This window comes from Scardinius erythrophthalmus (assembly GCF_964197995.2).
Source record: "Scardinius erythrophthalmus genome assembly, chromosome: 15".
Taxonomy (NCBI): Eukaryota; Metazoa; Chordata; class Actinopteri; order Cypriniformes; family Leuciscidae; genus Scardinius; species Scardinius erythrophthalmus.
This window is the reverse complement of record NC_138235.1, coordinates 18294457-18428794: the sequence shown is the minus strand read 5'-3', so window position 1 is coordinate 18428794 and position 134338 is coordinate 18294457. Positions and strand designations below refer to the sequence as shown.

General features: G+C 39.1%; 1 protein-coding gene across 7 annotated transcripts; it reads left to right on the top strand.

The window, feature by feature from the left end:
* The first annotated feature begins 20319 nt into the window (after positions 1–20319).
* Positions 20320–102036, top strand: chl1a (cell adhesion molecule L1-like a). Of its 7 annotated transcripts, XM_081387357.1 has the most exons (31): positions 20320–20432; positions 60988–61178; positions 61369–61477; positions 63059–63249; positions 63530–63652; positions 64581–64751; positions 66235–66270; positions 66647–66746; positions 66854–67029; positions 67860–67994; positions 68958–69098; positions 69551–69662; positions 71199–71365; positions 71449–71608; positions 73359–73483; positions 73763–73864; positions 74152–74349; positions 74660–74730; positions 75116–75338; positions 77370–77485; positions 77666–77870; positions 78132–78254; positions 80155–80328; positions 80845–80910; positions 90059–90097; positions 90761–90829; positions 91620–91727; positions 92278–92436; positions 94771–94896; positions 95610–95682; positions 99538–102036. In XM_081387357.1, exons 2-31 carry the CDS (start codon positions 61097–61099, stop codon positions 99737–99739), a joined length of 3882 nt encoding a protein of 1293 aa, XP_081243483.1. In that variant the 5' UTR covers positions 20320–20432; positions 60988–61096; the 3' UTR covers positions 99740–102036. The 7 variants fall into 7 exon arrangements, with proteins under 7 accessions (XP_081243483.1, XP_081243484.1, XP_081243485.1 ...); XM_081387358.1 differs by lacking the exon at positions 90059–90097; XM_081387359.1 differs by lacking the exon at positions 90761–90829.
* The last annotated feature ends 32302 nt before the right edge of the window (positions 102037–134338 follow it).

Genomic DNA, 134338 nt, shown 5'->3' with positions numbered 1-134338 from the left:
AAATAGGTGAATAGAAACAAAAACTGGTAGAATAATGAGGAATTAAGTAAACATCTAATATAGATTGCAAACCTTAATCAATTGGAAGAACTGTTGAGGGGGGTTATTTTCTCTAAAGAATAATGATTTTCATAAACAAAAGCATAACCAATGACATCGCTACAAAATACAGCAACAACTGCAACATTCTGTAGTTCAATCCCATCAAATCCAGTACGCAGCAATGGGTGCCAAGTGCCATAATCACTGGAATGGAGCTCAGCTTAGTCTATGTGTAATTACCCTCTCTTGCCTTTAGCTTAAGTTTACTTACGTGCTGTCAAGAGAAGCATATCTATGAAGGCAATAACAGCTCCTGGCAAGACTGTCAAACCATCTGGCGTTGAGAACAGGGTGACAAAAACAAACGCAGACAGGGACTTGGTCTTCATCCAGTTTGGAAGGGAATGGAGAGAAACCTCCGCGCTCCAGGCAAAGCTTACTCAGCATCCTAAAGGAAATGCACGTAAGGTCATCACTGTGCAATCCTGTCCATACATCTCATTTTTGTTCTTTGCCTCTTAGGTTATGACCACAGGAGGACCATTTCTCGTGGAACCCACAAAGCACTGTAGCAACTATCTATTTGTACTTGCCGAAGGCGGATATGTATTCTGAAAATGGTTTTAGATGGTAATTTCCGCTTTGAATGGCTGTTTGACTGTAGTCGTATTCCTTCCACAGACGGGTTTGCCTAATGGAAAACATCATGCATCATATTTAGTACAGTGCGAATATATTCCTAAATACCAGTCTCTTGCTTTATCACCGTTCTTTATTTTCACAGTAAAAGATATAGCTCATTTTCTCGGAGGGCGTAATACGCATTCAATCTGAAGAATCCGGATGAGCGCCCCCCATATCACTTCCTACCCTATTAAAAACGACAGCAATTTAATAACGTTCCCAAAATGCGAAGTTATAGGTATAACTTTCGGCTTTAAGTGCCGATATAATACACATTCATAAACAAACCGACCAAGACACTTTACACACTGTAGACGTGTTGCAATTTAAAACTCCCGTCACAGCACTTTGCCTTTGCCTTGCCTTGAGGCTATACGCTCTTAAATGAAAATACGCTCTCAAGACGACGCTTTTTTCCCTGGTAAAACATCTTAAATCCCTCTAAATGAAGGAATAAACAAACAAATGAATAAGTATGTGAAAATATATTCCCACTCAATAAGCACTGAGAAACTTTTTTTTATGTCTCTCCTTGTCAGTTCGAGGCCCATGCTCCTCACAGTATTTGTCTCTTATGGAGAATTTACCTCTGCAGTGCGAGCCTTATTTCCTCTGGGTGCCCTAACCCTCTCCTTAGTTCATTATCCTGCCTGCTGCTAGTCGAGCCGCATAAGACTAATGGCCCTCTCTGCCTCTCATTGCGCAGTGCTGTGCAATGGTGGAGGGGTCTATTACGCCTGAGCAGGTTGAATTTACCTTCTCCAAGAGAGTCCATCGTGGACTTTAATGAGAGGACAACATCCTAGATATAAATCCTTATTCAGTTTGGTCCGTGGAGTTGGTGGGATGCCGGATGACAGTCGGACCACGTGGCCCGCGGAGGCACATGACGACGATAACTTATCCCAGACAGACCGCGGCTCCGTCTGTGCTTGCGTTTCCCGTTACGGGCAGGGAAATGAGAAGGGAGCAGGTGGCGGGTCTAAACACTTCCAAATGTCAATCTGGCCTTGAGATTCACGGCACAACATGATTGGAAGTCAGGCAAAGCTTCGTTGACTCCAGTAAATTGAGATTTAATCAAACCGCTCTTAATTGAAATATTTTCTCCAAACACTGTTTAAGTCAGACCTGGTTAGAAACATGGTTAGAAAGTAGAAATGCACATCATTGTAAATGTAAGTTGCCAGTCATGCCTCAATTGTCAATATAATATAATATAATATAATATAATATAATATAATATAATATAATATAATATAATATAATATAATATAATTTTTTTGAAAGAAATAGAAAAAAGCATTAAATTAAGCAAAAGTGAATATTTATATTTTAAATAAATGCTGTTTAAACTTTCTACTCATCGAAAAAGTATCATCATTTCAACATTATTTTCCAAATCACCAAATCAGCATATTAGAATGATTTCTGAAGAATCAGGTGACACTGAAGGCTGGAGTAAATTGTAATAATATTGAACAAAATGACTTAATTTTGATCAAAACATGCAGTCATTGTGAGCATAAGAGACTTTTGCTAAGCACATTAAAAAATCTTACTATCCCCAACCTTTAGAATGCCAACTTTTTCATTAAAACCAGTATATTCAGCCTTAATTGCAACAATAAGCTTCTCATTTGAGTGTTAATGGCTGGGGGAATTGCATTAAGTCAACATGGGCGATTAAACCAACAGAAATTCTGCTATTGGGACGCTTCTACATGTGTTCTAAAGAACACATTTAGTTGGTATAAATGCTGGATCGGTTTGGATGCAACCAATTTTGGCAGTTATATTGCTCCTCGTGTTTTGAAAATCCGCTTTTCTCTTTCTCTTTTCTCGTCTGCACCTCATCCTCGATAATATCTTCCCTTGTTCACGTGGCCATCTCATTTGTCAGTTATTTAACTAGGGCTCAATTATTAATCCACCTGCTCATGGAGATGGATCACAGTCAAATTGTGGTCAAAAAAGCTGAATATGCATCATGGATAAATATTTCAGCACTTATTTTCAACAGACTGCTCTTTTCCCCGCTTCACTGCTGAGGCAGGATGTTTGTGGATGCATTTCTAAACAGCGAAACAATGAGGCTGTAGAGCACAAAGTGTTGAGACCGTAGGATCAATATGCTAATGTGTTACAACAATAACAGTCCTCACAGACTGCATTCACTGAAGCTAAATCTAGCTTTGGAGTTTTTTGTTTCATAAAAGCATTCACAGCTGGAAATTGTATATTGTCTGGAGCAAAAGTCTATCGCCGGCAATTTTAGTGTGATGCAACTTTGAGTAACCTGATACACACAAGATTAAATTCTAGTCGAGATGAATTACGTGAATAATCTCCATATTAAATGACCCAAGGGCTCAGTCAGAGAGGTGCAAGGTTGGGATACTGGTGCAAGCATTGAGCTGCTTGAGGCTTGCATGAGGAAAGACAGTATGCATCTATTTCTCTAAAATAGTTTTATTATTTTCTTATGTATGGTGAGCTGTTCTGGAGAGCTCTCTAAAAATAATATCTCTGCTGTCACAATGCAAGGTCCTCCTGCTTTATTTTATAAGTGTGTGAAACATCCTGGAAGTATATTTGATATAAATAGTAAGAATATATATATATATTTTTGTTATTGTGGGTTTTATTTTTAATCGAAGAGACTTTTGACTTGGGCTTGTAAGAAACCACCCAGAGCACCCTAGCAACTGTATAGCAACATGATTAAAAACCACTTGGTCACGTTTCCCATTGTTCAGTAAATTTTTTAGGACTGTTCACACCATGATAACTATAAAGATAACCATAACGATAACTATATTTGCGTCCACACCAGCGAACAATGGCGTTTTGTTTATTCTAAGCTCGTGAGCTGTGGTTTCAAAGTGTGTACAACGTCATTGAACATGTTTTTGCTGTTCTTATTGCAGCAGCAGATGTCCTCAGCATGCTATGTTTTGAGTGAAGCAAGTGTAATCGATCTAATAATCTAACAGTGAATTTAGCCGACGTAGTCAATATAGTGGAATAAAAACAACAATCTTTTTCACTGCAGCTTCGAAGGAAGCAAGACAATGTTGTTGAAATGAGTGCTGGATACCTGAGGTAATACTTCTCACCATTTATTAAGAGGGTATGAACTAGGGCTGCACGATTAATTGCAATGAAACCGCACACGGCTGCGATTATTTAATGCGCAGCTTGTCAGTGAAGTACGGCTCTGTGATCAGTAGTAAATGCTGCTCCACTTGAAAGCCAGAGGGCGCTCTCACGCAGACACACCAAATATGCCCCACAGAAGTAGACAACACACATCATTCCAGGAAATCCCTATCGGGAATCATACTATCTAATATTGAGAACGATTTTTAGAACTATATCTTTATCGTTATCGTCCTTGGTGTGAACAGGCCTGAAGTCATTTCAATTGGAATCCATGTGATCTGGAATTGCACATGTGGGTAAGATTCTACATACAGAATTTAGCGAATTTGCCGCATTGACCAACAGAAAGCTGCTTGGTTTGAAAGTGACTTCTGTGTGAGCTTTGCTTCAAAGACACCGCTAAACTACTGTCAATAGACAATGCCATCGAATGCCATTTTTTGTCCTCAAAATTGTGTTAATGCGACCACACTTTTAGAACACTCATACAACCAACATGTAATGCCCTAGAACTACCCAGAACACCATATACTGTAGCATCACTAGGGCAACTTGTGTACTCGTAAACAGCTCTCACATTTTCTTCTTAGGATGTAAAAATATATTTGATTTGGTTGTTGGTTTGATATCTCTTTAAAGTTCTGCATGCTCCAGTGAATTTCTCTGGTCCACTTCACTTCTGTGCGTATGAGTCAAATGAAATGTTTACTCATATAAGCAGAAGATGAAATGGTCTTTAGGCTTGTTTGTTTTCAGTTTGAATGTGATGAAATGAAGGAAAAGAACAAACACAGGATTTAATCAGTTAAAGTCACACTCCCATAAAATGCCACTGTTTTTGGGTGAATCCAGGGGATCTCAACTCTGGCCCTCAAGTCGGGCTCCATCCCTAATAAAGCACACCTGAACAAGCTAATAAAGGGCTGCATCTGAAATCGCATACAGTACTTACTATATAGTAGACGAAAAACAGTATGTGACAAAAGAAGTATGTCCGAATTCACAGTATAAGAGTAGGCAAAAAGTACCTGGATGACTTACTTCTTCCCGCGAGATTCTGATACGGTGGACACCTTGCTATCCCATGAGGCCACAGGAGAGGATTTATGAATGGCAGTGAAGCTACGTAACGGATGTCGGTAGGTCACATGATAATGACAACATGGTGAATGTAGTACTGTACGTCCGAATTACATTCATACTACACACACTCATCCTATATAGAACTTACTTTTTTAAAGCAATTACTTATTCAAAATAAGTCCCTTTAAGACAAGTTATTTCACTCGGCGGCCATCTTTCCAAACCTGTTTGCCAAGCTTATGATTAAATTTCATATTTGATATCACCAATGAAATCTGACAACAACTGTGTCATGAATTTTGTTTCTAAACGCACAAATCATGACAGAAAACAAATATTTTTCAGGCTGGATCAAGCTAATCTAACGGCAGCTGCAGTGACGTGATGGCTTCACCAATCAGCGATTGGCTCTTATTTAGAAGGCGGGACTTATTCCGCCATATTGAGCACTGCACTTTTCCCCATTCAAAACAATACGAGTGACGCGTCTTGTGTAATTCTATAGTCTGTCTTTGGTAATACTGTCTTCGGGATTCCTAGCGTTCGAAAGCTTAGGTAGCTGACTGAGGCAGTGTAATGGTATAATGATCTAACAAAATAGCGCAAGCTGTATTTAATGAATTTTTAATGACTAGAATAGTAATTTCCCGCTCGAAATTACATCAAAAGTGGAAAATGTTGGTCAAAAACACATTAACACACAAACTGATCACCAACCATCTTTATTTTTTCAGCTCAACTGTCACAGAATGGAAAGCACAGGATTGTGGGATATCAAAGGCAATGAAGGATGATACATCTATGCTGTCTTCAAAAAATCGATCAGATGAGGGCATCTCAGGAGAAAGGAAGTAAAGCTAACATAGGATTCGACCATTGATGCCTTCCTTCCAATGCATCCTTCGAAGGCAGCATTTTTAAGCTTTTGGACACAGCCCTAGAAAGGTAGTTGAGTTTAATCAATGTTGGAGCAAAACTGTGGATCTCAAAGGCCAGAGCTGAGATGCCTCAGCTTATTCAAACCAAGGAATATTCTATACTTAAAGTTATTCTTTATGTAACAAATCTTTTGTTCAAGCTACAGTACATTTTTTCATTTTATAAAGTCTCATCCAACCCACTTGACATGAAAGCAGTTTTCTTCTGAAAAGACTCCAATATCAAAAAGGCTAAACATGATCTATTTCCTACATGCTGGAGCCACCGATCATCAAATTGAGGTTACAAGGCAGCCGAAGAGCTGTCAATCATCCTGCCACACATGTAGCCTACACATGTTCAGAGCAGCTTCATTCACCATATTTACCAAAGGGTTGACACTAAAAGCTTTTTGACAGCAGCAATGAACGGTCACATAAGATCATGAATGGCCTTCTCAATGCAGTTGTTTGCTTTATCGCGATGGTTGTTAAGGCACTGGAACACTGGAGCACCACCAATTCTCAAATCCTCATGTAAATCAGTTTATGAAAGCCATGAACAGAAAATAAAACTATAATTTGCAATGACCGAATGTAAACATGCTTTATCTAGTGTGACAGTCCATTAGTGAGAAGAAATAATTAATATAGGCTATGCTTGCAAGCTCTGAAAACAAGCTTTTTGTCCAGCGAATAGTATATAATGCAGGATTGAAGAGATAATCATATTTGCCACCTAAACACTTGTTACCATGGTTTCTTCCCTTAAGTGCTATGAATTAAACAAATACTGAATTGTAAGTCTTTCAAGCAACAGATGGCCTGGATCAAACATTTTATTTGCTGCAAATGAAGGTTTCAAGCACTTCATTGCAAATACACAATGATGGAAAGTGCCAGTGAAATTTGTGGCACTAATATAATTCATTTTCACCAGTAAAACAATCATTCTCTTTTCTGTTTCAGAGAAGGTTAAGAATATTTTAGGTGAAGATATGGAGCGTTGCCATCATTACAACTGCCTCTGATTGGTTAAAATTAGAACAATGGAACAAATGAATTAATTAGTTGTTAAAATAATTACGAGCAGCATTGGAGGTTCTGTTCAGCAAAAAAACACAATAGCGGAAAGGCAGATCAGAGACCACTCTCCGGGAGTGCTTTTGTTTCATCAGCGTGTAGCTAATAAGAATGCTCTGAAGCCAGTCTTAAATGCTTCAGCGCCTTGCAGAAGGAGCGGGCTTAGGTCTGCACAATGGCCAGCTTGAATGGTCATTTGCTGTACTTTAATTGTAGATTAATTATTAACACACAAAATCCTTTATTAAATAACTTGTCGGATCTGTCTGAATATTCTTGAAGACAAAATTGTGCATGAAAAACATTAAGGAACCCTGAAACAAAATGTTGGGACAGTCCAAAAACACTTAAAAATCTAATATTTCAAAATTGGTCATTTTGTATTGTTGTACCATTCAAAATGAAATAAATATCAATATTAAATAGACTAAAATGAAATTTCATATATATATATATATATATATATATATATATATATATATATATATATATTTTTTTTTTTACAATCATGTTTCATGTCTTTTATTTTGAAATAATTCCCTCATGTTATCTTGTCATGTGCTTTCCTTGCTTCATTTGTCTTGTTTTCATTGGTTCCTTTTTTTTCTTGCGTCATGTTCTTATTGGTTCATTGTGTTCATTACTTTCAGGTGTGTCTTGGTATGTCATTAGTCCTTGTGTGTATATACAGTATATCCTTTATGTTTCCATTGTGCCTTGTCTAGCTTTGTCTTTGTAACCGGCTGTTCAAGTCAAGTACAAGTCTGCTCTAGTTCATGTCCTAGTTTTGCTTGTTGTGCATCTGGCTCACTGTTTGTCAATTAAACTGTGCATAGGTCCTCAACTCGCCTTCAGCCTTCAGCCTCAATTACATTACAAAATAAAAAATAGTTTCACAAAAAACAACATCTGGGACCAAATGATAATGTTATATTTGTATACTATAACAGGGTTGAGTATATGAGCAATCTTTTTAAACATTGAGAAAATAGAAAAATATTTACTTTCCACCATGCTGTCATAACAGTAATAAATGAATTACTCCTTGTCAAAATGTTCAGGTTAGATAGAGTCAAGAAGACCACAATTTATAGCTGGACATGTATTGAGTTACATAGTTAACTTAGAAAATAGTATATTTAAACCATCTAATAGTTTTCAAAAAAAAAAAAAAAAGATTGGAAAACCAAAGTATGCAATATTCATTCAATATATATATATCTTGGGTCACTTTTTCCTCTTATATTAGGAAAAGTTCTGGATTTGCTTCAATAATGTATATTTAATCTCCTCTCATCTAAGCATATAGGACTGTCAAAGACCAACTCAAAGCAAGTGAGTGCCCTCTAGTGTGCAATATCTTCGCCTATAGCGCCTGTGCCGAGTTCTGTGTTATTGACAGCTCGGAATTCACAAACACATTGCCTGGAATTAATTTAGCTGAGAACCTTCTGCAGCATGATGTAAGAGTGTGAGAGACTGAGATACATGACAGCTAAAGAGAGCAGACAGCTCTAAGTAAAGCTGTCTTGCTGACTTCATTTTCGTTTCCGTTCCATTCACCCCTTATCACTTACTCTTCCCTTATCACCACTAGAAAACTGGAGGCTTTTAAAAGAGAAAAGTGTTGACAGTTTTTTATAAACGAACAAGTCAAAATTGCATCTGTATATCGGTATACTGTACATGTATATCAAAAATAGTGTAGTACATAGTTGCACTTTATTTTGTGATTTCACTGGAACAGAGAGAAGAGATGATCACTGCACTCTGTTACTATTGCTGCACTAAACTGGCTATGACTAGAAGAAAGATAATACCTAAAGTCACCATGAAATCAAAACTTGTTCACATTTTTTATGGAATATTGCAGTTTATTAGATATGATTTATCTGTGCACATTTTTTTTTTTTTTTGTGCCCTCATTTATCAAAATAACTTCCCCTCACTCTTGCAGCTCATCTCTTCTCTTCTCTGATAATGTGTTTACTGGCCTGAGGGCGGGGCAACCTGTCAATCACATGACATCACAGCAATAGCAAACCACAACCATAGAGCTGGTAAGTCCCGCCCATCCGTAAAACCCCAAGTGGACCTCTAGGTTGAAAAATCATCAATGCAAGTGAATGGGAGAAAATAATTATTTTCTGGTCCCGTTTGAATTGTGCCATGAATGTGAACATATGTTGTCTGTGAATTTTTTATACAATTTTTCATGTTACGAGTTTGACAGTATATAGTATGATTCTTCAGCTAGCAGTTGTGGAAAAGACATAACGAGAAAGACTACATGTCGCCTATGTGACGTCACCCCATAAAGTTGACTTACCCGTGGTTTTCGCCAACCTCAACGATTTTGTCCTCTCCCTGAAAGAAGGCGGTGAAGTGCACCAAAGACACAGCCATGTTTAGAGGGATCCGTGAGCTAGTGTCCGTGTGCTAGTGGTGTTGACGTTTCAAACGCGTCGAAAGCAGCGAAGAGTTGTAGTCCACAAAGTGCTCTCACACGAAGTCTAACCGTATCAAATTTCTACCTGCTAAATTGTAGCATTCTTTACACGAAAAATTATATAAAAAATTCACAGACAACATATGTTCACATTCATGGCAAAATTCAAACGGGACCAGAAAATAATTATTTTCTCCCATTCACTTGCATTGACGATTTTTCAACCTAGAGGTCCAGTGGGGTTAGCGGAAGGGGCGGGACTTACCAGCTCTATAGAGACTTTTATGTCCTAAACACTCGTTTTTTGGGGTCGAGAGCTAATAAAAACGTATTTTAGTTTTTTGTAGCTTGTTTGCTGTACACCTTGTCACACAGCAGCTTTTAGCCATTTTTCTGTCTTTTGTTAGAAGCAAGAAATGACAAAGTCAATGGAGACGGTTGGATTGTTTTCCCCCCGGGTGTGGGCGTGGCCTAAATACGCTCTGTCTCTATCCAATTAATTCCCCATGGACAAAATCAAGTCCCACCCTACATTGTTTTCTTGTTTGAAAAGCCATTTCACTCAGATACGTCACAATAGGGAAAAAAAAATATATAGCATAGCCAATCATAATTAGAGGTAACCATTCAATCAGAATTCAGTATCGCATTAGCCAGTGTTGCCAACTTAGCGACTTAGTCGATAGATTTAACAACCTCAAAAAAAGCACCTAGCAACAAATCTCAACAAAAAAACTTTTTGGACTGCTGGTTAACGTAGTCGCTGTCGGACAGAAAATAGAACAACTTTATTAGACATTGGGCTATACAGTATGTGAACACAGATAGTCTTCATCTCATGTGAGTGTACTTTTTTTTCCAGAAAGGTCTATTATTATTGAGAAAAAATGCTTTTAATATTACCTTGTTTATACTGTTTCCCAATGCTGTGCCTCCCCTCTCTGCCTCATCACAGTGCTTGAGGTTTCAAAATCTTCCGCAGTTTTGTCTAAACCCACATTCAGCTCTCTGTCCTTCTCTACGTGAGTGAGTGTGACTTGCCAACCGCCATCAGAGACTCTGCAGGCATCACGAGTCTCCTGACGGTGTTATCTCTAACAGCAGCCTGCTCTTACTAAAGCCGCGAGCAGTTCTACTATGTTGGAGGCGTGTGTGATTGTTGGTATTGAATGGAAGTGCTGCGTCCAGGATGTGCTGTACATGCTCAAGTGCTCCCATGCTGCTCCTGTGGTTTGTCTCTTACACTTACACTAGAGGGCAGTAGGCCTACTGTATTACTGGAGGCAAAGCATGTTATTAAAGGGATAGTTCACCCAAAAATGAAAATTATGTAATAATTGACTCACCTTCAAGTTGTTCCAAACCTGTATGAGTTTCTTTCTCACAACTTGTGTGCTTTTTCTGGGTGAACTGCAGCGCTAATATACGAATGAACACATTGTGCGGCCATACACAGAAGACCAACGTCCAAGGTCAGGATTTTCGTTAAATAATACATCAAATTTCACATAGTATATCCCCTGAACACTTGGAATATACAATATACTTGATGCTGGTCGCTGTTCACTGACATTATATGCACAAGCGAGACAATGGCTGAATCTGAAATTGCTCCCTATATCCTCAGTTAGGGCATTATTTGAGGTGACACCCATTTGTGGTGGTGTCCGAAACCATTGGACATTAACAAGTGCACTCATTCAATCCCACATTGCACCGCAACAACGAATGTACAGCCAATGTAAGTATGGGATCAAATTCCCGCCAAATATATAGCGGTCGCGTATAAAAAAATAATAAGCGTGAATCAAAAATTTAAAAACACATGTAAAAATATATTGCACAAACTGAAAAAAATAATGCAAAATGATCAGAATAGCAAACAACGTGGTCACGGATCAAAATATAATAAGCGTGAATAAAGAAATAACAAGCATGAATAAAAACTTTAAACACATTAAAAGTTATTTTGCACAAAACTTAAACTTATGGTCATGCTTTGTTAAAAAGTATGGTTTTATTACTGTGTACTTTGTGCTTTCTTGCATTTTCTGCCCATATTTTACTCTTTTGTACGCTTGTGATGTTTTTCTCTTCGCTCTTCTTTCTATGTTCTGCGCTTGCTCTTCCAAATGTTGCAGTTCGAGTTTCATGTAAATTAGGGCGGGCTTAAGCGTCACCATTGGTCCACTAGTTCTAGATTGACAGATACTCCTCTAGCCAATCAATCGAAGAGGGGAGTTGACGTCACACCAATGCGACTCGTGGTGGCTACTGATGCTTACTTGTTATACAGGAAGACGACCATCAACAGGACACCTTTAAACTGCATGTGTGCCTGCAACTCAAACTGTTGCCGGTATACGTATACCTGGCAATATGGTATAGTTAAATTCGTCATCCTAACAACGACCTGTTACAGTTATGCCTGTCTGATGATCCATCATTCACCTCTAATGCACTGGACCTGGCACCGCGAGCGTCGATCTTCTCCGAGCAGCCACCACCTCCTGGCCGTTTTACTTTCATATTTAATCAATAACAAGGATGTGTAATGTCGGTCCTGGGTGCAGAGTTTAGCTCCTTCAACCCTAATCAAACACACCTGAACCAGCTAATCATCGTCTTTAGGATATTTAAGACAGGTGAGGTTTTTAATCGGAGTTGACGCTAAACTCTGCTGGACAGCGGCACTCTAGAAACAACGTTACCTATCGCTGATGGAGATGTTGCTGTATTCAAATTTTAAGCTATATTTAAAACATTAATTCTAAAGTAATATGCAATTATGTAGCTATGTATGTAAACACAGTAAGTTTGTAATAAATCACTGTATTAAATTCAACTGGTTTCTCTATATCTTCTCTGTAACACAATCTTTTTCAATAATCTTGTCAAATTTGGCGAGGTTAATAAAAAAAGGTAGGCAATGCGTCGACAGGTCAAAGTCCTAAAGTCTTCAGACAATGGCCGTTTTTAACTTAGTTTTTGCAACGAATTGTAGTGTTTCATAATTGCAGGATGTTTCGCTTACAAGCAGCCTTAACATATTGACATCATGAGCCAAGTAATATTGTTTAACACCAATTACCAGTGTGCACATTAACATTCTCATGTATCTAAAAAAAAATGAATTTAATTATTTATGTCCAGAGATCAGATAGCTTTACTGCTTGAAAGCCTTTGTAAAGTTAAATTGAACTGCCGTCTTCCCTTGTAAGTGTAGCACTCCTGAAAAGGAGTATAATGGTTAAAGAAAAATGAAATAAAAGAGAGTGCAGCAGAGCTTCTTTGTTGTTATATTTACTCAGAATGAAGTGCTTCACGGGCGCGCACCACCCACTGAAGTGTGCGGTGACGTAATCACGCTGGTATGCCAAGCGAAAATAATGAATTTAATAAATGCACATATCAAAGCACAAATAAGAAATTTAACAGTATATAATAGTATTAGAAAAATAACATTTTAGTATATTATAATGGAATTGAAGAAATTGTACAAACATAAACAGCTTGTACCACGAGTCGCATTAGTGTGACGTCAACTCCCCTCTTCGATTGATTGGCTAGAGGAGTATCTGTCAATCTAGAACTAGTGGACCAATGGTGACGCTTAAGCCCGCCCTAATTTACATGAAACTCGAACTGCAACATTTGGAAGAGCAAGCGCAGAACATAGAAAGAAGAGCGAAGAGAAAAACATCACAAGCGTACAAAAGAGTAAAATATGAGCAGAAAATGCAAGAAAGCACAAAGTACACAGTAATAAAACCATACTTTTTAACAAAGCATGACCATAAGTTTAAGTTTTGTGCAAAATAACTTTTAATGTGTTTAAAGTTTTTATTCATGCTTGTTATTTCTTTATTCACGCTTATTATATTTTGATCCGTGACCACGTTGTTTGCTATTCTGATCATTTTGCATTATTTTTTTCAGTTTGTGCAATATATTTTTACATGTGTTTTTAAATTTTTGATTCACGCTTATTATTTTTTTATACACGACCGCTATATATTTGGCGGGAATTTGATCCCATATGTAAGTTCAACGACTGTCCGAATTTGCTCACTTGTTTTCATTCACCCCACACCAAGTGAACTGTATTAGTGGACTAACGTAGGGAATAGTGATTGAGGGTATAGGGGTCATTTGGGATTCAGTCATTGTTTAAAAGTGTTCCTTTTGTGGTCCATAAAAAAGGGGAGTACGGCACCAGGGTGAGTAATTTATGACTTAATTTTCATTTTAGGGTGAACTACCCGTTTAATGGCAGGTTCCATTGTAACAACTTACCCTATATAGTGTGACAGCATGTCTATACAAAAATCGACTTTCAAAAATAAACCTGTCTTGAGAAATATTACATACAGTGGAATATAAGAACCATTTAGTTAGCCTATAAAATAATCGGTTTCATTTAAATGAACAACATTTTCCATTCCATTTACTTTTGAAACTTTACTGCACCTATAGTGTTTGTGCTTCACTCATGGTCAAAGTTCAAAGAAATGCTAAACAGTCCTTGCCAGTCGTAATGCAACATCTGAGACATAAAATGCAGAGATATGTAAATACAAAAGATGTTGTTAAATGTAGAATTTTTTTTTTTAGAATGCTGTGATTGATGTGTTTTAATTGCTATCTATATTTGTCTGAGTGCCAGCTTAAAGGGGTGGTTGATTATGATTTCACTTTTTTAACTTTAGTTAGTCTGAAATGTTGCTGTTTAAGCATAAACAACATCTGCAAAGTTACAATGCTCAAAGTTCAAAGCAAAGGGAGATATTTTCTTTTAAAGAAATTGCTTTTTAAGGACTACAACAAACGGCTGGTGGGACTATACGACATTCCTTCAGGGTTAGTGACATCACTAACCCTAAAATTTACATAAACCCCGCCCCCTGAACACGATTTATAGATTATCAAGACAGAATATGCTAATCAATGACTAGAAGATAACTACACATAAGCTACATAAATTCATCAACTAACCATTCAGAAACGTAATGTTGCATTCTACATGTTGTCTCTTCTTCTTGAGTCTCTCCATCATTGTCTGAATCCGGTTTGAACATAAAAGGCTAAAAGTTTTTGAAATTTTCAGTGCATGTCTGTGTGAGTGCAAGCTGTTGAAGCTCCGCCCTCTGTGCCAGGAGCAGCAGCTCGTTTGCATTTAAAGGGCCAGACACAAATGGTGCGTTTTTGCTCACCCACAAAAATTGACAACTTTAACATGCTATATAACAACATCTGTGGGGTATCTTGAGCTAAAACTTCACATACACACTCTGGGGACATCAAAGACTTATTTTACATCTTGTGAAAATGGCATTATACCAGCCCTTTAAAATACACATATTAGACGTGATTTACAATGGAATGAGACCAACAGCGCAGCTCATTAAGTGACTTTGAGCATTCCACAGAGTCAACATCACCATGACAACAAAAAAAGGCATCTTTTAGGACAATAGTGTCCTAGGCAGTGAATGAGGTTTCAGAACGTCCCTCGTGTGCACTCTGATCCTTCTAATGCAAAACTGTCTTTCCACAGCGTAATCCTCAATGAGGGGGTTTGAACCCCAGCCTGCCGTACAAAACACAAAAGAGAGGAGCACATTTGCATTATCCATAATTACAGAGGTAGAATTTTTTTGTTGGTGGGTGGGATAAGGGGGCATTTTCTTCACTAGCAATGCTTGGAAGAAAGTGAATTGTCCAAGCCAATCATGGATTTTTTTTTTTTTTCATTTATTAGTTTTCTCTTCTTATTTATCTTATTGACTGATTGATTGCCAAATCTATCTATCTATCTATCTATCTATCTATCTATCTATCTATCTATCTATCTATCTATCTATCTATCTATCTATCTATCTATCTATCTATCTATCTATCTATCTATCTATCTATCTATCTATCTATCTATCTATCTATCTATCTATCTATCTATCTATCTATCTATCTATCTATCTATCTCCCTTTAAGGGCTTCATAAGATCCTGAGGGGTCATGCACAAAAGATACATAATATAATAGATTTTTATTTATTTTTGTTTTGGAATTTTTGAAATTTTTGCTCATCAAAGGGTATCATGAAAATAAACCTTACCATTTGTTTTGTATTTTTAAAACACAATAAAATGTGAAAATTCACAATTCAATACACCAGCAATATATTCATTCAATAAAACTATAGTCAGCATGTAGCCAAAATGAGATTTCACAATACCTTTCAGCTTTCAATCAATACTTACCAAATATGATTAAACACTTTGCATGAATTAATTTAGGGTTATACTGAAGTATTGTATCACCTAGTATTGTAATTGCACATTATGAATCATGACAACATTCTTTTTAATAGGATTCAAACAGAGCTTTCCAGCAATTGCATGTAATAACTAAGAGAAAGCAGAAGGACCAATTATGTGCATGGCTGGACATTAACTGCCCTCCTGAACCAAGATTAAAAAGCAATTACAGCATGTTAAGTATAGTAGAGTTCATTTTAACTCTGATTAGTGATTCCTGACACTCTAAGGTCATTCATATTCACTTTTAAAGGTAATTCGAGGAAGATAATACTAAGAAATAGGGCCTACTCGGAAACCCTCTTAGTGTTGACCTCTGCTAGTTTATGTTCAGCTTGGATAAGCAAAAGTAAATTACACATCTTGTGAACGGTGAACAGCACCTCCAACCCCTGCCTGCAAAAGCGAGCAGAAAATCCCTAACATAGGTGTACAAACATATTAAGGCCTCTGAATTCTGAGCCAGAAGGATAAGCACTTTGCAGCCGTGCACTCGTTGGTGTCCCACGGACCCTGCGGTTTAAATAGATTTGGTTTAAATGGCTTTAAGTGAGCACTCAGAGGGACCTGACATGGCTGCAGCTACAGTAATAATGAGTTTGAAAAGCTGTGGAAATGAGTGGAACTAACTGAGAGTACCCCAGTTTAAGTGGCGGAGTGGTATCCACAGCTTAGATTGCAAATGTTGGAGGATATCATGTCAAACCAAGCCAAGTTTATTTATAAAGCACATTTAAAACACCAAAAGTATGACCAAAGGTCAAAGGCAAAGACGCGTTACGCACGTAAAAAATTTCTGCGGTGCGGTAGACGCGAATACGCCTCATTCGCGCGTCAAGTTCGCGCAAATGGCGCGAATTGAGCGTCTGCCGCGTTAAGCGCGTTACGCGCGAATTATTTTATTAGTGCTTTTTGTGCATTCACGCGTTTGACGCGAATTCGTGTTAACCAATCGGGAGCCTGTTCGCTGCTGTCACGTGGTGAAGTGACAGTTTATAATGTTATTTATGTTTGGCCTCAATAAATTATTTTGTAATATGACTAAAATGCACAACAAAGCAAATCTTTCACATAAAAACTCGATTTCAATATATGAGAGATACTCATTTTGTATTGAATGCTATTTATTCCATATCTGAACCTCGCGCCAGGCTGTACAGCGCGGGATCGTCAGGCAGCGACCACTCGAGGCCGAGGCCTTATACGGCCTACGCTGTCCTCGTCAGCGTCACCATTAGGTCCACCAAACCTAGCTCCTGGAGCAAATTGTGAAACTCCTGAAACCCTCCGGAGGGTCTGGTGGACCCGAGTACAGCGACGATGTCCCCTACGCAGCTGTTTCTGCTCTCCAGACAATATACGAGCGGTGACTCTCTCGATTAATGCTAATGCTAATGCTCGATAAACATCTAAAAAAGATGGCCGCCAACGGGTTTCGAAACTTTCGCCTCCGGATTTCGCCTCTGACGCGCGTGAATTTCGCTCTTGACGCGCAAATTAACACAAAGTGGTCAAGTGTATAACAAGACGCGGCAGGCGTGAATTTGACGCGCTATTCGCGTCCGGTGTGAACGCACAGTTAGAAGTAAAAGAAGTTGGAAATACCTTTGCAAGCGATACAGCAGCATCCCGACGCCGTCCATGCTGCTGAGAGCGATACGATGAATGTAAGTAGCCTACTACTCGCTTTCCTCTCAATAACAAAATAAACACACAACAAAAATGACAGCAGTGAGAAAACAGCAGTTAAGAAAGCATCTGATCATAGTGATGTGGATATGTTTACACAAGCTATGCAATTCACCGGCATAACGACAGGTGAGGTAGGCTAATTAAAATTACACAGTAGCAAAATATAGCATTATCCTGAACCATGTGTTATAAAACGTAAGAGGCTCTCGGAAGCGCGTAAACGTCACATCCTTTTGATTTTCCTGACAAAAACGCCCCGAGTCAAGAAAGTCAGGGAAGGTTTAGTCTTTTTAAGTTTCGTTACAAGCTGTTCGCGTTAGCAATTAAAAAGTGAGTAATGCATAATAGCCTACATGTAAAATGCTACCTGTAACTGTATGATATTACCACAGAATAGTATGAACAATAGGCTACATATAATTGCAATTATGGTGTTCCAGTTTTCAAATCTTCTCCTTTTCATATCTGGCCACTTCAAGTTACAATCAACGAGCGGTTCTTGGCGGTTTGTGGATTGGGCCAAGAAAGCCAGAAATGAACTCGTTTCATGCAATCTTTTTTTAATGAATTGCGAAGTCTTGAAAACCAAGGGTTACCTTATAAGTGGAAAGGTGAAAAATCAGTAGTCCATGTTTACAGTTTGCTTTGCATTTGTGATTCAGTGGCTCGTTGTGCTGTACAGAATGTCAAGCAATTTAATGGAGAGCATGGCTGTAACTGGTGTTATCAAAAGGGTGAAGTTGTAGAAAAGGGTAATGGGTTTACAAGGGTGTATCATTTGCAGTCAACGGAGCCAGAGCTGAGATCACACAAAAAACACTCTAAAGATGCTCAGCAAGCTGTTGATTCTGGAACATGCATAAATGGTGTAAAAGGTCCATCTCCTTTAACATGCTTTCTGGATTTGCATATGATTACATGCATGGCATATTACTTGGTGTTTGTCGCCAGCTGACTGCCCTGGTTTGATTCCAAATACCATACAGAGCCTTGGTACATTGGAAGAGACATCGAGCAAATTGAAAGAAGGTTACTTGCCATTCAACCACCTGCAAGTATAACAAGACCACCCCGTTCAATTTCTTTGCGTAAATATTGGAAAGCTTCGGAATACAGACACTTTCTCTTATTTTACAGCCTTCCTTGTTTGTTTGGCATTTTACCCCAAAAATATCTTGACCATTTACTACTTCTAGTACATGCCTCATACATTCAATTCTCCTTCAAGATTCATTTATAGATGTAGGTAATGCGCAAGGAGAGGGTCATGCCTTCATTGATGTTATGAAAACAACAATAACATCAGCAAAGACAGAGAATCAGGGATAACAGCAACAAGCATTTTAAAAGAAAGAGGGATAGACTCAGTTGAACTTATCAAATACACAGACATGTACATTCAACCTGTGTCTGGACCTACTATACCAGGTCTTGCAAATATAAAGGCCTATATATTTTTTTGCATCCAACCAAATAGATGGGAGTTGGATTACAATTGCATAATACAATACAATTGCCCATTGTTTGCACAAATGCATAATTTTGAAATGTTGCCTTTTTTATAATTGCCTATAGTCTATTCTTAATCTTAATTGTATTCATTTATTTGTTTAGACTCATTGTTTCTATTGCTGCCAACAGCCAGAGCATAATATATCAAAAATAGTTCCATGAAATACTTGAATCTAATTAAATAAAAATTGTATGAATAAAACTACAGCAACTATGAGAGATTTTTATTTATTCATTTTTCATTGTATATTTATTTTTCATTTACAGAAAAAAAAAAAAAAAAAAAAAACTCCTGCAAGAAAACATTTTGTTTCTGCGTGAGCGTGATGTAGGCTACAGCATGTGCATTCCTTCATGTTTTAGAATGAACCCTTCAGTACAGCAGAAATATGCAGGAACATCCAACACAAGTGAAGAATCCTGCAGGATGCCTGCAAAAAAAAAAAAAAAAGAAGAAAAAAAAAGGAAAATCCTGCAGGATTCCTGTAGGTTATTTTTGTAAGGGGTATGGTAAAGTACTCCAAAAACTGTCACTTCACGAGTTCACACTTACAAATAAGTCAGATAGAATAAAAGCGTATTTGGCGTGCTGTCCGAGGAGAGGGCTCCGGGCTCGGTATTCGGCCCGAATCCAGAGTAGCCTACTCCCCCCGTATTCCTGGCTGTAAAAAGAATAAGCCAAGAGTGAGGAGTCGGGGTGGTGGAGGAATGCTGAAAACTGTCAAGGAATGTTAGGTGAGTTGACAGAGTGATACTGTATATATATATATATATATATATATATATATATATATATATATATATATATATATATATATATATATATATATATATATATATATATATATATATATATATATATATATATGCTTCTTCTCATGCTGATATGGGTAGACATAATTGTTAGATGACAAGTATATTGGATTGATTATTTGAACGTGCTCCTTGAACTTTGTTTATAAAACATCATATTTGGACACATTACATCACATTTGATTATGCTATTTTATTCTTATTTTTGTAATCAGTCTTAAAAATGTATATATTTAATAGGCTATAATAAAAAAAATATATTTATATAAACGATATAGGCTATAAGTTAATGAAACAGTTATGAGCTGTGAAATTCACCTGTGCGAAAATGCCTCCCGTAATGCCTGGAATTACAGTAGCCTATATACGAGCAGCTAAACTCTTACATGTGTGTGATTGCATTTTCATGTAATATGTGAAGCATTGACACTAATTAAAGTTTTAAGTGTTCCCTTTTTAGAATAGAAATAAAATCCTCATTCTCATGTTAGTGGGCGTTCTAGTTTGTGATTTCGCGTTCCTGCCAGTGCACGTAGATGTGGCGCGCGCTCACCGCTTGATTAGGGAGGAGGGTGACGCGCTCACTCACGGAGTGTGTGGAAAAGTTTGCGTGGTGTCACCCTGTTCATCTCTTGTGACAAGAGCCCGCTGGAGCTTAACATCGACTGAAATCAGGTAAGGCACGTTTATTTAACAGGTGCGAGAATGAATAATGCAAAGAAGTGGTCATTTGTTGCAAAGTGTCTCACTCTAACTCTCATCCATCACACATGGGAATGAGTTAACTAATGGCATGTTAAATCATATCTCGAGAAACCACATTTGTTAATCCTAATTAATTACTTTTACAAAAAGAATCATGCTAGTGCACAAAGTTATTTGAAGTGATTGCAAAACACCTCAGTCTTTTCTTTATTTCTGTAGGCTACCAGTTTAGGCTAGATAAGGCAGAAATAGCTCCTTAAGGTAACAACTGTACAGAACTGTACAGAAATAGCAGTTACATTTGGAATAATAATATTGAAATAATACTGCAATATTGAAATATAATTAAATACTTTTTTTTTTTTTTTTAAACACAAGGCAAATAATTTACAAGTTACCAATGGTGGCATGTTTTTGGCCTTTTACTTCTCTGCAATAATTATCTGCAATAATACAGTGAAATAGTGGAATAATTTTATTTAACTTTATTTAGTGTGTTAACCAGGCTGGATGGCGGAGCAAAGCATGTGTATTGTGTACGTTTGGGCTCTTCTCAGGCACACGAGAAAGAAGAGGTCGCTCAGGGCAGGGGCTATAGTTTGTTCTCTGAAGTCTGTCTATTCAGGCTGCTGCAGCTTTTCACAGAGAAATAGGTCGAACCTCTTTCATTGTGACCCAACTTGACTGGGAGCGGGTAATTGGCAAATCCAGAGACACTCAAATACCCTGCTGAGACCCTAATTTCAGACACAAGCTTTACATGAACACCACAAATATAACAGTTCTTCTTTTTATGCATGCAGCACAGCAAACCACTAAATAACATTTGAGAATGAAACGAGATTTGAGATGAGAAAAATGGAATCCCATCTTTTTTTCTGAACCTGTCTGACTTTCTTCTTCAGACATTTTGAAGAATGTCTCAACTTTTTTATCAATGAAAGTCAATGGGGTCCAAAACAACACTGGACAACTTTCAAGTAATGGCCAAAAAAATGATCTATGTAAATGGCTGGATTGCTCATTGGCTCATTGAAGCCACTGGAAGTGTTCCAGGGGCCATCTTACGATTCTCTACCAACAGAGGGCATCATTGACTTATAGACAAACATTGCCCTAAAATCACCCGATTTGCAGCGTATCAGTCGCACATGAATCGTTTTTTTCAGATATATGCATGTACATTAATTGATACTTCGAAAATTTTCTGTAATGTTTATGGTCTTTTTGAGCAGAATAATCGATATATAGAAATTGTTATGATGGGTGTGTCTACGGCACACTACCGACACCGTTTAACTAACGTGAAATAGATTTATTTATGTACGTAATTATGCAGGAAATATTAAGCATGAACATATGGGATTTTTATCAGAAATTGATTTGAATATGCATTAATTATTACAATACATACAATACCTTATAGAGGGTATGCGTGTGACGTCACCGTCGCCTGGAGTGACTGCGGTTACACCCACTGAGTGGCAAAAAGACTGAGCGGCAGCACTGGTTTGTAGTGTGAATGCCGCGAAAAACACACAAAACACATCTAAAATGGGAAAGAGCAAATAGATTTGACAAGAAATCTGAGGTATATTTTTACAGACTGCCGAAATCTACAGAACAGAGAAGCAAATGGATTGCTGCAATTCAGAAACAACTGGAATCCAGGTAGCGAAACGTGAATGTGCAATTATCATTTTGTGTCAATATGCTGAATTTTGGGTAAAAATATTGCAATATACACTCACCTAAAGGATTATTAGGAACACCATACTAATACTGTGTTTGACCCCCTTTCGCCTTCAGAACTGCCTTAATTCTACGTGGCATTGATTCAACAAGGTGCTGAAAGCATTCTTTAGAAATGTTGGCCCATATTGATAGGATAGCATCTTGCAGTTGATGGAGATTTGTGGGATGCACATCCAGGGCACGAAGCTCCCGTTCCACCACATCCCAAAGATGCTCTATTGGGTTGTGCGTGTTGTGGCTTCACAAATGCTTTGCTGCATACCTCGGTTGTAACGAGTGGTTATTTCAGTCAAAGTTGCTCTTCTATCAGCTTGAATCAGTCGGCCCATTCTCCTCCGACCTCTAGCATCAACAAGGCATTTTCGCCCACAGGACTGCCGCATACTGGATGTTTTTCCCTTTTCACACCATTCTTTGTAAACCCTAGAAATGGTTGTGTGTGAAAATCCCAGTAACTGAGAAGATTGTGAAATACTCAGACCGGCCCGTCTGGCACCAACAACCATGCCACGCTCAAAATTGCTTAAATCACCTTTCTTTCGCATTCTGACATTCAGTTTGGAGTTCAGGAGATTGTCTTGACCAGGACCACCCCCCTAAATGCATTGAAGCAATGTGATTGGTTGATTAGATAATTGCATTAATGAGAAATTGAACAGGTGTTCCTAATAATCCTTTAGGTGAGTGTATGCATAATTGGCACAATTTTTAAATACACTGACAAAAAAACTATACAAGTTTTAGGGCTGGACGATATGATGATATATATAACATTGATATGGATGATCACATGGATTTAAACCTACCTATATTGTATTTATATAAAGCGTTCACAGGCAAATTTGCTCTATGTATATCCCAGGCGTTGAAATCAGGCACATAAATGTCAGGAAACAGGATTCCTGGCTGCATGTCAATATCTGTGGATCACTGGATCTTTGATAAGTTGTAAGGAACTCTATATCGAGTCCAACCTTTAGTTTAAACTGATAATCGTTCGTTTTACTGGCATTTTCACAGTTTCACCTATTAAATCAGCCATGCAGCAGCTCTTTTGCCACTCAGTCCGGCTGAGAGGGGTGTGTTCCGCCGGGAAAGTGACGTCTATGCATGCCCTCTATTACTAAATTGCACTATACTATATTTAAAAAGTTTTACCATGCATCATTGTTTGGAGCGACAGTATAAATGCTTGGAAATAAAGCTTCATGTCTTTAAATCCATATGCAGTCAGCATCATTTCTCTGAGTAAGTTGTGAAGTGGGAATATTATTTCCTGATGTCTTTTTGTTGACTAACATCCACTTCAGACTCTTGGAAATCTTGGAAACCGTTAAAAAGCCACAGGTCAGCTCAAATGCCTTATCTGTATTCATAAATCATTGTATCATATAAATGCTGATGTATCTCGTCCGTCAGCTGATCTGATTTTTGCAACTGTAATGAAGAATGTAACTTTTAATAAGCAGGGAAAATTCCATTTAAATGTTTAGGATGTTTACATTGTAAGAATGTACAGGGAGACCAATATAAAAACGCTGACTCGTTAGGTAATGTTTTCTCATAAAAATCTGATGATTTCCTATTTAATTCAATAGAATATCAGGGAATACTATGGGAAAACCGATACGGTGGCGCAGTGGCTTCACTTTTTATGATGTCTTGAGCAATCTAGTCGTATAGATCAGTGGGCCAAAAAAGAAAAAAGAAAAGCTGAGGCATTTTTAAAACAAATTTCCTTTTGCGTTCCACTGTCACCATTAGGTTCTGTTTGTTTTCGTTAGTCACATGTGTTCCATTGTTCTAGTTTCCCGCCACTCATCAGTTATCCATGGACACTAACACTAATCATTACAGCTGTTCGTTATTTTGTCTCATCATCACAGTGTATTTAAGTTCCTCCTTGTCATTCAGTTGTGGTCTGGTATTGTTTGTGTTAGCATGCTGTCTTGGATGTTGGCTGTTTACGCTGAGAATTATATTAAATCTTATGTTATTGAATCGCCATCTTCATCTTCCTTGAACTAAGCGTTACATCCACATTAAAAAATATGATCATTAATTTAACTCATCAGAATAATTCAACCAATTTCAAATTCAAGTTATAAAAGATTCAATTAGATTAGATTTTTTTAAAAAAAAAAAGCACAGCCAGTTTGTTTATACTTAAACATTAAAAGGGATAGTTCACCCAAAAATGAAAATTTTGTCATCATTTACTCACTCTCATGTTGCAAACCTGTATTAGTTTCTTTCTTCTGCTGAACACAGAAGATATTTTGAAAAATGTTGGTAACCAGACAGTTGACGATTGCCATTTACTACCGTAGTAGGGAAAAAAATACTATAGAAATCAATGGCCATCTTTCAATTGTCTGATTACCAACATTCTTTAAAATAAATTGAATTATTTTGTGTTCAACAGAACAAATAAACTGGTTTGAAACAACATGAGGGCGAGTAAATGTTGACTGAATTTTCATTTTTGGGTGAACAAATCCCTCAAGACAAGAGAGCAATAAACCCACTTACAGAGAAAAATAATTCTCAAAGAAAATGTGCTTTATCCATCGAAAATGTGAAGAAACTACTCGGATTGTGGGGTTCAGTCATCATTAATCTCTATCATTACGTCCTGAAGCCATTCAACTGCCTCGATGCACATAAAAACCATATAAACCTGTAATCCAATTTATCAACATCTATCTAAACTCCACATTTCTCTGTGCGTCTGCCGCCACCGGCAGATTTTCTCCTAGGTAATGTCTGTGTTTGGATTCCTCCACCGTCTTAGGGATAAACTCCTTTATGTGATTCCTGCTGTCGTGAGAATGGATTTGGGGTGATTTTGTAAAAGTCAGTGGGCAGTGGAGACTGTTTCTCAGTAAACACAGAGTTAATCCCATGAGGCACCAGGGCTGAGTGCCCACTTAATGTCTATTTAACATTTAGCCAGTCTCCAAGTGCAGGCTGTTCATTATGGACCTAACAGTCTTTGAGAATGTTGATAAATATTTTCTCTCTTTTCTTTAGTTTCAGGGTTTTTTTTTCTTTCTTTTTCTTTTTCCCTGATCTTAAGCATCTCCAACCTATTTATAGCAACAAAACTGGAAGAGAAAATCTAAAATTGAAAACTCATCATCCATTGTCCTAATGTGGTGTAGGTTTCTATAGGGCTTTGCTATGCAGTTGCTAAGATGTTGTGCGTGTCTTTAGCACATTATTTTGAAATAGGGAGTTCAGGGTTGTATAAATGGGGATAGTGGTTGTTAAGTGGTTGCTTATAATGACCCACATCAATTTTAATTGAAGGTAATACTTTTTGTACTATATAGCAGGGCCTGAACAAGCTTACTAGCTCAGTGTGAGATTGTTTTGAACACAATTTTAAATGTTCATGAAGTTACACCATCACAACGCAGTAATCGCAGTCGCTGGAACAATTGGTTTTCAGCAAAAATCCATACCGATAGTTTTTCTGGGTTGCGACCGTTGCTGGAGCGACTGAGAAGGGTCCGCTGTCATTACACATTACAAGTGCGCTGAGAAGGGAGAAGAGAGCGGCCTCTAGAGGCGAAATAAAAACTATCACTGAAGCCTTGGTGTTTGTTTTGACACCTTTTGTTTTGCTGCTGCACAGAGCGGGACACTTCAGGTGCGGATTTAGAACAGACAATGAAATGGTATGTTATACAGTACACTACCATATGTGCTTTCATATCATAATAAAGTAATTAATTTGTTGAATAGATGCTGCAGTGGCAGAGATAGAACTGCAGTATGTTTGCCGTCGAGGCTGAGAGGATGCTAATTTTAGTAATACCTCAAACAGTCAAAACAGTGTGACAAAAACACCAACCCAAATACTTAATGTCACGATTGTTACCATCTATTTACATTAGTTTATAACCAACTTGCTTTTATGCCTTTGTTATCAGCATTATTTTATGTGTTACACTCTAAAAAAATTTACTATATGATTTACTACATTTTTTTGGTGAAACATTTTTACACTTAAAAATATTGATTAAAATTCAAAGCAGTTAAATCAGTTGCATACACTGTATGAACTGAGTAAATGTAAGTAAACATTTTTTTTTTTTTTTTAGATCTGAGTAACTGTATTTGGTAGGCTACATTAACAAATAAAATTGAGTAGAAATAATTGGGAAAACATTTAAAAAACAATATTTATGAGTAATATTAACTGTTTTTATTAACTGAATTTGATTATGTATCCAATATCCTGCCGCGAGACTCCGCCCACACACTGTTCTGTTTGGCTGTGGGTTTTGATTGATTTTGACGCATCTCGCAGTCGCGTCACGTCTAGTGTGGACAAACAAACTATTGTCGAATCTTATCGCATCGCGTCTGGTTAAGACACGGTGTTAGGTGAGTCACATTGCCTCTCTGTATGTTCTTTTGCATAAAAAAAAATTATTTAAAGCACAGTATTATTTCATAGATAAAATTAAACATACACAAACCTGAATTTCACAGCGGAAATGCAACTGCGACTTAACGCAGCATCCGTTTTTTTCTGTCATCCTTTGGCTGCATGGCGTTACATTATATGATGCGCTTTTATTCTTGCTAATGCTTTTAAACCATTCAAGCCACATCTTACTTATTTTATAAAACTTTAAAAGCGGAAAGCGCATCACTCATTCCTGGGAATACATTTGACATCGCAGCCTGACCTTGACGGAAATAAATATCCTACGCCAAAAGTACCAGAGAAAAAGTGACAGTTGTGCTCAGATTTGTAAACCGTAGGCCTACAGTTGAGAAAGCCAAAATAGAATGCAAAATTTATTAACAAAATAGAACTAGGCCTATACAGAAAAAAGGTAACAGTGAACAAATTCATAATCCGTGCACGCTTTCGCAATCGTTGTTTTGTAAATCGTTCTTTCGCAATAGTTTTGTAATATTCGGTTCCTGTGAAAAATGGTTAAATACTGTTCCAATTGGTGAAGTTACACAACAATATGCTGATTGATTACATAACAATATTTGGATGTGATATTCAGTTCCAGTGAAAATCTGTTCCAGTTAATGGAGTATACACAGGTGATGTGTAATATTCAGTAGCCTACCAGTAAACTCCATCCGCTGGAACAGTTTCTTACAGTAACTGAATATTACACAACATCACCTGTTCAGTTTTGCAAACTGTACTCACAGATTTGTGGCCTATACCTTATTTTAGAAATCTGTTTTTCTGTAGGCTATATTGATTTGTTGTGTATTGTTAAGATAAATACAACTGTCTTAACTGAATTTTTCTATGATTTGGCGATGGGGTGTGTAATGTATAGATGACATGAAACCGCATGTGGTTGAACTGAACCCCCCCCCCCCAATGTTGGTACCCAAATGTTGACAGGTAGGCTATGCTAAGTTGTCGTCACGTCAGATGTTGTGGGAGGGGTGCATTGTTTTAATTGAGTAAACTTACTCAATTTCTTAAGTGTGTTAAACATTAAAAATATTGATTTGAATTAAGTAATATTTGTGGTTCTTGAAACAGATCAGTTTAATTATCCATTCTCAAATTTTGATGGAAATTTCACAAATATGTTAAGTGTATTTTAAATAAATAATTGGTTAGTCGAATACTAAATTCTTTTAGTGAAAAAAAAACAAAACTTAAATATAACTGTTAATTTCAGACAGAATTAACTGTTGGATTTTTAGTCAATTATTTTGGTATGTTCAACTCAAACTATCAAGTAAATGATATTCAGAGACTTTATTAAGTTCATAAAGTTAATTATTACTGTGATGTTTACTAAGGCACTGAATTATTTTTTAGAGTGAATATTTGTTTTCATTCAGTATCTATTTAAAAATATATATTGGTTGATTAATCGGTTATCGGCCAGTGTGGTCCATAGTTATCGTTATGAATAAAATCCACTATCGGTCGACCCATATGACGCATTAACAAACGAAAATCCTAGCTTGAATTGGATTTTCAGACAATGTAAGTATTCCATCTTGTTAGTATTCCAAAGTTAGTAAAATGACGGAGTCTTTTTAGGATTTTCAAGCAAAATCTTGCTTTTACATACGGCTTTCTCTCAGACAGGTCTGGTGTATAGTGCTGACAGTGTCCTGCTGTGGGCTTCACAGTCAGAGCTCTGTGTCCACTGGGGCCTGTTAGGGAACTCTTCCCTCCAGGACAGTGAGCGTTAACAATAAAGAGGTTCTCTATTTTTCATTCTTCATATGAATATGAATCATCATTGAGCCTCTCTTTCCAGACCGTTTGTGAAAAGTGGTTATTATCTTGAGATCTGGTGTATTTAGTTGCTTAGTATGGTCTGCATGTTCTGTAGATCTCTGGTTTTGAATGCTGGATGTCAATAATAGTTTTAGCTACTGTTGGGCGTTCTGAAGGCTGGTTTTGCAGCATTCTTCCTTCATATCTAACCTTCTTGTGCAGCTTGATATATCCACAAGAAGTATTTTCAAGTATTTGTGTCTAAAGAGTTGTACTTTTCTGACGTAGTAAACTTGCTCGGTAGTTTACTTGGTACAACATTACATTTGTAATCTGGAGTCCTGAGATACTTGTGTCACTATAAATATCAAAGACTTGAAGCAAGCTAAAATAGCATGATTGCATACAATAAATGTGCTTTTTTATCTCACATTTGCTTTTGTTAACACTGTCGGTTAGATTTAGGGTAGGGTTTAGTGTAGGTGGTTCGCTATTTTCAAATGCGATAGAGTTCAAGTTTCAAGTTTATTTATATAGCACATTTAAAAACAACCATAGATGACCAAAATGCTTAAAGTGCAAAAGTTCTGATCCAGCCATATTTTTAAATCTGTCAGGCAATTGAGCAATGGCTGAATTGAGACTTTGTCATTTGTTTTGACAGGCAAACAGGTGTACATCATCCGCATAGCAATGGAAGGAAATGCTGTGTTTTTGGAAAAAGGACCCCAAGGGCAACATGTATAGAGAAAACAGCATGGGGCCCAATATGGACCCTTGGGGGACACACAGTATTAACCTTTTAGCGCCACTCACTGGGCATTCATTTCTGAACTTCTGTGATTCGTTTGGAGAACAACAATAACAAACATAATAAAATGTAGCCAGATTCACATTTATCTGTTTCAGATCAAACTGGACATGCTTTTAGTGCTACTCACTGTACATTTCACTTTGAATGTGTTACGAATCGTGTAAGAAGCAACATAATATAATTTTGCACAAATGTCAAATTTTTCTAATCAGTCTGCGTTGTGATACCTAGATAGCAGGGTGTCTGACAGCTGATATAATGCTGATTTATATAATTAAAATGTAATTACAATTTGATTTGCACACAAACCTGATGAAATTAAATGAAAACTGACATTACACTTACAAAAAGTTTCACATTTGTTTACTATCCATTGTCAGTAGAACTTGGCAGGGTGTTGGGAGATAAAACTATTCTGTTAATCGATAATCGACCAATGTTAGTAATTGCAAAAATGGCGGCTGACGAATACTGTATATGGGATATATCTAACATTAGACTAGTTCAAGACTAGTTTGAACTGGTTTTAATTTGTCGGGATGCTCAAAAAACAGTTCTCGTCGATCATCATGGCCTAATCACAGTTTATCCATGTAAACGTTACATACAAACTCCTACGAATACTAATAACATCACCCTGGATTTCACTTTCAGTGTACCAACAGTCATTTTTACTATCAAACTCCTTGGAGTAAGTGTTACATTGATGTTCTGTCATCAAAGTGAGTTGATGGAAATGGGGTCGTGACTTCTCCCGCTGACCGCAGCTAATGTAATTACCATCTCGCATGCTTTCCGCGGCTTTCCATGGCACTTCTGAGGAGAGGAAACAATATTCTATAATGATGCCACCCATTGAGCGAGAGGACAAGAACGATCTGGGCTCGAAACATGCACGCAATATACAAATACACACACATACAAAAGACACCCACTCCCAACGTCCTATACACTCTTTGCAACCCACTTGAAAAACGTCCTCCCCATTGACAGGCACAATAGCTCACATTCCTCCAAAGTGCACATACTGTAGACATGGTTTGCTGGCACTTGTAGTGTACTTCAGTCCAATTCAGCCCATCTCACACGGCTCAACAGAGCTCTCACTGTGTGTCCCGATATAGCTTTCTCGCTCACACTTCCCTCTGAGGCCACTCATGACAGTCTCAAAATAATCCCCTTTCCCCAGCCACCCACCTACCCATATTGACAATGTTCCTCTTACACTGGAACATGAAGTAAATACGTTTTCCATTTGTCCCTCATACATCCTCCTCCTCCTCCTCTCATCTTTGGCGTGATTCATATGACTCAGTCGAATCCATTGAGGGTACAGAAACAATAATTTGACAGTCACACTCTGGTTCAAATGAAAGACTGTGGATTCAGATGCTATTTCTCACATATTGCCCAGTGGGAGCAACACAAATGTCAGTCATCACAGAACAAGAAAAGTATGAGGAACATGGCTGCTACTGTGAGATGTTTTTACAGGTTAGTGCAGGTTATTTGAGGTGTGACATGGTTTATATTAGATCAAGAAAGCTTAACACCGCATTGATGTTAAAGTGTGTGAAAGGAGCCAAATGTTGCTTAGATTTTTTTTTTTTCATGAATCTTTTTTTTTTTATCATTTTGGGTCTGTTCCCCAGATCTGTTTCTTTTCTATCAAGCTGAATAAGATTCACATGCTAATGAGGCCCCTCTCTGGGGTCCCTCTTCTCAATCTAATCTCACTAGCACCTCCTGAAGTGTGTGTCGCTCGCAGCCCCTCAACACCTATATTCACTTTCCTGTTGGATAACAGGACGAATTCTGGGATAAGCAGAGGCAGTTATTAAACGTTTTTACATGTTCTATTGCTTAAAATTTCAAGCATAATTTGTGCACATCTAAAATGAAGCCGGAGAAGACATGTTTACTGCGTTTTTACCATGGTTAAGTGTTGTTCTTCGGAATAATGCAAAGCCAAATAAATACATTTTTCAGCCACATTAAAGTATAATTCAGCTGATGTTCAAACATAGATATGGTAAGTTTTTTTATTTTTAAAGATAAAAATGAATACTTTTATTCAGAAAGGACCATATGCATTCAATTGATCAGAAGTAACAGTGAAACATTTATAACGCTGCAAAAGATTTCAATAAAAAAGTAAAAGTAAAAAGCAAATCAACATTAGAATGATTTCTGAAGGATCATGTGACACTGAAGACTTGAGTAATGATGCTGAAAATTCCTCAGAGGATAAAATTCCATTTTACAATATGCTAAAGCAGAAAATAGTTATTTTAAATCTGAATGGTAGTCTATTTGACTTCGAACATGGCACATCCAGTCAGATTTCCCGTTATTTTATTAAACCTTATACATTTAGACAAATACATTTCAATATGCTATGCATGAAACTCATGAACAGTACTCAGAACAGATGTTCAACTCATTCGACTTCAAATGATCAATACATCTTTTCCTATTCATGTACCACAAAATGTTACAAACAACTTCATGTCTAAAGCTCTTTTCAGTCATTGAAATTTTCAGTCATTGAAATAAATATATCCTGAAGGCAGACAAAGACCGGACTTATCAAAACATTGGGCCTTTTCATAGTTCCGCTACTCATTAAAAGAAGATTACACATCTTAAATACACACCTTTTTATCACCTTCATAAATAAAAACTGAATATAACTTAAAAATCTCTTGATTTAAAATTATAATAATAAACTCTGTATATTTGATTTTGAATCATACCGCTGCATTTATGGGAACTACATTACACAATAAGTGTGGATTAATTTCTTCACAGTCCTTGCCTCTCTGAAGATTAAGTGTCCTCTTTAGGTGAAGTGTGGATGTTGTTTGGGAATATGGTTGCTGGGCTGGGTGTTTTCCTCAACAAGCTGTTACATGTGGCAAAAATGATAACACTGCTGTAAAGCCTCAGGGATTTCTGATTACTCACCACTCTCATTCTCTCCCACAGAGCCTGATGCACGCACGCAGACACACACCCTTTGCATATACAATGCGTGCAGATACACGCCGACTCACTCGTGTGTTCAGAGTATATTTTGAGACAAAGGTATAAAATACCTTTTGAGTTGAAGTGTGTAACGCATATTCTTCCATTGTCTGAGCAGAATTATCACTGAGCTTTTCTTCAAAAGCAAGTTTCTAATGAAAGGAAGATTCCAGGTGTAGTGGTGAGCAAATGTTCAAGCTTCAATCATCAAATTTTTTTTATATATTTTTTTTACAATTGCTAGGACCAATTTTTCAATACTTGGGTCACTTTTGTGATCAAAACAGCAGTCTATGGATTATTTATCATTCAATAACTACATCTTTCACAACCTCCACCAAAACTCTATGTACCTGCAGGCCAATTTTCACATTGATCTTTACATGATCTTTTCAAAACTATTAGTCAAAACCTAACATAATACAAAACTGAATAAGACAGAATTTTTTACATTAGGTAATACAATATTGAGAAGAGTAATAACATATTGAAATATATTCCAAATCTAAAAAAACAAAACAAAAAAAATTCAATTTCATTATACAAAAGGATAAACTTAATTTTGAACTGTATGTAATGTAAACATGGATCAATATAACAAACTGCAGTGAATTCTAAAAAGTTGAGAGTGTCTGTCATGTTTTGGTTTAGTTTCTGTTTTCATGGACTTTTAGTTTGTATTCCCTTGTTTTGCATGTGTTCAGTTCCTGCTTCTCTGATTGTTTCTTACTGATTATGCTCCTCACCTATGTCTTGTTTGGTTTCTCATTTACTTTGGTATTTATTGCCCTATGTTTCTATCTCAAATTGTCCGTTATTGTCTTTGTTTACAGTTTATTATTATTATTATTTTTTTTTTTTTTTTTTTTACAATCGATAGGACACATTTCTCAATACTTAGGTCACTTTTTCAAAACTCTTCACACAGTTCTTTAGCTGAAGCTTGTGTTTTACTCCTGGCTGTGGAAAATATAGAAAATGGACAAGAACGAAATTTCTTAATCTTCACTGACTCAAAATCCTGGCTTCAGGTACTTGAATCTGTGTTGACTGATCATCCCATAATTATAATTATATTAGCTTAATTAGATCTTTTACGCAAGGAAAATCTTTCTCTGCTGGGTTCCAGGTAATATTGGTTCATCTGGTAATGAGAAAATAGTCATCGCTGCAAAGGAGGCTCTCAACTTATTTCAGTGTAAAATTCCACCCTCTGATCTCAGACCTGTAACAAACGCTTATATTAATAACATGTCGCAGATGGAATGGGATGAATGCTACTGAAATAAGTTACATATATAAATCCTAATATAAGAAGGTTTTTTTTTTCTAATTTCACTAATTTCAAATCTAGGTATGATCAAGTTGTTGCCCGTTTAGGTCATACAAGTCTTACACATGGCTATTTATTAAAAGCCGAAGAACCACCATCATGCCTTTGTCAAACTACAATTACTGTTAAACATATTTTACTGGACTGCACTGTTTTTAATGTAAATAGACAACGGTTTTATTCAGAGATGTGTTTAACTGATGCATTTAAAAAAAGTATCAACTGAATGCATTTTAGAATTTCTGTCTAGTATTAACCTTAAATGTCTTAAATAGCTTTTTGTTAATTGTATGACTTTTGTTGTTTATTCTGTTTTTGCCATGAAGATAGCCTTGGTACTGACATGGTGGTCAAAATTAATAACAGTTCTTCTATCCAACTTTTAACTTGGTAAAGCAGGTCATTTCCAAAACACTTTATACATGTAGGCCTACATGTCACAAATCAACCCATACTTCCATAATTGTGCTTTTCCACTGCTTGGCACGACTCGGCATGGCTCGACTCCCTTTACTTTGGCTCGGTTTGCTTTTCCACTGCAGTTTGCTTCAAAGTGGGTGCGATTATAGACTGAACATTGTAGTTTCGCCGTCTCTACTGCCGTGACATCAACGTAAACGTGACACACAACACAGAAGCAATGGAGCATATCGATGGAATGGTGTTCTTGATTCTCGGCATGTGGATGTTTTTCACTTGCCTGGTCCTACCAGACTCTCGTACATTTAATTTGTACAGAGAGTCTGGACACTCTCCATTGACAAGCGTTAACTTTCTTGAAGGCGGGTACTCTGTTGAAGTTTAAAACTATTGGATCTGCCCAGAGCCACTCTGGATCTGCCATAACCAATCGCTAACGTTTGATCGTGAAGTAACCCTACAACTCAAACTAGCGCACAACCTCAACGTTATCGTTCTCAGTCACTCCCTCTGTTCGCTGATAGGCCTATGTCACACTTCCTGCTTCCGGAACGCGTAGTAGGGATTCAGAACTTCCGGTCAACAGTATTTCTCCATAAGGATTTATATTATCAGCCATAATGTCTAAACCATCCGAGGTAGACTGACCAGGAGCTACGAGGTTGTGAAACGAAGGTTTTTGCTCCTGTAGAAGCTATAAGTTCGTATGAAATCAACCTTGTTTTAAGAAAAACATGTTTTATCCGCAATCTTATGAAAAAAAAACTACACTACCCACAATCCTAAGCGTAGCAGCAACGTCTGCTGATTGGTCCAACTTGCTGTTACCATAGAAACGTTTACCTAACTGGCGAACGCCCGCGCTGTTGTTGTAGTGTACCGGGTTGCTCTGCGTCAGGACGTAGACAGCCATAACTTTCGGTCTGACCTGACACACTGCAGTCCTTCTAGACCTGCTGTTAATGGAGTCTTACAGCAAACCTCACAGACTAGAACAAACACACTCATTCATGCGTCTCCAAAATGCTAATGCGGCTGGTTCCCGACACATTTTCAAGGAGTTCCCATGTCATGGCATGGTGTAATTCCACTTGAGAGTTTATTTACCATCCGAATCACATCGTCATATGTGACTTCAGGCAGGTTGCGGAGAGATTTGGTCCAGCAGTATCTATCGGACTCCGCCATTGTAAAGAGCTAACCGGAAGAGCTGTATCCCTACTAAAAGACGTACTTCCGGTCTTCAATTTTTTCGTGATATAGGCCTATTGGACCGGTAAAAATTTGGCCAGAGAGAACCCACGAATATGCCGAAAACCCAGACGGAGTACTGAAGGAAAATGAAAATTGAGCGGAAATACATAGGAGGGCGGAGCCAGGCTAGTTTTTCAGTGCAAGACGAAGAAGTTTGTTTCCCTTTCGTCAGCAGGGAACTCCGACGCCTCGTCGGGGGAGTTCCCCTGACGAATTGGGATCACGCCAGGGATCCAACCACCTTCGAGAGAGTTAACAACGAGCCAATGAAAGAGAAACTGAATTGGCATGCAATATTTGCATTCCGCGGCCCGCCTACCAGCGCGGGTATAAAAGGCGGAAGTAAACATTGCGCAATGCTTATCGCCTCGGAGCCGAACAGATTGCTTTGTGCTGCTGTTTTCCGCCTGAGAAGTGAAGCGTTTTCAACGAGTCTCTTCGGGAAGAGTCCTCTCTGGTGCCGGTGTGACAGCCTCGTCAGTGATCGCCGCTTCTGCCAGCTGTGAAAAAAAAAAAAAAAAAAGCCGTTTTCACGGCTGGTATTTGAGTGCCCACACGGGCTTGCAGTTTCCCCGTGTGTGGCCGCGGTGGGTCCCTGAGTGCTTCGGCACTGAAAGAGAGGTTCTCTCTCTTTCCTAAAAGAGTTTTGGGCGACCTGCTTCTTTGTCTACGTGACAAAGATGTCATCTCGCCCGTGTGTTTCTGGATGCGGTAGACTTCTGTCTCAGGGTGATGGTCACAAACACTGCGTCTCGTGCTTGGGCTTAGCGCACGCAGAGGCAGCGTTTGTGAACGAGTCATGTTCTCATTGTGGGAACATGACTCTGGCGACGCTCCGCTCGAGACTTCAAATCCTTCAGCAGAAAGTTGCTGAGGGTGTCCCTTCAGTCTACACCCGATCTAGTTCGTCGGCTGGTTCAGTTCAGCAGGCGACTACTTTGGCTGTGGCTGTTGGTGAGCGTATGAGGGTTTCAGTGCGGACTACCTCGCCAGGTGAAAGATCCTCACGAGGCTCCCACTCCTCTGTAGCGCCGTTGCCATCGGTGCCCCCGTTGGAGCCGCTGGTGCCGCCCCGTGCGGTTCCGGTTGTTTCCTTCGGGGCGCCACCTGAAGATGCGATGTCTATCGCTGCATCGGAGGGAGAGCGGTCATCCTCAGGTGACGACTCGGCGGGTCTACCCCCTTCGGGTGTGGTGGCTGCGGCCGAGCCGGATCCTGAGCTGGCCGCTATGCTTGCCCGGGCGGCCGCGAATGTCGGGCTCGTGTGGAACCCCCCACCGTGTCCCGAACCTTCGCGGCTTGATGATTGGTGTAGAAAGGGACCGGAGCGGGACGCTGAGAACCAGCGCGACCCGCCCCGGTCCCTTTCTTCCCGGAGGTGCATGAAGAGGTGACGAGGTCATGGATGGCACCCCTAACTGCCAGACATAGATCAACTCACCCCTCCTCCCTCACCACTTTGGATGGTGGAGCGGTTAAGGGATACGAGGGAATCCCCCCGGTGGAGCGGTCAGTAGCGATGCAGCTGTGTCCGAAAGCCGCTTCCACTTGGCGGGGTGCCCCTTCACTCCCCTCCCGCGCCTGTAGGTTCTCCTCTGGTCTAACCGAGAAGGCCTACACGGCGTGTGGAGAAGCCGCTTCCGCCCTGCATGCCATGGCGTTGCTTCAGGTCCACCAGGCTAAGGCGCTTCATGACATGCAGCAAGGTGGTCCCGACCCAGGGGTGCTGCAGGAGCTGCGTGTGGCGACGGACTTCGCCCTCCGGGCGACGAAAGTCACCGCACGTTCTCTGGGTCGGGCGATGTCCACTTTGGTGGTCCAGGAGCGCCACCTCTGGCTTACCCTCGCGGATATGCGGGATTCAGAGAAATCCAGATTTCTGAATGCTCCCATATCCCGAGGGGGCCTTTTCGGCGACTCGGTGGGGGACTTCGCCCAAGAGTTCTCCGCCGCCCAAAAGCAGTCTGAGGCGCTTCGGCATGTCCTGCCCAGGAAACGGACTGCTGCTGGTCCGTCTCCTGTGGCCGAAGAACCTCGGGCTGCTCGTCGCCGAGGGCGCCCTCCTGCGGCCGCCTCTGCTCCTCCTTCTGGACAGCAGTCCAACTCCAGGAGGCGGGGCGCCGGTCGTAGGGGGGCTCCCCCGCCCGCTCAGCCGCCTCCACCCCCCAAGAAGGCGAAAGGAAAGAGGCGTTCCTGAGACGGGCGACCCAGAGGACCGAGGAACTGCTCTACGGGAGGGGGCCTCTGCTCCCCTCCTTCCCCCGGAGGAGGGCCGGGTGGAAAATCTTTTGTTTGTGTCTGTTTCTGTTCCGCCACCGACCACCCGGTGGTACCCACAATTTCAATAAAAGAGCAGTTTCTTCCTCCTCTGGGTCATTCACGGATGAGGCTGCTGAACAAGCGGTCTCGTCCGTTAGAGAGTGGGACGACAGTGTGCGCCACCCTCGGGTCTCGCCACTCTCAGTCCCCTCTCCCCAGCTCTCAGATAGCAGTGGCGCCACCTCGGTCACGCCACTCCTCTCTGCCGCTGGGCGGGAAGGCTCGGAGACCAGCAGCCGCCCGTGGGCCTCGCTCCTCGTCTCCTCCCCTTCCCTCGCCAGGCGACAGCCCGCAGCAGAACACTCTCGGGTCTTCTCTGCCGTCTGTCCCCCAGTGGAGGCAGGTAGGTGTTGTCCAATTACACACCCAGACCCCGCTCTCGGCCGCTACGATGCCACCAGAGCCGTGTCCCTGCCCTCCACCTCGCTGCCCCTCCGCGGGTACGCCGGTCGTGCGGGTGGGCTCGTTGCGGCGGTTTCTCGGAGCCTGGTTAGAGCTCCCGAGTCCGTCGCGCTGGCTCATCCGCACCATCCGGCTCGGCTATGCAATTCAGTTTGCACGCCGGCCTCCCAAGTTCAGGGGCATCCGCTTCACCCGTGTGCGTCTAGTGGATGCTCCGGTCTTGCGGAAAGAGATCGACGTCCTGCTGGCGAAGGACGCGATCGAGCCGGTCCCTCCAGCCGATATGAGGTCAGGGTTTTACAGCCCTTACTTCATTGTACCCAAGAAAGGCGGTGGGTTACGACCAATCCTGGATCTGCGAGTATTGAATCGGGCCCTGCACAAGCTCCCGTTCAAGATGCTCACACAGAAACGCATTTTCGAGTGCATCCGTCCCCAGGATTGGTTTGCAGCGATCGACCTGAAGGACGCGTACTTTCATGTCTCGATTCTTCCTCGACACAGACCATTTCTTCGGTTTGCTTTCGAGGGTCGAGCATATCAGTACAAGGTCCTACCCTTCGGGCTGGCCCTGTCGCCCCGTGTCTTCACGAAAGTCGCGGAGGCGGCCATTGTTCCCATGAGAGAACAAGGCGTTCGCATTCTCAACTATCTCGACGACTGGCTCATTCTGGCTCACTCGCGAGATGTGTTGTGCGATCACAGGGACATGGTGCTCCGTCACCTCAGTCAGTTGGGGCTTCAGGTCAACTGGGAGAAGAGCAAACTCTGCCCCGTGCAGAGGATCTCTTATCTCGGTATGGAACTGGACTCAGTCGCTCAGACGGCGCGCCTCACAGAGGAGCGCGTCCAGTCAGTGCTCACCTGTCTCAAGTCCTTTCGAGGCAGGACAGCGGTCCCACTGAAACAGTTTCAGAGGCTCCTGGGGCATATGGCAGCCGCAGCCGCAGTAACGCCGCTCGGCTTGTTGCATATGAGACCGCTCCAGCACTGGCTTCACGACCGAGTCCCGAGGTGGGCGTGGCAGAGCGGCACGTTCCGGGTCAAAGTCACCCCGCACTTTTGCCAAACCTTCTCCCCTTGGTCGGATCCTGCGTTTCTACGGGCCGGAGTGCCCCTAGTCCAGGTTTCCAGGCATGCTGTGGTGTTCACAGATGCTTCTGCCAAGGGTTGGGGGGCCACGTACAAAGGGCATGCAGTCTCGGGTCTGTGGACGGGGCCCCAGCTGCATTGGCACATCAATTGCCTAGAGTTGCAAGCAGTACGCTTGGCCTTGTGTCGCCTCAAGGGGTTTCTCAGACACAAGCATGTACTGGTCCGTACGGACAGCACTGCGACCGTTGCGTACATCAACCGACAAGGTGGTCTGCGCTCCCGTCGTATGTCGCGACTCGCCTCCCACCTCCTCCTATGGAGTCAGAAGCATCTGAGGTCGCTTCGTGCCATTCATGTCCCAGGGGAGTTCAATTATGTGGCCGACGAGCTTTCACGTCAGCCTCCCCTTCCGGGAGAGTGGCGACTCCATCCCCAGGCAGTCCAGCTGATTTGGCGAATCTTCGGAGCCGCACAGGTAGACCTGTTTGCCTCTCCGGACACGACCCATTGCCAGTGGTATTACTCCCTGACCGAGGGAACTCTCGGCACGGATGCCCTGGCACACAGCTGGCCCCGGGACTTACGCAAATATGCGTTCCCCCCAGTGAGCCTTCTTGCACAGACACTGTGCAAGGTCAGGGAGGACGAGGAGCAGGTCCTTTTGGTGGCCCCGTATTGGCCAACCCGGACTTGGTTCCCAGAACTCATGCTCCTTGCGACAGCCCCTCCCTGGCCGGTTCCTCTGAGGAAAGACCTTCTCTCTCAGAGACGGGGCACTCTATGGCACCCGCGTCCAGACCTCTGGAAACTCCATGTCTGGTCCCTGGACGGGACGCGGAGGTTCTAGATGGCCTGCCACAGGCAGTGGTAGATACCATCTCTTCAGCTAGAGCCCCCTCTACGAGGCGCCTCTATGCTCTGAAGTGGAACCTGTTCGTCGGCTGGTGTTCTTCCCACGGGGAGAACCCACGAACTTGCCCGATCAGAGTCGTGCTCTCCTTCCTACAACAAGGGTTGGAGCGAAGGCTGTCTCCCTCCACCCTTAAAGTGTATGTGGCCGCAATAGCCGCACATCACGATGTAGTTGAAGGTAAGTCCGTGGGGAAGCACGACCTGGTCATCAGATTCCTCAAGGGTGCTAGGAGGCTAAATCCACCTCGCAACTTGCACCCTGTACCCTCTTGGGACTTAACTTTAGTGCTTAGAGCACTTCAAAGTCCTCCTTTTGAGCCTTTGCTGTCAGTCGAGCTTAATATCCTGTCCATTAAGACAGCGCTCCTGTTAGCATTGGCTTCCTTCAAGAGGGTAGGGGATCTGCAGGCATTTTCGGTCGACGAATCGTGCCTAGAGTTCGGGCCTGGCCTTTCTCAGGTCATATTGAGACCCAGGCTCGGATATGTGCCCAAGGTTCCTACCACTCCCTTCGCGGACCAGGTAGTGAACCTGCAAGCGCTGCCCCAGGAGGAGGCAGACCCAGCCCTAGCTTTTCTCTGTCCCGTCCGGGCCCTCCGGGTTTATATAGACAGAACACAAAGCTTTAGGACCTCAGATCAGCTCTTTGTTTGTTACGGAGGCCAGCAGAAGGGGAAGGCTGTCTCCAAGCAGAGGTTAGCCCACTGGCTAGTGGATGCTATCACCAGGGCTTATGAGTCCCAGGGTGAGCCATGCCCACCTAGGTTGCGGGCTCACTCCACTAGGAGTGTTGCCGCTTCCTGGGCTCTGGCACAAGGCGCCTCGCTAACAGACATTTGTAGAGCTGCGGGCTGGGCGACACCGAACACGTTCGCTAGGTTTTATAGCCTACGTGTGGAACCGGTTTCCTCCCGAGTACTCGCTACGGCCAGTAATTAGAGGGAATAGGTGTGTCGGCTTGCGACGCCATTCCGTGAGCGGATACGTGCGTCTTTATGCTCCGTTGGTTACCCAACAAACGGCTAACCTCGTGAGTTCCTCCATCACCCCTCCGGTGCCAGGCGTTGCGGACCGCCCGGCACCAGGTCTGCTACCTTCAGTAAGGAGTTGCTAGTAGACTGGGTGTTCTTTCCAGTGGTCCCTGCGGCGACCCATTATTGCCACGTGCATTGCAGCCGTGTCTTCCCCTTGACAGACACATTCTGTCATCCCTGTTGAGTACACTCCTCACTCCTCTGGACTGGGACTACCTTCAAGGGTTTCCATATGTTTCACTACCCTACGTGGTTAGTACATGTGTGTATTTGAGGGCCTTCCTCTAGGCTGCCTCAGCTTCCGCAGCGTTCCCCCCTATTATATCCTTGGGGTCGGGCACGCTTTCCCAGTGTTATCCAATATCCACTGATTGGGTCTTGCGGAACAGCAGTGTGATTCCCTAGCTAGCTCCCGCAAAATTTTCTGGAAACTGCTGCAGGGTAGCTTAGCTGGGCGCTGGAAGGGGCCAGCACTATGGCGTTTTGGTAGGGATCCCAATTCGTCAGGGGAACTCCCCCGACGAGGCGTCGGAGTTCCCTGCTGACGAAAGGGAACATCTCGGTTACGTATGGTAACCCTCGTTCCCTGAGTCCAGGGAACGGAGACGCCTCGTCCCGTCGCCATGTTGCTGTACCTTCGCGGAGGACTGGACACTGTTCGGCTCCTCAGCGAAAAGCATTGCGCAATGTTTACTTCCGCCTTTTATACCCGCGCTGGTAGGCGGGCCGCGGAATGCAAATATTGCATGCCAATTCAGTTTCTCTTTCATTGGCTCGTTGTTAACTCTCTCGAAGGTGGTTGGATCCCTGGCGTGATCCCAATTCGTCAGGGGAACTCCCCCGACGAGGCGTCTCCGTTCCCTGGACTCAGGGAACGAGGGTTACCATACGTAACCGAGACGTTCTAGTGGGTTTGGTGTCTCGTGTTGCAAATCCAATGATGCTGGTAGTGACGATTCTCTTTGACCAATCTGTGATCTGCGGTGTTTACATGTCACATTTTAGTATCGGCACGGCTCGCTTGGAACCTCAACCGAGGTTGTACTATATAAGTGAGCCATACCGAGCATTATGGAGCCATGCCAGGCAGTGGAAAAGCACCAAAAAGTGAGCCGTACCAAGCCGTACCATGCAAAGGAAAAGCAAAAAAAAAATAACACTTGCAAAAAAAATGGTCATCCAACAAGCATACTTTATCATGATTAAAACAATGGCCTAAAAAAACATCAACTACAGGTAGCATTAAAATATTTTCTTTTGCAATTTAAAAACATACAAAACAAGAATGACACTCTCTACTGTTTATAATTCACTGCAGTATGTTACATGGTCAGTGTGTTTATATTACAAAACACAATTATTAAATTATTATTAAGTTATTCCCCTTTTGTCTAGATGGCAATGAAGTTGAGAGAATACAATGGACAATAACAAAAACAGTCTTTATTAAAAAAAAAATCCAACTAAAGAACACACAGATAATAAGAGAAAGTTTAGCAAAATAACTATGTTTAACCTACAGACGAAAGTAATCAACAGAAACTGAAACAGGTCTGCAATTCAAATCAGTAACCATAAAAAGCAAACTGGTGGCGGGAAAATGAGAACAAAGGAAACAGAAACTAGAATTAAACCATAAAAGAACACGTTACAGCACAGTTCCCCTCCAGGAAGGCGTGTCCTCATGTTGTAGCAGTCAAATTGAGGGAAGGAGGGTGCTCTGGAGGAGGACGTGGAACAGGAGAGGAGCGTAATCTGTCAGGTGCAGGCAGAACATTCAATGGGGGAGTGGAGGGAGGGAGGAGCCAAGAGCAGGAGGTACCAGGCGAGGACCCGGACTACAGCCAGGATGAAGGCCCATGGCGGAGTGGAGGGAGGAGCCATGGTAGTGATTTGGCAGTTGACACCAGGGGGACTACGAATGACGGAGATAGCCAAAGGAAGTGGAGCTTGGGCGCAGAAAGAGAGCACATGGGACCGGGCGACACCGATGGTCCTGGAGGCTGGGTGGAACCAGCGGGGGCACAGGAGACTTTGAGCTGGGTGGAACCAGCGGGGGCACAGGAGACTTTGAGCTGGGCGGAACCAGTGTGGGCACAGGAGACTTTGAGCTGGGTGGAACCAGTGTGGGCACAGGAGACTTTGAGCTGGGTGGAACCATCGGGGGCACAGGAGACTTTGAGATGGGTGGAACCAGTGGGGGCACAGGAGACTTTGAGCTGGGTGGAACCAGCGGGGGCACAGGAGACTTTGAGCTGGGTGGAACCAGCGGGGGCACAGGAGACTTTGAGCTGGGTGGAACCAGTGTGGGCACAGGAGACTTTGAGCTGGGTGGAACCAGTGTGGGCACAGGAGACTTTGAGCTGGGTGGAACCAGTGTGGGCACAGGAGACTTTGAGCTGGGTGGAACCAGCGGGGGCACAGGAGTCTTTGAGCTGGGTGGAACCAGCGGTGGCACAGGAGACTTTGAGCTGGGTGGAACCAGCTGGGGCAGGAGATCCATGCAAACATCCTCTTCCATATCCTCAAAATAATTCCCAGAGACCAGATGTAGCTCACCCTCAGCGGTGGGAGTGTGGTTGGGGCTCCATTCTATTCCCTTGAAATCCATGAGGACACCCACTGGCACAGCTCACGCACCTGGTCAGACATACTGTTGGGCTCAGGCTCTGGGGTGATGCTGTGCTTAGGCTCTTGTGTCTGCGGCGGGCTCTGGCAGAATGTCCATGATGGGTGTGTTGGATGGCTGGCTGGGATCTGGGTCCGGAGTGGGGCTGGTGACGTCTTTCTCTGCAGCGCAGACAGTATAGGGGGATCCACATCTCACCAGCACCCACTCAAGGTATTCTGCAAAGCTCCTTATCTCAGCATTTGACAGCACATTTTGTGAATTTGTTCTTTGAAGTCCTTTAAATCAATAGTGTCCTTCATTATATAGTTAATGCTTTGTTTTTTTTTAAATTATCTTCGAAAATTAAAGGTGCACTCAATACGTTTTTGCCTATATTTTGCTTGCTTTTCTTCATCCCAGTGGTCTTGAAGTTTATACTGACACCTAGGGCCCTATCTTGCACCCAGCGCAATTGACTTTGTACACCGACGCATGTATCATTCCTATTTTGCACCCGTGCAAAGCCCTCCACAGAAGCACGTCGGTAAACTAGGAAATACACTTGCGCTCCCCAGGGCGGTTCAGCGCAAAAAGGAGGCGTGTTCCGGCGCAAACGTTCCTTCATGCTATTTTGCAGGTTTAGAAAACAATTGCACCACTAACCAGGAAAAAATAGTTTAAAGTCAGTGGCGCGTTGCGCATGTTGTTCATATGCTATTTTAAGGGCGCATGCTTGGCCATAATCAATGTAGCGTTCACAACGCGCATACACTTTGATTCTCTTATCTACACAGAAGCAGCAGTTTTCATTTTTGCAAATCATACATTATTACGATAGATAGATAGATAGATAGATAGATAGATAGATAGACAATTTATTATAAAAGCATACATCTAGCTTACACATTTACCCAAATTATCATACGCCTGTTTAACCGAAGTTAATTTGGGTGGGTTTCTCCATTTCAATGTAACTTCTATCTTTTACGGCCCTGGCGGGAATGTCAGTCTCCTCGGCTGTGAACCGCTCCTGGCGCGCGCCTGGCAAATCCGCCGTTACAATAGCAATCCGCTATGGAAAAAGTGCGTCTACTCTTAAAGGGAATGTGAGATGACGCTCTGATTGGTTTATTTCACGTTACGCCCAAACCACACCTATGAATAATGAAGCTACTTCAGACCAACCCCTTTTAGTTTTGCGCCAGGCGCAAGAGTCATTTATCCCGCCGGGAAAATAGCAACAGCGCCCAAGACCCGCCCACAAAGTTACTTGCGCTTTGCGCTTGACACTTGCGTTTCAGATCGTTAAAATAGGGCCCCTAGTGTCCTGGATGCATGAAGTTTGTTAATTAACTGCCTCCTTTTCACAATGAAGCTGTTTGTTTATCTTGTGTTTTGCTCCTTTTTATCTATGTTTTTCTCCATCTCATAATGCACACATCCATATAATGGACATCAAGAACAAATTGTGACAAAATTAGTTATTAGTAAGTTAGACAATTGCATGAAAATGATTGGTCATTTTATCTCAATATGGTAGCACCCATGAGGGGGCGACCCTCTGCATGCAGAATAAACAACTATTTCTAGAAGGCTGATATATTCTGTGTCTTCATCTCATGTGAGTATCATTTTATCACTTTAATAGATGGGTTAAAATACTCTACTGACTTTTATGACTCTATTTTAAGTGATTATCTTAACTTGACACCTTTATCAGCTTCTCCTTCTCTGTTCATCTTGCTTTCTTTTCTTTCTTTTCTCTCCCCCTCTCTCTGTTCACTTTCGGTCTGACCTGACACACTGCAGTCCTTCTAGACCTGCTGTTAATGGGGTCTTTCAGCAAACCTCACAGACTAGAACAAACACACTCATTCATGCGTCTCCAAAATGCTAATGCGGCTGGTTCCCGACACATTTTCAAGGAGTTCCCATGTCATGGCATGGTGTAATTCCTCACACAGAGAGCCATTAGTGCAGGCAGCCTACAAGCTAACAGTGGCCAACAAGGCCCTGACATAGACTGGACCTAGTGGCCCCTGTTAAACAGGTGCCTAAATGCATTTGGCACAGACAAGAAAATGCAGCTCTATTTTTTATGGTCTTCAAGGTTATATTTTTTAGTAGTTGCTATGTTATTGTAGAGATGTCACTACTTTTGTAATTAATCAGCATTTAACTGCCAAATGGCAACCAATGACAGCTCGTCAGGGGAGGCAAGGGAGGGACAGCCTTCCCAAAATTCTGAGATGGAAAATGGGAGAAGGACTATTTAATTTTAATTAAAGTTAAAGTTAATTCAATTTAATTTTCATGCCTCAGAATGTGAATTTCTTTATTGTAACACCATAAAATATTACTGATGTTGGAACCACCGCTGCTCCTCCACCGAACGTACCGAATTGAGTTTGAGGGATAGAGGCAAATCCATAACTGGAGACTTTTGCCTCCATCGTTATTTTAACACGAACATTTAAAAGGAGAGAAGGATGGATAGGCTAGGTGAATTATATTTTCTAGCTGTATGCGTTTTTTTTTTTTTTTTTTTTTTTATATATATAAAAGTGACCAAAAAAGCCATTTTAAAGCATTTAATAATTATTTAAAAAAAATCCCCAGACCGCTACAGTTTGTGTGTCTCCTCTATTTTAAAATCCACAAGCCAACCCTGATGGAAACTGATAATTTTCCTTCTCTTTCATGTTATTCAGAGAATCTACAAGAAATTATGTTACAAGGGCAGTAGCCAACAATATGCTATTTTTCAGTCATTAGATTTATTTTTGAAGACATGGTATTTTTTCCAAGGTTTTTCTGGAAGTTACTGTTTATTGAGTGCGTATAATTGGTTAACAATTAATTTGACAATTCTGAACCACAATGAAACTGACAATTCCTCTTTGGGACTTTTATAGATAATGTAGCATCAGTTAGCTATATTATTGCAGTTATTAATTCATTTGTAAGTGTTTATAGAATTATATAGAATTATACTTTTGCATAAAAAACACAATTATTTTAGAAAATAACTAGTTATATTCTACAGCGAGAAAAAGAATGCTGATTTTAATATTTAATTTTTAATGATTTAGTCAAATCATGTTGGATTCTAAATGTTTAAATATACCAATTCATTAAAGAAACTTTCCTTTAATTAGAGCAGAAATCATTAAAATACACAGGAAAAAATGGTGTAGAATGTTTTTTTTTTTGCTTTTATTGGGGGGTGGGAGAACCATTCCATAGTTAGAGTTGCATGCATATTCAAATAATTTATGTACTGAATTAATCATTCTCTTCCATGTTGGAGATGTATCTGGTTTAAACTCTTGAGTCTTGAGTGAATTTGATTGACAGGCTGTGGCTTCCTGTTTATCTGCTGCTGGGTTCTGTCACAACTTGTTGTGAAGATTATAATTGAAAAAAAAAATGTTTGTGGTAAATCAACATGAAATGCTCAGCAAGTTGGGGCAGAACACTCATCCAGATTTTTACAGCTGATGATCTTGGTTCCATCTTAGAACAAGGACCTTTGAGTGCAAAAATACCATCAAATCTTTTGCATCTCTAGTTTATCTGAGACCTAAAATTGAACAACACTGGAAAAGCTTCTCTGGAAATGAATGGCACGTTCACCTCCCGCACTTCTTTAACTGATTGAGAGATCTGATTATGGCCTCCTGATCCAGATAAAACATTCATTTCTCAGTCGTATTCTTGTTTTGTGTACAGACTGTACAGACCCACTAAATGAAGAAGGAAAACTAAAGGTTCTTTTAATGAGTCAGGTCTCATAACCTCAAGCCAAATCGGATATTTCTGCTTTTACCGTTTGCATTCTTGTTTCTAATTAACGCATGTCTGTCATTAGTGTGAACAGAACACAAATATGCATTGACAAAAATAACATCTCATGCACACAAACACCGACAAAATGCAAGACAATCCATCAAATAGCATGATGAACAAACTGTTATGCTTGAATGAAATTTGATAACTCGTTTATGAAATTACTTGAATTTAATGTTCCTTTTTTTGCGGTTTCTTCATACTAAATATTTTTGCCTTTTTCAAAGATACTGGAACTGACTGACAACAGTAGTCTTAACATGTGCAATTAATAATAATATTTATGATGATAAATATACAAAATTCCAAACTGGTGGTGTAGCATGGCCCTAAATCTGATGCAAATTATATTTGAAAATAGGCCAAATCAGATAGTAAAAGATAAATTATATTTGGACTACTTCCACCTTGTAGTGCATGCATCCTCAAGGGCATGACCAGAGCTTGTCAACAATATTTTCATATTTATATTATAAATCAGATTTATTGTTGTTTGTTTTTAAACAGTCCTTCCAAATCCCTTCAAGCCAACCTTAGTTTTTGCACATTATCTGATTTGGGAAAAGGTCTAAATATTAATAAATGCAGTAAGATCTTTTTATATTTCTTAAATAGCTTAATTTAATTTATGTATAAAACAAGACTATCCTTTGCTTTACTTTAGGGTTGTAAAATAGTGTGGCAATTGCAGTGGCAGAAAGTTGCATGAGAGTTTTCTCTTTTCTTGCAGTGTGTTATTAAAATGATTAAAGCAGACAAGGTGGTGTGCGAGAGTGCTGATGGTCCAGGATGTTCCTGAATGGTAGCGAGATGAATGGGAGGTTCCGTCACTCTCTTCCTGTCTGTCCCAGATACTTCCAAACTTTTACTGCGTTGCGGTGAGGCGCAGATTAAGAGCTCTCTCTCTCTCTCTCTCTCTCTCTCTCTCTCTCTCTCTCTCTCTCTCTCTCTCTCTCTCTCTCTCTCTCTCTCACCCCATCATCTCTCTCTCTCCATCCTGCCATCCTAAATAACTGAATACTGACAGAAACGTTTGATGCATTTTTCCGAATTTTGCACTGAAAAGCGCTGTGTTGGCTAAACTGTATGTGAACGGAAAGATGTGCTACAGCAGGTCTGGCCATATGGAAGAAATAACACCATGAACTAATACAGAGAAATAATACAGACAGGCCGTTTTTATTGTGCTATTGGATCTGTATTGTAGCACAGTGGGATTATGAAGGTTTTGATTCAGTATCCAGAAATACGTACATTTTGTGAATGGCTTCTAAATGTCTCAACGTTTTTCTGTTCTGTTAACTCTCAGCTGCCAATAATTCAACACACAGAAAACACTGCGTCACAACCTGTGTTTATCATTCAAGTGAACCCGCATTTACTGTAGGACCGTGAATCATGTCTTCTTTTATCTGGAATTGTTTTGTTCATGGTTCACTCAACCATGCTGGCATCTGCATTTTGTTTTTCCATGCATACGTTTAAGACACAATCAGCTGTGTTGCTCATCGAGTGTTCTAGCCTGTGTTTTACCATTCCGTCTTTCTTCCAATCAATCTCCTCTCTGCTACAATTTATTAGTAGTTTTTTTTTTGTTACGTAAGCATGAATTTCAAACTTTTTTTAAATGTTATTATTATTTTAAGGTATTTCCCTGGGGAGTAATACAAAAATAAATGTAATTAAATTGTTTTAATATATTAAATATTATTTGCCACTGGCAATACATCAGATACACTGTTGTGAGAATGTAAGATGTTGCATAAATGCACATGCATAAATCCCATAGCAGATCTAGGCAAGTGGAGCTGGGGAGGTGGAGGGTTTCAGGGGGACTCTGATTACAAACACTGAACCAGACTGTTGAGCATGTAATCTCATTGGCTGCAGGATCAGCAGAGGCCAATCAGCTTGTGCCATGTGCTAATGATGTAATTGCTTGCAGATTGAATGTAAAGCACCGATCAGCCTGAGAGTTTCATGACTGAACTAGATATTTTTTGGCTGTGTTTTCTGCAGTATTATTATATGTTTGTTATATATCATCTGGGATGATATAATATTATATATCATCTGGGAAATATAGATCTTTTTGCCAATTGACGGGACACACCTCATGAAACTGGGATGTCTGGTCTCCCATCCCTTTAAACCATTAACTCCATTATAAGCATTATGAGATGGAGAAAGCAATTCATGTCTTTTCATTAAGTTGCATCGGTCATGTCAGACTTAATGAAAATGAATGAAATGTACTTTTGTATTCTAAAAGCTTCTTTATTGTTTAACTCACTATAGAGCTCTGTGATCCAATGGTGTTCTTTTGAAATGGGCTTTCTAGAAACAGGATAGGTAGCCACACGCTTCACATTGACTTGCCATGCCTCTGTGTTTGCTTAGCCCTCAAGTCACCTCCCTACTTCTGGTATTACTGGTTCTAGGTTTCCGTGAGTTGTCAGATGTTTGAAATAATGTACACGAGTGTTTGTGTTCCAGTGAGTGGATTTCAAGCTTGTTTGATCTCAATGTATTTGTGCAAGTGAGAGGGACAGTCTCGTGAGAGGAGAAGAGTGTCCGAAGGTAAGTGTGTTTGTCTATAATGCAGGTCATAGAATTATTATTTTATTTTATTTTATTGCTTACTATATACAGAAAGTATGTATTTTAGTGTTTTTCTTTTTCTTTTATAGTGAAAGTATGCTAAATATGTCAATGTAACTTTGGAATTTTGACAGCAGACAAGGACATACCGATTATACAGAGGCCAAAAGAATGAAAAATGTTTGGAAGCTAACATATAGAAATCATTTGCATGTTTCAACATGCAAATCACATGCTTATGTACATACATAGCCTACATACGTGTGTGCGTGCATTTCAACACCTCTATGCCTCAGGAGAAATACTGTTAAAGTTTGAAGCTGCATGCAGGATTTGTGACTGATTTGCTTTGACATTTGATGAGCAATATCTTCAAGGTCTGCTAATTAGTTTTTGATTTATTTGCATTTGTGCGTATACAGTAGCCTCAAAGGTATTTGAATATGTAAACCACACTTAAAAATGTAGTTTACAAAATGTGTGTATCTGCAAACTAATTATGCAAACTAATGATGCTTACTTTTCACAGTTAACCATTGGGTCTCAATAGGATGTTTAGTGGATGTATGAAATCAGTTTACCCAGGTGTTTAAAATATTAACTATGAAACTGAAAATGATCAATATTTATCTACACTGGTAAGCACTTTGGTCAATGGTTGTTTTAAATGTGCTATAAATACAATTTGTATTGTATTGTATGATACAATAATTATTCACATTCAGGAAGTAAAGAAACTTGCTTTTATTCAGCAAGAACGCATTAAATTGATCAAGAGTGACAGTAAAGACATCTATATTGTTACAAAAGATTTCTATTTAAATGCTGTTCTTTTGAACATTCTATTCATCAAAGATTGTTAAAAGAATGTATCATGGTGTCCACATAAATATTAAGCAGCACAACTGTTTTCAACATTGATTATAGTAAGAAATGTTTCTTGAGCAGCATAATCATCATATTAGAATGATTTCTGAAGGATCATGTGACACTGAAGACTGGAGTAATGATGCTGAAAATTCAGCTTTCCATCACAGGAATGAAGTACATTCTAAAATATATTAAAATAATATGGATTTTTTTTTTTCATTTATTTTTGATCAAATAAATTAAGCCTGGGTGAGAATAAGAACATAAAAAAAATCATACCGACCCCAAACTTTTGATCAGTTATGTACATTTTTAACTGTGGCTTACATGTCCATATATATTAGTGAGAGACAGAAATAAAACACATGGGGGAGAGAGAGAGAGTGGGAATACTCACATGGGTTTCAACTTGTCCAAAAGCCTCAAACTTTTCACACGCAAAACCAGCCAACATGACGAATCTCGCATAATTTGTTTTATATGCGACAGGTGTACGTCTTGCGTACAGGCCGTCAGTGAGTCGACATTCCTGCTTCTATAATAACAGGTGCCTTTATGTTGTGGCTTCCACCGTGAATGAGCGTTACTGTGTCTGCTTATTAGTTGTCGTTTCAGGCTGCTTGGAATGTCTTTGCTTCCTCTCTGGCATTTTTAAAGCTTTGTTAGTGTAGTCTAAATATTTAGCCGATGTTGTAAAAGCTCCGGTGCAAAGAAAAAGAGTTCGGTTTGTGAATCATGATGAGTTAATGAGATGTTTGCTGTAGACAAGGGTCAAAAGGCAGCTGTCACAGCCGGATGGGCTTTGTTTGCAGGGACACTATGAAGATTGGATTCTTTGGAATTCAGAGACAGTGTCCTGGCACAATATTTCTGGCCACTTAATGAGAGACATGTCTTAATTCATGAACTTATATGACCCATCATTTTAAGATCTTGAACATCTGCTCTGTATCTGCCATAGGAGACAAAAACGGTTTGAGGTTGGATATATCTATATTAAGCGTAGCGTCAGTTCTGGCAGGTCACGTTAGTCGAGCTCGCCTCAGCTGACTCTCAGCTGATACACGTCTACCGATAGGAATACCACGCCTATCACTGTGAGTGTATAAGCTCCTTCAGTATTATCAACAGCTATCGCGTTTCTCAGGAGCTAATACCCTCCTCCATCCCCAGCTCCTCCTCTCAATCAGTCAGGATTTGGCCTTCTGAGTGCCCTTTGAATCAGAATAAATTCTCGAATTATGTTGTACTTCAAAATCTTGAATTAATGATATCTGCAATACATTCATGTTGGTTCTGTTCTGTTACCCTAAGGGGGGTTATTGCTGCTCTCCCTGCTCTTATACATGCTAGGCTGCAGAACAGAACCCTACCGCCAATCGTACCGCAAATTGTCAATCGTATTTGACGACAGTGGTCCTGACATAACTAAGTATCCATCTAATGATATTTAATTGTAAATAAAACAAAGATTATTGGAGTACATTTTACAAGAAAATGCCGTTTCAGTTTGTCTGTTTTAAGTTTACTTTTAATGTGTTACTTGTCATTTCTTTGTAATTGTGAAATTTACTAGCAATTTCTGAATGAAAATAGTTACACCAATTTATCCATCCATCCATCCATCCATCCATCCATCCATGAAATTTAGGCTATACTTGCAGTTTCTGAATGAAAAGTTGTTTTTTTACAACAATTTGTCCATCGATCCATCCATCGATCCATCCATCCATCCATCCATCCATCCATCCATCCATCCATCCATCCATCCATCCATCCATCCATCCATCCATCCATCCATCCATCCATCCATCCATCCATCCATCCATCCATCCATCCATCCATCCATCCATCCATCCATCCATCCATCCATCCATCCATCCATGAAACATTTCTTATTATGCTACATTGGTGTTTATTATTGGTGTGATTTTTTTTCAGTGAATCTGTCTGCATGTCTCTATCACATCTCTTTATGTGTGAGTCATTTGCATCATTTACTCAACCAATTTGTTAAAAAACACTGATTCACTCAGGAACGGAACACTGTGTGTTGCAGTGGTTCCGCTGTTGCTTTATTTTGAGCAATTAGGCTGGCAATATTATATCTAAACATACAGTAAATTACTCAATATTAACGTTTTGTTTATTGAACTCGTATAAATGCGTTTCCTTCTTGATACTACAATAACTTTTGCTGTTATTGTTAGTTGTATGGTGCAGTTTTCAATGTAATGTTCACATTGTGGTGTGTACACCTTAAATGCAAAGTCTAGGATTTCATATAAAGTCCACTGTGTACACTTTTCTTGCTTTGTTTGGACAGTTCACAGTCTGGGATCATGTGTTGTTGCATTATATATGTTCAGCTGTACCGAGACATACTGTAAGTGAGTGTGTTCTTCACTTTGTTTGTACTTTCTAAATGCGTGCCATATGGTGGTAGAAAGCATTAAGTACAACAGGTGGGTCAAACAGACCACAAAATGACACAAAGCACTTAAAAAATCATTATAATGCCCTCGTCATTGTTAGTCATCAAATTAAACATAAAACATAAAATAACTTTATATGATGTGACTTTCAACACATGCTGTTTCATCAACACACAATAGTTTTGTCTCAGCATGATGCAATCTCCGTGCGTCTGCCGACCCTATAAGACAGCATTAGGAATTAAGACAATAGGATTGAATCCATTATACAAAGAGGATTTTCACTGTTGACACACTGCATACTATCACAAATCAAAGCAATTTACTTGACTGCTCATATAACCACTATTTCCTGTTTTCAAATGATTATAGGACAATAAAATGATTCCAAGGTTTGTGTTCAGTCAAATATCTCAGTGTGTTTTCATATCAATGATGTGTTGAGTTGTGTAGGCAGGAATTCTAGCACTTCTCGGACCATTCTTTAATGGTTTGTGAATAGCTCGGCGGATCAGGCTTTATTTGAATCTTTGTCAAAGGTTTAGAAAGCCTTGTATCCCGGTGAGAGGCTTTGCCGACATATGTCTCTTCACTGAATCCCCTTTAGTGCTTTACTGGAGTGCTGGGGCATGTTTTCGGACTCTCTCTCTCTCTCTCTCTCTCTCTCTCTCTCTCTCTCTCTCTCTCTCTCTCTCTCTCTCTCTCTCTCTCTCTCTCTCTCTCTCTCTCTCTCTCTCTCTCTCTCTCTCTCTCTGTGTGTGTGTGTGTGTGTGTCGGAATTTGAGGAGCATGCTGAGAGTTTGGATGCTCAGTTTAATACTATCACTGCTACATCTGGGAATTACTGTCTTGACTGCATGTGTGTGAGTGTGACTAAGTAAGTACAGAGTTTCCATGTTCTGTTTAGTTGGCTCTTTGTTTAATGGATTAAAGTGTGCAGTTGTGTGACAGTGAAGCAAATGAGAAAGGTGTAACCGTAAGCCTCAGCAGTTTTCTCTGATGTTAGTCATGGATATCTTTCTCTATATCCAGCCTCCTGGATTAATGGATGAAGTATCCAGTCATGTGCTTCAGCGAGTTTGTCTTACTCAGGCTTGTGGTTTGATTAACTCTCTGCACATGTTTTTAATTTGTTCATTCGAAATATCTGCAAATAATTACAGTTTGATTTGATGTTGATGTATTCGGTTCAGTTAGAGGTGCTGTTTCTAGAGGAGCTTTCTGAATTAACGCTTGCGGTGGTTTATTGGTGTTATGGGAGCGAATGGGGTCAGAAGTTTACTCCATGTTGTCTTAAGAAGCATCAGGCACTTGTTAGGGTCTGCAGAGGTCACCAGCCTACATATATTTAAGCTAGAGATTTGCAGGTCAAAAGTTTGCTATTGACAAGCTACAACTTTGGAATACAACAGAGCTAAAAAAAAAAGATTTCCCCCCGCTTGTCCTTACATATATTGAGTATGTTAAAATAGATTTATTTTATTGAAGATTGATATGTTAAAAAAAAAAAACATAAAATAAGTAGAAATGTAATTATAAAGGCACTTGCAGATACAAATACTTTTGAGTACATTTTAATACATTTACTACTTCATTTTCGGAACAATCATGTTTTTTTTTTTTTTTTGTGTCATTTTAATAATTTCAGAAATGAGTCACCAGTCAACAAGCGGTCAACAAATCCCCTTCTCGGTACAGGCTTTCTGAAAATATATGGGATTTCAGGGTTTATATATATAGCTGGCTAAATTTGAAACATTTAAAAAAAATTTAAACTAGATCACTAAATTAATATTTTAACATCATAACACATTTTGCGTGTATGTGTGTGTAAAAATCTCAGGGCAGGGCATTGATGTTGTCTGTGCAAATAGTGTGCGGATTCCTTGAGTCTGTCTTGGTGTTTTGAGTTGCTCTTCATGTCACAGGGGAAGACCTCCAAATTATGAGCCAGGGGCAAAAGTAAGAGAATCTATCACCTCTGGCCACTACTGGATGAGGAGAGTTAATCTGGGTTGATGCTGGTAATTTGTGGAGGCGGCTTGACTCTGTGCATCTTGTGAGTGTGAATGATTATGTGTGGAATGAGCCTGTGGCGCGAGCGTGCTTACGGTTCATCAGCCTTCACAGAGGCGTGAAGGCAAACAACGCACACGAGTCAGCGAAATAAACAACGTGAAACACTTTTCTCGGCTGATGTCTTCCATTCGAGCCTTGCAACCTTGTGTTTTGACATTGCACATGCTGAAAAGTTCACATTTTCTGAATGTGCTACTAAAGCTAAAACGTTATTTCATTTTAAACCCTTTATACAATTTTCAAGAGAAGTTTATATTTAATGACTCTGACAATGCCATAGCGTAAACCAGTAAAAACTTTTTTTTAATACACGTGACCAGGGCCTAAAAGTAACTAAAAGCCACACCTGCCAATGGATTTTGCCAATAATATTTTTTACCAGTCATGAAAAATGAATCTTTATTAAAGTTACTAAAGTAATAATAATAGGCTGCTGTCCCTTTAAGACTTGGTCCTTAATATTAGGATCCAATATGGATTACAATTATGGATCCAATATACTGATACACATGTGTTTTCTTTCTCAACTGTTTACGCTTAAGGCATAACTGACTATGTTTACGAGGATACTTGCTAAGATGGGCATTGTTACATATTTGTATCTGAATATGTCTGTTCAAGTGCAAGAAGGAGAGCTCAATTCAGTATTTGCACGCTGTCTGAGAAACACATTGAGTTCCCTTTGGTGTATTCTTGTGCTTTTGTGACAATGCAGCACTGGCCCGTCATCTGTCCAGAATGTCTTTCATGTTTGGTTTGTTCATGTTCTCACATCATTGCATTGTTAGAATACATAAAAATGTTACCGGCCAACTGGTGATTGACACCGTTTCATATACCTGCATACTTTTACTAGATTGGTGCTTGGTGAGTGTTAATTTTAGGCCCTGCATGTGAGTGTATTGGTGCAATATTGACAAAAAAAGATATGTCAGTGTTCTGCGAATTTGACAATAACGATAATGCGTCACAGTTTTGGTGGTTGAATATGATTTCACTTTTCTAGCTTTAGTTAGTGTGTATTGTTGCTGTTTGAGCATAAACGACATCTGCAAAGTTACAATGCTCAAAGTTCAAAGCAAAGGGAGATACTTTCTTTTAAAGAAATAGCTTTTTAAGGACTACAACAAACGGCTGGGAGGGACTACAGGACATTCCTCCGGGGTTAGTGACATCACCAACCCTAAAATTTACATAAACCCCGCCCCCGGGAACGAGATTTATAGATTATCAAGACAGAATATGCTAATCAATGACTAGAAGATAACTCCACATAAGCTACATACATTCACCAACTAACCATTCAGAAATGTCGTCTATATGTTGTCACTTCTTGAGTCTCTCCATCTTTCTGACTTCAGTTTGAACATAAAAGGTTCAAAAGCTCAGAGGTGTTATGAATGCATTAGCACTGCAATTAAAGGGGTGGTTCGGGATTTTTGACATCGGACCTCATTTTTAAGTCAGCCTGGTTGTTATTCATCAGTGGAGACATTTTTTTTTTTAAATTATCCAGTCCTTATATTTGGATAATTAGCCGATGCTAGGCTAGCGCGAGTCAAGGGTAGATGTTAGCCAGCCATTAAAAACCGTTTTACCCACTCCACAGTGCACCAAACGCAAATCAATTATAACACTAGACTATCGGTGCAAATGTACGTTGAGAGAATAATGTTAGAAATCAAACATACCTTTCATCTCAATGATCACAAAGGAACTAGTTTCTCAGCAGCTGCGGAATTTTACTTTGCTCCAGTTAGTAATGCGGCAAAAAGTAAACACAGAAAAGAAGCGCACTACAGTGTGTGCAGTACATGTGTGTACCGGCTCACTCGGTTGCCTAGGTAATCAATATCACTCCGCTGCTGCTGTAGACAAGGCTTATGATTACAGGGAACAAATTATAACTAATGCAATGTGATGAAAGGTAAGTTTGATTTCTAACATTATTCTCTCAACGGACATTTGCATCGATAGTCTAGTGTTATAATTGATTTGCGTTTGGTGCACTGTGGAGTGGGTAAAACGGTTTTTAATGGCTGGCTAACATCTACCCTTGACTCGCGCTAGCCTAGCATCGGCTAACTATCCAAATATAAGGACTGGATAATTTTTTTAAAAAAATGTCTCCACTGATGAATAACAACCAGGCTAAATTAAAAATGAGGTCCAATGTCAAAAATCCCGAACCACCCCTTTAAAATCACATAAAATGTTATGAGAATAATGTTTTAAAAATGTTTTGATGTTTTTTATAAAACGGTTAGTTCCAATCTTTCTGATTGGTCAATAGCTGTGCTTTATTCACGATAAAACACGGCTATGACCGCTTCACCCAATGGTTCTATTTATCACTGCGCCCCTAGCAACACCCTTAGCAACCACACGTATCAACATAAACATGTGCAGTGCTGAGCATAGACATAATATACATAGACGCCCTATTGGCCGCTTTGGAACGTTGCTGCGATACGTCAACGCGTCCGCCATTTTGTGGAGGGCAAGACTGCGCTGTAATCAAATGCAAGTAAACTGCTGAGCTGCGGTTTTTCTGTATAAAAACCAAAAAAAATTACATTTATCAACCGATTTCAGTGGTTTGTATGTGGTGTACAAAAAAAGTTCCATCTGTAGTTAGTTAAACTCTCGATAGTTAGACTTATATATTATTATTTTTTTTTTAATAAGGAATGGCCAAAGCTCTGGCTTGTCATGTATTTAGCTTTTCATTCTTGGATAAGAATTGTGAACACCCCCATACTGAGATATAATTTAATTTTCACATTAAATTAAATAAAGTTTTCTTATTGTGGGAAAAGCATATTCTGTCATTGACCCGATTTTAGCAATAACAAAGATAACTGATGGATCCTTTATGGTAATATGATATGGTACAACTACAGTGCAATGCAAATAGTAAATATAAGATAAAGTGAGAGGTAGGCTAATAGTAAATAGTTTAGTCAATAAAATAAACAAACAGTATACAGTAAATAAAATAGTAATGAAAAGTATAATTATATAATATCATAAGTACTAATATAATAATAATAATAATAATATATTGATAATAGCATATAGTTTATGTATACTTTAATAATAGCAGTAGAATATGAAATATCAATTACAGAATATAGACAATAAAAAATAATAGGTTAAATAGTTACTATGAATAGTAAAATAATTTGACAGCATAACTATAATAGATTGATAATTGTAAGTGGTATATTATTATAATAACAATAATAAATAATGCAAATTTATACATTTTAAAATATTATTACATAGGCTATATAAAATAAAAAATGACGCAACCCTGTCTCTTTTTGTTAAATTTCAGTTTTTAAAAGGTATAAGAAGCTATACAAATCAAGAAATAAAGTAAACGATCCAGTCAAACATACAGCAGGCTACACTGTTATAATAGCCTAAATATATTAAGTTATGAAACTTCACTTTGCCCTCAGCCAAAACAATCTGCCAAGGAACAAATTATAGATTAATGAAACCAAAGATCGCCCGTTAGATAAACACAAGACGAATTATTCTCACTAGACTGACAGCGACTAACGTCAGAACTCAGAAGCGGTGTACGACAGGCACTATAGCCGAGGCAAGGCTGTTCTCGGCGGGGTACATGAGCGCTGAGCGCCCGCAGGGATCGCTGGATCTCACAACTCCGAAACCGTCAGATAACATTTTTAAAAAGGCGCTATCTTTATAAATAAACCACAGATTTGAGCTTTAAACAACTACATTGTCGACTGAAAAACTCTTAAAACTACATTTCGTGACACAATAACAGTAGTATTTTTAAATTTCGTGGCCTTTCTCCTCTGAAAATAAAAATAGTAGGCTAAATGAAATGCAACCAGAAACAAATTTTCAGTTTTGCTTGAGAAAGGTAATTCCCTGAGACCTGTTTTCAATTGTGTGGCGATTTGTAAAGCCCCAAGCAGCACAAGAAATAGGCATTTTTCTCAATTCTCGTTATGAGAGGTATGGGAAAGTTGCCCTCCGCAGTATGGCGGCGCCGTTGACGTACGATCCAGCGGCCAATAGGGCGTCTATGTATATTATGTCTATGGTGCTGAGACCCAACTAAAGAGAACCGTGTTAAATATCACCACAGTGGAGCCGACTGAAATATTTAATGCGTGCACAATAAACGGAGATGTTCAAATAAATTTAAATAAACAACAATAAAAAAAGTATCTCTTGTTAGACAGCATTTTAGCAACTAAATTAATAACATTATTAAAATAGATTAAAGACCTAGCCTAACTGTTATCTATCAAAATATGTGCCCTTGTGTTTTTATTTTTTATGTTTTATGTGTTTAGTGCAGAGAGAAAATAACGGAATAAACAAAAAAATAAACGTTTTCTCATGCTGAGAGATAAGCTATGCCTATTTGTGTGAGGAAATTTCACAAATATTGTGTTGTAAAAAAATAAAACGAATGAGACAAAGTTTGAGAACGGTTTGTCGTTTTTATTTGAGCTTTCATGCATATTACACATTGGAACGTTGTTGTTCACGGTTAGGGACTATTTTTTTCTAACGCAAGGAATGCTTTTATTGATTTAACTTCATGAAAGTTGCACTAATACATTTTTTTTTACTTTAATATTGTGTGGTAACCGTTTTATAAAAGCAATAAGGTAGGCTACTCGAGGCAAGTGCTCTATCGTGAATAAGTAACTTATTCACGATAAACTTAATAAATCTCTATATTTTTCCAATTCTTTTGAAAAGTCCTAGAAAGTCATTTTTGTGCTATTGGAGCTAATGGATATTCAAAAATTATATTTGCTGTCATCTCCTGTTCACCGGAAATGTAAAAAGGGTCTGTGGCTGCAAGCCACTCTGTGAGTGAGTCAGTCAGTCATTGAGTCATTTATCTGATTCATTCCGGAACGAAGCAAGTGACTGTCTGCACCACAGGACATTTTACAACCTGAACTAACCTCATCTTGTCATTAAAAGGTCAAAGTCTGTCATATATTAAGAGACTTATTAACTTATTAACTTTATTTGTCACACCAACTGAGGACAGTTATAAAAAAATTGTATTGACAGTGCAGTTTTGTTAAAATATACTTTTTTTTGCTTAGAAAAATTCTAAAATATTAAATATTTCATTCTTTTAATGGGTCATTTTCTTCATTGATTAAGATATCATGTTGTGTCAGCCTGGAATTTTTTACTTTATGTCCCCCCAAAAATAATTGGCATCACATCGTTGACCTAGTTCCTGGATTTAAATGCAGGCTTTGTTGATGATTTGAATCAATATAATCTCGCTTTTGAGGTGATTTTTTTTTTTTTTTTTTTTTTTATTTATCCAAAATATTGTAAAACACTTTAGACTACTGGTTCAAAGCGAACAGTTCCTCAAATCTCCTCTCACTTTCGCTGTAGAAGAATTTATTACAATTTGTTCTCTGGTCTGACTCTTGTAATCTTTTATGTCTCTTTAGATCTTTTCCTTGGAGGAGTCAGAGTCAGTGAAGAGCTCTTGCTAAAAGAACAACTTCCCAAGAGTGTTTTCAGCATTTCCTTCACCTTTGTCCATATCTGCTGGCTGGGATGAAGGGGCTCAGGAGCCTTAGTGTCAGGCTCCTGTCGGCCTTCTTCTCCACTACCTTTGGTCTTTATTTCCCTCCTCAAGGTAAGTACCAGGACAGTCAAACTGCTTTCGTACGTTTGTTCTTATCAGTGCAACAGTTCAACTTGAGGCTATGGTCATTATTCAACACCATTACATGTTATTATCTAGTAAACCCTTCCAGAAAGAAGCTTGCTTTTAGCATAAATGAGCATCTCAACAGCTCTTTTATCCTGTGACCTGCTTCCTGTAGTGGAGCAGCTGCCGACCATCACTGCTCAGACCTCGGGCTCTCTCATTGCCTTGCCATATGATGAGATCATCCTGTTCAAGTGTGAAGCCAAAGGCAACCCAAGACCTACGTGAGTGAGATGTCCTGTTTTTAATGGGTTGATTCCCCCGAAAATGGAAATTATGTCAAATGCTCACCCTCATGTTGTTCCAAAACCACTTTCATTCAGCGACGAAACACAAATAACATCAGATTTCTGTCCATCCATTGAAAGTCTGTTCACCCAAAACTCTGTCGCATCAAAATGTTCATAAAGAGATGGTAAAATAAATCCATATGGATACCTCATAGGTTCTAGCACAAGCTCAAACGTGCGAATGAACCTCATTGGTTCTTGTGCGTTTGGTGAAACATGCTTAAGTGTCACCGGCCCACCGGTGGGCCCAAAATCATTACATATTTAAAACAGTAATATCCTATAACAAACATAAACTAATCTTGACAAACTATATATCATTTGAAAGCTTACAAACTCTAGTTTTCATATTTGGTGAATGATTTTCAAAATAAATTACAGAGGAGCTGTAATTTATCAATTTGCAACAAAAATATTTTCATATTCCTAAGGCGTGTTCAGACCTTTATTTTGAAATAGAAATGAACATGAAAAATCATGAAAGAATGGTTGAAACCTCAGTTTGTTTTCATGCCAAGGGGTCAAAAGGTATCATCCATTCAATTATTTTAGAAAAAAAGATATTAAAATGTTTTTAATAACACATATGGAAATGGAGGCGCCCTTATATGGGCAGTAATGGAGTCTGGTTGTCACCTAGTGAAAATGTTTGGTACTGCGCCCAAACAAAATCTCACTGAAAGCTCATTTTTTGAGATATCAACCTAAAATTTGAAACACAACTTACTCAGATTTTTGGCTTTGATTTTCTAGCAGTTTTAGAGTCGGCCAGGTTTTAAAAATATATATTTTATATAAAATATGAATAATTAATTTTTTTACATTGTACATTTTCATACACTCAAACTTCTATAACTTTTTTTTTGTTTCACTTGCTTAATTTATTTCACTTCAACAAAAATCTGCCAAATGTCTTCTTTAAAACAAGACCAATTTTATGTCTATACTCCAAAGCATTCTTTAATTACAACCATTTAAAGTCGAAATGTGCATTTTCATGTATATTTAAAAAAAGGGGGGTGACACTTAAAGGGTTAAGTTTCCATTTACCAAATGAGTGCACTCTATGCTCATCAATGTTTATATGTGAATAAAAGCCTAAAACGACTTGAATGACATGAGAGAATTTTCATTTTTGAATGAACTATCGCTTTAAGGATGTCTGTGCAGACAGCTAAACTGGAGAAATATCCAAATAAAATGGAAACTTAACCATTTCTTTGTGCAAAATGTGAAAATTAGGTGTTTTTCTGCCACTGTAATTATTCCTTTTTTGTCATTAGTTCTATGTATTTGATTCTCTTCAACAAATATAGGGAAACTTATTTAAACAGAAAGGAGGTAAAAAGAAAAAAGGGTTGAAACAGGAAACTTGTTAAACTTGTTAAACTTAAATGACAGTAATTAGAATTATACTAAGAGCTTTTCTTTCATTTTGACTAAAAATGTCTAAAAGGTGGAAAGAAAGTATTACTGTTGCTGAAAGTTTCCTGTTGTGTGATTTTAAACGAACAGGTACCGCTGGACAAAAGATGGCATGGATTTCGACCCACATAAAGACCCTCAGCTCATCAAAGAAGGAAGTAGTGGGACTTTTGTGATACCGAACAATAAAGATAAAGTGAAATACTGGGGAAAGTACAGATGCTATGCCTCAAACAAGCTCGGAACTGCAATATCAGAGGAAGCAGAATTTATCGTGCCTAGTAAGTCACTGCGCATAAACATCCCGTCTCACATTATCTTAGCTGCTAATCATGAAATTAATAGTAGAATTCCAGAAATGTCTAGTATATAGAATTTCCTTGGATCTGTTCCAGGAAATTTGCATTTTCCATATGTCCCCTTGGGCATATCAAGCATGATGTTGCTCAACTTGTTTTTAATCTTGATCAATAGTTTCAGTAGGCCGCCTGTCTTACATTTCGGCAAGTAAGTGACTGCTTAGAATTTAAATGCAGTTTTTGTTTTTGTGCTTGATCACAGTGGTACCCAAGTTTCCCAAACAGAAGACAGAGCCAGTGGTGGTCACAGAGGGCGAATCAGCGGTTTTGGAGTGTAACCCGCCACAAGGGATTCCCCCATGGCAGCTGTACTGGATGACCAAAGGTAATTCAAGATACTTGAGTTTCCTGCTCATCAATTTAGTCAAATTGAGGAATCCAAGGGGATATTTTTTATGCACTTTCCTGCGAATTTCTTGTTAGTTTCAATATTACTTCAAATCTCATCAGCTGTTACAGCAAACGGTATTGTTTCTGATATGTCAATCAACTCCTTGGCCACAGAATAAACAGATGCAGGCATATATTTCAACCGGCTGTAACTAGCATTTTTCTGGCGCCAGACTGGATTTCATAAACGCCTGCACTAATAATAGGCTTTTGATGGTAAACATGTTATGGTTCATGTTGTAAATGGTGAAGAATGCTGTTGATTAATACTTAATGGAAGCATGAGATATGTATGTGACATTTGAAGAATTTCAGCATTTCAGTCAAGCCAGTAAAAGATTAGATTAGTCAATCTCAACTGGTCGCAACTGAACGCAGGACAAAATGATCATATATAAGTAAATCAAAATGTCATTAATAAACAAACTTTATTCACTCATTAATAAATAAATAAATAAATAAACGGTTACCACACAATACTAAAGCCAAACAATATGCATCAATGCAACTTTTTAAGCATGAACCTCTCTAACTTTCATGCAATTTCTCTGAAGGAAACTTATTGTGTGTTTGCTTCTCAAGTAAATTGGACATTTTTAAGGATGTTTAGATATATGTATACTAAAAAACAAGCTATGTTATTACTGTACATGTCTTCACTTCTTGAGCTGACGAGGCGTCTTAATCACGTTGAGCCACCTACATTTGATAGAATATCTGAGCATTCAAAGCTCTACCCATGATGCCTGTTATCTGCTGTGCAGTCTGTCAGATGGGACTATTCCTGGGCGGTTTGGATGGTTGCCCTCTCAGATGTCCTGTTGCTCATGTTAATCTAACAATCCTCTCTGTATTGTTCTCAGATCTTCGGCACATTGAGCAGAATGAGAGGGTGTCCATGGGCCTCAATGGGAATCTGTACTTCTCAAATACACTGCTGTCTGACAGCCATGATGACTACTGCTGTTTTGCCTCCTTTTCCAGGATACGCACAATTGTTCAGAAACCCCGCATGGTCCTGAAGGTCAAGCCAAGTACGTGCCAAGAATCTCCGTAGGGAGTAAAACTAGCATGATATGGTTGAAAGAAAACTAAATCGAAATTAGTTTTTTGCTATTGTGTGTATACACTATGGGGTCGGTATTAGTTTTTTAATGTCTTTGAAAGAAATCTCTTGTGCTCGTACTTGATCAAAAATACAGTAAAAACGGTAATATTGTGAAATAGTTTTACAAATGAAAATAACTGTTTTATATTAGAATATATTTCATTCTGTGATCGAAGATGAATTTTCAGTATGATTACTCCAATCTTCAGTGTCACATGATCCTTCAGAAATCCATCTAATTTGATGATTTGATTTGAAACATTTCTTATTATTATCAATGAAATCCGATTGATATTTTAGTGGAAACAACGATATATATTTTTTCAGGATTCATTCATGAATAGAAAGTTAATTTACTTGAAATCTTTTGTAACATTTTAAATATTTACTGTCACCTTTGATCAATTAAATGCATCCATGCTGAATAAAAGCATTATCTTCTTTCAAAAAAAGTCATATAGTGAACAAATGGATGATCAAAACAACATTTCGTAATCAACTAATAAATCTTTAGAAAGACCTGCTATGCTGGTTTTAGGTCCTGTTGATTGACGTAGGACACATTCTTGCTTTCATGAACAGCTGGACGAAGCACAACAGGAAGTGGCAGGGTTTTTGAGAAGTGTTTTTAAAACTATATGTAGTTTGGCACGTCGTCATGAAAATGCAATGAAAATACTGTGAGATGCACAACAACGGCTAAACAAACTAGGCTACACATAGATTTACGATTACATTTTTAAACTGACTCTCTGCAATTGTCTCTCAGGGCGTATTCACACTTGGCTCATTTGTTTCGAAACCTCCCTTAGTTCGGTTCGTTTATGCATAAATGTACACAGCCATCACGCTCAGATCCGCGCCAAAACATTCGCTCCGAGATCGCCTGAACAATATATATATCGATATAATTGATCAGTCAGAGCGGCAATGACGGCTACATTCGTTTAAGTGTTTTGTCTCAACCTCTTTTTTTACAGTCTCAACCGAACCATGAAGAAACTGCAACATTATAACAAATTAAGTAAAACGATCTACGGGTCTGAAAGCGCCCTGAATTTATTGATGATGGTTGTAGACTAGTTCCAAAAGCAATGCTCATTTGGCTGTGCGATTCTTTGAATGCAATTTATAGATGCACTTGGTTTTAGTGTATTGTCAGCATGCTGTTTTTTAGCATGCTAATATAACAGTAATTGTTGGACAGACTTGCATCTCCATCTTAACCCCCATTAATATCCACTGAGAAATAAAGGCGTTAATGCAGTATGTTTAGCACAGCTAAAAATATTAACGCTAAACCTAATTATTCTAATCAGTAGTTGGACCCATGTGTTTCTTTGGGCTCTTGTGCTGTTCGTTACCATTTGAATGTGCTGAAAATGCAAACACTTTTCTTTTCTTCATAGTAAATTCAAGCCAAGGGGATGATGGCATCATGAATGGTAAGTCACAAACAAGAAAGTCAAATATTTTGTAAAATGTGCTGTGTATCAAATATGCAAAAACGTTCATTTATCTTTTTTTAGGGCTTTTCTTTGTGCTGCAAGAAGTTTAGGATAAGGCTTCAGCACTTGCTTGTTTGTCAGCTATTTCTATAGTTCAGACTGTGCTAGAGTTTTCTTCAGTTTGAGATATGCACTTTTCTAAGAATATCTAACTGTCGCTTTGCAAAAAATAATGGCATGTTTTCTGAGAATATGTCTTGCATCATGTGTATTTCTCTTACCTCTTTGGCCCATTTTTCTCATTCAGACTTAAAGGTAGGTTTCTTTTTTATGTCCATGTCAAGGCTATTTACCATAATTTGTCCCCGTTCAGTTCAGGAGAGGAAGCCGAACATTTTGGTGCCCTCCAGTCATTCAACAACATACCTAAAAAAAGGAGAGGAGCTGGAGCTGGAGTGTATCGCAGAAGGACTGTGAGTTTCCTTCTCTATGGCCACTTAGTGCTTCCAAACACACCACAGCAGCAAAGCACTTCCACTGACAGAGAGAGTGACAGCTATTTATTTTGGACTTTTCTCAGGCCTACACCGAAGGTTGAATGGATATGGGATAATTTACAGAAGCGCTCACATATCAAAAACTTTGGAAAGGTTCTAACTATACCAAATGTCACAGAACTGGATGAAGGGAAATACATGTGCAAAGCCAAGAATGATCTGGGTGAAGCTGTACATCATTTCAACGTTGTTGTGGAAGGTATGTTAACATTTACAAGGTCTTAAACCTGAATTTTATTCAGGTATTTGATGATTCTCCGTTTTTCTAGTCAGTAAATCTGTTTGACAAAAATAAATATTCTAGAAAATTTGAAAATGCCTGAGAATTTTCAAATTGTGATTTCCAGTAGCTAGAAATTGCTCTGGTTCACTGCAAAAAAAAAAAGAAAAAAAAAAAAAGAAGTACAATCAACTTTTTCTGTTTAAGTCATTTCAACTTAAATTACATCAAACTGACTTAAATGAGTTAATGCAATGTAAAAACATATGTTGTCACAACTTGTTGATCATTTAATTAATATAATATAAATAACATAATATACATTTTTACAGTGTATAAAATTATTTTAAATATCATTATCCAGTATATATGATATAAATATATATTTAAATAGTCTGTTTAAATATATGCAGTTTATATGAAATCTGTTATATATATACAGTATATTATTTGTGTATTTATACTTTTTTTATAATATACTATTTTTATAGTATTTTATTATTTTATATTTATTTTAGTTCTTTATCAATCTTAAAACCAATTTATTTAATGCAGTAACACACACACACACACACACACACACACACACACACACACACACACACACACACACACACACACACACACACACACACACACACACACACAATCTGAATGAAAACCAAACTGCAGGTTGATCACATAAGATCATCAACAAAAATCATGAAACCATGAAAATCATGAAATCATGTCCCTTCCAGACACAGGGGGGCAGTATTGCTCTAAGTAGGAAGTTGTTTTAATCCGTATTCATATGTTGTGTGTCCCAGAGCCGCCGAGCTGGCAGGAGGAGCCAGTTAAGAGTCAGTTAGAAGAGATTGGATCTGACATCCACATCAAGTGTTCTGCTACGGGAAAACCACAACCCACAATCACCTGGAAGAGAAACGGCCAGGCCCTTGATGGTGTGTTAAACCCCCTCCTCCCCCACCCCTATCATGCCCATTTGACTGAATTTGTCGGCTCAAAGCCACTGACAAATGCAGTGCAATTACTGGCTGTGTGAACAGTCTGTTCCTTTTTTTCTTTTCTTTTTTCATCATTTAGACTAAACAGCAGTGAAAATGTGGCCACTTCTGTATTTATGCACAATTTACATGCTCTTGTAAAATGATATATCAACAGTCAATAGATCAGTACATAATATACAGCAAGTCAACAATGTATCTTCCAAATATATACCAATATATAAGTTTATTGTTGCTATAATGATATGAAATAGTTCCACTTTATCACAATCAAATAAACTTAAGTATATCTTTAGTTGGACCTCAGCACTATTTCTGGATAACTAAACTAGTTAGACTTTAAGACTTTAAGTATACCAATTTAGTATACCAAAAGTACAATTGCAGAGTATTTATATTAAGTACATAAATATGTAAATGTATTTGTAGTATACTTAGCATAAAATTAATGTATTTCAAATACATTTTGATATATTTATTTTTCACTAGGGAAGACATTTATAATGATAAAAACCATATCTATCACAAATAAACGCTGTAAAGAATCCTGAAAAAAATGTATTACGGTTTCCACAAAAATATTAACTGGTTTCAACATTGATAATAATCAGAAATGTTTCTTGAGCAGCATAATCAGCATATTAGAATGATTTCTGAAGGATCACGTGACACCGTAGACACTGAAAATTCAGCTTTGCCATCACAGGAATAAATTACATTTTAAAATATATTAAAATAAAAAAGGTCATTTTAAATTGTAATATTTCACAATATTAAAGTATTTTTGTTCAAGAAAATGGAGCCTTGCTGAGCAAAATAGGCGTCTTTCAAAAACATTACAACATTGTACAATCCCCAAACTTTTGAATGGAGTGCCAATTCAAGTGTGTTTCCCCCCAGGTTTCTCTTCTACCAGTCACAAAGTGCTTGATGACAGAATAATCATACTCAGAGCGGAGGAGAGAGACACTGCAGTGTATCAGTGTGAAGCCTCCAACAAACATGGGACCATACTTGCCAATGCGAACGTGCTTGTCATGAGTGAGTACTTCGCTTAACTGTTAACAAGAATGCAAGAAGTTTAGAATGCAATAATAGGTCAGGTACAACCCACATCATTTACATGTATCAATTAATCATAGCGCCATAAGAGAAGATTGTAGTCCTCATTGAAGTTTTCTGGGCTTTGATTATGATATGATTCTCTTGCTGACAAGTTAAGGCCTTAAGGGTTTCAGCAGCTGTTCGTTCGTAATTGACGTAGAAGACAAACATAAAACGTGTGCATGTACTGTATGTGTGTGTGTAGGAAGTACTTCGCTCTCTGTTTTCAGTGTGTAGCTCTGGCAGAAGAAGACAGCACTTTTATATGCTAATACATTTTTTACAGTTTAATTTGAGGAGTGTGCCTCGGTTTGGTGTGCCACGGCCACACTGGCTTGTTTGATGTTTGTCTGTGTGAACTGTTGACTAATGGTCTGGCTTTCTCTCAGATCATCCTCCTTTGATTCTGACACGGAATAATCTGGAGTACGCAACCATGTTAGGCAAGAGTGTGATTATGGACTGCAGAGTCTTTAGCTCACCACCAGCCACCCTTAACTGGTGAGTTTGGCCACCCTAACATGATGAGCCACAGATGAATCGTCTCTTTTCTGTTCTTTGAAGTTTTTGTCCTAACCAACTGTGACGAGTGGTGCTACATTTTGTTTGTCTCTTGGTTTATTTGTCTGTAATGAGGAGCACACTGAAATCTCGTTGAACTCGTTGAAAGTATAGTATGTATATTAAACATCAAACTTGGACGAGGAAAGACTGATTGTGGAAGTATCAGATATTATAGGACAAATGCATCAAATTGCATAATATGTATTATATATAAATATGTATTTCTAGTTTTTACGCAGAGAGAGAGAGCTGCTCTGATTGGCTGGTTTGTGATTGATTGTTGCGTCATGCACTATTTTTATGTTTAGTGAAGACAAAAAAAGTTTCTTGTCACTGCATAGTTTTTTTTTTAACGTCACACCTGGTTAGTACATGTGTACGAGTGTTAATGAAGGCAATTGATTATACATATCATTTAAAAATATTTGGGCCTATATTTAAGATTTATGTATTTTAATTGCATAGAAATTCAACCCATTTGGATATGTCACAGTTTTCACAATCTTATACAAGGGTTCCTACTCATTTTCCATTTCAAAATTCCATACTTTTCCAGACTCAAATTGCTAAACGTCTCTGTAAATTTTCAGATCATATTTAACAAAATATGAATGAATTTATTACTTTTGGAAAATATGATTATTGAAATCAAATAGATGCAAATATAGGGCATGGAACTTATAGAAACAGCTACCAAAAAGTAGAAGGGGCTAACATTTCCGTCACTTAATGATAATGATTGCCACACCCCCATTCAATATACATTCTATTTTAATAAATGCAATTATTCCTATAACTGCAAACCCTGTTGAAAAAAACTGCTTTTTAATTAGTCTAATATTAAGACTAATATTAGACATTCGTGCTGACCTAAACTGGTCTTCACATCAATCAATCAATCAATCAATCAATCAATCAATCAATCAATCAATCAATCAATCAATCAATCAATCAATCAATCAATCAATCAATCAATCAATCAATCAATCAATCAATCAAAGCAAGCAAGACCAAGCTAGCATTGTTGCAAGCATCAACCAGTTAATTAACCCCCCCCCCCCCAAAAAAAAAAAATATATAAATATATATATTTTGCAAACTGATTTTTGCAGGGTTTTCCTCAGATTATGAGTAAATGATTGCACTGCAGACCCAATAAGGTCAAGTGAATTAAGTGAAGGAAAAAGGGACAATATATTGAGAATAGACACTGCAAGATCTATAGCCCTTTTGAAATGTCTGTTCTCTCCAGGGGATCCTCCTTTTGCACTCATATTTATGCTCTTTTTTTCTTTGAAAAGTTTCCTTTCAAAAACCTTTGGTCAATTTTGAAAGTCGTGTTAAAAAAATAAAAAAATAGGCTACATTGGATTCGGCTTTATCAACAGAGCATCTGTAGTCATTTCAGCAAAGGCCCTTCCCATGGGCCCCTATTTCAGAAGAACTGTGAAGAGTTCAATGTTTGTTTTGCAGGAGAAGAGAAGACCCAGAGGGCTCTGTAGATGGAGAGAGATATTCTCTCCTGAAGAATGGCTCCCTGCAGATTCACAAAGTGGAGATGGAAGATATGGGCCAGTACAAATGTTCGGCAAGCAACTCTGAGGGCATCGCCAGCATCACCACTGAACTTTTCATCAAAGGTCAGCCACCTTCCTTAATCAAAAAAAAAAAAAAGCTCTCTGTTTGCTGGTCATTACTGAAACTAAAGGTCTGCTTTTGATAGATTCAACTAGGATCGTAGAACCTCCTCAAGACATAAAGGTCATAAGAGGATCTATGGCCGAGCTGGAGTGCCAGGTGGAGTGCGACCCCACCCTCAGAAGACAGCTGGAGATCTTGTGGATGAAGGATGGGATAAATATCCTCTCCAACTTCTCAGAAGAGTGGGTGACCTGTTTTCCCCGGAGTAGAATTCACTGAAGCCATTCTCCATTTAAGCAAATCCTTGTTTGAGAAAGGGCTGCGCAGTCAAAACATGAAGGATTAGCATGAGCCATGACGTTTTTGAATTGTATTTATAGTTGTATCAGTGCTGGAATCATGGATTAAGTACTTACGCTTTGTAGTCGTGTAACAGAGCGGAGCTAGATGTAATTGTATGCTTTTATCAGCAATAGAGCGCATTTATGGGGGAAATGTCTCTCTTGAAAATCAAAAGGTACTCCAGCTAATGAGCAGGAGCTTTAACCTCTTTGTACTAGGCTAAAATAGGATGCCCAGCAGGATCTTCTGTGTAAATGCAGTGTAATACTGTGCCAAGTTTTGTTTTATTTGCTTCGAGACAAATGATGTTTGCATTTTTACCTCGGGTCAGCAATTAGCAGGCTGTGATTCAGATCCTCACCCCAGATTAGTTCCAACCGAACCGCAAATTATTTTTTATTAATTGAAGAAATTGTAGACAAAAACACACAGCGAACAGAACAGAGCTGTGCACTGATTGTCATGACAACATTTAGTGCCGCTCTTATTTGGCATTTCATACAGAACAAAAGCCACAGAGCCGCCTCTGAAAACCATGTCTACACCGTCCTGCGAAAAAACTAGATCGCTTCCATTATAATCAATGGAGACGTCTAAATTATAAGTGGCTGTTTCATTTGACGGATGCCGGGTTTCAGCCACTTTATTTTTCCTGGTCTGCCTGAACATTTGTATTTTGTGGGAAATGATTGCTTTGAATTTTGCTTTGAGGTTTATTTGCAGACCTTCGTGTGATTCAAAGTCAATAAGTCTCTTAAAATATAAGATAATTTGACCTTTAATGATAAAAAAGCAATAGTTCAGGTTGTAAAATGTCACGTGGTGTGACTCCCTAAAAAAATGAAAGACTATTTATAATATTAATCAAAATATATACAGTTTACCTTGAAAGAATATATTTAAACTTTTTTTTCTTCTTTTTTTTATAATAATTTTAAGATTCAAGGTTTAAGGAAAATATGGTAACATTTAAATTAGCTTGCATAGCATATTTTATCTTTATTAGTACTTATAAAGCACATATTAAATGCCTTATCCTTCATGACCATTCTACATCCCATAAACGTAACACTACAACTACTCATAAACAGTAAATTAGGAGTTTATTGAAGCAAACATTGTTAATAGTGAATATGTGCTCCCCAAACTGAAGTGTGACGGAAAATATTTATTAATTTATACTTGGTTACACCAAGCAATTTTAGTGGAATTAAATGTACAGTAAACATTTGTTGAAAATTTGTAAAAGTTCTTCGGAACCAACATAAACACAAAGCGTACATTTCCAATAACGTGGCACATATTTTTAACTAGCTTTTTACAAGATTTTTCTTTATCTTGGACACGCTTATATGGCAACCATTTTTGACATATAAAATCATTGTTTCATGCCTTTTGTTTTACCATTGACTATTGCTGCCAACATAAATATTCCTGGAATGCACATTGCTTATTTCATAGCCATACAAGATATTGGCTCCTGAAACAATGTAAGATTCATTGTAAAGGAAATTCAGAGACTTGAAACTACTACATTAATGAAATAATTGTTGAATTCATAAATTGAGAAATTTGAATTACAGCCAAAACTATTATTTTATATTCATATTATTTTGAATACATTGTGAACCTATTTTGGGTTATTTGCAGATATTTCACAGATGATGGAATTCTTCAGATTGTCAATGTGAGCAACAGCGATCAAGGGAAATACACCTGCATTGCTCGAACATCACTGGACCAGGATACAGCTTCTGCATACATAACCGTGTTAGGTACGATGGAAGGACCTTTTGAGACTAGACTGAATGACAGCTAGATTGTGTTGTTATGTTTATATATTACTTTAATACCACAATAATAGACCTGCTTGGAAAAATGCTATTCAAATAGTGGTGCAGCAATCTCCACAAACAGAGAAAACACAAAACATAGTGTTGTTTTTGTGATCATTATTGCACCAGTTATTTCTTGAAGCGATTCTGCTTCTCTTGCTAATGGTCTTCAGATATAGTTATTTTGATATGAAGCCTTGTGTCTGAAATGTGACATAGATGTCCCTGATCCACCGGTTCAACTGACGCTCAGTGATCTGAAAGACCGCAGTGTGAGGCTCACCTGGACGGCTGCAGGTGATCATAACAGTCCCATAACAGGTAAAACTCATCTAAAAATTTTTTACTGTGATGTCAGGGTTACAGATCAAATGCAAAACGTTTCTATTGGCGTACCCTTTCATGTGTAATGGTACACGTTTTCTGTGCTTCTGAAGTAGGCTTTTGCTTTAAGCACATTTCTCTGAAGTCATTTTCATGGACGTTGCTCATACTCATACATTGCTCTACAATATTTCAAGGGGGCTCCCACTGGGGCTGCACCACAGTGTATTGAGAGCATGCGCTTTGCATATTCAATGACAGCTGTGCTCTGTTCCTGTGATCAGAGTTCATCATCCAGTATGAAGAGAACCACTGGGAACCAGGGAAATGGAAGGAGCAGCTACGAGTGGCTAGCAGCCAGTTCTCAGCCCCCTTGACGGTCTACGGCCACATTAACTACCAATTCAGAGTCATCGCTGTCAATGCTATAGGGAGAAGTCATCCAAGCATGCCCTCCGAAAGATATAAGACACCTCCTTGTGGTAGGGATACCTGTGATCCTTTGAGACTTGCTTTTGTAACATGTTTCCATTCCATCTTGGCTGTCCTTGGTTGACCTTGGACTTGTTTGAAGTGCCTGTCTCAGTGTCTTTGTGGGGATTTACCTTGAGAAAATTATACAGATGTCTATAAAAGCTCCATAAATTTTAATGCTCTTTTAAGCGAGCGCTGTCTCGAACTATCAATGAGTGCTTGCTCGTCATTATGTATGATACACTTTGGCAGTGTTAGAGGGCAATGGTATTATTGACTGAGACAGATGTTAAATAATTCATATTCACATTTGTACAGCTCCCGACAGGAACCCAGAAAACATTAAGATTGAGGGTCACCTGCCACATCAGATGGACATCAGCTGGGAGGTAATAAAATGCAAACAGCATTGTCAAACAATTTGAATGCATATGCATATATGCATGGCTTGAAGCAAGAAAAAGGCAGACACCCTCACGCAAACAGAACAGAATGTTTCTGGAGCTCCTATGAAGTCTGGTGTCGCATAGTTTTAAAGCCATAGCAACTTAATTTGCACTGGCAGTCAAATCTCCATTCACTTATTTATGAGTCAAAATTCCTTCAGATTGCAATTCTGAAGGAAAGCCAAGCGAGGCACCCCAGAAACTATCCCACGCCAAATTTCGCAAACCCATCAGCAAATGTCTCTTGCACTCTTCCACTCTTTTCAAATGTTCCAAATGCTCAGTAATGTTTGCAGTGCACTGACCCACTTTTCCCTTTAATCACCAGCCACTCTTGCCTGTGCAGCACAACGGTCCCGGTCTGGAATACAAACTGAGCTACAGGCTCCTGGGTGTCGAGGACAGTTGGAAAGAACAGATGGTGAAGAGACACTCATTTGTGGTGCGAGACACCCCAACGTTCGTCCCCTACGAGGTCAAGATCCAGGCCTTCAATGACCACGGGTGGGCACCAGAACCCAGAGCGGTGACTGGTTATTCCGGGGAAGACTGTGAGTGTAACAGCTCGTTAATGCATTCATCTCACAGTCGTGTGACACTGCCACGATTAGCCAATAATAAACACTTAAGATAGGAGATTAGTTGGGAGAGTGGTTTAATCCACTCTTTACCAGGATCAGTCATTTCTGCTGAGCTTTTACATTGTGCTTTTAGGGATTAGACATATTCTTTGCCAAACACTTATGCAATTATCTTTTGTTTTATTCAATTTTCATATTTTTTCGTGCCCTTGTCTCTATAGTCGACATTTGGCATTGTCTAGAGGATAATGCAACAGGTTGGGCTGATTTTATCCCTGTTATTCCTGCATCAAAAAGGTTATCCCTGTTATTCCTGTTGCAAAGTGCAGGGATGCAAACTTGTCACCTTTCAGCTAAAATTATGTCGTTTCTGAATCCAAAATAGTGCGATTCATGTAGAACCGATGAGTTTTGAAAAGCCACAGAACTGCTCAGAAATACTGCTCCATAAGAACCCCATTTTAAATCCAACATATGCAATCATCTTCTCATATTTGTAATGAGAATCAGGGCTTGACATTAACACCTACTAGATTTCAGCAGTGGCGTGTAACAGAGTCACTCATACTAACCACTTTGGCGGGTTGAATTTTATATATAATATACATTTTTCAGTTGAAGTCTTTTAAAAAGGAAAATCCGAAACAAACTAAGTGCAATGTAGTGTTGTTAAAAATATAGATTTTATATACATATCGACACTGAAATATCTGAAACGCTTCCGATACATTTTCCGTAGAATACACGATACCATCTGCGCTTTCTCGCTCTCTCATCTCTCAGAGTTGACGCAAAAACCCGCCTCCCCTCACTCACTAGTTTCATTTGCTCCGTATGAATATTGTTGGTGTTACAGGGCTTTAATTTCAGTGTGGGATTGCACGTATTGTGCATAATTTCACTTAGTCCAGCAGATTTTGTTCTCACAACCAAAGTGCGCACCCAAAAAAAAACTCCTCTCAATGCTTAAACAGTCAAATACACACAAAATAATGTCAAAATGCCTGTCTTGGCAAATGTTCAGAAATGTTGAGAAAGAAAACTCATGCGTAACAGTATAATAGATCAGTGCGTCAGGTCTTAAAGTGACAGCAGCCTAATATACCTGCTGCCAAATTATGACCTTTTATCGCCCCATATGAGTTTGCATCTCTGAAAGAGCCTTTTCCTTGTACCCTCATTTCTCTGCGGATAGCTTTGTGTTAGCATTAGCGCTTTTCCTGGAAAAATTGATCCAATTACAGTCCACCCCCCCCCCCCCTGTGGCTTTAAGCCTGGAACACACCAAGCCGACGCCGACGAACTAGCGCTGATGAAAGCCGACTGTGTTGTCGCCTCGCGTCGGGGTAAAAAGTGCACTTGAACACACCGAGAGAACTCCTGCCGACTGTCAGCTAGAAAGCGAGTTCTGCGCCTGCGTGTAAATGAGACAACTGTCTATTTTTGCAGATCTATTGTCTATATTCGTTATTCAAAAAGGGAAACGGACGCTGCCGGCTGCAAATACACAAACATAAACAAAGCAGTGCGCGCTTACCGTTTTGAATATCACACCTGCTTAACACTTACTTTATTCCACTCCGCTCGTGTTAATATTGAAATATTCGCCAAGGAACACTCGGGTAAGATGACGTAACATTAGAACAGCCTTCTATCTGTACCGTTTTGACTTTGCTCGCTGTTTTGCTATTATTCTCGTGCACTGCCTCCTTCACTAAACTGAACAGCCAATCAGAGTTCCCTCTTTCACCGACGGCCCGACGCCGATTCAACATGCCGAATCGGCCGTTACAAAGCCGACGAGGACCAATTTCAGCCGACGGAGGGGAACACACCGAGAAGATTTAGTCGGCCGACGCACGGAAACTGTCCGACGGCCGACCGTCGGCTTGGTGTGGTCCAGGCTTTAGTTGCTTCAGGAAACTGTTGTATGTGTGAATTTGTGAGATGTTACTCTCTTGTTTAGCCTTAAACAGATGTGTGTTCTGTTACCAATTCTAGTGCCCTTGGCGCCTCCTGAGGATGTATCTGTGGAGGTGTTGAACTCTACACTGCTGAGGGTCAGCTGGTCACCAGTGCCTCAAACCGCCCTGAGGGGCCATCTTGGAGGATACACTGTGAGTTCCTGACCCTTCCAGCTCAAAGGCCCTGTGGTGCTGATCAATGAGCAACAAACAAGCTATTTATAACAATTAATAGACTCCACTTTTGCTTTTTCTCTCTTTCTGCCTCTCTTTGCACTCTTTGTTTCTTATATATTTCATCAACACCCTCTTCCTCCTGTCTTTTGCTCCCAGGTGCACTGGTGGCGAACTAAAAGTCTGTTGACCTCTGAGAGTATTTCCTCAGAGAGACAGTCTCTCAACATCCCTGGAAACAGGAGTCACACCATAGTGCCGGGACTAAAGCCATTCTCTGAATATAACCTGACTGTCAACGTCTTTAACCGTAGAGGGAATGGGCCCAGCAGCAGTCCCATCTCTTTCACAACTCCACAGGGAGGCAAGAACTCTTTGACAGTAGACACGTTTTAAAATTCAGTGGTTTGAGTGTTTGCTAAGTTCTTGTGTGGATTCGGTTGAATTTTGCACACTTTGTTGTTCACACATGGTCCAAAATATACTGCTGAACATTAGAAGAAGAATTTACATAGAAAGGAGGCGTGAAAAGAATGACACACAAACAAAAGACGATGCAATGCAATGCAAAAGTGGTGCAAGTTTGTAATGAGTTTCCAAGTTTAATGTTAACATCTTCCCACAGTTCCTAAGAAACCTTATGACCTGAAAGCCACAAACTTTCAGAAAGACTCCATCAAGTTGGTGTGGGCGCCTCCACTCGAAACCAATGGGTTTCTCACGGGATACTTGCTGCAATACCAGACAGGTATGACACTCGCAAATTTATCTCCTGTTACATCATCTGTCTCAGTTAATTTTATATACACTATGTTGCTTAACTGTACTAGATCTTTATACTGCTAAGTTTTGGGGTCAATACATTTACATGTTTTAAAAGAAGTTCACCGAGGCTGCATTTATTTATTTAAAACAGTCAAAAACAGTAATATTGTGAAATATTATTACAGATAATATTAAAGTGTCCCTAATATGCTATTTTAAAGGTTCCTAATTTTATTTTGAAGGTCTCCTACAACAGGTTGACATGCATCAAACGTCAAAAAATACTTTCATTTTCTCATAATATACTTTGCACATCACTACATTTTTCAATGATTCTCAAACAACTCGTCCGATAATTCAGTCTCTCTAAATCCTGATTGGCCAGACGGCCCAGTCTGTTGTGATTGGTCTACCGTTTTCCGTTTTCGTGTCGGAAACAAAATGCACATTACCATAATTGAATTTCAGCTCTGGAGGCTTCATAAAGCTCAGTGATTGTACAGTTACGATGGCGTCGATTTTACCATATCAATCCGAGCGCATGAAACATTGGAAGAACTAGTTATTTAACTCGAACCTCCATTCCAAAGACAACTCGAGCAGGACGTTTTTCAGTGATACGCTACTCAGTTTACATTATGAGATGTTGCAACTGTAATTCATCACTATTAGCATTAACAAGTGTATGACCAACAACAACCCGATGTGTATATTTCTAATTTATTGCGATCAATAACTGTATCAATAACAGCGCATACGTTAGCCAAGCTCTTAACGTGAATGACTGATGCAACATTAAACAAATCTTGCTCAATCCTTTATCATTACTCAAAGTAGTGAGAATGACAGACAATCTGCATTAATAGACACAGTTTTAGGTAATAGCCACCCACAGCTGCTTAGCAGAAGTATTTCAGTAAAACAGTAATAACGTAAGTTAGCCGGTTAGCCGGAAACTTACACAATATAAAACACAAAACTACGCATTTTGAATACCCGGTAGAAAATATATGCATCCATAATTAATCACACAGGTTGTGATTCTGAGGAGCACGTTGGTCCAAATAAAGTGTGTACTGTCCCATCTTTGATGGATAAGCATTTTGCAAATCCCATTTAGACCTCATGGAGATTTGAGAAGAAAGGTTATACTGCTGTTGTATTGCTGTGGTCATGTTAACCACTGACTCTTAAAATCCTCATCCTTTGGAAGTGTTTTCGAAGAGAATTGGCTTTTGCAGAGCAGAAAACAGCGTCTTCTCGTCATGTACACTACACTAACCAGCTATAGTGTTTGAGGGTGGGTCAAAGTAGACGTTGTTCACGGACAGCCAATGAAGGCCGTAATATGCAAATGTGTTACTGTTACGTATGCCGGTCACGGAAGTGAGACTGCAATTCCTGACGACTCGTTTAGACGGTTCAGAGTCTATTCTTTTTTTGGGAGACAATAACTTTATTTATCGCGCACTTTCAACTTTATAACTTTGCAGAACGTTTACATTCACAGACAGCTTTATTACACACTGCATGAATGGGAATGTTCGAAAAACCATAATAGGGGCACTTTAAGGATTTATCTTGGTGGACTAGATCTACTACGCTGCTGCTGGCATGAGCAATGCCCAGAATTACAGAACCCTGTAGCAGATCTAGACAGGTAGGGAGGAGGGCTAAAGAAATTTCTCATGGCATGCTGTACTGAGATGGTCAAGGTCTAATGGAATAAAAAAAGTTTGCATAGATAGAAAAGGGAGATTTATTAGAATAGAAATCTATTGTAACATTATAAATGTATGTCATTTCGATCAATTTAGTGCATCCTTGATGAATTAAAAAAGTTACTGACCCCAATTATTATTTTTTTAATCTTCTTCTTCTAGTTAATGAGACTGTGGGTAAGCTGATCTCTGTGAACATCAGTGCACCAGATACTACAGATTGGGTCTTGCATGATCTACAGGAAGACAACTGGTATAAGTTCTACCTGAGAGCATGTACGCAGGTGGGCTGTGGGTCCGCCATCAGTGAGGAAGGAAGCACCGTCCCTGAAGCATGTAAGTGTGCCCGGAAGCAACTATAAGCAGAGTCCCAGGAGCTATAATGGATCTGGTGTCAGAATCTAAATTGAAGTGCCCATGCTGAGACACAAACATCTGATACAAGAAAAGTTAGTTGTGTTCTAATTAGCACAGCCGCAAGGTGTTCGAAAGTGATTAAGCAGCAGTTATGGAACTACAGAAGTTGCTGTTGGCAACATCTTGTTGCATAAAGGAGAGTGATAAGATTATTGCTTAAGTCCTCTGATGAACGAAAGGGCGGAATAATGTCTACAGTCTAGTGACCAATGCATTGACCGATCAATGAGGTGCCTTACTGAAAATATTTGCCTCTAGATGTGTTTTTACTTACTGGATAACTGATTTTGCATCATCATCATCATTGCATTTCTCTGCCACAATTTTGTTACGTATTACATGTTTCTCTCTGTAATGCTTATATTCTCATACTCCATGGGTTTGTTTAAACTGATCTGTCTTCTTATCAACCAACTTTTGTTTCTCATGAACTAGTTACTATGCCTGAAAATTCACTTCCTGAAGTTTCTACAGTCTCAGCTGAGACTTCGACAGAGAGCTGTATGTATCACATACTGTAGTTTGTAGCATTTTGCAACTTAGTTAGTAGTTAGTTAGTAATTGCTATGGGTGGGAATCTTTTAGAATCTCACGATTCGATTAAAATTGATTCTTGGGATTTGATTCCAAACTTGTTTTTGTTTTTTATTTAATTTATTTTCCTTGAAGCCCTCCCCCTTATATAAAGGAAAGCCTGTGTCTCCAATTGTTTGACATTAAATACCATTATTTAAGGTTATATACTATTCGTTAAAATTAGGGATGCACTGATGCCACTTTTTTCCAGAACCAGGCCAATACCGATACATTTTTGGTACTTATCGATACCGATACAATACCTGTATTTTCACTGCATTTGTAATTTTAAATATATTAGGTAGAGAAACCAAAGGAATTTCATTTGTTTAGCAAATATATATATTTCCTTAAGTCATTTTCATGCTTAATTATGCTTGTTAAAATGCATTATACAAGCCTCTGTTCCTTTCACTGTTCGTTCTATTGTCATTCTATTCTGTTCATCATAATTTATCTTTCATTTATTAGCACAGTGCATATTTAGAGCTGCTTCAGCAGGGATTTTTTTTCTACTGGCCTGGTTGGGTCAGTGGTTCAGATGTTTAGATACCAGTGAAATATCACAATTCTCCAAACTACTAGCCTAATTAATATACATTTATAACATTATTAAAGACAGTCAGTATTAAAATAAGAATGAATAATCCAATTACAAATAGCACAAATAAATTCAATATAAGATACAAATGAAATAAAGAGATTGTTTCATGTTGTTTAGGTAGTTCTAATAGTTTTCAGGTACAGAATTTGAATAAACCAATCAAATGTAAAAATAACACTGCATCAAATCTTCACTGTATAAAATTACTTGTACAAAAGCAAGAGCAGTGAGTGATTTACAGTGCCCTCCACAATTATTGAACCCCCTGGTAAATATGATCAAAATTGGCTGTAAAAAATAAATCTGCATCGATTATCCTTGTGATCTTTCATTCAAAAAATGTGCAAAATTCTAACCTTTCATTGAAGTAAAAGAATTGAAAGTGGGGGGAAATCACATTATGAAATAAATGTTTTTCTCCAAAACACGTTGGCCACAATTATTGAACCCCTTTTATTAAATACTTTTTGCAATCTCCTTTTGCCAAGATAACAGCTCTGAGTCTTCTTCTATAATGCCTGATGAGTTTGGAGAATAACTGACAAGAGATCAGAGACCATTCCTCCATACAGAATCTCTCCAGATCCTTCAGATTCCCAGATCCATGTTGGTGCTTCTCCTCTTCAGTTCAGCCCACTCATTTTCTATATGGTTCAGGGGCCGTATTCACAAAGAATTTTAAGGCTAAAAGTAGCTCCTAACTGGCGAATTTAGGAGCAACTCCTAAAAATAATGGGCGTGTCACTCGTAACTTTAGGACTCCTAATTTTTTTGACTAAGAGTAATTCACAAAGCATTTTAGCCCTAAAAGTAGCACCTAAGCCTGGGACAGCTTAAAAGAAGTCGAGAGGACTCCTAACTCACTAAGACCTATTCACAAACCGCTTTTTGTGGCATTTCACGTTGCGATGTTTTGAAATGCGTGCGCGGCGGCTACAGGAGCTTCCAATCGCGAGGGAACAATTTTGCATTGTAGGCATAACTAGGGATGCAATAACGCCACCAACAACAACCAAAACTAGGCTACTCATTCATTGCATGTAAACTAATTGTAACGTTTGATTGTGAATCAAATTAAAATGTTCTTCTCTTTGCAAACGTAGGCAGAGGCATATAGTGACAGATTAATTCAATAACGTTGCAAAGATATTGCATCAATCCATATGTTTCATTAGGCTACTAGGCTATTTGTTTTTCCTTACTCTTTATTCATTTAGGCTATTTATTCAGTTATTCATCATCTTCGTCCTTCGCACTACTTGTGTAGCGCACGCATTCTCAGACCTGTCACCTGTCAATCATCATCGTAGGGGAGGGGTTTGGAATCATTCCCGCGTTACAATCATCAGCCAATCAAGGTGGTCACTTCAGTCAAGCTCGTGCATGAGTAATGACGTCATCCATAGCAACAAAGACTCACTCTTAGTTTAGGAGTTGTCATTTTTCTTTACTAAGAGTAGGTCTGAAAGGCGTTGTGAATAACTTTTAAGAGAAAACTCCTAGCTAAAATCTTTTAGTGCGATTTAGGAGTACTCCTAGTGGTAAGATAAAATGCTTTGTGAATACGGCCCCAGGTCAGGAAACTGGGACGGTCATGGTAGAAGCTTCATTTTGTGCCCCACAACAAATTTTTGTTTTGATTTTGATGTTTGTTTTGGATCGTTGTCCTGATGGAAGATCCAACCACGGCATATTATAAGATTTCTAGCAGAAGGCGTCAGGTTTTGATTTTTTATCTGTTGATATTTGATAGAATCCACAATGCCATGTATCTGAACAAGAAGTCCAGGACCTCCAGCAGAAAAATATGCCCACAACATTAAAGATCCAATGGTATATTAAATTGTACACATGGGGTACTTTTTATCCTTGTGTTCACCAAACCCATCTAGTGTGTTTGCTGCCAAAAAGCTCTGTTTTAGTCTCATCTGACCACAGAACCCTGTGCGGTTTGAAGATCCAGTCGTGTCTGACAATTACATTTGCTGGAATTTGTTTTTGGATGAGCGAGGAGGTTTTTTTTTAAACCCTCCCAAACAACATGTGGGGATGTAGGGGTTGTTTGATAATTTTTTTTTTAGGCTTTCTGACCCTAAGACTCAACTAATCTCTGCAATTCTCCATCTGTGATCCTTGGAGAGTCTTTGGCCACTCAAACTTTCATACTCGCCGTGCATTAAGACAGTATAGACACACGTCCTTTTCCTGGCAGATTCATAACATCTTTAGTTGGTTATAACTTCTTAATTATTGCCCTGATGGTCAAAATGGGGATTTTCAATTCTTTAGCTATTGTCTTACAGCCACTTTCTAGTTTGTGATGCTCAACAATCTTTTGCTACGCATCAGAACTGTATTCTGTGGTTTTACTCATTGTGATGGATGATTAAGGGGATTTGGCCTTTGTGTTTCCTCATATTTAAATTTCTGTGAAACACGAAGTCATAGCTGGACAGTTTCATGTTCCTAGTCACCCTGGTGTACTAAAAAAGGTAAATATTAATGGGAATATACTTCAGAGATATTTTACTCGTAAAAAATTCCAGGGGTTTCAATAATTGTGGCCAACATGTTTTGGAGAAAAACATTTATTTCATAATGTGATTTCCCCCCACTTTCAATTCTTTTACTTCAATGAAAGGTTAGAATTTTGCACATTTTTTGAATGAAAGATCACAAGGATAATCGATGCAGATTTATTTTTTACAGCCAATTTTGATCATATTTACCAGGGGGTTCAATAATTGTGGAGGGCACTGTATTTGTCCTTTGTTATTTGATTAACATAAAAACACTGCTGTCCCTTTAAGATGGGATCTACGTATTCTACGATCTACTGTACTTCGTGTTTCATTTCTGGTGTCATACTGGTTCATACTGGTATCGGTATCGGTGCATCCCTAGTTAAAATATTGATATGGAACTGTCATTGTCAAGTAAGCTTCATGTGTTCCCCGTTGCAAGCCTATGTGCTCTCTAAACTGTCCAGGTGCTGCACTGTTCTTTGTTCCGTCAACATCACATTATTAACAGACGTTTTTAAAATATATAGATTTTTTAAATTTATCAATCGATTCGAATCGTTAGAAGATAGAATCGCGATTCACAGGTGAATCGATTTTTCACCCACCCCTAGTAATTGCTTTTTATACAATGTTACTTTTGCAGTGTCCTGCCATGATATCTGCATTTTTGGAGACCTTTAAATGCAAATATATATATATATATATATATATATATATATATATATATATATATATATATATATATATATATATATCCCTTATGTGCTGTTGGGGATGTTTTCATCCACTATGGGGTATTTTTGAGTCTAAATTTGGCCATAACTTTTTCTGTGTTTCAGCAAATGGAATGATTTTTGGTGACAAATCTTATTTTGACACATATTTTGGGAAAATGCTTTGAAATTTTTCAAAAACTCAACAGTACACTGTGGGCAAATTTACTACCCTTTCGTTATGTTCGTGGCTGAAAACAGCCACTACTTTAAACTGCTGTAAAAATGTATCAGATAAATATTTTTTTTTCAAATTTTTTTGCATTAATCTATTAATCAACCTCAGTCCTGCTCAAAAATACTAAATGTTTAAAAAAAATTCAGGATTTTAACTCTTTAATTGCCAAATTTGTAAATGATGTCACTGATTTGGGAAAACACACACACAAAATGACTCATTTTCAATATAAAATGTGATTGTGGACTGGATTTTTTTTTACCTTTTATCACAGTCTTGGACATGTCAAAGATTAGAAACAACATTGGTTTTGATGCATTGTTAGTTTTTGTGCAGCATCAGATTTTATCTTTTTCTCCCTCATTTACTGTTCGTGGCTGTTTTTGCCCCATTGACTTCCATTATAACCACATTTTTTGATTGCAAAGCCATGACACCATATAATCATGCATTTTTGATTGTTGGTGGTTTTCCCTGTTGGGAAGAGGTAAAATTTGTAATTTTTACTGTTGATAACCGGGTGGCACCATTAACCCTTTAGATAGGCCTGTGCCAAAAAAAGCTTAGTTTCTGGCTTTTAAATGGAGTTATATGGAGTATAACAGCATAATAAAGTGTGTGTGTGTGTGTGTGTGTGTGTGTGTGTGTGTGTGTGTGTGTGTGTGTGTGTGTGTGTGTGTGTGTGTGTGTGTGAACTCACCTTGATGCGTCTGAGAAAATCAAAATATGCACCTCAGCTCTCAGAACTGCATGGAGTAAACAAAAACAAAGTAAGTGTATTTATGCACCTGCTGCCTTTTTAATGGTGAGAAATGCAGACTAAACAAAAACAAAGCAAGTGGATTTAAACGCGTGCATGCAAGCCTGCTGGTCATTTGATGGTGAGAAGAGCAGCAAGCAACATGAGAAAGGGCTTGACTTGTAGTGAAGTTTTAGAGATGATTATGCAGCCTGACCCCTCCAGCGAGCTGCAGGATGTATCGTCATCTCCCTCTGACACCACAGACTCAGGAGAGTCAGATCCTGATTTGGATGTGCTACCCTCATCATCCTCTCTAGCTTCCACTGAAGGCGAGGAGGATTCGGAGGATCCTGGATCTGGGTGGATTGGGAGAAACGGCGAAGTGTGGTTTTCCACTAACGCGGAGACAACTCCCTTTCTTCAGCCTGCCAGAGGCGTGACTCCAGGGCCGACGCGCTATGCCTTCGCAAGGGTCCAGAACATGGATTCCGTGTTCAATCTGTTTTTTTACGGAGGAGATGATTGACCTCATTGTCAGCATGACTTGCGTCAACACATACATGTTTGTACAGTCATACAAACATGTATGACTATGCCTTGTGATGGCATAGCGCGTCGGCCCTGGAGTCACGCCACTGGCAGGCTGAATAAAGAGAGTTGTCTCCGCGTTGGTGGAAAACCACACTTCGCCGTTTCTCCCAATTCACCCAGATCCAGGATCTTCTGAATCCTCCTCGCCTTCAGTGGAAGCTAGAGAAGATGATGAGGGTGCCACATCCAAATCAGGATCTGACTCTCCTGAGTCTGTGGTGTCAGAGGGAGAAGACGATACATCCTGCAGCTCGCTGGAGGGGTCAGGCTGCATAATCATCTCTAAAACTTCACTACAAGTCAAACCCTTTCTCATGTTGCTTGCTGCTGTTCTCACCATCAAATGACCAGCAGGCTTGCATGCACGCGTTTAAATCCACTTGCTTTGTTTTTGTTTAGTCTGCATTTCTCACCATCAAAAGGCAGCAGGTGCATAAATACACTTACTTTGTTTTTGTTTACTCCATGCAGTTCTGAGAGCTGAGGTGCATATTTTGATTTTCTCAGACGCATCAAGGTGAGTTCACACACACACACACACACACACACACACACACACACACACACACACACACTCACACACACACACACACACACACACACACACACACACACTTTATTATGCTGTTATACTCCATATAACTCCATGTAAAAGCCAGAAACTAAGCTTTTTTTGGCACAGGCCTATCTAAAGGGTTAATGGTGCCACCCGGTTATCAACAGTAAAAATGACAAATTTTACCTCTTCCCAATAGGGAAAACCACCAACAATCAAAAATGCATGATTATATTGTGTCATGGCTTTGCAATCAAAAAATGTGGTTATAATGGAAGTCAATGGGGCAAAAACAGCCACGAACAGTAAATGAGGGAGAAAAAGTTAAAATCTGATGCTGCACAAAAACTAACAATGCATCAAAACAAATGTTGTTTCTAATCTTTGACATGTCCAAGACTGTGATAAAAGGTAAAAAAAAATCCAGTCCACAATCACATTTTATATTGAAAATGAGTAATTTTGTGTTTTTTTCCCCCCCAAATCAGTGACATCATTTACGAATTTGGCAATTAAAGAGTTAAAATCCTGATTTTTTTTTAAACATTTAATATTTTTGAGCAGGACTGAGGTTGATTAATAGATTAATGCAAAAAAAATTGAAAAAAAAATTTATCTGATACATTTTTACAGCAGTTTAAAGTAGTGGCTGTTTTCAGCCACAAACATAACGAAAGGATGTAAATTCTAACAATGCACAAGGGATATATACATTGGTGTCGGAAGAGAAAAAAAAGTGGGTGGGTCCTCCCCCAGAAAAATGTTACTGGAGTAAATACCATTTCATTCTGGTGCCTTTTAATTAAACAAGTAAACTAAACTCCACTAAACGTCAGGCGGTTCTTTGCCTCCACGTCGTGCATTAAATGCACAGCTATCCGTGGATTATCCCCCTAATACAGTAATCTTCCAGCAATGACAATTTAAAGCTGTTATTGATGTTTGCAACGCAATATTTGACTGGAAAGGTACAACAGGCGGTTACTTTCGTCAGTTGCGGCTCGTTAAGAAATATAATGTAGCGATTCAACGGAAATGGAGTTTAATTTATTAATTTTAATAAAAAAATATATTTATATGATTCCTCAAGTGGAATGTATTTGACTGACGGTGCTCTGAAAAGCGAACAGACAAATGCGCTGAATTAGAGACGGTAAAAGTGAGTGGGTCCAATATCATTGATCTTAAAAAGTGGGTGGGTCCTGTCCCACCCATATACAATGGTTCCGACGCCCATGTATATATATATATATTTTTTAAGTTATCAGTCAAACATGTCAGCTTATTTGACCTACAACTTGAAGTGATTTTGAAACCACTGAAGTAGATATAATGTCAGTTCCCTTGCGATACGGTTCACTTGTACTGCGTCGCTAGACACAGAGGGAAAACAAATTTTTCTCCGATTACTGAAGATTATATAATAATGCCTTGGAACTGCACAAGCCTATGATGACTGTGTTGCCTGTCTAAGGAAATCCTACACAGAAGCTGCTCTGATTGCAAGAGCTTGAGTCTTGCCTCTCTCCGCTCGCGGATCGCTTTCTTTTCAGAGAGCGGCTCCGCCCCTCGCGCTCTCCCATTCCCTTCCTCCCAGGAACCTTGGAGGAAGAAATAGCGGAGCCAAAGGACTGAGCAGTTGGGCATGAGTGAGCTCTTCTGGCGTGAGCGGCCTGGTCTCGTTCTGGGGATCTGATGAGGATCTTCCTGATGACAGCATGTCATTAGGATCTATGGATTCGAGCGTCACTAGAGCTGGGATGGACGCTGAGTTAATCCGTGTCCTCTCAAAAGCAGTCAAGAAGCATGGACTAGAGTGGTCTACTCCTGAGGAGCTCACATGTAGCCGCTTGGATGAATGGTTCCTGCCGGGGTGCCAGCAGGCCCCTCGTCAGAGAGCAGCACAGTTCTTCCCGGAGGTCCATGACGAGCTCACCAAGTCGTGGCGTAACCCCTACTCAGTGTGCCTTCGTACTTCTACCTCTACCACCCTCACAACAATTGACTGCGCTGAGGAAAAGGATTACGAGAAGCTACTTCTGTTAGACGAAGCCGTGGCCGTGCACCTCTGCCCGCCCACATCGATCGGACGGAAAGCGAAGGTCGCCCATCCGTCCCAGCCCTGTAGGACCACCTCAGCTCTCGCTGGACGTGTCTACACCTCGGCTGGACAAGCAGGTTCCACCCTTCACACAATGGTGGTCCTACAGGTCTTTCAGGAGAAGCTGATCCGTTCCATGGACAAGTCCATCCCTGACCCTGCGGCGTTTAAGGAGCTGCGCACCACGTTAGGACCACGCAAGCCCTGCAGGCTATGCGTTGTTCCTGCCCAAGTGTTCCAGTTCTGCAGCTGCTTCCAGTTGCCAAAAGAATGTGCTGACTCAGCAGCCCACGAAGCCTACGCTTCTGACCGCTCAGCCCAAACCAGAGCCTGAGCCTTGACAGCATTCCCGCTCCAAAGCGCTAAGGTCTCTGGCATAAGATAACGCTGGATCCTGCGCCTATCCTGATCCTTCAGGAAGGAAGAGGAGGGGCTAAGTCTCGCTGTGGAAAGCTGTAGCAAAAGGAGCTGTAGAAACAGTTCCTCCGACCCACAGCGAGTCAGGCTTTACAGTGTCTTTGTTCTGCAGATCTAAGCACGGCACGCTTGGACTGGGTTCCCATTGCATCGAGCGACACAGTACAAGTGAACCGCATCGTAAGGGAACGTACTCGGTTACTAACGTTTAGTAACCTGAGATAACGGGAACAAGTACTGCGTCACTAGCCGTGCTTTCACGCTGCACGGCTTGGCGTTCGTCGCTTCAGTCGTATTAAACTGATTCCCTAGGGCGGAATGCACGCTTATATAGAGGGATAGCCCGGCCCGTTGGTTCGTGCAGCTCCGTTATACTATAGTCTTCTGTAATCGGAGAAAAAGGAGTTTACCCATTGTGTCTAGCGACGCAAAACTTGTTCCTGTCATCTCAGGGAACCGAGGTTATGTTAGTAACCGAGTACGTTTTTCGATGTCTGCTTATCTGTCAGGTAGTCAAAGAATTTCTAGAAAATGATAATTTATCTATTTATACATTTATAGTTTGTATCTGTACTGTCTTTTTAAGATGAACTGTCAACATCTGAAGTGACATCATCTGAGTTGAGTATGTACCAACAGATTTGTAGCTGTTTTTGTAACCTGAAAACTTAATTAGTATATTTAACCCATACATTATTATGTCTAAAACAACTATGTTATTAGTTACATTAACTGATAACAGCATGGGAAGACATTCTAGTGTTAACATTAGTCATAGTACCTGTAGTTGTACTAATTTTAAAGTTATAAATAAATAAACAGCTTTTGTTGTTGTTGAATTAGTAGGATTGTTGTATCAAAAGTCCCTGCATAACTCCATAATTAATGTAGGAAATAATTCTGTATATTATGCAAAATTTATCCTACTATTCCATCAAAAAAACACTTATTGACAGCTAGCTTGGTTGCTGTTGGCGTTTGCTTTGACTTTTAAGAGCTTCTCTGTGAGGCAGTAGTACTGTCCCTGAAGCCCTGCTAAAGACAGCTGTCTTTCTCAATGCTGACAAAACCAGTCTGGCTGCTGACAGGAACACATCATTCAACAGTGTTCATTTTGTAAAGACCATCTGTATACTCATAGTCCAAATACAAAAAAAAAAAAAAACAGGACTTTTACCTTGATAGGCCCATTTATTTAGCTATTTTGCTTATACACGATTGTATTATTAGTTGCATTTAATTATTTGCATTTCACATGCATGTGGTCTGAACTCTCTCTCTCTTGCAGGGCAACCTTTCTCTTTCACTTCACCTAATACAGACACTCCTTCTGTCAATGCCATATTTCCTACCTTAGGTATTCATCCATTCATCTATATATACAGTTAACCATCATTTTCATACCTTCATACATTCAACATTTCCATACTTAAGTGAAATTTACATTTAAAGTCAACATGAAATCAAAATCGACTGTATTTACATGTTCCTGGTCTTATTGAGAATGATTCGTCAGTGCATGTTATTGCAAAGAAAGATGTTTGTATCATAATGAATTCAGTTATTTATATAATATAATATAATATAATATAATATAATATAATATAATATAATATAATATAATATAATATAATATAATATAATATAATATAATATATGACATCACCAGTCTCTTAAAATAGAGATCAGTTAGTTCCGATAAAAGTCCTGCCCTACATTTGTATCTTAAATAAATATCCAATATCCAGTTTCTCTCTGAAATGTAATGTACAGTGTTGGGTAAGTTACTAATTCAATATTTAATTACTTAATTACATCTTCAACAGTGTAATTAAGATAACTGTACTAATTACTCTCTCTAAAAAAATATGGCATTACTTATTACTAATTACTTTCTAAATCATAGGCATACCATGTCAACCTCGACCAGTTGAACAATTATGGACATGAAACTTCTCTTTTAATTCTTTCAAATTGACTGTTTCATGTTGACTTTACCAATGTTTCATTTAGATGAAGCATTTCTGTATAATTTCTATAACACAATCCTATGGTAATGGGTGTACTGGGGTTTCTTTCGCAGGAACTAACCTTTTGAGAGTTTTTCCTGTCTTTTGTTCTATATCTTCTTTGTGTATTTCTCTCAGTTGTTCTCAACACATCCACCTTTGTAAGTGACACCTCTGCAAGAATCAGCTGGAGAACCAGTGGAGAACGGTCTGATTCACAGCTCTATGTTGCAATAATGAATCACCGTAAGAATGTCACTCCTCAATCTGCTTTGTCAGGATTCGGTGTTTACAACTGTAAATGCATTTGTAGTGCATTTTAGAAAGTATCATCTAGGGCTGCAACTAAGAACGATTTTGGTCAATTAATCTGTTTGTTATTTCTTATATTAAGTGGATATTCAACATTTTGGTTTAAGAGCCAGTGATTTCTCATCCTTTCTTTATTGTGCTCTGTACGAATATTTAATTTTGAAAGTTTTAATGATGACAGTGACATTCAACCACTCACTTACTAATAAGTAAATGGGCGCATTACGAATAAAATATAAAATGTGAGTAACGTTTCGTTGAAGAGCCTCTCAATGATGCCAAACAGCCAGAAAATCCTTTCTAAACGATAATGAAATTCATTCTTGACTATTTTCTTTATGGGTTTTTATTTGCAGCCCTAGAATCAATTTTACTCTGTCTACTTTTCTAACCTTTCAAAGTGTGGCTTTTCACTTTCATAGATATCACCTCTTTCTGCTGGGTTGTGGCCTAACGCTATCTGGTTATGCGGTTGTTCCTTCAGGTGATGGTATCTGGCAGCTTTCAGAGGCTTTAAATACATCTAAAGGTTTCCACATCGTTGAAGGGCTCAGCCCAGGAACTGTGTACACAGTCCGGCTGCAGGCTTCACGCAGGGTTGATGGCCCTAGCATTTTTGAAGAGGTTTTCAAGACTAGGAAAGGTGAGAAGTGAGAGAATTTAGCCTATGGAACAGCATTAGAGGTATCACTGACAGAGTATAGCGTGTGATAGTCTTTCTGTGGGTGCATTAGCACTAAGGACATTCAAAGAAAGTTCTCCTATTCCTTTGAGCAAGCGATAAAAAAAGATTATACTTTATAGGTTTATAAAATGCACTGTAATATATATTTGTGTAATTTATACCAGCAGCTGTGGTTGCCATGCAGCAACATTTTAGGTTTTATAGGACTGAACTTAAATTTACAGTAAAAAAAAAATTCATTAACTGATAAAATGTTAAAGAGCTATTATGTTTTTTTACATTTTCAACTTTCTGTATTGTGTAATGTTGTTGTTTGAGCATGAAAAAGGTCTACTCAAAAGCACAAAGTCACTCAAAAGGAAGTTAAAGTCCTTGCACACTGAATTTTCGCACGCTAAAGAATAAATACAACCTCATGTTTTGTCAATCACTCTTATACACTGCTTCCGAAACTTTCGTCCGTCATAAAAAATTTGGATCGGGTTCCATTTTCTGCGTTTTTCGCATCCGTAGCAAGCATTTTGAATGGTGTTTTACAATTCAGAGCCACCGAATCACGAATACGAAAAAACGCATCCGAAAATTTCAGAGACAGCATGCAAGGACCTTTATTCTCTATTTCAGTAACACTGTTTCTGAACTCCCTGAAATGCTTCCATTGTAGTCTTGAGTTCTTCCGGGAAGAAACATGTCGCAATTTTCCTCATTTAAATAATTTTTGCCCAAGACAAAAAAAATAGGGACGAGGCCTGATTGAGTTGTGTTAGTAGTGTGTTGTCACCATGTTCAAGAGACGCTGTTTTTTTCCAGCCCGGATCTAACGCAGTTATGGTAAGGGGTGTGACATTTCCTAAACATGCTCAAAGCAGGTGACCAATCACAACACACGGATCCAGCCGACCAATCAGAGCACATTGCACTTTTCAGAAGGAGGGGCTTCATAGAGACAGAAACTAAACAGTGCGTTACTGACAGACTGGGAAGAGAGGTGCTGCAACTATGTCAAATATATGAAAATTTTGTTTTTTTGAACATTCAAACAGGAAAACCTATTTTAGTAGAGCCCCAAAACAAAATCAAGACTTTAAGGCATAATAGGTCTTCTTTCATATTACTTCATACTCTTGTGTTTTGTATCTGCATTATATGCTGGATAACCACCTTAACCTGTATAATGTGCTAAAAACCACCTTGCAGGCAGTAAAAGAGACACATGATGAATTAAAGTTCATCACAAGTAGCTTTACAACAAGCTGAGGTATATACTGAGGTACATTTGGTGCACAGCAAAAACACAAAACACCATCATGGTATGACAAGTGACACAAAAATTGTGGAATAAACGTTTATTAAACAACCTCAAGATCCACTTTTCTGCAGAGTTTTGCTCCAACCCTAATTAAACACAACTAAACAAACAGATTAAAAATCTTTTTTTAGGATTACTAGGAAGGATTACTAGGAAGTTAAAGGCAGATGAGTTTGATCAAAGGTTGGAGCAAAACTCTGGAAAGTGGACCTAGAGGGCCAGAGTTGAGATCCTCTGATGAGGTCTTATCATGAGGAATCCATTTTCATTTTACTAAAATCTTTTGAAAGTTCCACTCCAGAATGAAACAGCTTGTTCTCTACATCCACAACTTTCTGATGTCAGACAGACATTTGGACACATGACGTCCAACCTTTACTCGTCAATGATGCCTACTCTGTATTTGCTGAAACTGCAAATTTAATACGAAGGGGAGAGCGTAGATAATGTCATTTGCAACACCAGAAGAAGTAAGGATAATGCCACAGATATATGTGCTAGATGTAGCACCTTCTGCTCTGCATATCCTTCCGACGAATCAGAATATAAGAAACAAATGATTGAAATTTATTTTCAACAGGACAATATTTAATTTTTACAGCAAACCCACATAGGTTGTGAGACAGCACAAACAGCCCATTTAAGTCAGCAAGTAGGTTGGAAATTTTCATTCAAAAAATTCATTAAACATTTGGAAATTAACTTAAAGACTTTTGCCACAGTCACAAAAAACAAACAAACAAGTAATTAAAAATGTATATGATCCACAAATGCTCTACTTTGTGTTCTGATTGTTCTCATTTGACAACCCACATCAGAAGTTGCCGCAGGAGCCGTATTTAAAAATGCCATTTGAGGATATGATTGTTTTTTATCTTCTAACCCAACAAGACAGTATTTGTCAATGTTTTCAAGTTGGCATCAGTGTGATTGTGCTCACGAATGACATTTTCCCAAAAACAAACTCTATTTTGTCCTTGCAGTGTCTAGTAAACAAGCGGCGGGATCCCAGGAGTGGTTTGTGGGGATGATGTGCGCGGGGGCTTTACTAACTCTGCTTGTCCTCATCGGCTGTTTTGTGCTCAAGAACAAAGGCGGCAAGTATGCAGGTAAGACACAAACAGCTTTAGAGGTCACACAGAGCTTCCAAGACCCTGTCCAAGCTCACAGTAGTTTGTAGTCAACAGCTTGGTGCTTTTCTGTGGATCTGTCGCACCAACCCATAGACTTATTACTAGCTGCGTCAGAGAGATATCTTGAGATCAGTGAGCTTTACTGGCCTGTCCTCATCGGCTCCTACTGTGGTCTTCAGCTTTTTTTGTTCCACATACTGTATATTAAACCAATATGAAAAGTTTTTAATGGATTCAAGATTTACATCCTGAATTAATTATTATAAAATTGCATAAGAACCCTAAGGCATTGGAAGATATAGCTTTAAACACCTTGATCTTTCACTGTGGCTGTTTTATGCTTTACAATACATTATGTTATAGCTTACCAAGCTGAAAAGAATAAATGCTTTTACCAGTAAGGTTATATCTTACATTCAAGTTCAGTTTACACATCAGTCTGTGTCCTTGATGTGCTTCCATGCGGCAAAATAGGAAATATTCTCACAATTTCGTGAGGTATTGAATGTTTACTCAGCATCTGCAAAGAAAACAAGTGGATGCCAATATGATCTCTTATGAATAACTACAATGTCCTTTTTGAAATGATATAAAGGCAGGAAGTTTCAAAAGCAACTGAGAAATATCAGTAAGCAAAGCACTCTCCTTATTGTAGAATAAATAATCTTTTCCGAATGTTTTCTTGGCAGTGAAGGAAAAGGAGGAGTCTCCTGCTGATCTGGAATCTCACGGCATGGTAGAAGAAACTCCCTGCGAGTACAGGTCAGAGAGCCACACTAGTTCTGTTATAGATCTCAACACAAGTTCTTCATCTCACTGAGCTTCTGCTGTAACATCATTTCCTAATGCCTTTATCTCCTGCAAACAAACCCTACATCCATGGCATTTACTTGGAGCCACACGGAAAGCATTGCTCTCTCTAGCCTATACACACAGGTAGTGAACGGCAGCTTTGTTTTGTGCAAAAGTGTAGTTGTGTGTGATTTATAGTTGTCGTGTTGTGTGTAGCTTATAGTACAACTTTAAAAGGTTCCCTCAGTTATAGAAAATACCTATTAATGTCTGGGAATTTTCACATTCTAAAATTTCATGGATAAAATCATGGCAAAGTGAATAATTTTTTTATTGGTTTTCATTGACTAGATGAAAAATATATCATAAGTGAAATAAATATTGCTCTTTAACAGTTTAACAGAGACATTTGCATACTAAGTATAATCATTTATATAATCATATATATACACTACTGTTTAGAGTCAGCAATATATTTTTAAATGAATACTTTCACACATACAGTTTATCAAGATTATTTTGCGAGAATGTAAATGTTTTTACTATTTCAAATAAATGCAGTTCTTTTGACGTTTCTATTCATCAAAGAATCCTAAAAAATGTTTCACGATTTCCACAAAATTCCACATTGATAATAATAAGAAATGTTTCTTGAGCAATCTTTCTGGATCATGTGACACTGAAGACTGAAAATTCAGTTATGCATCAAAGGAATAAATTACATTTATATTTGATTCAAATACAAAATAATATTTTACTAATATTAAATAATGTAATAATGCAATTTGATTAAATAAATGTAGCCTTGGTGAGCATAAAAATACTTAAAATCTTACTGATCCCAAACTTTTGAACATCAATAATCAGAAATGACTGAAAATATGTTGGTAAGAAATTGTGGAAACCCTATAAAACGTGTGCAGTTATTATTGGAACATTAACCAATCATAGCCATGACACTGTGTCACAACCAGGTGCAAATAAGTAGCACATTAAAAACCTGTGTGGAAAAAAGAGCAGAGGCGAGCAAAAGGGGGTTGTATGCAGTTAGCTTGTATTAATTGCATATGGAGTATCTCGAATCCGTAATAGTGTTTCCATCTCATTACGCTTAGATGCCCGTTTTATTCCTCCCTCAGGAAAGAAATGCGGCTTCAGCAGAGGCTCAGAGTCTGATCTGAACGCTACCCTTGTTTAGGGAGTTACAGCACCAGACACACTCGAACATCTGCTAACTGAAGTAACCAGATAGGGAAGCGCGTCCCATACCAGCTGTGAAGTATGACGGGAGCCTCGCAGGCTTTCAAAACTGCGTTACTCAGGCTTACACAAGGAGGCCACTGATTTATTACACTTTTGAGAATAGAAGAGCTGGTTTATCATGTTACGCCATTGATGATATTCATTTGATGAAATTAAATATGATATAGTGCATTGAATTCTTGGATACTAATGTATTATAGATAGAAGAGGTGGACAGATTAAGGAGGTAAGAAATTTACACTAATCTGTCAGTAGTTATTGAAAGAGAAATGCTGAATGAAAATATACAGTAGTAGTAGGCGAAATTAATATCTCTTAACAAGGCCACATATGAAGGTCTGGGTAGATTAGATGATAAGCAAACAATTAGCTCTCGTAATCAACATGTTGGACGCAGGAGAAATGGGCAGGAATAAAGATCTGTGCGACTCTGACAGTGGCCGAATTGGCGACTGGGTCAGAGTGTCTCTGAAATGGCAAGGCTTGTGTGTTGCTCCCGGTCAGAAGTGGTGAGAATTTATCGACAGTGGTCCGAGGAGGGACAAACCACAAATCGATGACAAGTGTGTTGGGCGCCCAAGGCTCATCGATGCACGAGGGCCACGAAGGCTATCCCGTCTTGTCCGAGCCAACAGAACTCAACAGAATTCACACAAAATTGCAATGAAGGTTATGGGATGTGTGTGCCACAACACACAGTGCATCGCATTTAGCTGTGTATGATGACCCCTGTCCACCGTCGAAAACACCTACAATGGGCGCGCAAGACTTGAACTATCTGTATATACAAACATGAATGTTCAAAAGTTTGGGGTCAGTAAGATTTTTCTTTAAAGGAGACATATCATGCTTTTAAATCGTTCTTTTTTACATATAAATCATACATTTGTAGTCTATATAAAGCGGAACTGCAATGCTTGGGTCTGAATTCCTCATTATTATAGCTCCACAGGCCCCTTTTTTACCCCTTTTCTGATGTGCGTCTGGTCTGAGAGCAACTCGTTTTGGTGCGGTCTCTTTAAATACAATTGAGACACTTCATACCCCGCCCCCTCTCCAGGTTGTAGAGGTTCAACTCCACCCCGTTCAGCCATTTTTGTAGTTTGATAGCAGAGATACGATTATCTAGCGGCACAGAAACTTTTTATTCACACGTTAACAAAATGTCAACAACGGAAGACTTGTCCAGCCAGCCTTACATGTTCGAGCCAGAGTCGGAGCCGGAGCGAGATGAAAATGAAGACGACGAACCTGCAGAACAACGTCTTCATATGGATGTATCGCAATGGTGTGTTACTGTATTTACACAAGAAACTTTGGTCTTCCGACCTTTTACCACCGTGTCGATTTATTTTGATTTATATGTGCGAGGGAGAGAGAGCAAGACAGCGTCTAGTTTGGAGACGGTGTCTTGTTTACATTTTCGCCTGGCTCCGAAGAGAGAGAGTGCGCGCGCGCGCGCGACCGGGTCTCTCTCTCTGCTCGTTCTTTCAGTTAATCTACATTAGACGGTGTAATGAAGCGTGTGGGTTACTACATACAACAACCGAACATTTTAACTTACCCTCTCGTAACTTCTGCATCTTTTAGCTTGGACTACAAAATTCCAGCGAGAAATAAAAATGGCGGATTGCTCGAAGTGTTGGGCTGGAAGTCAGTGTCCTTATTTGGCAGTTCCGCTGCAAATACTGTGACGTAATAGTTCACAAAACGTCATAGATAACAGAAAAATCGGAACAGGTTGAAAAATAAGGCCAAAACAGAATATAAAGATATCAACGAAGCACCTGAAGAGAATAATTTCAACTTTGCTGTACTTCTAAACACTCCAAATATACAACAAAATGCATTTAAGGGCTAAAAAAGTGGATTTAGCATGATATGTCCCCTTTAAATTAATACTTGCCAATAAATGCTGTTTTTTCTCTTATGAATTATGAATCTGTGTGTGTGTGTCTGCGTGCGCGCCAACAGATTATGCTAAAATTATTTTAGTCTTTATCTGCACCAATTAATCAGCAAAGGATGACGCAAAGCAGTCCCCATTGTGCAATGTCTATTGTGGTCAGCAGGACTATTATTTGTAAAATGAAAAGAGGACAAATGTTAGTTTATCCTAATACATTTTCTGTCTGGATTTATCCGAGATGTTGAGGCATCTCATAGTAATTGGGAGCTTACGAGGTGACCCCTCTTCTCCTTACAGACACCTGCTTGCTGGCAGTGCGCCTGCTCTCAAATTGGCAGCTAATTTCGGTTTGTCCCATCATTCCTAAGGGACTAAAGTGACCTGACAGGCTGTTTGTCTACAGGCACACAAAAGAGTCTCTTAAGTTAGTCCTCTCGTTGGCTGGTGTGTCCGGTTCTCTTTGATTTTTCTCTCTGTTTAGTTTCGAGAATTTCCGTCAGGCCTTGAAGTCTTTGCAATTAGTAATTAGCAGAAAGCGGTGATTGCATCCTTCCTACACCCCTCCTTACCCACACTGTCTACCAGCCTTGACTAGGATCATCCTCTTAGTCACTCTGAGCTGAATTTGACTCGTTTTTCTTGGTGTTTGACAGTGACAATGACGAGAAGCCGCTGAAAAGCAGCCAGCAATTGCTCAGAGACATCAATGAGGATGATAGCAGTGGGGACAGCTCTGTGATATCAGACGATGAGGACTGCGAGTTCAACGAAGACGGGTCGTTCATCGGCGAGTACTCGGGAAACAAGCGCAGGGCGTCCGTGGAGGTGAACGGACACGCCCCTGGGACTTCCTAATGCTGGTTCAGTCTGGTGAACTTTTAAACAATTTAACAGGGAGAAAGAAAAGTTTGTTTGTATGATGTGCCTTGGATGTTTTTTTTTTTTAAGTTTTTGCACGAATGACCACTTCTTTACAGTATTAATATGAAGGGTGATGGCAGGTTATAATTCTGCACAACATGAAAATGATAACATTATTTACTCATCGCTATGTTGTTTCAAACTCAAGTTGTGACTTTCTGAGACGTTTAGCAGAATGTTCAAGTAGCTCTTTCCATACAATACAAATAAATGGCAACCAGGGGCTGCAAAACTCCAATCATAGACCCATTAGCTATATTCAGTCTTTCAAATGATATGGAATTTAAGTCATTACTCTCAAATCTCACTCACACTTGCGCATATTCACCAAATATGGCACATCAAGTAACATCACACTAGGTTTGACATCAATGCTGAAAGACAAAAAGAAAGAAAGAAAGAAAGTCATACAGGTTTCCATAACGGTGAGTAAATGAAGACAGAATGTACGTTGTTTGGCGAGCTAGTTGTTTAACAAACCACTTTTGGTTTTATAAAATATGGTCCCACTTTATATTAAGTGTCTTTATGTACTAACATTTAAATTAATCATTTTGATACAATGCACTTATTGCGTACTGTACATACTACATGATTTTGCATTGTATTTATATTTAAAAAATACCTGCATGTAATTACATACGTAATTAAAGGGATAATTTACCCAGACATTTAAATTCTGTCATCATTTACTCACCTTCATGTTGTTCCAAACCTGTATGAGTTTATTCCTTCTGTTGAACACAAAAGATATTTTAGAGAATGTTGGTAACCAGACAGTTGACGATAGCCATTGACTTTCATAGTATTTCTTTCCCTGTTCAACAGAAGAACGAAATTCATACAGGTTTGGAACAACATAAGGGTGAGAAAATGATGACAGCATTTTCATTTTTGGGTGAACTGTCCCTTTAATTTCTGTAATACATCTATAATGACACTGTTGAACCTTCCCTTACATCTTAACTCGCACTTAAACCTAACCATACCACCAAACCTGTCCCAAACCTTACCTCAATAGCAGCACAAGTGTTTTTGCAATACAACATGATCACAATAAGTATTATTATTTTTTATGTAAGTACATGGTAGTTACATAAAAGATCCCTAATATAAAGTGTGACCTGAAACATTATTTGCAGGTTTACTCAACAACAAAACAAACAGGTTTATGCACCTTAGAATTAATGGGGATTACACGTTTGCGGTCGGATTAGGTAACGTTTTTTCACTTTTCCTGCTGAAGAAAAATAAATAATTCATGACCTGTCACAAAACTGATATCTTGACAGCACAATTTTCGGTTACATGTTCGCTTGTGTGGGCAATCACGTAACCTCTCTGCACACCTCTCAGCAAAATACTGACACAGTGCAACAAAACAATTATGTTACGACTCTTCAGTATATCTACAAAAACATATTTCTGTTTAACAATGTATTTGATTAAAACTGACATTGGCGCTACCATGGGGGAAAACAATTCTTAGAGAAAGGTCAACTTTGAGTGGTTAGATACCATATTTTTATATAGTATTAATATGTTAAAATATGATTAAGCTACTGCCATGAGGGGGTTTATGTTATCAGTAACGTGCTAAGATTGCCCTATTAGCTTCTTGAAACTCTTAAGATGATCGTCAATATACTTTTGGTGTATTCAGCCAATCTTTTCCTTTTTTTAAATTCTGTTTCGCCTCCAAAATGAGATGATACAAGAAGAAGGGTTTGTAAATCATCAAAATCCATGTTTCTAATAATATATTATGTCCGGGCCGCAATCCAACGTAATGTCAATCCAACTTCAAATCCTGCTAACATATTTATTATTACTGAGAGAAAAAAGCCCTTCTGCTGAAATATAAGATTAGTTTTTTTTGCAATTTTTTTAAATTAGTTAAGAGATTCCACTTTTGAAATGCTCTTTTGTTCTTGTACTGTACATACCTGTAGATAATGTTTTTGTTGTTGTTTTCTTTTCTCTTTTTTTTTCATTTTGAAAATGTTGCTTATACTAAAGACTCAGGAGTTTTTGAATAGAATTTTCTGTGCAAAATGTTCATCTTTATGATATCTTCAGGCCTGAGAAATATGTTTTCCCCTCATTTGCTATATTTTGTATTCATGCACAATACTATGAAATGTTGACCATCAAGACACATTTTGTTACACTGAACCTAAATGATTTCAGGTTTCACCACAGAAACACACAGAACAATAAAAATGACTATTAAACAATTTGTTTTTACATCTATTCTATATAATGATCTAATATTGAGATTATATTTCTAGCATTATTATAATTAATATACATTCTGATTCCAGGACAACTGAAATAATTGCATCAGAAATCCAGGTAAACTGTTTCCATGGAACTGTATGGGACTTAAGATAAACGCTTTTCAAGGAATCTCCCCCCTTTGTAATACATTATTATATGCTCTTGTGGAAAGTGCCATGTGACCTTTGACCTTGTACAATGTGTGTCTCCACAATACAGCTGTGCACCAAATAAAAGACAGACAGAGGTTTTGAGGGCACAACCTCTACAATTATAACCAGTGCTCAAGCGCATTCTGATGAATCTGAAAAGGACTAGGACATGTACAAGAGGGTCACCAGATCAGGATCATTACATATAAAATACACTGGCCAAGAGTCAATGAAATGGACAGTAAATTGATATTCAAGTTCTTTTGCCTTTTAGACTTTAGCCATGAAAATGTTACAAGTAACATAAATGAGCACAAATGTCAAGGCATGTCAGTCTGTCGTGATTGGTGTACTCTGCTCTGATTGGTCAGATGACCCAGTCTGCTGAGACTGGTCTTCTCTGCTCAGATTGGTCTTCTCTGCTCTGATTGGTCAGATGGCCCAGTCAGCTGTGATTGGTCTTCTCTGCTCTAATTGGTCAGATGGCCCAGTCTGTTGTGATTGGTCTACTCTGCTCTGATTGGTCAGATGACCCAGTCAGCTGTGATTGGTCTACTCTGCTCTGATTGGTCTACTCTGCTCTGATTGGTCAGATGTCCCAGTCAGCTGTGATTGGTCTTCTCTGCTCTGATTGGTCAGATGGCCCAGTCTGTTGTGATTGGTCTACTCTGCTCTGATTGGTCAGATGGCCCAGTCAGCTGTGATTGGTCTTCTCTGCTCTGATTGGTCAGATGGCCCAGTCTGTTGTGATTGGTCTACTCTGCTCTGATTGGTCAGATGTCCCAGTCAGCTGCGTTTGTTCTTTTCTGCTCTGATTGGTCAGATGGGCCAGTCTGTTGTGATTGGTCTTATCTGCTCTGATTGGTCAGACGGCTCAGTCTGTTGTGATTGGTCTACTCTGCTCTGATTGGTCAGACGGCTCAGTCTGCTGTGATTGGCCTACTCTGCCGTGATTGAACAGATGGCTCAGTCTGCTTTGATTGGTCTTTTATAGCCAGATGGACACTAGAGCGTTTCAGGGTCAAAGTAGACCTAAGACTGGCATTTAAGCAAATGTGTTACAAACCTACGTAGGTTCGTGTAGGAAGAAAGACTGGAATTACTGACGACTCGTTTCAGGCACTTCAGACAATAGGCTTGTTTGAGATGTGCCTTGCCTCGCCTGAAATGTAGTCGAGAGTATAGGCGGTTGCAGTGAGGGGAGGAGTGAAAAAAAGCGCAGGCAAGACGGACAGTTTTCTCTTCTCGTAGTGGATCTGACACCTGCGAGATCAAAGATGGATATCGCAGGATTCACAAGATTCACGGGATTCACGCTCGTGCACAGTGTTGCTAATAAACTGGATGTAATTTAAAGTTCTGTTGCTTTTATATGAAAATAAATATAATGAACAAGACACCCAAAGTACTTGATATTTAATTCCATTCCAAATACATGTTTATCAATCATTTTTTTGTTTAATACAGACATGTTTTTATATATACACAAAAAAATTACATCACATAAGAGTCAGAGAGTTTATTCACACATAACGTACGTATACACATGACATCAGAGTTTTAAAATCAGACATTTTAAAAGAGAACAATACATCACGGTTGTTTAAACCAATGAGCATTAAGATGTGTCGTCAGCAAGTCGTTTCCCATCATGCTTTTGATCATCGAAATCAGTGGAGAGCATATTATAAATGGACACAGCGACCCCATTGGATTCAACGGAGAAAAGTGAAGTCAATTAGAAGCTCTCACTTCCTGATGGCTGAGCGTACTGCGCAGACTCAAACTGAGCTTGACGACGTAGATGTGACGTGAGCAACCCGTCTGTCTTCTAGTAGCTGTGCCAAGAGAAATCTGAATCATTCCCTTACGAAACTTGCAGAGACGGAGAGTGTGAGTAGGAGGTGTCCATGAGCTAGGAGCAGGAGAAACTTTTGCTAAGTATTCTGATTAATTACTTTGCCATTTTGCCTCCACGTCTCCCTGATCGCCCGCGAGCTTCTCCTCCTGTCCATATGGTAATCTCTCTACTGTGCGACAGAGAGTCGTGTGGTTATGACGCAATCGTTAGCCTATTTTTACAAAAACTGCTTCTACGGGGCCATAACGTAAGATACAAGGTAATGGAGCCTTTTATACATTTTCGTGTTTGTTTAGAAATAAATAATGGACAAATGGAGTCTTTAAACGCCTCAGATGTAAAGTTATTCGCTGTCAAAGTGACGCCAAAATGAATGGGAGTCAATGGGATGCTAACAGCAGGTGGGGGTCCGCTAATCAATGGCGGCGCCCGGGGATGCTTCAAATGACCGCACTTGGACACATTTCTAACCGGCATGCATCTCGCGCTGATCACCGGTGATCGGTTCAGTGCAGATTTTGCTCATCTCAAACAAGCCTACTAACTCCATTTATCATGCACTTTGATCATTGAAACTTTGCATTCACAACATGCATTCATTCTTCGCATTTTACATTCACAAACAGCAACAGTATATTACACTACTGTAAAGGTAATGTCAAAAAAAGATAATATGAGCACTTTAAGTAAAATGAAATAAGATGCACAGTATATACAGTAACAATGTACAACAGTAATTATTATTTTAATGTCATCATAAAATACACAGGCTTAAAATTCAGCACTCAATTTATACAATATGTTATACCTGGTCCTTTCCCCATCTCACTATACACCAAAGGGTCCTTGGCCTGATAAAGCTTGGAGACCTGGGTATAGATTATGCAATATAATATAGAGCTATATGATATTATATATCATAATGGTGCTAAGTAAAATGCAAAAACAAAAATGTCACATTCAATTACATTTTGAGTCCAGGATGAAATATTATTCTGTGTTTCAGTGCACAAATACTGGATTTACTGTGTCAAGCTGTCATTGTATCCTCCACCTACTACATGGTCTTAGACTTTTACGTTATGGCAATTTAATGATGTTTATGACAACTGAAAAGACGAGATATGTGCTATGACCCTTACTTATTTAAAAAAAAAAATGCTTTTACCTTCACCTTAAATCCCAATTTCAAAGAAATGTCCTGGGCATTTTTGCAATGTCCTTGTTACCTTTAGAGGTTACTCATTTCTCTAACAAATTGGGTATGGTGGATATTGGAGGAGGAAGCTGTCAACAGTAAATCCAACCCTTTGCTTTCTACGGTCAGGCTGGAGTGTGTCACAGCTTTAGATTAAGTAAAAAAGCAGAGAAATATGTTAAAGAAATCCATCCATCTATCTATCTATCTATCTATCTATCTATCTATCTATCTATCTATCTATCTATCTATCTATCTATCTATCTATCTATCTATCTATCTATCTATCTATCTATCTATCTATCTACGGTATATATATATATATATATATATATATATATATATATATATATATATATATATATACACTCACCTAAAGGATTATTAGGAACACATGTTCAATTTCTCATTAATGCAATTATCTAATCAACCAATCACATGGCAGTTGCTTCAATCCGTTTAGGGGTGTGGTCCTGGTCAAGAAAATCTCCTGAACTCCAAACTGAATGTCAGAATGGGAAAGAAAGGTGATTTAAGCAATTTTGAGCGTGGCATGGTTGTTGGTCCCAGACGGGCCGGTCTGAGTATTTCACAATCTCCTCAGTTACTGGGATTTTCACGCACAACCATTTCTAGGGTTTACAAAGAATGGTGTGAAAAGGGAAAAACATCCAGTAGGGTTTTTCCTGGGTCAAAATTGGTCTTCGGTGGTGGCTGACCGACACAGTCATCCACACACAGCAAAGAGTACCCTAGTACCCACATGATCCGCAAGCCCAATATTGACAATAAATGTTAAATTTAAAATAAATACAAAGAAACAGTTTGTGATTTTTTTCTTATATTTATTCATGAAAAAACGATCACTGTCAGGCTAGATAGAATTTTCAATGTAGGAAAAACCCTGAGTATGCGGCAGTCCTGTGGGCGAAAATGCCTTGTTGATTCAAGCTGATAGAAGAGCAACTTTGACTGAAATAACCACTCGTTACAACCGAGGTATGCAGCAAAGCATTTGTGAAGCCACAACACGCACAACCTTGAGGCGGATGGGCTACAACAGCAGAAGACCCCACCGGGTACCACTCATCTCCACTACAAATAGGAAAAGAGGCTACAATTTGCACGAGCTCACCAAAATTGGACAGTTGAAGACTGGAAAAATGTTGCCTGGTCTGATGAGTCTCGATTTCTGTTGAGACATTCAGATTGTAGAGTCAGAATTTGGCGTAAACAGAATGAGAACATGGATCCATCATGCCTTGTTACCACTGTGCAGGCTGGTGGTGGTGGTGTAATGGTGTGAGGGATGTTTTCTTGGCACACTTTAGGCCCCTTAGTGCCAATTGGGCATCGTTTAAATGCCACGGCCTACCTGAGCATTGTTTCTGACCATGTCCATCCCTTTATGACCACCATGTACCCATCCTCTGATGGCTACTTCCAGCAGGATAATGCACCATGTCACAAAGCTAGAATCATTTCAAATTGGTTTCTTGAACATGACAATGAGTTCACTGTACTAAAATGGCCCACAAAGTCACCAGATCTCAACCCAATAGAGCATCTTTGGGATGTGGTGGAACGGGAGCTTCGTGCCCTGGATGTGCATCCCACAAATCTCCATCAACTGCAAGATGCTATCCTATCAATATGGGCCAACATTTCTAAAGAATGCTTTCAGCACCTTGTTGAATCAATGCCACGTAGAATTAAGGCAGTTCTGAAGGCGAAAGGGGGTCAAACACACTATTAGTATGGTGTTCCTAATAATCCTTTAGGTGAGTGTATATATATATATATATCTTTCAGAGATGCTCTTCTGCATTCAGAGATGCTCTTCTGAAGACCTCGGTTGAGACGAGTGGTTATCTGAGTTACTGTTGTCTTTCTATCAGCTGGAACCAGTCTGGTCATTCTCCTCTGACCTTTGGCATCAACAAGGCATTTTCTCCCACAGAACTGCCGCTCAATGGTATTTTTATCTTTTTCGGACCATTCTCTGTAAACGCGACAGATGGTTGTGCGTGTAAATCCCAGTACATCAGCAGTTTCTGAAACACTCAGACCAGACACCAACAGGCCCGGATTGGGTAATCGGGAGAATCGGGAGAATTCCCGGTGGGCCGCTTCACTTTTGGGCCGGTCGAGGATTTTTTTTTTTTTTTTTCACATTTCAATGTCACGTTAGTAACATTACACGTTCCGCCTTCCACTGCAGCGCGCAGCCTCTGCATGGGTTGTACCATGTGAGGGAGTTCTCCCCTCCCCTACTATAGAGTTGGTTGGGTCCACAGCCAGTCTTTTCCAAAACGTTTTAGGTAGGCTACTGCGGCCGCGGGTCTGCGGCATCGCCGGCGCCTACAGCCTTGTTTATACTCGACGCAGCCGCAAGAGCGCGAGTCACCGCAGATCGCGCGCGCACCTTTCCAGACGGACGAGGCGTTTATACTTGACGCGCTCGCCGTTGTACTATTCTTTGAAACGACAGGGGGCGACTATTGGGTAATTGTCCTCTAAACCATCAGGAGTCAGCGGTGAGAAGAAGAAAGCTATACACACGTGACAGTTTATTTTAGTACAACACCACCAATACCACACTACAAAAAGAATTGTGTAAAACCCAGTAAACCCTGAGATTATTACTCGTGACAATAAAAACAAATATATGGAAATGAGAATGTGTAAACAATATAACTAAATTAACAATCTCTTACATATTTTCTAATTTCACTAAACATTTCATTAAGTTTTGTGAACATTTTTATTAAACATGGACCTTTATGTTCATTAAAAATACTTATTATGCTATTGTATGCTCATTTTTTAAATGTAAGGAACTCATTTAGATGTGCAAACTGGGTGCCCGTGTGGTGAGAAGTTCGAGCTCGGCCAGATTCGGCTCGAAGTCGTTCATCTTCGGATGCGGCGCCGCGCGCGTTGTTACAAAAAGTGCCGTGCACACCGGCAGGCGAAATTGGGTCTTGCGAACCCAACGCGCGAGACCGCCCACTCCGCAATGACGTCATTTTTGCCGCGCGCGCCTCGCGATCTTGCGGCTGCGTCGAGTATAAACAAGGCTTACCGCGCCTGGCCGGCCCTACCGTAACGGTACGCGTCAGGGAGGATGGCTGGGAGGAAGAGGCCAGGAGGTATGGAAGCTTGTTTGCGTCACAGAATAAAACGTTTTAAAAGATAATTGCGACTTTTTATCTCACACTTGCGAGTTTACATTTCGGAATACATCAGAATTGTGTGAAATAAAGTCTCAATTGCGTGTTATAAAGTCAGAATTGCCTGAAATAAAGTCTCAATTGCGTGTTATAAAGTCAGAATTGCCTGAAATAAAGTTGCAATTGCGTGTTAAGTCAGCATTGCGAGATGGTCAGAATTGCGTGATATTAAGTCTCAATTGTCAGAATTGCGAGATATAACTGTCAGAATTGCCTGAAATAAAGTTGCAATTGCGTGTTATAAAGTCAGCATTGCGAGATGGTCAAAATTGTGAGATATAAAGTCGCAATTGCGTGTTATAAAGTCAGTATTGTGTGAATTAAAGTCGATTGCTTCTTATAGTCAGAAATTGCAAGATATAAAGTCAGAACTGCGTGAAATAAAGTTGCAATTGCTTCTTTTTAAAGTCAGAAATACAGAATTGCGAGATATAGTCTGAATTGTGTGATATAAAATCGCAATTGCTTCTTATAAAGTCTAAGTGAATTATTATTTAACCTTTACATTATTTGTTGAACTATGGTATTAATACCAACTACACAATAGTAACAACTGAACTGTTGCTTCATTTATCCAAATTGGAAAAAGTGCTAATTTGGAATTCCACCGTGGAAAAAGTGGGCCGGTCTTGGGCATGAACTCCAGGGCTGAAAAGTGGCCCCACTCCGGCCCTGGACACCAACAACCATCCCACATTAAATAAGTCACTTAAATCACCTTTCTTCCCTAATTCTGATGCTCAGCTTGAACTTCAGCATACTGTCTTGACCTAAATGCATTGAGTTGTTAGATATTTAGATTAGATATTTGCGTTTAGCAGTTGAACAGGTTTACCTAATAAAATGGATGGTGTGTATATAGGCTATATTTCAAAAAATATATATTGAATGAAAGTTTATTTTTCTTACCTTTTTGCCATTTTTAACTATAATTCAAACAAAATTCTATGAGGTTTATACTTATATTAACAAAAAAATGCCAATGACGTAACAAATACAGTTTGATAAACTTGAAATTAAAAGAGATATAGGGCCCTATTTTAACGATCTGAAACGCAAGTGTCAAAGCGCAAGTAACTTTGTGGGTGGGTCTTGGCGCTGTTGCTATTTTCCCGGCGGGATAAATGACTCTTGCGCCTGGCGCAAATCTAAAATGGGTTGGTCTGTAGCTTCATTATTCATAGGTGTGGTTTGGGCGTAACGTGAAATAAACCAATCAGAGCGTCATCTCACATTCCCTTTAAGAGCAGGCGCGCTTGTTCTAAAGCGGATTCCTATTGTAACAGCGGATTCGCCAGGCGCGCGCCAGGAGCGGTTCACAGCCAAGGAGAGCAACGTTCTCGTCAGGGACGTTGGGGATGGAGAAACCAACCCAAATTAACTTCGCTTAAAAAGGCGTATGATAATTTGGGTAAATGTGTAAGCTAGATGTATGCTTTTATAATAAATTGTCTATCTATCTATCTATCTATCTATCTATCTATCTATCTATCTATCTATCTATCTATCTATCTATCTATCTATCTATTTATCTATCTATCTATCTATCTATCTATCTATCTATCTATCTATCTATCTATCTATCTATCTATCTATCTATCTATCTATCTATCTATCTATCTATCTATCTATCTATCTATCTATCTATCTATCTATCTATCTATCTATCTATCTATCTATCTATCTATCTATCTATCTATCTATCTATCTATCTATCTATCTATCTATCTATCTATCTATCTATCTATCTATCTATCTATCTATCTATCTATCGTAATAATGTATGATTTGCAAAAATGAAAACTGCTGCTTCTGTGTAGATGAGAGAATCAAAGTGTATGCGCGTTGTGCACACGCTACATTGATTATGGTCAAGCATGCGCCTTTAAAATAGCATATGAATAACATGCGCAACGCGCCACTGACTTTAAACTATTTTTTCCTGGTTAGTGGTGCAATTGTTTTCTAAACCTGCAAAATAGCATGAAGGAACGTTTGCGCCGGAACACGCCTCCTTTTTTGCGCTGAACCGCCCTGGGAGAGCGCAAGTTCATTCCCTAGTTTAGCGACGTGCTTCTGTGGAGGGAAAAGCGCGCTTTGCGCGGGTGCAAAATAGGAATGATACATGTGTCGGTGTACAAAGTCAATTGCGCTGGGTGCAAGATAGGGCCCATATTCTCTAAAAGTAATACTTATTTATAAAATGTTGCATCAAGTACATTTATCTTGTTCTACACATATGTAAAGATGACAAACCAAGAACTGACTACAGACTATTTCTTGGAATGCAAAATGATGTGTCTTGTGAAGTTCTCAGCCAAATTCAGTTTTTCAGACCATGTGAGTATCTGATCTCATGCAGATTGTGCAGGTGAATTGCCATTATTCCATCCAAAGCTCTTTAAGATTAAATAGGCATCCAGCTTTAATCAGATGACTCCATGACTAAAGCACTTGAAAAGCACCCAATGCTTAGTGCTGAAATAAAGTCATTCACAGCGATAATCCCTGCTTCGTGCTGGATTATTCTTTTATCCTTTCTAAAATTGCTTTCTCTGTAGAGCAATGAAACCCACTAAACAACAACAAAAGATTACCCCCTCCCAACCCCACCCCATCAGCAGACCTTGGCCTTATCAGAAATGAACCATTTTGTCCAAGGCTATCAGATTCAACATGCAACACACAGGTTGAGCCCACAGTGAACCATAGTGAGCATCATAGTGAGGTCAGTGCACCTGAATTATACATGACATTTCATAGATGACATACAACTCTACTTTGTTGACCCTTGTGTTTTTCTAATATTATATATATATATATATATATATATATATATATATATATATATATATATATATATATATATATATATATATATATATATATATCCATTCCTAGTCCTTTTGGTGATCTGCTGTGCTCAGTTGCTGCTACCGATGTACTGCAGGCGTGTTTAGAATTGAGATAAAAACAATTCTGGAGGAAAAAGCGTAAAACCTCTCGGTCAGAAAGTGTACGGGATTTGCCTGTGTTTACCTCTGTCAGGTGAAACTCTTAAGTTTAATAGCTTAGTAATGTAATATCACATCTCTATTCAACAAGTCTGCCAACTGTTTTGAATCTTTTGAACAATATCTGATATGGCAATGCATAATTCATTTAGTTTTAATTAATCAGTTGAACTGAAGTCAAGAGTCAGAGTGATTCCAACATATATGACTCACTCACTCAAGTGAATCATTCACAATAGTTTGAAACTCTTTTGGAGAAGAGGTATACAATTATATCTTTTTTTCCTCTCTCAGGTATTTGAACAAAATGCCACTATCTGTTTTTAATATATCACACACAAGTGACTTCAATGTAGCAAATTACTTTTTCTATGTACAGTCAAGTCAGTAAGATATATTTCTTAAGGATTTGATTCTTTTATTGATTTAATTACATTAAAAGTGCTACAAAAGATTACAATTTCACATAAATGCTGTTCATTTGACCTTTCTATTCATCAAAGAACCCTTAAAAAAACTATTACAGCCTTTATTAATTTTATTAAATAAATACAGCCTTTGTGAGCATAAGAGACTTTCAAAAACATTTTCTGACCCCAAACTTTTGAACCCTTGTGTAGTTTAGTGTTAATAGCTATTTTCTCTGAAGTGTAGCTTTTAGCTTAGCTTAGCTATTGTTTACAAAGTAACTTGTCGCTTTGGTTGCTACATTTTAGCTTTCCCAACAACACTCGCTAGAACAAACAGTGCATGGAGGTTTAATAATTCTATGCTAAGTATTAGCAGTAGTAAGAGTGATGCTTACCTAAATCTTCATTCAATCTTCAGCCTTCATTATTCATGATACTTGTTAGCTTGATTAACTATTCCTGTTAGATCTGATAAACGAGGACATGAAATCACAAAAGCACAGGCAAACAGGAGGTTTTCTGGACCACAAGGACGAAACTAAAATATGGCTGGACTGTTTGCTTAACTATTTTACAGAAATACAAGGTTTTTGCTCTAAAACGATGTCACAAAACATAAAAGTCCTTGAAGTTAGCATACCTTCTACTTTCACTGCTCTCAAGCTGTCTAAAAAGAAAGCACCAGGGTTGAGGGAACTGGAGGTGAACACATAGACCATCCTCTGTAAATCAATGCTGTGAAAGTCTTATGGGAGCATTGGGTACAGGAGGTTATCGTTGCCACGCATAAAGCTGTAGTTAAAATGTTTTAGGAAGTACCTCAGTAGGTGATCCTGAACCAATGCACAGTGACCCTCTCTTGGGTCAACACAAACACTGTTTTCACTCATTGAGCATAAACATAGACCCTAACCCTGACCCGAACCCCATCAGATTTGGATGCAGCAGCTCTCAAAGCCTTAATAAGGAATGAAATCCGATTGTAAATAAAAACACCAGGGCTCACAGAAGACAAGGTTTGATCTACCAATTATTCCAGAGAGCACTGATGCCGTCACAGAGTGTACAAGAAGGTGGAGGACACACGCTATGGAGGTTTTATTAATAATAAAGGCATGGTTCACGGGGAGGTAAAACATGACAGGTGTCATATTTCAAGTTTGGGCTGTTTTGTTAATAAACAGCAGATTTTTAAGAGAACTACTCTCAAACAAAACTGTCAAGTTGTCAAGTTGAGTGAGAAAAAATATGTGCTGCAGAATATGGTTGCCAGTACAATGTGGTTAGGTTCACACACATAGTTATAAACAAGAATAACAACCACATGACTGTCTTGCATGAATGTTAAGATTCACAACCACATTTTTTGTAATGTGTGACCGTTATGAAAGTAAGCATCTAGTCACTATGGATACAGGTGATATTCGTCATCATTAAAAGGTGTACTTTAAGTACTGATAACAGAAGACACAGCACTGCCATCTATCAGTGATCAGCATGATAGTCTCCAGTTTTATGTAAAAAAATAAACTAAAATAAAATGATAACAATAATAATAATAACAATAAATTACACTGATAAAAGTGATTTTAGAGAGCGGTCTACACAAGAAACAACGTTACCTTTTCAGGATTTTCTCAGGATTTTCTCCGTCATCAAATCTTTTCACCTTCTGTTTGTCTGTTTGTCGTACTGATGTTTATGCTAATCTTTCTGGCTTCAGAGGTTTTTTGTGTGCATTTTTAGACATACAGGTACTGATTCTCCCATTGTTTCCGCTGGTAAAGCACTATTACTGTTTTGCACTGTCTACATTTACACAACAACGATGTACTAAAAACAGGAACGTTTTTTCTTTGCCTTTTTTTTAATGTACAAACAACAATGTTGTCAAAACAATCCCTGTTCCCATGGATCTGCAAAAACAATTAAAAATGCTGTATTATGATGCCAGGCCAGAAGTTGGCGATGTCACTTTGTAAAGAAACGCTACACGCCTATAAACTGAATATGTAATACACTTTTTTTTTTAAACGTGCACTTTATTTTAATTGAAAATGGTGTTGTGTAAATGGCCCCTAATTTTCGTTGTTCGTATATCATTAAACAACACTATGCTACTAGCATATCTACAAAGGCGGCAGCCAATGAGCATGAGGATTATCTCTGACGTTTAGTAAAACACCGCGGATCGCATCATTTCAGCATGGCGAAATACATTGTGAGGTGTTACCACCATATATAATTAAAGGGCACCTATTATGCAAAATTCAATTTTACATGGTGTTTGAACATAAATGTGTGTCGGCAGTGTGTGAGCAAAACCACCCTATAATGATAAAAATCCACCCAGTGTTTTTTTTTTAAATCTCCATAAATCATAAGCACTGTCTCAGAACGAGCTGTTCTTAGGCTGCGTCTCATTTCTCTGTCTTACCCCTTACTCTTACCCCTTCCCCTCGGTTTTGCGCGTTCATGTGAGGGGAAGTGGCGTCCCAATTCTCATTTTGATTAAGGGCTAGGGCCAAGGCGTAGGGCTACATAGCCCTTGAAACGAAGTCTGCGGAGGACCACACTTGAAAGAGAGGGGTAGGAATTTCTCAGAAGTGAGTCGCACAAATATATGTATTTTCAGCAGTTTAATGACACTCGTGTTTTATGATACCTTTAATAAAACGTTCAAGTGGTTTTAATTGTAACGTTTTTGTTTTGAATCACTAGTTAACCGCTAGCTAGCAGCTATGCGCTATTTGCCGTTTGCTAATGTTTTGCTTATGGTGTCGCCGGCGCCGCCGTTAAATACAATGAAACAATGACTTTGACTGATGGCACACAAGCGTGCAAAGATAAAAGGGGAGACCAGGCAATCGATATCACAACCCGAGACGACGGCATCTTCGTTTGTTTATGTCAACGCGTATCGCCTCTGTTGACGTAGCAGCCAGCTAGCGGAAAGGGAAGATGACGCAAACGGTATTCGAGTGGTGTCTCATTTCTTAGAGAAACGTTCTTCCCCCTACCCCCCTTCACTCGGTATCGAAGGGCAAGGGGAAGACGCAGACAAAGGGGTAGGGGAAGGGGAAGGGGTAAGACAGAGAAATGAGATTGGCCCTTAGATTCTGGGCAATGTGACGTCACTTTGCACAGGCCCCGCCCATGACTGTTGATTGACACTACAGTTTGAGCCCAGACCCACCCTGAGTGAGCTGGACACAGAATCCGCCATTGTTTCGACACTTGAGCAGCTGTAGACAAGAATGTCTCCTAAGCGATTGAGGTGTTTTGTTGTTGGATGTAAGAATGAACATTCTTACAATTACAATGAATGAGCAGTCTTCATTTACTCTCGTTGTTACTCGAGGATGGATCTGTACTGTTTGTGATCCAGCTTACAGTCTCCGGAGCGACAGGCCTAACGTTACTGACCACGGCAGAAATGAAAGTGAGAGCGCACACTTTATGACAGCTCATGGAGTCGTTTTATGGATATACCAGTTTATTTACCACCCACTGAAAAGGTGTGTTTATATTTGTTTACTGTTAGTTGTAATGAGTGTTTTGTGTACTTCGCTGTGTATGTTGATGATAATGAAAGGCTGAGAGAGAGAGTTTATGGATAAGACTTTAATGCTCACTTCTTATACTGTGTTTATTCAGCTCTTACTGTGATTCTCTGGAGTAAAACTAACGCTTCATCTTTTGTGTGATGTACAATAAACTTCACTGAACTCATCAGTATATTTTGGTCATCATTTGGACGGGGTCTGCTACAGCAGGCTTGTATTAATAGTGGATAAAAGCAGATGACAAATAAGTTATAACCATAATTAAACTAAACTATACCTGTTCTATCTCCATACAGCATACATTCTCTGGCTCTGTAGGCATTATTGTCCGACTCCAAGTCGAAATGAACACCACAACTGAGAGTTTCTGTTTTGATATTATCAGATGAGATTGTCCTGGCTCTGAGTGAGCTCATGAGGCTCCGCCTTTTGGTCCGGCAGTAGCAGTTCATTTGCATTTAAAGGGCACACACTAAAACAGCGCATTTTTCTGAGCCCCAAAAAATGACAATATAAACATGCTGTAAAAAAAATGATCTGTTGGGTATTTTGAGCTAAAACTTCACATACACACTCTGGGGACATCAGAGACTTATTTTACATCTTGTGAAAAGAGTCATAATAGGTGCCTTTTAAGTACCGTTTTCATCTCATGTAAGTGTAGGCCTAAACTATTCAGATGAATCTTCACAATGCACCTTTAATAAATAAGTTAGAATAAATATATGAATTTATTTCATTCACAGCCAGTGGGCACACATGTTGGCGTGCAATCTCTATATAGTGAAAACTCGATGATGGTAAAAGTTGTGGTAACAAAATTTATGAATGTATCAAAACAGGAAGCAAGGAACACAAAAGAAAAGATGAAAAAAGAAACACTGAGGGAGGAAACATATAGCTCAATTCCAAAACCTAATGAGCTGCCTTGCTGTCTGCTGTCTATACTGCATCCTGTGAAACCAAAAAAGAGGATATTTTTAAAAATGTCTCTGTGTCCATACATTGACAGTCCATGATGTTGATTTGGACCCCATTGACCTTTATTTACAGACAACTTTTGTGTGTTCTGTCAGGCATGCAGGTTTGGAACAAGAGTGTGGAAATGATGACAGATTGTTCATATTTTGGTATACCATATCCCATATATTATGTTTTCATAGACTTTCCTGTGTTTAAAAGAAGTATACTTTACCATACTTTTAAAAAGTGTAGCCTACGTATTACATAAATAATATACTTTAAAAGAACCCTAATTAAGTGCAACTGAATGCAATGTAATAAACTTAATGTTTTCGTGCACTTACATGTTATTACAAGTTACATGTTAATGAAAATGTATTTTACATTTATATTAAATGCAATTAGTTCCTTAAGAGTACTTTTTGACTATTTGCAATTACACAATTGTAAAAATGAAGTTGCAATTTAGTACAAATATGTGTTAATGTTAAATGTAAAATCGAATAACATAAAATACAATTATAATCAATTACTTTACATGTGCTTTAATGTTAGTCAACTCATCGAAATAAGTGTACTTTGAGCCCGACAAAATATTATTAAACAATTATTTAAAAAGTAATTTAAAGTAAAACATTTCCTTTGACATTATTGCAAATTGTATTCTGTGTTAAGAAACATAGTCTTGAAAGTATACTCTCTTTAAATACACTTAAGTGGATTTTTATTTCATTCACATTATATTATCTGCCGGTAGAGTTTTTTTTAACAATACATTTTTAAGATTTTAAGTACGCTACAAGTGCAAATTCAATACAATTAAGTAGGCCTATACTTCTTTTCCACAAGGGTTGTATAAATGCATTGCTTCCTCTGAAAAGACAAATGATAATGCCTCAGAATTTGGCATTGTAAAAGGAATCATCCATAAAATTCATATCAGGACTATAACGTCTTAAAATGATCACAAGGTTTTAGAACAAAGTCAAGAGATTACAGAAACATCCACTGTTCTTCTGCTGGTCCTGTTCTCACATAAGACTGAAACTTCATTTGTCTCACTAGAAAGGCAATTATGCAAAGACGCCTGTTAGAAGTCATTACTTCCTGGTACAACGCTTTAGATAGTGACTGTGCGATCACACATGTCAGCAAGCCAATCAGAGCAAACGCTGTGGCATCAGCAGGAACAAGGAAACTCTCAGCCATGAAAGAAATAATGAGAGCCGAGCGATGTTAATAAGCTTACATAGCACGACTGGGTAATGGAGTGAGAACCTCTACTTCCTTCTCCTATTCATCTCTCATTCAGTATTCATGAGGTACTACAGTACACACATTATCATAAACAGGCACAGGTTGTATAGCTTTCAATGTTTTCAAATTCTGAAATCACATAAAATAAATGTTTTCTTTTGAAAAGGTTTACAAATACACAAAGAAATGAATAGTGAAATTAAAATGATCTACATTCACGTGTACGGTGCCTTGCACATGACACACAGGGGGAAAAAAAACAAGATATTGTGGAATTAAGAATTTGTTCCTTTGTTTTAGGTACATAACAATCAATTCACGTTTGATTTGTCTCCTCCCATCAAACGTGGCCACAATTGATCTAAACAAATGAGGCATTAAATAAATAAAACATGGCCATAAAGTTGTCGGAAATAAGAAATATTGGCCACAATATACTTTTTTTATTACCAGTGTTATTTTGTTTAATTGATATACTATAAAAATATTAATTTTATTTTTTAGTTTATTTTCTATTTTCATTTTCATTTTATTAAAGTTGTGTGAAACTAATATATTATATAGACTCATACATGCAAAGTGAGATATTTCAAGCCTTTATTTGTTATAATTTTGATGATTATGGCTTACAGCTTATGAAACCCACGAAATCAAAATCCCAGAAAATTAGAACATTACATGAAATCACACAGTAATTACACAGTGATACCATGGTCATTGAACCAGGTTTTGGTTATTTTGGCAGTGTGGGCAGGTGCAAATCCTGCTGGAAAATGAAGTCAGCATCTCCATAAAGCTTGTCTGCTGAAGGAAGCATGAAGTGCTCTGAAAATGTCCTGGTAGACGGCTGCGTTGGGTGGACAGCACAGTGGACCAACACCAGCCGATGACATGGCTCCCCAAACCAACACAGACTGTGGAAACTTCACACTGGACTTCAAGCATCTTGGATTGTGTGCCTCTCCATTCTTCCTCCTGACTCTGGGACCTTGGTTTCCAAATGAGATCTCATCAGAAAAGAGGACTTTGGTCCACTGTGCTTTATTAAATCCAGAGTCAACGCAGCCGTCTACCAGGACATTTTCAGAGCACTTCATGCTTCCTTCATTTTCCAGCAGGATTTGCACCTGCCCACACTGCCAAAAGAACCAAAACCTGGTTAAATGACCATGCTGTGTAATTACTGTGTGATTTCATGTAATATCCTAATTTTCTGGGATTTTGATTTCGTGGGTTTCATAAGCTGTAAGCCATAATCATCAAAATTATAACAAATAAAGGCTTGAAATATCTCACTTTGCATGTAATGAGTCGATATAATATATTAGTTTCACCTGTTAAGTTGAAACAGCTTTTTGATAATATTCTAATTTTATGACCAGCACCTGTATAGTTTTTTTTTATATAAAGTTCTAGTTTTTAGTTTTATTTTATTTGGTTTTAGTTATTTTAGTACTTCTACTTAAACTAAATGAAAATTAGAAATGTTGTCATGCAACTAGCTGAAATAAAAATACGTTTATATTTTATTTCAATTCAGTTTATGTTTATTTTATTTAAAGTAATGGAAATGTTTATGGTTTTAGTTTTAGTTAACAACAATAACCCTTTTGTACTCATGATATCAGCCTCCTAGAAAAAGCTTGGCTAACTGCATCATGCTAACCATGAGCCTTTTGAACAAGCCGCACAACAGCACAGTCATATGTGCAAACATTTGTTGGGTTTGAATCCAAGCAGATCCATTTCCTAGACCATGTGGTATGAGATGGAGAAAAACAGACATAAATAAACAAAATCAATGATTAACAAACAGCTTTGTGTGAAGCAGCAGTTACATCCAGGCCAGTAGGTGTCAAGTCCTTTAAAGCTGGAATGACTGGTGAAACAAATGCTTAGTTTAAACCTTTAAACATTTGTTTGCCCTGGCTTTTAAAAATGAGCCAAGTTAAAGAAACTAAGGGCCAGATTAACTAACAGCTTGCGCCAGCGCAAACCGTCTTTTGGCGTTAAAAAACGACTGTACTGTCAGGATTTACTAAAGTGAAAAATTAGCACTGAAAAGGCAAACAGGGTTATTTCTGCGACTGACCTTATTGCATATGCATTTGTATGAGTTTCTTTATGGGAGGAGAGTATTTAAATAAATCACACAAGGTGATTTACTAAGGTTTGCGCTAGTCAATTTACTGGTATTATATACCGCCCAAAAAAAGCATGTCTTAAAGGAACACTTTTTGGGACTTTAGCTTATTCACCGTATCCCCCAGAGTTAGATATGTCCATACATACCTTTTTCATCTCCGTGCGTGCTGTAAGTCTGATTAGTACCGCTAGCCTAGCTTAGCACAAAGACTGGATGTAAATGGCTACAGCTAGCATACTAATCCCAATAAGTGACAAAATTACGCCAACATTTTCCTATTTACATGTTGTGATTTGTATTGTCACAGTGTGTACAAATAAAAAGGCTATATGAGACAGAGACCATTTTTAATCGTATAAATACTGGGAACTATATTCTCACTAGGCGTAGGAGCACAGCTACTTGGGCGGAGTGGCTACTTGGGCGGAGTGATTAGCGCAGCACCCGAGAAGCGCCGTGGTGAAGAGCAGAGAGTTCGCTCAGAGTTGGAGTAATAGAGTCAGCAATTACTAGATAGTAAATGCAAAGTTTACAATCATGGGTGTTCGCTGTATTGTAAAGAGCTGCGACAATAAACAGGTGAGACCAGGTAATACCATGATGTTTCATAGAATTCCAACCAAAAACGGTGACCTGATGAATAAATGGCTACTTGCTCTGGATATAGATCCAAACACACCTGTAGACATCATCAAGGACTATTAGGTTTGCTCAGAACATTTCACTGCAGACGACTATTTTGAAAAAATGGAATTTGCCACACGGACCATAAAAACGTGTGCTGAAGGATACGGCCATCCCATCGATAGTAAAGACAGGACAAAGTGGATCACCTGCGGCTGCGGTAAGTGTCCTGTTATGTTATTAGATGACTAGCCTACTGTTACAGTGCCATTAGCTCGATCTAATGTAACCTTAGTGACACTATTACATGAATAGGGTGCTCACTACTATTACAGTTGTTCCCGGGGTCCATGTATCCCCTGTAATGTTAGTATTGTGTTGTCACAAACGCGCTGTAGTCAAGACTGTAGCCTTCAACTTGCTAATGAATTGGACGGGGGGATGTGCAGTTTTCATTTTTGAGAAACAGTGACCTTGTTTGTGAAATAGTAGGCTACTCGTTCTGATTCTCCCCTCGACCTCAGTCTGTTCGGCATCTTGTCTATCAGCTTCCAAAGTTTGTAACTCCTCATCTGTGTATTCTGGCTCAAGACGATATGGTTCTGGATCTTGGTTTGATACCAAATAAAAATCCTCTGACAATTCCTCAAAGTCAGCCATGATCACGTATCACGTTCGCTACTAGCTAGTCACGTTGGTTTTGTTGACGGAACGGCGCTTCTCGGGTGCTGCGCTAATCACTCCGCCCAAGTAGCAGTGCTTCGCCTTCTGAGAAAATAGTTCCCAGTATTTAAACGTTTAAAAAATGGCTGTGTCTCATATGACCTTGTTATTTGTACACACTGTGACTATACAAATCACAATATGTAAACAGGAAAATGTTGGCGTAATTTTGTCACTTATTGGGATTAGTATGCTAGCTGTAGCCATTTACATCCAGTCTTTGTGCTAAGCTAGGCTAGCGGTGCATCAAACAGACTTACAGCACGCACCGAGATGAAAAAGGTATGTATGGACTTATCTAACTCTGGGGGATACGGTGAATAAGCTAAAGTCCCAAAAAGTCGAAGTGTTCCTTTAAACCAGACGCTAATTTGCGCTGCTCTTGGTAGATTGCGTTAGTCATCATGGAAATGATCTGCTTGTGTTTTTAAATTTGCACGTCGTCAGTAGATATTGCGCAAAACTTTCCACTCCCATCTGTGCTTTTTTGTTCCACTTCCCTGTTTAGCAAATCCGGCCCTAAATCTCTCTCTCTTTCTTAATGGAAGCCTTTTAGGTATTTTGTAGCAGATTTTCACAGAGAAACTGCAAGCAAATTAACAAATACAAAAGTTGGCGAAATGCGTTGGGCTAATTAAAAGTACTCAACAGCAAGGGGCTGGATGGAAAAGCCAATAATCCATTTTAATGCGGTCACCCTTAACAGGACCTAATGAGATCTGACGATCAGTCATTACAAGAAAAAGAGTTTACTTCAAAGCGCCTCAGACACTAATGAGGGGGGAAAACGTTCTGCTACGATAGTAGTCTACAATGAGGTGTGTGTTGAATACACGCAGGCTTTCTGATATATTTCATGCAGCGCTTGCAGATAACATTCATTAAAAATGCATGAAGGCATCAATAAACACGATCATTTGCATTTGATGCAAAGCACAACTTTTGATCATTTTATATATCATTTTACCATAGATGTGGTTCGCAAGGTAAATGGGTGAGTAGAAAATGAAACAGAAAAAACTAAATGGCAAGATTGAACATAAAACAGACAAGGCACATAATAAAATGATAATTCTGATATGATTAAAGAACCGTAATGTGGGTTTTTATTGTCTTCAGAATGCTGACTCTTTCAAAATGCTCTCCCTTTCAGTTTTAGCATTGCTAGAGTTGCCTGTGTCACCATTTTTTTAAGTTGTGGTCTAGTTTTCTAGACTTTGACTAGCAACCTTTGGGTTCAATACAATTACTGAATATTTTTTTATATATTGGAGAAATACCACGATGATCAGAGGAGGGAAAGAAAAACAGCAAAGCTGAGATTTAATCAAAAAGATTAATAACAGATTGGCCAGTACAGTATAAATCTACCGCACTCCAGCAGTTTTAATAGGATCTGAGACTCGCTGCTTGTAATGTTGAGGTAGAATAAAATGCAGTTAATTGCACCACTGTCACCCATTAAAACGCAGTAATGGGCTTCTGTACAATCTTCCCTGCAAAGCTCTCTCCGTCAAAAAGCATTTACCTTTTCAACAACATTGAAACACTGCCTTTATGGTCTCACAATACCACCTATAATGATTCAGTCCTCTGTCTGACAATAAAAAACCTACATGAAATGTCTTTACTGTGGACATATTTTTTTTCTACATGATCTGACAAATTTCTTTACAGTATTGCATTGTGTGTCGACAAACACCCTATACGGAACTAGAAATAGAGTGAGGTTCTTGTTGTAAAGATGTTTAGTCATGCTAAAAATTGTGTGGCTCTTTGCTCTTGCAGTACATTTTGAACTGATTTGTGTGTAATTTAAGGAAGAATATTTACATAAGAGGATAAACCAGAACTTTTTGACATGCACTCAGGCACAAGCTCAGACACAATGTAAAAAATTAAGAGGATACAATTAAAAAGGATGGACATAAAGAGCTAAAGTTAACCATTGGTTGGTGAGAGGTTTAGAGTTTGCTTGCATTAGGTTAGTTAGCAAGTGTTTTTAACTACTATGTACTAACATTTAAATTAATAATTTAATACAATGTACTTATTGTGTACATATGGCTTTATGTTTTACATTTGTAACTGTTGACCCTTCCTTTACCCCTTAACCCACCCTTAAACCTACCCAAACTACCAAACTTGTCCTTAAACTTACCCGTATCCCACCTCAATAATAGCACAAGTGTTTTGCAATATAGCATGAACACATTTTATTTTTTTTATGTATGTATAGCAGTTAAACACACCTTGTAAAGTGTGACTATTTATTCTAATTGACAAATGAACATTAGTCATTCTCAATATGTCTCCATGTGAAGATTAATAAGCTAAACCACAGAGACTTCTAATGGTCTTCAGAACTAGAACACTGGAAATCATTGTAAAGGTTGTCTGTGTTAATAACTCATATTTCAATATTTTATGTTCTGTACACCTACTCTGCCGCAATAACTTGTCTTGGGCTTTGTATGTAATCATGAATATTTAATGATTGTTCGATGGAGGAAGCACAAAAGTGGCTGGAGTGAGGTTCAACATACGGTTTGATGAGCATTCTCTGGTCATCCATAGGAAAAACATTACTGTAGACAGAGACACACCGTACAGTTCCTTATGGGAGGTTGACTCTTAAAGTTTAGTCTCTATGAATCTGTCTCTGAACACAAGCTGCTCTTAAAGCACAAGGTGAACGTGATGTCACCAAGTGAAACATGTTCCTGGATCAGCATCTTTGTTGAAATCAACCAATCAGATATGAGGGACAAGTTTACAGTTTATGTAAAGTTTAGTCTTGCAACCATGGTTAAGTGCTTCTACATCAGTGTTATTCAACTATCATTTCCATATGATTTTAGGGATAACTTATGGGTTAGGTTTAGGGGTGGGGTTAGGCTTAGGGCAACATTTTCAGACATAAATATTGTTCCAAGATCAACAAAAAATGCCTTACTTGGCAGAATCATGGTGACCTAAAGCACAAGGTTAAGAAATCTGCCACCTCTGCTCATGACGGCTCATTGGACTTGCAATATTAACAGACTGTGGCATAACAATTCTGAACCTGCCCTTTTACAAAGAATTGTTTGGGTAAGCAAAAATACTGCAAATCAGATCTAGGGGTCAACGTTTGACAGGTTAGCATGACCCAGTTAACCACTGCTGGTAGATGCTATAAATACACCATCTGAAGTCAAAAAGAAAGAATGTGCCAAGCAACATATACATTGCAACTATTTTTTGTTTTACCATTTTTGTTAAATTATATATTTACATTCATCTGTCCATCTTGTTGAGTTGTCTAAAGTCACATGAGGGTCAGATGAGAAATTGGGCTAGCATTTAGATTCAACTGACTGATTGTCGCTTGTACTAGAGTTTCTATTCTTTTCAGTCTCTATAACTACTGAGCTCCAGTTTTATCAAGCAGTGGGAGAGAACCAGACATGTGGGCAGCAGAAAGACGTTTTGAGGACACATGCCGTTCTCTCTCTTCTTCTGAAAAAGCTGTATATACCATAAGGCATTTCTGAAAAGCTTTTAGTGATGATCAACCCACTGGAGCTATTTATTCACGGTGCCATTTGCTGCAGGCGTCTAATTGAATACACTCTACATTTTCATGTCTATAGTTGAGCGTGAATGTGGGCCAGCATTTGTTGGTCACCGTAAGCTAGGCTGCAAATCTGCTGAAGTATCCCATTCAGTTATCACACTGCATAACTGTTTGGTTGTTCACAAACTACTTTCCCACAGATTTACACTGAAAAACACCCAAAGCCAGAATTAATAAATACTAAAGGCTGATACAATATTAGACAGCTAAAATTGACAAGATTTCTCATGTGTCTTACTAAAGAATTAGGGCATATTGCAAGGCATCTTTTATATGATTTGATGTAATGATTTATGATAACAGCTTTTTTTTTCAGCATTGGTACAAACAAGATTCTAGATAAGCTTTTTATTTAAATTATTTATTTTAACTATTTCAAGAGTCCACTTAAGACATTCAGCTAACTATAATTAACTTTGCAACTACATGACAATGAACTCTCATTAGAGAGTTAGTAGACTGTTAGTAAACTGTTAGGTTGGGGTTAGGGTTAGTAGAACAACTTGACATGTAGTAGCAAAGTTACTTATAGTTAGTAGAATGTCTAAAGTGGACTACCTAGACAGCAAAATATTATCGGCCCAGATCCGGGCCACATCTGGTACATGTGGATTCAACATGTACCAGATGTTGGCCGGATCTGGGCCTACACTATGTTGTTGTCTGGGTATTGAAATATATACATAATCATTTATGTTTTACTTTACTTTGCAAATCCTGCAATCAAATCAGTGCAATGCCATTGCTGAAAACACACTGTCTCTCCAGTTTATTCATGAAACATGTTATGTGCATTATTATGGGGGCATAGATGGCACAGGCGTTCCCAGACTGCATGCATCTTTTTGCACAATGTGGAAAAGTTGGCCATAAAAAGAAGAAGTAGAATACTGTAAATCAGTTCACTCTGGGTGTCATTTCTACGACTTTTTATTGAAGCATATGTCATGCAACACAGTCTCATGGCAATTCATAACTATTTCATGTTTTAGGGGGGAATTGATGGCAAATCCATATTAATTCATTTTCATATCTGCTTAAGGCCCCAATATACTTACGGTGAAGTTCTCTTTTCATTCTTCACTTAGGGGTAAAAAGAAGTTTGAAATACATACATGACTAGTGTTGTAATGTTAGCAAACATCTTGATGCCGCCCACACTGTTGAGAACAACGTTTAGATGAATAATCTAATAAAATATTATGTTCATATGTGCTACATGGTTGTTGTTTTTTTCAATAACAAAATAAATATACAACAAAAATGTTAGTGGTGAAAAAACATTCATTTTTTAAAGTTAGACATCAACCATCTTAGTGTTCCTCAATCAATTCATTATAAACAATATAACAAGAAAAACATAATAACATTATAAAAGAATGCCTGTTTTCCCATTCGTTTTTATAAAAATTGCATAGGGTAGCTAACGACCCGAGGCGTGTAACAGTGTAAGTATATTTTTTTTCTGCACAACAATAATTGAATCTGTGATGTTTAATAAGTGCAATTCACCTTTATTCCACAAGGTGGCAATGTCTGATACACAATGATTAAATGACGTTTCACTTATAGTTACCGCAGGCAGAAAACAAAAGAATAGGAAGTATCATCAGCAAAACTTGAAATGGCTCAGTGATTTACTGTAGAGCAAGAACTGAACGCAATCAAATATTAGTGTCACTGTCACTTTTGATGCTGGATCTGGTGAAGAAGCTGTCAGCGATCAAACTATTGATTTTGAAGATGTTGAAGATAGTTTTGAGAATATGTTTGAGATCGTGAACATGAGCCAGATGCTGAATGTACTGGGAAATGAGCTCTGATGAGGACAGTGATGATGGTATAAAACATCTGCTCAAACTGAACCCTTCCAAGCTCCAAAAGGTAACAAAATATGCTTTATTTTATTCTTCTGTAATCATTACTCTAATATCAGGAGAGTTTTATATTATCACGACAGGTAGAGATCCATCGGTGTTAGATATAGATCCAGGTTGCTAAAGACCCAAATATGTAATAATGATGCATTTAAGGGTTAAACATGAAAAACAGTGTCAATGTTGCTTTCAATTCCAATTTCAATTTCAATTTCAATTTCAATTTCTACTCTAAAACAGCTCTCTGTTGTATTCACGTTTTCACGCCTGACCTCGACGGACTGAACAGAAGAAATGAAACGGAAAAGAGTTCAACATCAAAGGAGGCATGAGCCTCAGAGCCACATCTACCTATTACGTAATCACCACGGACCAATGGTAGTTCGATTGTGTTTACCAGCCATGTTTACCTTTGACGAGCTGTTTCGATCTTCCGAAACAAACACTAAATGGACTTTGTTTTGGGCCTGATTTTGTTCAAAATGACGTCACACTAGTTTTTTCTTCAGTTTCGCTTTTTCCCCCCACTGAGGGTTAGATTTAGCGGCGGAGCTTAATGCATAGTTTTTATTATTTTGATGATTTGTATGAATCAAATCATACAAAAGTCTTTGAAATTGCCAACTTGTAAAATAGTTATGTTTTCTAATGAGATGGGTTGTGTCGTGTCATATAACTTTAGTGCCCTAGAGTGTCACTGAAACATACAATCAGTGACTACATTTGCATGTGCATCAATATAAAATAATGTGATTGTTTCCGATAAACAGAGTAAGGATCACAGTAAGATGTGTTCATGACAAGAGCAAAGTCAGCAAACCTCTTCACTCCTGTTTACATGCAATCTGCATTTGTCTGATTACTCGCTAACTGTAGTTATTTTTACCACCATTATTCCCCCCAATTTTTTAAGAATTTGCGTGTGACAGCGTCATCCGTGTATGACACAAGCACATCTATTCTTTGGTCACAGTGGAATAGATGCGATAAAAGTGTTTATATCTTTATTAAGATTAAAATCAGCATACGGCAAATGTTTTATCACGATTATGACCTTAATTGCATCAATTTGATCGAAATATCGTGGTTATATGAGGTAGTTTAATCGCAAAAGTTCTCATTTTAATTGCATTTTGAGGGCACATGTATACTAGTCACTCAAGCGTTTACCTCCACAATGAAAATTCTGTCATCATTTACTCACCCTCATATCATTGCAAACATTTATAACTTTAGTTCTTCTGTAATAAAAGAGGCATTCTTAATAAAAGGTGGGGGCCAAACAACATTGGACCCCACTGATTTTAATCGAATGGACAAAAACAAAACAAAACACTGAAACATTTTTTTTTTCAAACCCATCCAACCCTTTTCTACTTATTGATGTTTAGTGTGTTCAGAGAAGCTGCCTGCAGAGCATCTGTTTCTCAAACTAGAGACTCTGATGTATTTGTCTTCTTACAAGTTGTGCATCTGATTTCTTTTGCTGTTCTGATTAAATCCAGTTTGCTTTCTTCTTTCAAGACACTATGCTTGCACATGGAAATGACACTATGCTTGCACTATGCTTGCCTTCATTTCTTAAAAGAACAATACATCGATGAATGAGAGAAATTTGTTTGATGCCTTTTGTCCATTTTTTAAACCAAAATCGAACTTTTGAGAAATTAGCACGAGATGATTTTCTCAGTGATTATGAAACACAATGTTATTTTGCAGCAATGTTGCTGAAAATGGGGCCATCACGGGTAAATAAATAATAAAACATTTGTATTTTACATTTATATCAAACAGTAATAATAATATGCACAGTTTTTTTTTTGTTTTTTTTTTTTGATCAGACAAATGCTATTTTGGATCAAGAGAAGTATTTATTTCTGTTGGAAGCATATTATAGTGATTCTAAACTTTTGAAAGGTCATGTATGCCTCTATTTAATTTCAAAAAGTTCACTTAAAGGCACAGTATGTAATTTTCGCCGTTAGAAGTCTCTTATTCAAAACGATAACAAAGGACGATAGCTTGATGACGCTGTGAACGAACGTGGAATCATGGGAGTTGTCGTCTTCACCTCCACAGGCAAAGGAAAGCAATCTGACTGGATTTAGGCAGAATGATCATGAATGAGCTAATGTATTCATTTTTTTAACATTACTGTGGTATGAAGCAGGGTGGGGTGAGAGCCTGGGACATGTTACGTTGCTGTTTTTATTATGCTTACAGTGTATGCCGCAGTTAGGCACTGACGCTACTTTCGTTTTTTTGTTTACCACAAGTGCTGAAATACTACTTATACAGTTCACTTTACCTTAGTGCTGGGCGGTTTGACCAAAAATCAACATCACGGTTTTTTTCTAAATTATACCGGTTTCACGGTTTTTACCGTTTTTTTTTTTTTTTTCAAGCATGGGTGTTAACCACATTTTCTACTGAGTGAGAGAGGAAATACTGCAGTAGATTTACTTATAATGCCCTATTTTATTGTCATGAGTGAATATTATAGAAAAAATCCACACTAATATTAATAATACAGGTTTGCAAGGCTGTTTACAAAGAGGTGCCAGCAGGACGCGCTTTAGGAGCGGCAGAAACAGTGGTTTCCCCGGTAACGGCTGTACACAAAGCAGCAACGCTCATAAACACTGCTTTATCAGGAAAGATAAAGAAAGATTCAATCGTAATAACAAAGAAACTTTTCTAAAGACCGTCAGTTCACTTCAGATACGTTAATACAGTATAAAAACACGCGCGCCGCGAGAAAAAAGACACTCTCACCCCCACACGTCTCGTGCCCATTCTAGTCAATGCTTGTGTTTCAGATCGAAGCTTCCCAGAAGCGGCTCTCCGCGCCGCTTCGCTAAATATAGGCGCCTAGTCTATTTTGACGCACCGCGTGGAGGACGGAATAAAACCTTGTCGCAGCTGTAATGCGCCGCAGACGTGTGTTGTAAATGAGGGGTGAGACTGTGTCGCGCAGCGCCGCGTTCCGATTAAAGCGACATACACCGGTATTGCGGTATATTAAAAATTCATATCGTAACAAAAATAAACACCGGTATTCGGTATGAACCGGTAAACCGCCCAGCACTACTTTACCTGACGAATTACAATTATGGGTACAAGGGCGTAGATTTGGTTTGAACATTGGGGGGGGTTGAAGTTTGGGTATGCCTCCTGATGCCTCCTTTTCATGTGATCATGGTATAAATATTGGGGGGGTTGTAATGCATTGATTTAAATATTGGGGGGGTTATCAACCCCCCACAAACTACGCCCCTGGGGGTAACGCAACGCTGTTTTACTTGGTTAAAACAATCAATATGTTTGTGTGTGTTGAAAGTTATAACATTACTCTGTGTGTTAGCTTGGTGGCTCATATGAGACACTTGTTGCCAACCTGATCTCACGGCAATTCATATGTATTTTACGAGGTGGCTAATTCATACGAACCCCAGTGATGGGTAGGTTTAGGAGTGCGGGGTAAGGGGTAAGTCATTCATACGAATTCATACGAATTGGGCAAGTAAAATATGTAAGATTTAGCAAAAATGTTATGAATTCGTACGATTTAGCCACCTCGTAAAATACGTACAAAGCGGTTGTGAGATAGCATTGCTTGTTGCACACTGCAGTAAGCTAGATCGATATAGAATATCATATTAACATATTTATTTTTTAGTTATTTTTGCTAAATCAATTTTCCTAGGCCAGGCATCACTTTTGGCCACTATTGTATATCGGTTGTGTTTGGAGTCAATTGTTTTATTTGTTTTGTCTTATAATTTGGGACATTTATGTTTAATTTAACATTCTCTCAATTATTGCATGAAGATAGTGCTTGGGACCAAAGAGTGTTTTGCTTATATCCTGCAGAGGATTTGCAATCAGTTAGTAGACAATAGCTTAGAAGACAGAGTTATTTGAGCGGACGGGACGGAGACCTGTCAAGACTTACTGGAGGGGGTTCAAAGTGTAAATGAGGTGCCAAAGCCGCTGACTGCAGCAGAAGGATTCGCTCTGTTCTGGGGAGATAGAGCCACAGGAATTAAAAGAGCATCTGTCAGACGGAATGAGACCCGAAAGAAAGCTCTTAAAGCTGGCAGATGACTGTAAATATCCCTGCGGGTTTATTCCGCTCTGGGCATTTTAACCCAAACTTTTAAACCTGGAGCAAAACCTGGACATACAGAAAGTTTAGCTGTACATTTTTTTTAGCTTTGGACATTATGAGGCAATTCTGAACAATATCATAACATACTTTATATATCATGCAATAAAGTATGTGATAATCAGAAAAAATAAATACAGTGTCACACAACTTATTTAGTTTGTAAGACCTTCCTTCATAAGCAATCATCACTTTAATTTTAGCTGTAAAATGTAGGCCTATGGAATTAGCACTGAAAGTAACCAAATAACCATAATGAGTTTAGACATATGTAAATCAGAGATATGTTAATTGAAAGAGGCTGGTTTTTCTCGATACTCGTTCTCTTAAAATAATCTTTGTTAAAGTTTGGCGTCATTTAGCTTATATGTAGAAAAGGGCATTATTAACTTAAATACATCATTTCAGAAGATTTCAGACCCAAAGTCCAAAACTAAGACCAAGACTTAAATGAAAATCCAATAGTTTGTAAATAAATAATGCAAATATACATAATTGAACTAAATACTGAATATAGTAAGAACAATAATTTCAGTAGACAAGGTTTAAGAAACGTTAATGCTCAACTACACATAGATCACTATAAATACGTTACGTCATATGCCATGCCATTTTGATCACTATACGGGGTTCTGCTGTTATCACACATAATTCTGCTTGTCAGGTTGGACATTTCATCTGTAGTTAAGGTTATGAATGCATGTGTTAATTTAGTACACAGTAACTCAAATCTCATCTGTTAACAAAGCCCCATGTACAGTATATATAGGTGGGCATGTATATTTTCTACATGTATACATGTATAGTCTCTTATTATTGGAAATCTTAAAATATGTTAGTGCCATTGTTTTGTCTCAAGATGCACACCAGTCGTAAAAGCTACTTAAATGTCCTAAGTGAACTAAGGCCTAATCCTGTCTTTAATCTAAGCCCTGTTTGAGAAGCCAGGCCATAATGCATAATGTCTTTGAAATAATAAAAATGCATCATCATTTATTTGTGAGAGGCAGGAAGCGCAGACGAAAAGCAAGTTCAGCACTTCCTGCAGTACAGAGAGTAGCCTCATCGCCGGGGTTTGGCATTCTTTTTGCTTGTCTAACCCCCAGGTATCAGATTACAGCAATATTGTGGGGGCGAGAGACAATGGCTATGGGATGATGCCTTGGGTGAAAGAGCCTTTGGCCAGCTATCTGTGCCCCGACACTGCGACATACCTAAAGACCCCAGTGCTGCCCACCAAACCCTGCCGTGATGCATCTTCTTTGGTGGGCAGGGCTTCTATGGCTGCAGGTCGGGTGCAGGCATACCAGGCCGACCTTCTTAAAGAGGCCGAGGGACCAACTCCCAATGAAATTGAGTTGCGCAAGGCTGCAGACTTGTCTCTCCGAGTCACCAAAGAAATGGCCCACGCTATCAGTCGTTCCATGGCGGCTATGGTGGTCTCGAAGAGACATTTATGGCTAAATCTCTTTCACCTGGCTAAACCGATTTCTCCCTCTGGCCTGTTCGGTGATGCCGTAAACACTGCCGTCGACAGGTTTCAGGAGGCGAAAAAAAAAAAAACAGTCTGCAGCCTTTCAGCAGTATTTACCTCGCCGGTCTAAGTCTAAGAAGTCTGCCCCCAGTGGGTAGCCGCAGCCATCCACCAGCTCCTCTGCCTACAGACAGCCGCAAAAGGAGAGCGTCGCCTCTAGAACCCCCCCTCAAGGAGCCTGGGGGCATAGACGGCGCTCTCAACCGAAGCCTCAGCAAAAGCAGGGCGACCTGAGGGCCATCCTGCAGCCAGGTGAAAAAGGCTTCGGGGTAGAGGTCCTAACAAACGTAGGATCTCTTTGGGCTGCCCAACCCGCGACGGAGCGATCGAGGTCGTCTCCTCCGCGGAGCCCACAGGAAATCGATGCTGGTATCCCACCGCCGAGTGGACACATCGGGACACATCGGTTTCCAGCGAACGCACGCTGCACTGTCTGCCCCGCAGGCTTGCAGTCAGGCAGCGTTTGCGTCCGCACACAGAGAAACATTTCTGATCGAGCCCTGCCTGGAAAGCTGCTTCAGGGGATCGAGAACAAATCTCGAACGATACCCACAACCAATCTCGAGAGGTTGGTTCCCTTGGTAAAATTTTTTGATGCATGGAAAAATCTAACGAATATTTCTCCCTGGGTCCTGCGCACCATTCAAAAGGGGTACAGTTCGGTTTCCGTGCATACATACATCACCGAGGCTGAGTCTGTATGCATTTCCACCGATCCCTCTGCTCCAAGGAGTTCTAGAGAGGGTACGTCACGACGGGGTCAGTCTGCTGCTAGTAGCCCTGTTGTGGCTGGCCCGAGTATGGTTCTCAGACATAATATCGCTCCTGGACGGCCCTCCATGGGAGATTCCCATCAGGAGGGACCTGCTGACGCAGGCAGAGGGTTCAATATTTGGAAACTGTGGGTCTGGCCCCTGAGGGGGCACAGTACCGAGAGGCTGGCCTGTCAGTAGGACTAGTCAAGACCATACTCAGCTCTAGAGCTCCCTCCACAAGGAAATTGTATGGCTTAAAATTGAATGTTTTCACCGTTTGGTGTAGAGAGCATGAGGTGGACCCAGTTAACTGCCCGGTGGCTTCAGTGCTGGAGTTCCTCCAAGATCGCTCCTCGGCTGGTCTTACCCCGTCCACACTCAAGGTGTACCTGGATGCCATTGCGGCTTTCCACACTCCTCTGGGTGATGTGCCTCTGGGGAGACATCAGCTGGTCGTACGTTTCCTCCGTGGGGCTTGGAGGATGAGACCTGTGGCTCGTACCAGAGTTCCCACATGGGACCTAGCGGTGGTTCTCGAAGGGCTGGTCGAGGCTCACTTCGAACCTCTGAAGTCGGCTGAGGCCAAGAACCTTTCCCTCAAAGTAGCTTTTTTATTAGCCATTACTTCTCTGAGGAGAGTAGGAGATCTTTAAGCGCTCTCTATATTTCATGGGTGCCTGGAGTTTGCTCCAGGCGCAGTTTACCTTCACCTTTGGCCATGAGGGCTCATTCAACCAGAGGTACGTCCTCTAGAGCCATCCTTTCAGGGGCCCCTATCCAAGAAGTGTGTGATGCAGCTGGATGGGCCACCCCTCACACTTTCATTTGATTTTACAGTCTGGACATCCCTTCTACGCCAGGCACTCTAGTGCTCTCGTCCTAAGTGTGCCTGTGCGCAGCTTCACACTGGGACAGACAGGGCTCGTTGTGGCATAGTGGGTACTCGTTCCCCAAAGTGTCGTCATCGATGCAGTGCAAGTTCCCTCGAAAGGGAACGTCTTGGGTTACGACTGTAACCCTTGTTCCCTGAGAAGGGAACAAGTCACTGCGTCCCTTCGCTACACCTTCCCCTGCCTGGGAGTGACTTGCTTCATCACAGAAGCTAACGCTGTTGTGTGCCCGGCGTCCCTTTGTAGCTTCTGTGTATGCCATC

Excerpts from the sequence above, each read along its gene's own strand:
- chl1a (XM_081387357.1), top strand. The coding sequence starts at position 61,097 with ATGAAGGGGCTCAGGAGCCTTAGTGTCAGGCTCCTGTCGGCCTTCTTC. Across the intron at positions 63,250-63,529 it reads AGCAGAATTTATCGTGCCTA|TGGTACCCAAGTTTCCCAAA; the intron begins GTAAGTCACTGC and ends GCTTGATCACAG. Across the intron at positions 80,911-90,058 it reads TGAGACTTCGACAGAGAGCT|ATGAACTGTCAACATCTGAA; the intron begins GTATGTATCACA and ends TGTCTTTTTAAG.